The sequence below is a fragment of the Euleptes europaea genome, chromosome 11 (assembly GCF_029931775.1).
Source record: "Euleptes europaea isolate rEulEur1 chromosome 11, rEulEur1.hap1, whole genome shotgun sequence".
Classification (NCBI taxonomy): domain Eukaryota; kingdom Metazoa; phylum Chordata; class Lepidosauria; order Squamata; family Sphaerodactylidae; genus Euleptes; species Euleptes europaea.
In genome coordinates, this window is record NC_079322.1 from 42,170,920 (window position 1) to 42,315,098 (window position 144,179).

Genomic DNA, 144,179 nt, shown 5'->3' on the forward strand with positions numbered 1-144,179 from the left:
TCTGGAGAACTGGGTTTGATTCCCCGCTCCTCCACAGGAGCAGCGGTGGCTAATCTGGTGAACTGGATTTGTTTCCCCACTCCTACACACGAAGCCAGCTCTGTTAGAGCTCTCTCCGTCTCACTCACCTCACAGCGTGTCTGTTGTGGGGAGGGGAAGGGAAGGTGATTGTAAGCCGGTTTGAGTGGCCCTTAAGTGGTAGAGAAAGTCGGCATATAAAAACCAACTCTTCTTCTTCTTGTTCTTCTTCTTCTAATTTTAAAATTTGTATTTGAAACTGAGTATACATGGATTTGGGATTTTTTTCCAGAGAGACTGAAACCAATCTTAGTATCATCTACTTCTTTCTGTGATAATCTAGTTGTCTATCAAATACTGGTTACGCTCTCATTTTCGATCCCCCCCACCCCAAGTAGTTTATTGGCAGCTTTACATACTGACTCAACTGTTTCTAGATGGTCTCAGCTTATCTTAAATAGGATCAGATCACTCGGGATTGATCTTGATTCCTTGTCCAATTCCAGTGAATTATATATTTTTAGGACAATTCAAAAAAGGATATGGGACAGTGATTCCCAAATAATAAAAGCCGGTGCTGAAGGTATCTGCTCCCCTCGTTTTTAGGCCTTTCTTATCAAATAAACTCTATGGCCCAGTATTTTTCTAACTTAACTATACCCTCTCATCGTAGAGCATTTTTGTTGGCCAGATTTACTATATTTCCTTCAGCTGTTGTTAGTGGTAGATACAAGGGAATACCACGTGAAGCAAGATGTTGTAGATGTCAATGCAAAGAACCTGACACAATACAACATATTCTCTTGTACTGTCCACTTTTCACACAGCTTCGATGCAGCTTAATTAGTTCTCTTCCTCAATTTACTACTGCAATGACTACTGGAAACATAGGCCATTTATTGGATGACAAAAGCTTCGAAGTTACCACTCAAGTAGCCGAGTTCCTGGCCAAGCTCCTAAAGGAGGGAGAAAGAAGGAGGGGAACCCTCATTTAATTGTTTATTATAAAATTTACGGATGAACTGAGTATTCATTCTTTTTTTAGATCCATAACTAGCTGCTTTACCTGTTTGTTTTGTTATTGTAAATGCCAATAAAGGTTCTGTATTCTCTGAATCTAGTTGTGTGTGAGATAGCAAAATATCGAGTAATTGTCTTCTTGGAATAGGAAGGGGGAGTGTCACAAATTAATGAGAAAAAACATTTGGGCTGATAGTGAGCATGAGCAATTTCCTCTGAACAAGGAACCCCTTCCATATAACTTGTTCGATTGTCCAGCCTGATGGTGTGCAACTCTGGAAGCAAAATTTTAGGATCCTGTGTATGTAGGAAGGTGAATGTTCTTTCTGACTCTGAGTGAGTCAGGTGCTGAAAAATGTGGCAGGCCTTGTACGCGTGGATCTTTGAGCAGAGGGCAGAGTGACAGTGTACTCCTAAAAACACTTTCCTGAGAGTAAGCCCCCTTGAATAACAAAGATAGTCTCACTTTGGATAGCTAAGGATCAGCTCGGGATGCAAGGTGGGACCTGGAGATCCCCTGGAGTTCCAGCTCACCTCCAGACTACAGTGATCAGTTCCCCTAGAGAAAACAGATGTTTTGGAGGGTGGAGGACTCTATGGCACTGTACCCCACTGAGGTCCCTGGGGAGGAATATTACAAGTAAAACACACCCCAGTCATGCTCTCTGGGTTCCTTTGTTGATCTCAAGGAACTATCTATCTCAAGGAACTATCAAGGAACTATCTGCGGGTCTAGCTTATTGTTAGTAGTATTTGGCATCACATATTCATTGATCCTAGGAGCCACATAGGAGCCCTGTGGCGCATGGTGGTAAACTGCAGTACTGCAGTCAAATCTCTGCTCACGACCCAAATTCAATCCTGATAGAAGTCAGTTTCAGGCAGCCAGCTCAAGGTTGACTCAGCCTTCCATCCTTCCGAGGTCAGTAAAATGATTACCCAGCTTGCTTGGAGGTAAAGTGTAGACGACTGGGGAAGGCACTGGCAAACCACCCCAATAAACATAGTCTGCCTAGTAAATGTTGTGATATGACGTCATCCCATGGGTCAGTTATGACCTGGTGCTTGCACAGGAGACTACCTTTACCTTAGGAGCCGCATGCAAGAGACATGCAAACAAGCCAAAAATCTGGGCAGATTCCTCCCATGCTAATCGTGTGAGATCAGCTTGTGTCTCACTGTTCTGATCAAATTCTTCAGAATAGTTATTAACTCAGTGAATGCCACTAAAGCTTTCTGATAGTTCTGCCTTATTAAAGTCCTGCCAACACAAAGAATGGCTATTAATAGATGATGTCGGTTTAGCTTTGTTTCATCCCATAGCTCAAGGTCCAGTTGCTACAGTGAAATTCCAGCTCTTTGCCCTTGAGTAAGGCTATAAAAAGGCTTTATGCAAATGCCTTGAAATTAGCAGTAATTAAACCAGCCCACTTTAATGCCTGTGCACTGCTGTTCTTAGTCAGCCAGCCCACTCATCACCAGGACTTGGGAGTGAAGGCCATTCGAAGGCTCTGCATGAGCAATCAGTTTTCTCTCTATATTTTGCCTCCCTGGCATTCCATATACCATTGGAAGGCTAATTTTGTATTCAGCCTGAAGTCTGTGAATGACAACCAAATCCTAACCAGGTTACATAAAAATAGGTCCCACTGAAATGAAGAAAAATATTTCCACAAAATGGCTGGAATCCAAATTCTAGATCCCTGTGTGTGAATGGGCTTAGAAGGAAAAGATTTTGTTTATTATAAGGGCTTTCCCCACATTCCTATAACCAACAACTGTCTCTAACAGATAATAATAAAACTGTTTTATATGAATGCATGAAACTGCCTTAAACTGAGTCCGGCTATTAGTCTGTCTATCCCATATATCTGTTTTGACCGCCAGTGGCTCTCCAGTGTCTTGGACATAGATTTTTCCTAACTGTGCTGCTGAGTCACAGTCTCTTCCCTGTAGGGTTGCCAGGTCCCCCCTGGTCACCACCGGGGGATGGGGGGTAGGGTTGCCAAATCCAAGTTTGGAAAATCCAGGAAATTTGGGGATGGAGCCTGGGGAGGACAGAGACCTCAGTGGGGTACAATGCCACAGAGTCTACCCTCCAAAGCATCCATTTTCTCCAGAGGAACTGATCTCTGTAGTTTGGAGATGAGCTATAATTCCGGGGGATCCCCAGGTCCCATCTAGAGGCTGGCATTCTTCCTTCCCTGAGAGTTAGGCTGCAGTCTTTTCAGTCTTCCTTAATTGTAAGTATTATGAGTTACAATTATTTCTCAGATAAAACTCCAGAACAAAGGCCATTCTGGGGCCAGACTTCATATTCCTATATTCCTGTAGCAAGATGCTTTCATTCTGAGATGATTCTCCTCCTCCTTCTGCAATATCTAATGCAGCTTACCTAGGGTTGCCAACCTCCAGTTACTCCAGATCTCCTGCAATTACAACTCTATCTCCAGCCGAAAGAGATCAGTTCACTTGGAGAAAATGGCTGCTTTGGCAATTGGACTCTATAGCATTGAAGTCCCTCCCCTCCCCAAACCCCTCCCCCTCAGGCTCTGCCCCCAAAACCTCCCACCGGTGATGAAGAGGGACCTGGCAACACTAAGCTTGCCACATGGACCGTGTTAGATTTTTTTGATCTGGAAGCAATGCCTCCAGTGCTATGGCAGATCAGAGCTAGCCAACTGCTATTGGGTACCAGAGGCAGAAAATCCCAGTGCTCGTCTTCTTTCTGCAAATCAATGGAGGGCGCACTCCATTAGAAATTCTTCTCTGCAAATATCATTGACATAAATAGGACCTGTGCTTATGCAGCTTCCACTTACATGAATGGATTTTAAACAGTAGAATATTCTAATAGATGGTGCTGCATGAATCAAAGCAGAGGCACCCAAAATTTGTCTTGTGCAATGGATGCATCATCTTTCCCCATGGTAAAGCCACTTCTGTTGCGGAAATCCTCCATGTTATTGGGAGAATCTACTTTACAAGTTAGGCATGGCAGGGCCACACTGATAAGACAACCCACACCTGTACCATCACCCTTATCTGTGATGTCATTCATAGTGAACACAAAGGAAGTGCTTTAAACTAAGGCAGTTCCAATACTCATCCAAACTGCATTAGTTCTTTTTCAAATTCTGGTTTTTAGCATCCTGGTCCTACAGAAATGCTGTCCAGTACACCATGTGGCTTATACCCACAGACCAACGAAAGCAATCTGCATGAGGCAACTTTAAGGCTGCATAGGCCCAAACCAGCACTTTAGAATAGCATGGCAGCTATATTTAGGGTTGCCGGCTCCAAGTTGGGAAATACCTGGAGATTATGGGGGCGGAGCCTGAAGAGGGCAGGGTTTAGAGAGGGGAGGGAACTCTATGCTATAGTCCAGTTGCCAAAGCGGCCATTTTCTCCAGGTGAACTGATCTCTATCGGCTGGAGATCAGTTGTAACAGATCGTGAGGACTTGAGTGCCATGACAAATCCTGGCCTCAGATAATTTGAAGAAACATTACATTAACCTTCCCAAAACTGAGAAATTAGAGTGCAATATTAAGAATGCTTTCCTGGGAGTAAGGCTGAGCAGAGTTCTGAGTAGATTTACTTAGATTTGCTCTGTCAGTCTAATAGGAAATTTTGAAGCCAATCAGAAATCTGTTCTAGACTAGATGGTGATTTAAAAGCAACCTACCCTGAGTCAAAGGTTTACTTCAGCATATCATTTCATTTAGAATTACAGTACATCAAAGAGGAATTAACTAATATTGCATATATGGAACAGAGCTTCTTTCTGTAATAGCTCTAGGTGGGTTATAGTACTGCTAGAGTGCATCAATTAGAATTAACAAAATGAAGATTAAACATGCAAAGCAGTAAAAGTTATCTACTGCTTTCCTTACCAGTGGGTTTCTGGGACTAAATTGATCTTCCAAGCAAAACATGTCCCTATTTCTGATTAGGTACCCTACCACCTTAAACATTCTGTTATATTATCATATACATTTTCTCTGACTACTGTAAACATGACGTTACATTTCGGTACACATTTTCACTATTTGGCCACCATTTGTTTTTCTTGTGCCAATGATTGTTTATTTCATGGTGAGTGTTTTTCATGGTACGGTATATTATGTTTTTGTGCTATTTCTCAATTTTGCAACAAAAAATCCTTAAAATCCTTTATTCCGTCTACAATTCTCTTTCAAGGAATCCTTCCCATACACACAGACTCTCCAATTAACTCAATATTTAACTGCAGCTGGGGCTGCTGCTTCTGCTTTCATCAGAGCACGCAGTAGCTATTTTTCTTTCAGGCAGGCATTCCACACAAAGTGCTTTCTTCATCAACCAAGCATACATGGCTTATGACTCAGCTTACTTCAAAGCATTTTAAAATGGGAACTCTGAAACCTCAAAAATGTATTTATGCACAACAGATCTTCACAAACCAGTTATAGTTACAGGAAGACCCTTGGAATATCTGAGTTTTTGACAGACTGTAACCAGAATGTAACCCCAAAACAAGATAAAGTTAAGGTATGTTTTGACTTTGTGATCCATAGGATTAGATATCTAATAGGCAATGTACTAGCACTAGCTTTTGTATTTCACAGTATCTGAGTTACGTATATGTAGGGTTGCCAGGTCCCCCCTCGCCAGAAGCGGGAGCTTCCTGGATGTGGAGCTTGGGTGGCAATCCGCGCGCACGGCACACATGTGGCATGATTACGTCACTTTTGGGTTTACCCAGGAAGTGCTGGTATTATGCAGGAAGCTCTAGCACTGTCCCCCCAAAACTCTATGAAAACCAGAGTTTTTTGGGCGAAGAATGCTAGTGTGTCCCTGGAGGTGATGCCATTGCGCTCCATGTCCTCTGGTGGTCTGCTTCTGCCCATCGACCAGCTGAGGGGCGCCAGGCAGCCCAGTTAATTGGCAGGTAATTGCTTGCAATAACTGGGCAAACAAAGTCTGTGTATATGTAACATTCAAAGATTTGCATGTGTGGGAATCTACAATGCTCATGGTTCCTATGCATGCAACTATATGAATATGTATATATACTAACATCTTGCCAATGTGGTTCAGTGACTGCATAGAATAGACTGCTTTTTGTATTTGACAGGATGAATTGTTACAAATCTGCAATAAATCACAGAAATGCCCACAAACCCATTTGTGAACAAAGCGGCTTAAATTTTTCTCCCCTCCTCCATTTTATCTTCAATACAACCCTGTGAGGTTAGTTACGCTAAGAATATGGTGACCTTGGGCCAGTTACGCTCTCTCAGCCTAACCTACCTCACAGGGCTGTTGTGAGGATAAAATGGAGGAGAGAGACTTATGTCAGTCACTTTGGGTCCCCATTGGGGAGAAAGGTAGGGGACAAATGAATTAATTAAATAAGTAAATATGGTAGTTAAACTAATAACTGGATAATCTTGTCAATTTTTTTAAAAAGCACATATTTTAAAATCTCCTTGTTTATAACACGTCTCCTGTAAGTATACTATACAACTCTGATAAGTATATTATTAGCAATGAGTTCCAAAGTTTATTTTCTGTGGTGCCTGAAGCAGAATAAACCTAAACCACAGAAACCACCTTCATAACTAATTGGGGAGGGGTGGGGGGAAGACATGACTTAACAGCAGGTTTGAAAACGTTAAGTAGGTCTGTAGTTTTATGCTGAACTCGCATGTTCTTTGCCTGTACCCACAAGCCGGTATTTTTAGAATATCCATGAAAGCTTCCAAAGCATTCATTTAGATATTGACTTCAATGCTTGCACTAGTAAAAAATATCTCCCCTACTGCTTTGGTTCCCTCGCCCCCCCCCCCTCAAAAAAGCAACAACCTTCGGGCTAATTTTAACGCTGTAATTGGTTCCAGTTTTGCGGGGGTTCTGGTGAACTATTTTCATCCGAGCCAATGGAATTTCCTCGCCCGGGGAGCAGAGGGATCCGGGAGCCAATCAACTCCCAGATGGGCACGGCGGCGGGGAGCGCGCGTGGAAGAAGACCGGTCCTCCGCCCGTCAGCCGAAGTCGTGAATGGGGCCGAGACGTGGATGCGATGACTCGATGGGTTCCTCGGGAAACCCCGCCCTCTCGAGAGCAGCCAGTCAGCGTCCGCGGCCTCGGCAGGGGCGGGGCTCGCCGCCTCTCGCCTTTTGCTACTGCATCGAGAGCCGCCCCAGAAATGGGAAGGTGACAACTCAGAGGTGAGGGTCCAGCAATTTGAAACATGCCCGGAGCTGCCTGACTATGTCTGGGGACCCTTCCTGCCGCCCGAGAACCATCAAGGTAGCGCGCTTTTCTTTCGTTTCTCCTCCTCCTCCTCGGTGCTTCTCTCGCTCAGACGCTGGGAAGATAACTGCAGGCTCTTTGGGTTCATGAACTCTACGGTTAGTTTTCGGAGCGGAGAGTTCTTTAGATCCAGGCGCCGCTGCAAGGGCTTTCGCTTGGCTATGAGAAGGAAGTTAGAGGCGTGCAACTTTCTGTTAGTTTTCTTCCCCCCCCCCCCCGCTGAGTTGAGCTATTTGGGAGGTCTGAAGTTTTATTTATTCATTGAGCGAGCTTGCTTTTTCACCGAAGCGCTTCTCCGTTCCTTGAATCCTGCTCCTGGCCACCACCTTCTTTTTTTTAAAAAAAAATATTTTTTATTTTTCTTCATTTAATATATCTATAAAAACAATATAATAATAATAAAGAAAAAGACAAATAGGACTTCTAATTTAACAATCAATTGACTTCCCCCTCCCCCTCTTCCGTCTAAAATTAAATTGTATACTCTTTTGCTAACGGAACTAATCCCTATATTATTTTAAAATTAAATTGTATACTCTTTTGCTAACGGACCTAATCCCTATATTATTTTAATTAATCTGTTCTTGTCATATCCAACATTATAAAATCAATACCTAATATAAAAATTAATACAAAGTGTGAATAAGGGATTAGATCAATGAGTATCCTTTAAATGGTCCCGTTAAAAAATAATTTTCACAGTGCATTCTCCAAGCCTCCCATTCCCCCCAAAATTGTTCATTATCATTCTGATTTATCAAAGCTGTAAGCTTCGCCATCTCGGTCAATTCCAGCATCTTTTTTTATCCAGTCTTTTTTGTCTGGTATCTCAACTGTCTTCCATTTAGCTGCATGTATCAATCGAGCAGCCGTGGTAGCATAAATCAAAAAAGTTCTGAGTGAAAAAGGTATTTGCCACCTTCGAGGGCGTTTAAACGGTGCTGGTTGTTCCTCATTTGTCAAAGAAGCACTTTGGGGGAGTTTAGGATGAAAGACGCCGTAGATCCACGAGTTAGTGTGGTATCTTTTTTCTTTTCTTTTTAAAGCAAACCTCTGACCGATTTTTATAGGTTGGATAATGGGAAACCTGCATGCACGCGGTTGCGATGCAAATCCGGAGTAATTATGGAAACTGTAAATCGTTAAGCTCAGGAAGAGGTGCAGTAAAGCCGGTTTGGGATTAGTTGGTTGCATCGAAATCCTGACTGTCTGCAGAGCGCCCGCCGTCCTCCTCCTGAGACTGAACGGTCTCGCTCTGTCACGGGAACTTGAAACTCCTCTCGTTGCACGAAGCCCCTTTCTGTCCTTATCGTCCGTTCGGGTGAAAGTCAAAAAAGGCTTGCCTGGGGGGTGTTGGGTCCCTTGACGTGCTTGCGTGAGAGCCCGCCCTCCCGCGCCGCATCACCTCGCTCTACCTGTCCGAGAAGCGCCGCTCGCTTACATCATGGAAACACCCGTCCGCCTGGCGAGGAGTGAGCGAACGCCCCCGCCTTCCCGCTCTGTTTTCTCGGCGGGTTCCCCTTGGTGCAGCGTGCTGTCAGTCAACGGCGACGATTGTTCGCGCTCGCTTTGGAACGGGGCTTCGACGTCCCGCCCCCTTCGTGCCGGCGAAGGGAGCATCGAGCTCGTAGGTAGAGCCGCTTCAAAGAGCTCGGCTCTGTGTTTGTCGCTCCCGCCCGCGTGGGTATCGCAGGTGTCCTCCTGTGAGTGACGGCTTTGGCTTTAGGGGCGGGTGGCTCAGAGGTGATGATGGGCGGCTTGGGCTTCCCCTTGTGCCTGCTCTGCTTGCAAAAGGGGGGCAGCGGGGAAGGTAACTCTCAGGTGGGCAGAGGGCTCAGCCTCAAGAGGGGCTTGTTGCTTTGGATTTTTGAAGCAGGGAACTTTTCGATTCCAAGTGGAGGTTTGAAGCAAACAACTCTCTGTTTTCCCCCTTTCTGTCACACCCACCCCCCCTTAAAGCATTCAGCACTGTTAAGTTTTATTTTATTTGTATGAGTGATTGCTTGTAATGTATAAACCCCGTAATGGGTCATGTTACCCATTAAGGAATCATTGCGAAGGGGAGAATCTCCATGATCAGCGGCAGTGTACCTCTGCTTGTTGGACATGGGGGTGGGGAATGAAAGGTACACTTGCAGTTGTGAGACCTTCCTGTGACATCTGTTTGCCTATTGGTGGGGACAGAATTCCAGGTTAAGTGGACTCTTGATCTGATCCAGCAAGGCTGTTTTTTGCCTTCGTAAATTTCTCTCCTCCTAGTGAAGTTGAATTACAAGCCGCAGCCGATTTAGGGCGATCCCTTATAGGGTTTTCAAGATAAGAAATTAACCAAGGTGTTTTGCCATTTGCTTTCCTCTGCATAGCAACCCTGGTATTCCTTGGTGGTCTCCAATCCAAGTACTAGCCAGGGCTGACCCTACCTAGGTCCAAGATCTGTGAGATCGGGCTGTACCATGCTGCCTTCTCTCCTAGAAGGCAGATAGGAGAACTTTTACAAACACGACTATCCAATTCGTATGTATTTAAGGTATGTGCTCTGGTTAAAAGGTATGGTCTGAATGATCCATTTTCTGACTCAGCTATGAGAGCCTCAAGTAGTTTGTTCTCAGCTATATTGTACATTGCTCGGGTCTGCAAAATGAAGTTAGGTCAACTGAGAACTGTCTCTTTTTTGCTACCAAGAGTTACTTGGATTGTTCGAGTTTTCCTGCTGCTTTATTTTATTTGTTTGCTTCATTTATCAGTAGGTCCATCAAAGGGATTATCTTGGGGTTTTTTCCCCAAGTGTGGCTGTTGTAGTCTGTATAGAAAATTATATTTTTAAAATCTAGCTGTAGACATAGGTGGTGGCTTTTTCCAGTATAAGTAGGAATTTATTTTTCCATGGCTGCTTAGGAGGGAAAGTATGGTCAGGAAGTATTGGATCCACATAAATAGAAAGTACAGGCATGGGAAAAAAATAATCGTGACACCAACCAAAATTATATTTTTAAAATCAAGTTGTACCTCTAAAGACTAATTTTTAATTTACTTTCAATTGATATTACCTGCTGTATCAAATGCTAGTGGAACTGCTGGCTGCATGTAAGGGAGAGCATATAGGGGAGTGTTTTACTCAAGAACTCTTAAAGGAAGGTTCACTAATAAAGGTTATACATTTGTTAGAGTGTGTGAAACTGTAACCCCCGTATGGGCTTTATTAGAACTCTATCAAGTAAATTCTTGTTCTGCTAACTCACAATCTGTGTATCCATCTGAATATGGCTTTTTGATTACTTCTGAGATCTCATGAAATGACCAAATATCTTAAAACACATTTTAACACAGTCACATTTTCAAGCTTTTTGCAAATTATATTCTTTTTGTCTGTTTATGGATTAAGCATTTCTCGTTTGCTAGATAGAGAGGTCTTGGTCCTAGAATGGCAAGCAGCCTACCTCAAGACCAAATCTCTTAACACCAGAATGAGAAAAAAAAAGAAACTTTTCTTTCATGCAGGGCTTTGGGAAAGGGCTTCTGTTGGAGCATTCTGGAATCTGGGCTGATTTCAGAAGGACATGAGTTCAGGTTTCCATTTTCCTGTGAATCTGGCTGAAGGGTGATCTGGAGAAGGGTGCTTCGATGCAGAGTATTTTAAGGAATCAGGCTGTTTGTTCAGGGTTCAAGGAACACTGTTTGTTCAAGGCACATAAAACCTACAGCTAGACTGCCCCCACCCCCATCCCTGGCTGCTCCCTGCTAGCCCAAATGGTAGAGCTAGCCGAATTAGTGCTGGTGGCACGGCTCAAGTCCGGGTCTGTAATGTGAAATACATAGCTGGTATTATTCCTGAGGTGTAAGCCATGTCCGGCTGTGTTTCAGATTGCCATTTGGATGCAACCTAAGCATCATTTATCAGTGCTTGCAACCCTGGGCAGCAAACAAAGATGTAGCATCTTTTCTCTACATCCATTTGTGTGTGCGTGTGTGTAAAATGTTAGCTGTACAGCTGTGTGGCTCCCCTAGTGTACTTAGACTGCTAGCTGTTAACTTGAGACAAAACTCATTAGCCTGAATAGGCATGAGCAGATGCTCTAGTTTGCTTGTGTGCCCGCAAAAGGTGGAGATTCTGAACATGGGTCTAGTCCTCTCTTATAAAACACAATGTGATCCTCACTGGAGAATTATTTGTTGGTGCTGTATCTCGTTTACTCCCATCGCAAATGTGTCTTCAGCAACTTGCAACATATCGCATTTGAGGATTTTATGGCTTGTCTTTTAAAAGATCGTGGGGGTTGTGCTGTGAAATATACCTAATTCTAGATTAATTGAGGCATTAAGCATTTGTTTCCAAACAATAATCCTGTATCGCTTACTAAACCTGGGACTTGAGCATAGCATTTCCTGGTAGGCATTCACCAGGGAGCGACTGCAGAGCCTCTTGCCGTGTGGCTTGGAAATGACAATTGGCAGCCAGCTAACCACTGAATGTAACTTCAGAGACCCTGAGAATATCTGCACATCTTCTGCTTGCAGAAATAGGTGGTGGCTTTTTTTCAATAAATAGGAAATTATTCTCTTTCCCTGGATGCTTAGGAGGAATATCTTATGGTCAGGAAAGTATTGGGTCCACATAAATAGAAAGTACAGGCATAATCGTGACACCAACCACACTGGTATCCCAAAAAGCTGTGCACTACAATATTACAGTGATAACCAGGGTACTTCTATGCACCGTTTGCAGTAGTCATTTCCCTGCACCCAAGAGAAAGGTGCTGGAGTTCCTGCTCAGTGTGGTACGATTGCAAACTACAAGTTATGAAGGGCACAGATATCCATCCTGTGGCCACTGATGCCATTTAAAAGCATTTGTAGTTCATTAAAAATTGTCTGTTTCAGGTAGCCAGCTCAAGGTTTATTCAGCCTTCCATCATTCCGAGGTCGGTAAAATGCGTACCCAGCTTGCTGGGGGTAACGTGTGGACGACTTGGGAAGGCTATGGCAAACCACCCTGTAAACATAGTCTGCCTAGTAAACTTCATGACATGATGTCACCCCATGGGTCAGTAATGACCTGGTGTTTGCACAGGGGACTACCTTTACCTTTTTCAAAATTGCTATATGGCCCCGATCCAAACTGGGTGCATGGTGTGGTGGCTCCAGGAGTTCTTGTCCTGCCTTTTCAGGTGCAGAAACATCCCCCAAGAGCCCCTGGGGCCACTGCACAGCATGCCCCATCTGGATCAGGGCCTTGTAGCAATTTATAAAGAACTGCAAATGCTTTTAAAATGGTGTTAGAGGCAATGGGATGGATCTGTGCCCTCCATCACTTGTCGTATGGCCCCCTAACACTTCACTAGGAGTGACCTAAGACTGTTCCTGGGAGTGGTTAGCCCACACCTATTGTAAGTTGCGAACAATTCTGTGGTACAGTGGAAGACTAGCACTCTGTACCTAGCAGCTCCAGATGGGGCCAGGGAAAGCAGAAACATAAAGTCGTAAATGCAGAGAATAGGCAACTGCTTTCAGTAGCCACACATCCTTCAGGGACCAAGGGCATCATGGTACTGAGTATGGATACACAACCAAAATAAAGTCCCTGTGGTATCTCTGGATCAAGCATCTGAAGTCTAGGGTTGCCAATTCCGGGTTGGTAAATTCCTGGGTATTTTGGAGGTGGAGCCTGGGGAGGGTGGGGCTTGGGGAGGGTCCTCTGTGGGGTATAATGCCCCTAGAGTCCACCCTGCAAAGTTTCAGGCTAACTGATCTTTGTAGTGTGGAGATCAGTAGTAATTCCAGGATATCTTATGTCCCACCTGCAGGCTGGCAACCTGACTGAAGTCTGAGCTATTAAGGCCCCTTTTTCAGTTTTCCTTGTTACCAACTCAGATGTGCATTTTAGGTCATTTCTGTCTCTGACAACACTTTTTTTTATGGTGGTGTGGTACTATGAACACGCAAGGCCCTGTGCGATGATACCATGTCCCAGTGTAATGCATCTAAGCCTTGTTTACTGATGTGATGTTTTTAGCCAGATTGGATGGTTCCTTTTCAGGGTAGAACTGGTAAGCAGTTTTTAATGGACAAGCTATATTTCTTAGTTGCTTTTGCTCACAGTACCTCTATGTACTACAAAACCATGTCGTACAAATTACTAGATTTGGTCATGTTTAATTTTTTAAATCCAATTTCGTGTGTGTTAAATCTCTTATGAAGCAGCCTCAAACAGAATGGTTATCAAAGCCCCTTACTGATTACTGTAAGAATGGTGCTCATTCTTGGCCTTCTTGAACAGATGGGGAATAAGAAGGAATTTTTCGATGGCCATGGGTTTCCAGAATGAAGATTCGGACTACACTCCATTTGAATAAAGCTTATGAGGCCCTACATTTAATGCATCAGCAATGATTGCCTTTGGCAATCTGGAGTCTGTAGTAGTACTTGAAACTCCCTAATGTTGAGATGAGACACAGTAACACCCCAATTATAGTTATCGCTTTGTTATCGGGTTTTAATCTTTGTCTCCATGTAGCTCAGTGGCACACTGTACTTGGACAAGGAACCTTTACTTGTTTTGGTTTATGAAATAAGCCTGTCCATGTATCTACCTCGGGATATGGAAGCGTTCAGTGCACCCAGTTCACATAGCCAGGATCTCTGTCATCAGTAAATTGAATGCTTTTGAAAAAGCTTGTGGGTGGTGGGCAGTTTCCTTCAACATGCCCTTCCAACCTGGATTCCTTATCTACCTTTCTTTCCTACCATGAATCCCTCTAGCATTCCATTTGTATGGAATGTCCAAGTGAAATGAAGTGTATTGCTTTTGTCGTACGCAGGGAAGTGGAAAGCATCTTATTAGCGGTAGAACCAATTTTAGGTTGTGCTTGTTCTACTTTGGGTATCTGCCTAAGATGTTTTTTTTTTCCTGTATGTTTCCTTCTTTGGATACCAGATCTCATAGTGTTAGCTTTTATTCATAGAGTTATTTGTTTAATATCTGTAGAAATGGAGAACTTGCCTAATGGAAAAAAAAACTTTCAGTATGAATTAGTTTGAGGAAGAGCAGCTGGGGCTCTGCAGCTGTGGTAAACCTGAGAGTTTGTAGATTACTCCCAGAACACAGGAAATACAGATATTTCAGATAAAGTTGATGTCTTAAAATATGTAAGATGTAACACCGTATTGAGTCCTTGCCAATCAGAGTACTACATGTAAATTATTTAGTTTGTTTTATAAAGTTTTTTCCCCCATTAGTGATATATAAAAAAACATTTAAATTGCAGGCACTGAACCATGATTGGGTAGAAGTTGTTTAGAGGTCAGGTGGAAATATGGCATGATTCTATCAGGTGTCACCTGTAAAGAAAGCAGAGCATCCCTAATGGTCTAAACAAGCCATATTCATACATTAATCATCTTTGGTTGAACCATTAATTAGCTTTTAAGTTGGAACCTTTCCAACATTTTTAACATCAGGTTTCAGTCGGATAGAAGGGGGTGTTTTTTGGGTCAATGAACTAGCAGAAAGAGGAGCCTACAACCTGACAACATTTATAGTCGGTTCAGTCTACAGCCACGCTTTGATCCTAGGAGGAGGATGTGGGCTTTGTGGCAGGCTATTAGCTGAATGTTCCTCAAAGGAGATGGAGGCATAAAATGACTATGCCATTTTACCCTTGCGGTAGACCTTTGAGATAAGTTAGGCGTTTAATAACTTTACCTTGTAAACCAAATGACTGAACAGGAGGCTGAACTCAAGTTTCCACAATCTCAGTCTAATACCTAATACCTAAAGGTATCTAATACCTTTCACTAATTCTGTCATGTTGGGTTAATGGTATCTGGAATATTTGGTTGTTGGTTGAGGGACTTTGGCTAGAACTAGTTGAACTTCCTGGTCTCTCTTAATGTTTCAGGGACTTTGGCTAGTTGAACTTCCTGGTCTCTCTTAGTTTAATGATTCCAATATTTAATATGATTTGCTGAGGAATACAGTGTCTTCGGTGCCCTTCAAATGCAGAACTTTTGCAAGGGAGCTCTTTTGTCACACACTTGCTAAACTGCTGTGAAACTCTTAATTTGTGGCATTCTGGCTCAGTTCATGAGTATGGCTCAGAAACAACTAAAACCAGTTGCTTAATGACAATTTGATTGGAGTACAGACTCACTGTGCCACAAACTTATTTTCAAAAACCCAAGTCTAAGGCAACAATCTGTAACCCCTTATTGTGGTACAACCCTGTAACTTTAACTGGATTGCTGTGGGGCAAAGTAAATTGTGGATTACGGCCGGGTAGTTTCATTTTATGGGGCCATTTCAGCTGTGGTGGCACAAAGATATTTCTTACCACAGGTATGTCAGGACCCTGTGCTGCTAGGTGAATCAACTAGAGCCATGGATCTCTGGCTCATTCGACTCTGAAAACCCACAAAACAAGACCTCTTGAGCTGTTTAAATGCCTGTAACAGAGAGTCTACCAGAGCAGCAGCTCAGACAGGAGGGAACCAGATTTGCAACTCCGGGTCGTTGGACTGAGGGGAAAGAACCCAATACACACCGTCAGTAGTGTGCGAAGTAAAACAATTTGTTACGGTAATGCCCAAAGCATCACTAGAATATTGACCCTTTAGAACCTCAATCTTTATCTGAGACGCAATCCCTTCCCACCGCTGCCCTTAATAGCAAACCCCTTGCAAACCAACTGTCAGCCAACATGGTGGTGGTAGAAAGTGCCATCAAGTTGCTGCCAACTTATGCCCCCACCATAGGGTTTTCAAGGCAAGAGATATTCAAAGATGGTTTGCCATTGCCTGCCTCCACATAGTGATCCTGGACAGACTTCCTTGATGGTCTCCCATCTAAGTACTAACCCTAGTTGACCCTTCCTAGCTTCCAAGATATGATGAGATCAGGCTAGCCAGGGCCATCCAGGTCAGGGCAGTCCATATATCACATATATCAGCCAACATATGCCTAAATTAATCTCTAGCCGTAGCCTGGTGTCGTGACTTTACCTTGCAGTTCTCGAGCAAAAGAGCAAAATTTTGCCAATTGCATATGCACATATGAAATGAGCCCCTTGTGGAATGCAAATTTGTTGTTTTGCTACAAGGAAGCCTTTGCAATGTGGCAGAGAAGGTTCCTCGCTTGTTTCATAAAGAGTTATGCTAACAAGCCACACAGGTAAAGTGCATAGGCTGGTCATTATTACCTCGTAAAATTTTAGGATTGGAGCTGTGCATTGAACTAGTATAAATACTAGAAGAGAATCCTTTCTGGGCCATTACAGCAAAAATAAGAGTCCTTTAGTACCGTAAAGGCTAACGTTTATCAGGGTACAAGGCCTCATTGTGTATATGAAGAAAAATTGAGAAAGATGTTTACTGGAAGAGAAGCAATGCTATTTGTTGTAATCCCCAAGCAGGTTGGTCAATAATGTTTTCCAGTAGATGGTATAATAAATTTAGGAGCTGACACACAACTTGATTGCCAAGCAGCTGAAAGGAGGAAATCTTCTAACCAGCTAACCAAGTGAAGTTTTAGTACCACTCGAGGGGCAGGCATTGTGTCCAGTGGCATAGATTTATTCCCGAATCTCAAACTAGTGTTGTTAAAAAGCCTGGACATTTTCATTCTGCTTCTGAGTTTAGAAAAAAAGACAACCGAGGGAGGGTAGGCTAGAGGATTATAAGGTTATGCATGAGGTGGAGAAAGAGAACTTTCTCCCTGCCCCGTACTTGGGAGCACTCAATAAAGTTGATGGGCAATAGATTTCAGGACAGCCAAAAGGAAATACTTCACTCAATGAGTGTTTCAATTGTGGAATTCACTTCCAGTGCCAGTGGATGTAGTGATGGCTACAAGCATGGATGGCTTTAAAAGAAGTTTAAGCAGAGTCATGGATGACAGGTCTATCACTGGCTACTAACCATACTGGCTGCTGAAGAAGGTTGGTTTTTATATGCTGACTTTCTCTACCACTTAAGGGAGACTCAAACCGGCTTGCATTCACCTTCCCTTCCTCTTCCCACAACAGTCACCCTGTGAGGTAGGTGGGGCTGAGAGAGCTCTAACAGAGCTGTAACTTGCCCAAGGTCACCCAGCTGGCTTCGTGTGTAGGAGTTGGGAATCAAACCCGGTTCTCCAAGGAACCTCCATATTCAGAGGCAGCAACCTACTAAATACCCGTGCTGGGAGACAAAATCAGGGCAAATGCCTTGGCCTGTTTGCCTTGTTTGTTTGGTCCTCCAGGGCAACTGGTTGGCCACTGTGTGAGACAGGGTACTGATGGACCACTGGTCCGATCCATCCGGGCTCTTCTTGTACACTTGGATCAAAGAGTGTGTTTTTTTAACAATGGCAGCACTATTGTGTTCAAGCAGGAAAGGGTTTGTGCTTTAAGTGATCTCTGACAACTGGCCTTTTTTTCTGGCAAAGGGTGTACTTTGGTAAAATGCATAAGTGACTTTATTTTAAAAAAAATGCTGTGCCATCATCCTGGCCTAAGCAGTGTGAAGTCAGCTGCTTGTACAAACCATGCACGGCTGCGTATGGAAAAACAGCTTACTCGCACCAAGCCCTTTTGTTTCTGAAATATCATGTTTAGGTTTTGTATGTTCTGAAAACTGTTTTGTGCCAGAAATGTTTGTGTGTGTCTGAAAAAGACATCAGTCAATGGGAGACGCTTATAAATAAACAGAAATGGGAATCATGGAGAAGTCACAGCATTTTTTTCTTCTGGAGAGAGTTAGGTTGCAGTGAAACAGGGTTCTTTTTCCTACCGAGTTTCTTGCAACATGTATTGGCTTGCCTTGGCCAATTATTTTGTTCTACACGTCTTCCTCGTGCTTGCATAAATGTTGAGCAAAGAAGCTGTAGTTCTGAGCCAGTGACCATCTTAGAACTAGCTAGCTGTAACAAGTATTGTTGTTGCCACTTACGGGAAAAGAAAAAATTGTGTTCTCTAAAACTACTGCGGCTGTCTTTTTTCCATTTCTTTGTATAGCTTACAGTAAACTTTTTTCTAAAATCAAGTATGCAGCCCACTCCCATTCATGTTGACTTGTACTTAAGCCCATAAAGTTTCATGGTGCGTCTAAGTAAATGTGTATAGAATTTCAGCCCTTGTTCCTTATCAGACACATTCCAGGCGGCAAGATCTGACACCCTCTCTCCATTTGCCCCTTCACTTTAGGAGGAAAAGGAGTCTCTGGGCAGTTCTGGTAGAGGGCAGAATCCCACACCCAATTCTCCCCTGCAGCACTGTGGGGAGGAGGGCAGGCAAAGGCTATAGGTGCTGGGTGGGCTGTCAGCGGGAGGCAACTGGCTACCCTCCCTGCCTCGCAAGTTGAGGGTGCTGCTGCAGGAGTTCATCAGGCCTGGCTGGGAATGGGGCCCTGAGCCTGGCATATGGAGCACCCTGCCCTGCTGATGCCCTGGCCAGGACTGTCTGGCTGAGCCTCTGAGCAAACAACAACAAAAAAGGGGGGGAACCAAATTAAACTCAACCAAAATGCTGAATCCAAACCAAAGAGGTTGAGCTAGAAAGTGCTAAAATTACAAATATATTAATTTTAATAAGGTGCACAGTAAGGTCCACATAAGGCCCATAACATAGGCAAATCTTTCACAGTCAATAAATACATGCAAACTCATACACTTTTGATGTAAAACCTTACAATGACCAAAGTAGGACCCAATAAGGACCAAACATGTTTCGGCTTTAAAAAGGCCTTCCTCAGTGGTCAGACATAGAATTGTAATCTAGTACACATCCTAATAATATAATAGTGTCATAATGCACAGTAGAAAAATACATAAAAGCCCTTCTAGTATAATAAGCTTCCTGTAAAGTTGTTTATTCCTTATACACTAGAACATGTTTCCCATGTCTCATCTTCTGTTACATGCCTGGCTTCTAAGGATGTATATACATCAAACCTTGTATCTGGGCATCCACAGCAGGTGAGAAACCCCCCCCACACACACACACACATATGCACCCCATGATGCTCCAGCCATATGTTCCTATTAGCCCCCTCCCAATTAGGGGATGCTGGCCCCTGGGAAACGAGTAGCACCTCTGTGGCTGAAGAAGCAGTCTGGCAGAGGGGCAACAAGGAGGGTGGGTAGGGGAGGGATGGGAGCTGCCATGCCGTGCACCCTTTGGCACACATATTCCTTCTGCACAGGCAAGTGAGCCCCTGTGGAGCCCAAGTACAAGTAACTTAATGTAAAAACTACATTTTACACTGATTTTAAAATGCTGCGAGGCCCCAATCTGGCACGGCCCCATGGTGCAGAGCTCTTTCTCCCACTCTGCACCTGTTTTGGCACTTGAAAAGGTGTGGGGTGTGAGCTAAAGAGCTCCATGCTGCAGGCCCGTGCTGGAGTGGGGCCTCGCAGCATTTTAAAATGGCTGTAAAATTTAGATTGTCCACAGAAAGACAAACCAGAAGTCCTCCTGCTTGCAGCTTTGAAGCCTCAACCAATGGGTGGGGGGGGGGATGGAGGAGGTGGTCTACTATACATGTGTACCTGCCCAGTTCGTGTTCTTCTGTGTTTGGGATTTGTAAACCCCCTCTCCTTTTTAAAAACTTTTCAGGTTTTTCTGCAAACCTGGGAGCCAAGTCTCCTCTCTGCAGATTTAGGTACCTGCAGATCGAGCTACACTTGACTATTAGAATATGAGATGAGCAAGTCAAATATGTGTACATCTCAGACTGAATTAATTTAAGATGCATGAATGCATTTAATCTTCGCTTATTTGTGTATTATCTGGGGTTTTTAGTTTGGCTGAACATGACTGCTGACTTTGCTAAATATTGTGACAACCTGGCTAAGCACCATTTTTAAACACTTCGTTTAGACCATGTTTAAAAACAAACAAATCTGCCTGGAGACCTCTTCAGTCGCAGCATGGAATATGTTAGCAGTAGGAATAGAGATGGTATTTTAAGAATGTAGAAATGATTAGTGCCCTGATATTTGCATTCTCTAATGTGCTTAACGCTTGGAGTTGTGACTGCTTGCATGCAGGGGTGAGAATGTTCATTGGAAAGATCAGATTTCAGCGACTGGCTGGTTATTTAGCCTGGATTTTGCACGACCAGAAATTGCCAGGATTTCAATAAGCAGCTTTTCTGTTGATTACTCTTGATAAGCTTTTGTAGGAAAGAACTGAAACCCAGGTCAGTTTTGAACACCACTATCTCTATTTTCTCTCTCCCATGCAAGTGCATGCACACATGTGTGCATGGACGTACAACTGCCTCAACAAAATGATTGTACCTGTTGGTCGTGTAGAGATATTCACATCTAACCTGGTTTTGGCTTTTAAACTGTTGAAAACGTTACCATTCTTGCTGGAAAACAGAAACCAGTCTGCTCCTAGCCATTCGGGGTGGGGAGGAGGATCCGTTGTGTCTGAAATTTCAGTTGCTGCAGCATTCTACCATTCCACTTGCAGCTTGGGTTGTTTTACCTATCGATAACTATCATTTTATGTTGCGTTACCAAACAGCGGCGGTTGCATGAGATGGCCTTATTTACTTGAACACAATGAGGTCAGTAAAGTTTGGAAAGACAGTTGCGTACTGTTGGATCAGTGAAACTGAGCTTAATCTTGGGAGGCTCATCCTTGTTTAATTTTCTTAGGGAAGGTTCTGGGTGGGACCTCAGTCTGTTTGACTATTACAATGGGTGTAGCAATGATTTGGGATAGCCATCTTTTCTCCCTTTGACCTAGTGAAATGGATGGATTTGCATCTGCACTCCTTTTGTTCAGCCTCAGGCTTCTGGTTGCCACACCGTGTGGTGAGCGGCACATCATATTCCAGCAGGGAACATGGAACCTAGGTGGACTTGCTTAACTTTGGGCAAATTTGTACAGTAGGAATGGATTTGTAGTCCTCTGCTATTTAGAAGCAAAGTTCTCACCCTCCACAATAAACAACTTGTTTGACTTTGCCGTTATTTCTTCCTGTTCTTGGTTGTTGTTTTTTAATGCTTTTATGTTACCGAGGCAGCATACACATACCATTGGACACTGCTGTGGTTATGTGATAGCAGTGATTCACGGCTGGGTTTTGAGTGGTTCACGGCTGGTTCTGACATAGGTTATTTTTGCAGTTGCGTGCATTCTACAGTTCTTGATAACCCAACAATCATGACTAGAAGAGGAATGCTTAGGTATTAATGGCTAGAAATCAGTATGGTCTTAAGTGAATAGATAGAAATGATTAGTATTATTGGTATAGTTTAAGGTTAAGCAGTGTATCGAAAGACAGCTGAATAGCCCTTTGCTTTTCTATTTTTCTTTCTTTCTTGTAAGCTTGAACTGATAAATTAAAAATGAAGCCCCTGGAAGTTGGATTATATTGTATGAATGGGAATGATTGAGTTTATTATGTGTGTTTTTGTTTGAAATTTGAATAAAAAATATTTTTAAAAATTCAGTATGGTCTTTTCCACATTTTTTCTCCCTAATCGTATTGAACCTACCTCTAGACCATCTTTTCTGGTTCACTGTTGACCTCTCAGTGACATGTTTGTTCTTGCTATCAGTTTCTCCCCTTTCTGCAGGACAATCTTAACAGATTCCTAGCAAAGATAAATGGTATAGTTGTAGAGTGCATGATGCAGGGACTTTCCTGAAGCTAAGCAGGTCAGGGTCTAACCAGTGCCTTGAAAAGAGACCTCCTGGGAATCTTACATAAGGCATAGTGGAAGAAAGGCAGGATATAAATATAATAAAACTTCCAAGATCACTTGCCAAGACTAGCTTAAAATGTCTTGAGAATATGACAAGTGCAGACTCTCCAGGGTTAGAATGTATCTCCTCCTGAATTGGCAAAAACATCCTGAAGAGCTGGGAACATAGTTCTTTGTACCCAAAGTCCCAGGGATGGTTTGCTCATCCCTTCAACATTATAGGGCCAGGCTGTTGATGAGATCCTCACCCTTTCTTGGCTCCTGTCAGCCTGGGCCTTTAGCCATTAATACCTAAGCATTCCTCTTCTAGTCATGATTGTTGGGTTGCCAGCTGAGCTGCCATTTTCCTTAAATACACAAAGATCCTCCCCTTGGCTCTACACTTCTCCACATTCTTGGATAGAAAGTGTGTGTTCTAATCTGAAAAGTATCTTCCATTAAGATAAAGAAGACTAACAGGCCAGTGGAATTTTGTTGTTGTTGCATGGTTTTGGTTGCAAGCTTTAGAACAGGCTTACTGCGGCTCCCCACAGTCTGTCTCCCTCAAACTTGTTACACATTAATTGCAGTTTCTTTGCTACCTTCTAGGAATACACTAAATACCAGTGCTTTCTTACTGGGCTGGAAATGTTTCTGTTTTTTGCAGACTGCCTGCATTCAGAGAACAAAATTATACAAAGTTGATACATGTTCATTGAACTCAACCTGCCTTGAGGTTCTGAGAGGGGTATGTGCGAGTGTAGAAATTGTTTATAATTTATTTGCGCATGTATAGCGATGATGTTGTGTTTTGAACCTTCTGTGGTCACTGTGACAACAGTAGACCAGTATTTCATGTTTTAATGTTGACTGGTGGTGTTGCCCTTGTGGATGACTCTGCACCTGAACTATGCCCAGTCTCTCATACTTAACCACCTTGTCCCAACCTTGGGAGGTAAGCTAGCCTAAGATACACTCACTTTGCCAGTGCTACCCAGTCCATGTGAGTTTCATGACACAGTGGCAGTTTGAAACTGGACCTTCCAAGGCCAAACCACATACGCTCAGTGTATAGTTTCTGTGAAACTTGTACTGAAGAACTTGCTGGACAACTTCGTGGGAGTGTAGGCGAAGGGGATTAACCTCGTTGCTTCTCTTACTAAGGCGGAGACGAGTTTTTGTCCTCCCTGTTTCTGGATAATTTAACATGAATGTTTGTAAAAACTTGGCTGAGACTACATGAATGTTTGGTGGAATATAATATGATTTATTACTTAAAATTAATCCACTTGAATCAATAAATATATGAGACAGGATCTTCTGGGACATTAGAGCAGGAATGTAGATGTGAAGGAGTGTTTATTTATGTTTGCTGAAATGGTAGTGTTCCAGTAATAGGCTTTATAGGATTTATTAGGCCCGAATTGTACCAAGATCTATGCCAGCAAAATCTGCTGTATTTATTGTTAAATAAAACCAATTGTATGCACCTATCCCTTATGACAATCCATAGACTCCTAAAATTAACTGGTTTACAAGGATGCCTGTGAACATAGTTGCATATATAGAGGCAGAATAATGGACTTTTAAAATAACTTATTGGGCATTCCTCTTCAATAGAGTTTACTTCATCACTTGTGATTTTTCTTTCCCCAGTATGATTTATTTTTCTGCATTGATGAATCAACAATGGCCTTTTATGCACGGGTTGTTTCTGTTGGATATGCTGCTCTCTCGATGCACAGTATTTGCAGTTGAATTCTTAAATCACTCTGCACAAGGGTCTGAAACTGACCAACACTCACTGTGAAACTGTCCAAATAAGCAGCTGCATAGCTGATTTGTCCTTATTTCGATGTTCTCACTAGTTGAAAACAAAACAAAAAAACCCTGTTCATCTGGCCAAGGTCTGAAACTGACCAAACTCACTGAAACTGACCAAATAAGCAGCCTCATAGTATTCCAGCTTCCAGGAAGAGGGATTGGATGAGGGAGAAGACAAGTGGGAGGGAGAAGCGAGAATGGGCATGGGGAGAAAAATCTGAATTGACAAGTATGCACAGGAACAGCTTTCAATTTTGGATCGAGGCAGACTTTAAACTCAAGCTAAAACAGCATCCAGAAAAAGCAGGGAAAGCGCGAGGCGACTTTTAGAGGTTGGAGAAAACGTGCATAATGAAAACAAAGCTCAAAAGTAGGTGGGGAGTGACCACAACAAAAACAGCCCATGCATGAGAGGCCAATATTGGCCAAGATGATTTAGATGGACGTTCTGACATCCCTTTTTAAAATCCCCAATTGTATTTTTAGGGTGTATGGTTTTAGTTTTCTGTTTAGTTGAACTACTCTGTCAACAAATCATTTGGGATTTGGTATAGCAGTTGCCCTGACCTGGATGGCCCAGGCTAGCCTGATCTTGTCAGATCTCAGAAGCTAAGCAGGGTCAGCCCTGGTTAGTATTTGGATGGGAGACCACCAAGGAATACCAGGGTTGCTGTCCGGAGGAAGGCACTGGCAAACCACCTCCGTTAGTCTCTTGCCATGAAAACCCCAAAAGGGGTCGCCATAAGTCGGCTGCAACTTGACGGCACTTCACACACACACACATAGCAGTTGAGGCACTTGTGAAAGCATAAATGACAGTTAGAAAAGTATTTAATTTTAAAAATATGCATAAAGTTAGTAGGAAATAACCCATTTGGAATGGTAGCCATGCTTACTTCTGTTTGAGAGACTTATTTGTTTCATACTTAAGAGCTGGTTAAGGGTGAGAGGGCGAGGAGGTATTAAATCCTTCTCATCTTGGGTTTCTCTCACGGTGGTTACCAATTATGTCTGGAGTTTAGGAAATTAAAATATGGGAATGATTTTATGCTGGGGCCCATCTGTAATCTTAGGTAAGCATGTGTGATGCTAGCGGGAAGTGCGGGATTTGGCAGAGTTGTCTTTAACATTCTGTCCTGCGTAGCTTAGAAGTAGAAATGTGATGGGGGGAAACAGCATTTCCCATGCTGTGCCTCGGCATGCCAGTGTTATGGCAATATTGATAGAAATTCCTTTTCATTTAGGAATGTATTGCCTGCAGTACTTGGTTCTTTATTGTTCCCAGAAATTGGAATAAAAGACTAAGAAAAACTATTCAAACTTGCTTTTTTTGGTACACATGTCAAGTAGTTTTCTGTTACTTATTAAGTCCTTAGTCTCCCCTTTCCCCTTCTATGGTCTTTTAATTCTCCCGTAACTTATTCCTTTTGCTCAAAGAAAATCCTTTACTTTTTCGTGTAATGTTGATCCTCAGCAACCTTGCTGATTCTTTCCAGTGCCTAATGCATAGTTTTTCTCAGCATTTTCCCCTGGTGCCATACCAAGTTGTGTATGTGGGGAGGGGGGGTTGGGGGCTGCCAACAGAAGGGGGTAGGGGAGAAAAGTGCTTCCCAACAGCATTAGAGGCAAATAACCTAGGTGAAAAGGACCTTAGTCTTGACTGGAGCCTGTGCTGAGTTCACATTGGGATTCTTGGGGTCCCTAGTAACTTAATGTACTTGACAGCAAAAGCATATCTTATGCATAGTTCTTATAGTTCTATCTGCCTTCGCCCTGCTCACCTGCCAGTACTTGATCCCTTCCCAGTCATGGTACTTAAAAGAATAACAACATCCATGCCCTTGTGGACTGTCTGCCACTTTTCCTTGGGACAGCTCTTCAACCTAAGGTACTGCTGTTCTAATTTTACAGAGACCCGAAAGTGAGTGATGACTTTCTCAGAGCTATGCAAGAGTAAGCTGGACTTTGAATCCAGACAAATCTAGCTTTTAGACCTTTGATGCATTGCTGCTTCCATGTTCAGTTTATTACTTAGGGAAGCTGTGGATTTATGACCCTCTCTTCCCCTCTCATCTGTGTAGCTGTCGCTTGCTTAGGCTTCATGCAAAGTCATGAAACTGTCAGCTTTCTGAAGTACATAAAAATGGCTTTTGTCTTTAAAAAAAAAAAACTTCTCAAAACTCCTTTTGGCTTACAAAGAGTTCAAAATCAGAACCAGTACCTCACATTCCGGCGTGAAGAATTGTGCAACTGCTCCACACCTGGAATTATTTTATATAAACCACAGTGGCAGAGACTACAACCCGTTTCCTGAATACAGATTCTTTCTATTGGTATAACCCCCCCCCCCCCGTTTTGTTGAATTCACTTTCAGTAAAAACAGGAAATGACATTTTGCTTACAGCTTCATAGCTCTGAAAAGTTAGCTATTGGGTTGCATTGCAAGGTGTAAAAGTGAATTGCAAAGCCTAAACTCTGCACGGCAGCTTTAATGTGTAGATTTTTATATAAACAAATCTCCGTCCTCCCCTCCTTCAAAGTGAAAAGTGGGAGTAGTAGAATCCAACATCCTTGCACTTTTCAATGATATCTTCCTGTCTATTGTGGTGCGAAGAAAATGATATGAGTGTTGTAAGCAGTAAAACTATCATTGGAAAAGAATACAAACCTCATAGCTATAATTACAGTGAATACAGGTTTCAGGGGAGGAGTTCTAAATCGCATTAATATTTTCTCGTGCGTCCCACGATTCTTGCTTCATCGCTCAGCCCTGCCTGTTGTACAAGGTTACATCTGAATTCCATGCGTTCTTCTCCCCATCTGCCAACTCTGAAGGTAGGATTGAAGTCCAAGGACGGTTGTTTATTCACTTACAAAGGCTAGTGACAGTGCTGTGAAAACTGGCACTTCAAGCCTGCAGGGGTGAAATGGCAAAGAAGCTCACTAAGCAGAGCCCTTCAGGTAAAGGTCCCCTGTGCAAGCACTGGGTCATTCCTGACCCATGGGGTGATGTCACATCCTGACGTTTCCAAGGCAGACTTTGTTTGCGGGGTGGCTTGCCAGTGCCTTCCCCAGTCATCTTCCCTTTACCCCCAGCCAGCTGGGTACTCATTTCACCGACCTCAGAAGGATGGAAGGCTGAGTCAACCTTGAGCCGGCTACCTGAAACCGACTTCCGTCGGGATCGAACTCAGGTCGTGAGCAGAGCTTTTGACTGCGGTACTGCAGCTTAACACTCTGCGCCATGGGGCTCCTAGAGCCCTTCAAGCCACTGTGAATTTCCCAATTATTCCAGAAGGTAACAGTAATGTTAACAACAATGAGCGTCTTTAAAAGTGTAAAAGGGCTTGTTCATCCTTTGCTTCCTTCTCTCTGCAAAGTTGAGAGTAGCGGAAGAGCAAAGTGATCTTTATATTGTTGAAACCAGGAAATAGTTTTAGACGGTTCCCCAAGAAGTAAAAAAAAAAAAGCCAAATTGGGTGGTATTACATAGTGGATGTTAAAGAGCCAGCGTGGTGTAGTGGTTAAGAGTGGTGGACTCCAATCTGGAGAACTGGATTTGATTCCACACTCTTCCATATGAAGCCAGCTGGGTGACCTTGGGCCAGTCACCCTTCACTCAGAACTCTCTCAGCCCACGCAGAGGCAGGCAATGGCCAACCACGTCCAAGCGTCTCTTGCCTTGAAAACCCTACTGAGTCGCCGTAAGTCAGCTGTGACTTAGTCCAGTCTCTCTGGTACATTTGGAGATTAATTGGCAGTGAGTTTCATGGAACCCAATAAAATCCCACTGAAATCAATAGGCTGTTGATGTGCGCCCAACAGCAGCCAAAGTCTTACTTAACCAGATTACGAGGACTTTCCATTTGTACTAATCAAGGCTAAATAACACAACTGGGGTGGGTGGGTGGATGGGGTGTGGTTGAGCGTATGTGTAGGCGAGGGTTTAAACTTTCAGGGGTTCAAGACTTGGAAGGAAAAACAAATAACAGCCTTCTACATGTGGACATGTACATGGGGACGAGGAGCCTGCATGGTGTAGTGGTTAGCAGTGGTTTGGAGTGGTGGACTCTAATCTGGAGAACCCGGTTTTATTCCCCACCCCTCCATATGAGCAGTGGACTGTAATCTGGAGAACTGGGTTTGATTCCCCACTCCTAAACATGAGCGGCGGACACTAATCTGGTGAACCGGGTTGGTTTCCCCACTCCTACACATGAAGCCAGCTGGGTGACCTTGGGCTGGTCACAGCTCCTATAGAGCTCTCTCAGCCCCACCTACCTCACAGGGTGTCTGTTGTGGGGAGAGAAAGGGAAGGTGAATGTAAGCTGGTTTGATTCTTCTTTAAATGGTAGAGAAAGTCAGCATATAAAAACCAACTCTTCTTCTTCTACTTGACCAACTATAGATCCATGTATTGGTGGAGCAACAAATGCAGAGACTGTAGAGCACAGAACTTTGTGCCATCTTTCTCTCTCTCAAAGAAGCTTTGGTCATGCCAGGGTTTGCTCTTGCTGGCTGAGACAACAGCAAAGGCTCAGGTAAAGATATGTTTTCTAGGATTGTTCCCCAACTTTGATCAGTAATTACCAGGAACAGGTGCAAAGCAACTGGTAGCTAACATAATAACTAATGTGCCTGATTTGCATATTGTGCAAATTAGCCTGCTCATATTAGCAAAACAGTAAAGCACTCTGCTTAGAAATGCAGTAAGAAATAACTGCAAGATCTGCAAACAATAGGACAACTTGTGAGGCTTGGGAAGACAACTTTCCCTCTCTTGAAAACTGAGGAAAGAAGGGGGTAATTGACCTTGTTCTTTTGTTCAAGTGTGCATCTTGGTATGCCAGCTGTGTGTTATTATATTGTACCAATGTTGAGTTGGAGTTCTAAACAGGGGTGGGGTGGAGAAGCTACTTCAGTTCAGAAGCTTTCTTGTAGATAGCCATCCCTGAAACAAATTTACTGGATGAAAATGTCCATTGCAGTTGCCAACCTTGTTTAAGCCTGCTTGATGTATCACAGAAGTGTTGTTTTTAAACCACTGGAGGAAAAGTGTCTGGGCTCCTAAAGAACATGAAATGATGGTTGATCTGTTTGCAAGGAAATGTAGGTGCTTGACCTTTTTCATAGCCTCAATATGTCATCTTTAGGATTGATGTCTTAGTGGCTGCAAGAGCGGTCGATCTGGTTCTGTCTCTCGTTCAAATTGCCGGGGCAATGTTATAGTCTTCTAGAGTGGATGAATTAAAACAGAAAATTGGGATTCTATTTTGCACGTATTTTTATTGCTGTTTTGTTTTTCCTGTTGAGATGCTGCTCTTTGACCTGATGGTCAGAAATCCTGTGTGTTGCTGTATCCGTAACGTGCTACTGTTTAATTGCTGTAAAACCCTGGTGGACTGGCAGGCTTGCGGATCAGCTTCACACTGCATAGGCATAGCCATTCTTCATAATAACTCAGAAGCAGGAGGAGAAATGTGTAAGGCTGTTACAAAGCGTTTCTGGGTCCAGAGCTTCCCACTCATAAAAACATAAGAAAAGCCATGCTGGATCAGACCAAGTCCCATCAAGTCCAGCAGTCTGTTCACACAGTGGCCTCAGATGCCTCTAGGAAGCCCCCAAACCAAGTGCAGCAGCACCATTCTGCCTGTGTTTCACAGCACCTAAGATAATAGGCATGCTCCTCTGATCCTGGAGAGAATAGGTATGCATCATGACTTGTATCCATTTTAACTAGTAGCCATGAATACCCCTCCTCCATGAACATGTCCACTCCCCTCTTAAAGCCTTCCAAGTTGGTAGCCATCACCACATCCTGGGGCAGGGAGTTCCACAATTTAACTATGTGTTGTGTGAAGAAATACTTCCTTTTATCAGTTTTGAATCTCTCACCTTCCAGCTTCAGCAGATGACCCCACGTTCTAGTATTATGGGAGAGGGAGAAAAGCTTCTCCCTGTCCACTCTCTCCACACCATGGAAAGTTTTATAGACCTCTATCATGTCTCCCCTTAGCCGCCTTCTTTTCGAGCTAAACAGCCCTAAGCGTTTTAAACGCTGTTTTGATAACAGTTTTTTAAAAAGTGCTCCCTTACAGAATCTTGTGCTATTCGGATAGGAACTGGAAGATGAACCCTTGCTAGGAACTGAAAGCTTAACTGTAGTGGTGTCAACACCTATGGTCTTAACTCCCCCCCCCAGTCATGTGTTTGTATCTAATAATTATGACAGGAGATTTGTGGGGAAGGGGAGAGAGGTTAGGAAGACAGGGTTTGGCAAGGCAAGTTCAGCAGGTTGTGGCATGCTGCCTCTTTTTCTGTATCCTTCTTCCCTACAGGGGAGGCAGGAAGCCACCATCTATAGAACAAATCTGGCTGAAAGGCCAGCAACCTCCAGCCTAGAATTAGGGTTGCCAACCTCCAGGTACTAGCTGGAGATCTCCTGCTATTACAACTGCTGTCCAGCTATTACAACTGCTCTCTGCCCCAAAAACCTCCCACCGGTGGCGAAGACGGCCCTGGCAACCCTAGTAACCCACAGCAATATGAATAGATGAAGTTGCCTTATACAGAGTCAGACCACTAGTATCTAGTTCAGTCTGCTCTGACTGGCATCAGCTTTCCAGGATTTTAGGCAGAAAAGGGTCTTCCCTACACCTGCTACTATCCAAGACAAGAGAACCCAGAGATCCTACTAGGAGCTGCTCCATGTAATGCCCTTTGCTTTGCCACGAAGCCACAGGCCTCCAAACACACATTTCCTTAGTACCTCTTTAGGCCCACTACTCACAATGAGAACGCCATGCTGATCCACAAATTAGGGTTCGTTGAATCTTGGAAATGTCATGGTTATCTGGGTATAAATGTGACGCCCATATTGCTTACAACATGTAATGGGTTATATTACCTGCTTATCAGATTGTACAATGTTACATAATATACGTGTGAAAGGCTAATCCAATTACCTGAAAGCACTTCCATGTAGTTGTGCAAGTTGACTTGCGCAAGCAGCCCCGTGCATTGCAGGTACTGTGATCAGCGTCTAATGTGCACTCTCCATGCAAAACATAGATCAATCGCTTGATAAACAAAAAAGATTATTCATCTGCATGCCCTAAATAATACAAGCAGCAAAAAGCCTTTAACCTTCCATGTTTCTAATCTAATGAAGCACAGAGTCCATGGTGTTGCATTGCAGATATTAAAATTGATAAATTCCCTGAAGAGAGAAAACAATTATCTATGGAGATCCCCATACCCGGTGCCATGTGCTCAATACTTGCTATTTGCCAGGGAAAGCAGCTTTCCTATTGTATTTGTTTATAGAGTTTATGCATTGTTCTTTCACAGGCCAACTTGCTTCCTCAAAAAAAAAAAACCTCTCTGTCTAGTCTTTAAAAGCTTCACTCCTGAACACAGTAACTGACTCTCTCTTTTATTGTGTGCCTGCTAGTCCCTTTTCTGGAGCTGTTGAATATTTCATAGCTTGCTGTCCACCCTTGTTAGTCTAAAAAGCATAAAAGCTTCAGTACCATCACTTCTCAAGACTAATTGGATTCTGGAATCCAGACACAGAAAATGTGGTAGATGGATTTCCAAATCAATTTTGCTTCCGGTTACTAAGGGTAGCTACATGTTACAATCAAGCTTGCATAAGGAAATGCCAGTGGCAAACAATAAAAATTTTCAGAGGATTGCTTTCAAGTAGCAATGCTGTGAATTTCACGTCAAATATGCTCAGTTGAACTTACCATGTTCAAATGAGACAATCAGATGTGAGTCGATCACCCAGTCCGATTGGAGTGGGAGAACAACTCAAATGCCTGCCCAACAGCTTCGCAATGGTTCCCCCCCCCCCAAAAAAGTGCAAAGCACCGATGATCCAAGCACACTGGCAACCATTACAGAAGGACAACTTACTTAGAGAAACACCAAAAGTTAGGTTTAAAAAACACAGAATTTGTTTATGACTGATTTGAACTTAGGTAAATCAATCATAAACATCTATGGCTGCATCCACATAGCAAGCTACTGTTTTCCCTGCATTTTTTGTCTGCCATGCTATCAGAAAGCTTTGAGGATTTAAAAAAATAGGAAAATTGCTGTTGCGATTTAACATTCTAACAATGTATTGCCAGAATTGCAGACTTTCCAGCTTTCATTTTTTAGAAGTCTCTAGCTCCTTCCATTCCAGAGTTAAAAGGGGAAAGGTGCAGGCAGCACATTACTCCTTACAACTCCATAATACAAAGGGCTAGAGACTTAAAGAAAGAAAGCCAAGATGTCTGTAAGCATGGCAATACATCATTAGAACGTTAGATTGCAATAGCAAAGTGGCAATTAAACAAAAAATCCAAGAGCCTTCTGGTGATGTGGCAGGAAAATAGAGCCCATGGCTGCAAGAAAAATGAGTAGCGCTGAACTGTGCCGTTAGGAAGGAACACAGGAAGCCCAAACAGCAGCACAAACAACACATGATGCTGGGGGTCTGTGGGTGGGATTCCAGACGAGCGATTTAGCCCTGAAAGAATTCATGTCTGTGGAAGATCTGGATTAGAGTCATAATGCTTGGGGGAGGGGATTTAAAAGCTCTTCTTCCCATGTTCTGGGACTGATGATACCCCCTTCCCAAGAAAGGCAGGCAATTTGCAACATTGTTCTTCCTTCCTTCATTTTATCCTTCCTTCATTTTATCCTCACAACAGCCATGTGAGGTATCTTAGGCTGAGAGAGAATGACAGGCCCAAGGTTCAGAAAAGAGGGAGAGGTGGAGAGAGACTGACTACCAGGAGGTTTTTGGGGTGCAGCCTGAGGAGGGCGGGGTTTGGGGAGGGGAGGGACTTCAATGCCATAGAATCCAATTGCCAAAGCAGCCATTTTCTCCAGGTGAACTGATCTCTATCGGCTGGAGATCAGTTGTAATAGTGGGAAATCTCCAGCTACTACCTGGAGGATTGGAGCAACCCAAAACAGCACTATGACAATTTCTTATGCAAAGAATAAGTGAATTTTATAATGGTGAAAAAGTGAAAAAATATATACAAAATGGAGGTACAACAAGATACAAAATTTACAATATGCAATCCAGTAAATATGACCATTAAAAGGATATCACAGATCCTAATTCAACAGGTAAGTCAAAGTGTACGACCCATTAAGGTATCTTTTGAAGGACATTCATTCTGTCTTTTTGAGACCTACATACAAACTATTTGCAGTCCTCATGAGACGTCACCTACTAGGGTATTTACACATTCATTATTGATACAGGTAGCTGATGAAGCCATAAGCGAAACGTGGTCCCGATCTAGACAACATGTCCTGACATCTTTCTTTCGTGGCTTTGCTCCAGTTGTGTTGTATTCAGTTGGTTGGAACCTAAAAACAAATTTTGGAATTACCAAAGACTTTATATCAAAAGATACCTTAATGGGTCGTACACTTTGACTTACCTGTTGAATTAGGATCTGTGATATCCTTTTAATGGTCATATTTACTGGATTGCATATTGTAAATTTTGTATCTTGTTGTACCTCCATTTTGTATATATTTGTATATATATTTTCACTTTTTCACCATTATAAAATTCACTTATTCTTTGCATAAGAAATTGTCATAGTGCTGTTTCAGGTTGCTCCAATTATCCGTACAGCACTGAGCCTTAATTTTGTGGACTACCTGGAGGATGGCAACCCTATGGGTTACAGTGAATGTTTTTATACTGTGGGTTTGACCTAAAGCAACATGCCTGGTCGGAGTGAGGGCCTGTGGCAAAAATGGTTACTTCGTGGGCACTAATTGTTAAGAAATGGCTTTGATCATGTGTCCGTCAGAGTTTAGGGAAGGTAACCCCATGCTAGAAATGAGGGATCAGGCCCGTTCATTAAGGAAGAGCAATTTGAGAAAAAATATCTGACAATAGGGATCTCCCTAAAACGTTGATTTATGAGAAACTGTATAGGCCCATTGTTATGTATTATTTTAATGTGTTGCAGATATTATGAGTTATATGTATTTTATTGATCTGGTTGTTGCTGATTGTGGTCTTGTCATGTTATACTGGTTTGTCTGTTTTGATCAGTTGCAATGTATTGGTTTTATGCTTAAGACCTTTGGTCGTACAAGCTTAATAATAAAAGGAATGGAAAAAAGCAGGGAACAGTGAGTTGGCTGAAGCACCTGTGAGGTATGTGTGTTTAGGATCTTTCCATGTGGTGTGGACTATTGTTCTTGTCTTTCTTCCCCACTTGTTTTTTTTTTATCATAATTTTATTGGTTTTTATAATACAAATTTTCCATGATAGTAAACAACAATAAAAGCAATATGAAATTCAAATTTCTAACTCTATGTTGTTAAAGTTTCTTGAATTCATAACAAAAAAAAACAAATTAGAGGAAAATTTATGACTTCCCCATCTCCTCTCTCCGCCTCTTAATAAAGTATTCATCCCATCGTAATTAGTCTGATCTTAACTATCATAAATTCATTTAACTTTCATAAAGCATCTTCTATTAATATAAATGATTATAACTCTTAATATTAATTGTGTCCTTTAGATCAGATTAATAAGTATTCCTCCATTTTCCCCAGTTTTAATTCATATTCACAATATTTCATCCAATCCTCCCATTCCCCTAAAAATCGAACATTGTCTTTTTCATTTAAAATGGCTGTAAGTTTTGCCATTTCCACCAATTCAAACATTTTCCCAATCCAGTCTTTTTTCTCGGGAATTTCTGCCCCTTTCCATTTTGCTGCATAAAGCAGTCTCGCAGCTGTTGTAGCATAGATCAAAAAAGTTCTTTGTATTAGCAAGTCGTCAGGTATCATACTTAATAGCATCATTTCTGGTGTTTTGGGTGTCTTTCTTCCCCACTTGTATCCCACCCTTCCTTCGGGGTGGCATAGATGGATCATCTCCCCACTATTTTATCCTCTCAGTAACCCTGTGTGGTAAGTTAGGCTAAGAGAGCATCTGGGCCAGGGTCCACCTAGTGAGCTTCATGGCAGAATGGGGATTTAAACTCACTGCATTACTTCACTGTCATGTAGGGGTGCCTCATTCCCTCCGCTAATGTTCTGCTTATTTGTAAATAAAGTAAATATTACCAAAAGCGGCATACATCTTCCTTGTGTTCTTTTCTAAAGGGAACCAACCCAGGAAACGCTTCCCCTGGAAGTGGTCTCTGCATGGGAAAGTGGAGAGTGCATATGTTCTTAACACTAGGCTTACTTTTGAGAAAACAGGCATTGGGAGAATCTGGGCTTCCCGGCACCAGACTCAGGGACCCAGCAGAACCTGGGTTCCTGAGAGTGCCTAACCCTGCTTGTCTTGTCTGGTACTGTCTTATACTGAATCAGACCGTTGGTCCATGAAGGTCAGTATTGTCTACTCAGACTGGCAGTGGCTCTCCAGGGTCTCAGGCTGAGGTCTGTCAGATCACCTTCTAGCTGATCCTTTTAATTGGAGATTTAATTGGGGATTGAACCTGGGACCTTCTGCATGCCAAGCAGATGCACTACCAGTGAGTCAAAGCTGTCAATCTGGGTAGAGAAGAAAATGAGCTTTACAGTGAGACGAGCAGCTGCCTGTGTATGCAGAGCCCTGCTGCATTTCCCTACTGGGGAGGGAGGAGATATCTTGAAATTATGGAGATGTAGTTGTGGAAGGACATTTCTATAAATGTACAGACTGTTGCCTTTTTAAGATGTTCCTCATCCACTTGCCTACTATCTCTGTAGATATCACATCTTTTCATCTACACAGAAACTTTAATTTTGTTACTATGATTTGTGGTTTTCTTATAATGTCAAACACTTCAGGTACTACAAAACTTGAACAGCCTAAAACTGTCGATCTAAAATGTGTGGTGGAAGGTCTCTGGGATGTTCTTCAGTACTTTAAACATATGTCTGTCTTTCTTTTACCCTTCAGCTAGTGTTTAAGCAAAAAGAACAAATGTCAAAACAATGTTATTGATTGAATGTCTGGTTTCCTTAGGTTCTTTATGAAGCTGAGCCATTCAAGTTCAGCAGAATGATTTCTGACTAGTTGGGCTAAACAACTGTTGAGGGTGCTACTCAGCTTCCTTAAATTAGGTTCTTAATGCTATTTGTCAATCTCCTGAGGCTCAAGGGGCTGCATTATTGATATCTGTTCTTGGCCTCACCAGGCATACTCCAGTTAAAATATTGATTTAGCACAGCCCCTTCTCTCACATTTTGTTTGGGTACCTTGCCTCTTACATCTTCTGATGTGTAGTGGGGATGGGCATTCCCTACAGGCGAGCTTTCTGTTCTGGTGTAGATTGATCCCTCGGGTAAACTGAAGCCTCCTACTGCTGTTGCTGTGAGTTTGCTGGCTGACTTGACTGAGAGTGGGGTCAATCACTAGAGTAGCTCTGGATGGGACTTAGAGGATTTGAGACAACAGGGACCTTAAAGCTCTGTCATGGCTGTGAGTGTTTCCCAGAATGGGCAGTGACTGCCCGACAGATGAGTGTGTGGACAAAACCCCCCAGCAGTTAACAGTTCTGAATTTGCAGATGGAGAGCTGCGAGATGCTGAAGGTGGAGAAGGTTGGTGCCCAGTGTTAAGTCTCTGTGGGCTCTGATGTTAAGTGACAGATCAGCTGGCTTGAAGGAGTGCCTGTTTATGTGAACTCTGCTAGTAATATAAACCCTCTACTAGTGCCACTCCTCGAGACTCATAACAGTATTTTTCAGCTCTCCGGTGTGGCTCTGTTGGTAGGATCTTATTGAGATGAAGGTTCTGTTTAGCTGGGTGCTCTTTTTTTTTAATGCAGATTAAGTCAGTCCCCTCTTATGGTAAATCTGTTCATTTGGGGAAAGGTCTGTTGTACTTTGGAATGTGCATTCATCATTGTGGTTTGTTTTTAATCACACACTTTCTCAGCCTCCAGCAAGCAGTCTTTTCAGATGGGAAACAGAGACATCAATGAATTAGCCACTGCAGAAGAACGCAAATGCCCATTTTGTCCATATCAAGTAGCCTCCCTAGCCCACATTGTTTTAGCATGTTCACAACATAATATTGCACAAAATAAATATATCACTTCCTGGATAAAACCGCTAATGACACTTTTTGAGAAGCAGATACTGCGTTATCTGCTGTCAAGTAGATCAGTGAATTGCGTAAGAGATGTGGCAGCTTTTCTCTTTATAGTGTCAAGAAAAAAATAATAATCTTCATCTCCCCCTTTTTAAAAGTGTGAAATGGCACACGAATAGCTGATGGCTGTTAAATCTAGGGAAAGGAAAATTAGCCATCCCACTCAGTTTTGATGTTTGCTGTGTTGCTTTGTCTGCTATGTGTTTTCAGCAAAATAACAGTTTAGCACTTGAAGGTGTTCATTGCACCTCACATAATTATCTCATTGAAAGGCACACTGGTCAATCTAATTCAGTCTCAGTAAGAAAGGCAGACAATTAAGGAAGTCAAATAGGCAAGCAATTTCAGAAAGGTAAAGTCTTTCCTAATATTCTCCAAAGCCAGGAATGCCACCGTGTGACATTCCCATCTTCCCCTTTCTATTCTGTTATGGTGTCATTTCTTGGCAAGGTAAGGAAGGAAAGCTGCTTGTTTCCTAGTCCTACAGTGGTCAAAGAGAAGCCTAGAAGTATAGAAAGTTTCTTCTATTGGTCTCCTATTATAACTGCAGGCATTTCCATTTAGGAACCTGAGCAGTCATTGGTGGCCAAAGTCCCTGCTTTGGACCTTTGCTTGATGTACAAACCATAGAGTATCTCCTCTTCCACGTGTATCTGGCTTGTCCTGTAAAGCCCCTGAGAGGTTGGACTTGTGCTAAGTAGGCAGCAGCAGGCTGGTCTTCTAGCTCAACTTCCCTTTACAGTTTGATAACAATTTCTCTGTTTAAATTTTATAATTATAGGCTGCCTCTGTTCTTCCAAGGTAAAATCCCAACCAAAACGACTGTCCTGTGAACCATTCACATTTGGTAGAAATCTTACCTAACATAGTTCAAAGCTGTCGTTCATTAAAACATTTTTTTTAAAAAGGAGTTTGTTGTTCTGACTCTGAGGGAAGGGGTGTCCTGACTGATGGGTGACTCTTCCTCCCAGATCTAGGGGCAAGACCTTGCTCCTCTGGTTGGAAGGAATGCCCACCCAAGCCAGTTTGCATTCTGGCATTGGCAAGAGGATGGCTGTTGACAAGCTCTGATAGTAGTAAAGATCAGGTTAGAGAAGGTAGAAGTCTTGTGTGGCACCATATTGGCTTGGGAGCCCTTGGTTCCACAGGACACATCAGCTTTGCTTAACTTAAGAAGAGTTTTATTTAAGTTCTTTGGGCTGTCTCACTTTCTACTCGGCCTTCTCTCAGTCGGCCTCTCCATTAGCTGCCTCCGCCATCCTCTAACTACAGCCGAAACTAAAAAACATGCAAATCAGAACTCACCCCCATAGAGGTTTCTTGTATACATTACAACAGTTCTTGTTGATGGCTTTCTTGCAAACAGGCATGGTTCAGGATTTTCATCTCAATAAGTGGTTCCCAACCTTTTTTTGAGCAGGGACCACTAGGACTTTTTTGTTCGGTGCAGGGACCCCAAGGTTCAAATTAAAAATTCCGAGAATTTGAAAATAAACTTTAATCATAACTGTTAGTTAAACATTAAACTTAGAATAATATTTGAATATATATTTTTATAATAGAGAACTTTTAATTGAAAATATTAATTTATTGTGGGTTTATAACTTTGTTTTGCGGACCTTAATTTAGTTCTCGCGGACCCCTGGGGGTCCATGGACCCCCGGTTGGGAACCATGATAGGAGACCACTTCTGTGACCATTCTTCCAGCCACTTCAGACACCCCCAAATAAAATGTTTTCTCAGGAATACTTCCTTTTTGCTCTTCCAACTGTCCACAAGTTTCCAGTAGCTCCATCTAGTTTTACAGGCTTCTCTACCTTTTTAACCTACCAGAGAGGTCTTGTTAAAGTTCTTAGTCACCTCTGCTCCGCATGTGTCCAAGTTGGGAACATTCTGCATTCATCCAGGTCTTTATGAAAAATACAAACCTAAGAGCTGTGCTCATTCAACATATCCAGGGTAAAAGCAGTGCATATAGAGAAGGAGTAGAAATGAATGTGCTGACCCCTTCCTGGCTATGCACAGCCACTATAACATGAGCACAGTGTCTATGCCTGTACCTCCATTCCAATTATCAGGATTATTCCTGGTCATGGGGACAGAGTCTGTGCATGTATATATGATGGCATGTAAGTGGGAAATGGGGCCAGCATGCTCATTCCCGCTCCCTCTGTGTACAATTATTTTCACCCTAGATGTGTTGAGTAAAAAGCGCTGAAGTGCTCTTACCCTGTCTTGCCTTCCTAAAATGATTTTCGCTTTCTGTTGTGCCCAAGAACTCTGTTGTGTTCCTTCTGCCCCAAACTAAAATTTCTAAGGGGGGGGGGGGAAACTGGCACACTTTGTATGTTTTAAGAGCATTGCAAACTTATATCAGGAACACCTCCTCTGTTTGGAAAATCTTCTGGCTTCTTCCAAGATAGATACCTCCAGCTTTGGAAATCTTAAACTGATGTAAGTGGAGTTCTCTTGCATCATAGGAGGCAGCAAGTTGGATTTAAGCCCTGCCTTGGAATGCCTTCTCTATTTCCAAATAGTACAAACACTCCTAGAAAGTCCTATATTCCATTTTCACAACAACAGTTAAATCTTTTGTTTTTGTAGTTAACATAAGTACTTATCCTTTTGATCATAGGATCTTTGTTGTTGCAGTGATGCTTTAAAATACATGAGGGGTCTTTTTCTTGTTAGTTGCGCTGTTGTTTTTTAACTGTCAGGTGCCCAGCCCTAGTTTCCACTAGCCTCACCTTCTCTTTCCATGCTGGATCAGTTTTTAAACCTGTAGATCCTTGCAGTTGGGAATTTGCGTCAGATTTCTGTGATGCTTTTGGATTTAGGTACCAAGAGGGAAGTTAAAAACACCCCTTGGAAATACATATATGTGTGGCAGAAGAACTGTTCCTCTTTGCATCTATTTTTTCTCACCCAGGTTTCTGGTGGATCATGTATTATTTCTCATAGAACCAATATTAGCATAGTTATACATCTTTCGTACTTTGAAATTTGTGTGAAACTTTGCTCTGTATGTCAAAATCTGCACACAGAAGACTATATCTGGAATTTTTTAAAATGGGAGTGTACATTGAACCATCAGGATTCCCTTGTTAGTCTAATAACCTTACCCTAAACTGGCGTACCTAGAAGTAAGTACCGCTGAAACCAGTGTGACTTCCTTTTAAATGTACTTGTAAGTTTGGGTGCAGCAAAAGCAGTCTTCCTATTATTTTTGAGAAGCCTTCATATTGCACATGTGAGAAGAGACTTCTGGTACCTGTGAAGTCTCTTCACTAGGACTGTTTGATATCTCATGTCGTTGGCAGTGGTTGTTACTTTTGTTTGCCTGAGATTGACACATGCATTTGTGTGTGTCTTTTGTGCAGAGAAAGCACATGATGTTGTTTTCATTGTCATGTTGGGTATAAAATCAGTAAAGGTTGAGTATCCCTTTTCCGAAAATCCAAAATGATCCGAAATCTTAAACTTTTTGAATGTTGACATGATGCCACCTGACCTCATGTGATGGGTTGCAGTCAAAACGCAGGCACACAACAGACAGTTTATTCAGCGTCCCCAAGGGAAAATTGCTTATTGGTAGCATATAAATTCAGAGTCGGGAAAGATGGTCATGCCAAACAACCACAGATTGTCCACATGGGTGGCTGAGATAGTGACACCTTTGCTTTCTGATGGTTCAGTGTACACAAACTTTGTTTCATGCACAAAATTATTAAAGATTGTATAAAATTATGTGTATAAGGTGTATATAAAATGTAAATGAATTTCGTGTTTAGACTTGGGTCTCATCCCAAGATGTCTCATTATGTATATGCAAATATTCCAAAATCTGAGAAAAATCCGAAACACTTCTGGTCCCAGGCATTCTGGATAAGGGATACTCAACCCATATCCAGTAGAAATGGCCCATAAATATGGCAGTATCCTTGACAAAAATCTTTTAGATCAATCTAGAAAAATGAACTGGTGATGTATTCTTCTTTTTCACCAGTTCTTCATTCAGAATATGGTCTTTAAAAAGTAATACTTAATGCTATTCATATTTCTACAGTATATAGCAATGACCATGCATTTGCCACTGAACATATACTCAATAGGAAGCCACAGCCTGCCCTTGTCAAAGTACTTAACCGTATCATATCTGTAGCTCAAGCCTCGCTGATTAGATGAGATATATAATATCTGTTTGCTGGAATGTGACTTCTTCTTGAATATCTGTTTGAAACCCAGGGTTCAAAGTGCACCTCAGGGAGGTCAACACACAAGCCAAGCCACGTTTGGATGGTATTCAGCTATGTGGGAGTCTTCCTTTATGTGTTTGAACCATTTTCAGTTGCAGTCATCTGTGCTGCATGGCCTAAGGATTCCCCCTTCTCACTTTCTTTTTAACATCTAGCCTAATGAAGAGTTCTGGAGACCTGGAATGCTTGCACAATGTATTGAGTTGTTTTGGTTGGTCTTCTAGGGATGTGAGAGTACACCCTTCATATCAGTCTATGTTTGTAGAATATGAATTTTTGGGAATGGAAGGGGGTAGTCTAGTCTTACCATTTGCCTGCTTAAGAAGAAGAGTTGGTTTTTATATGCCGATTTTCTCTACCTTTAAGGAGAATCAAACCGGCTTCCAATCTTCTTCCCTTCCTCTCCCCACAACAGACACCTTGTGAGGTAGGTGGGGCTGAGAGAGTTTGGAGAGAACTGCAACTAGCCCAAGGTCACCCAGCTGGCTTCATGTGTAGGAGTGGGGAAACCAACCCAGTTCACTAGATTAGAGTCCGCCACTTCTGTGTAGGAGTGGGAAATCAAACCCAGTTCTCCAGATCAGAGTCCACCACTCTTAACCACGCTGGCAATCCCCTTTCAGTTTGGACCTTCCACCCACCCATGTGTCAGTGCTGGCAAGAGACGCGGGGGGCGGATGGACGACAGAAATGACTTTGTGTGAAGCGTCAATGTCACTTCCAGGTGAAAATCCAGACATGATGTCAGTGTGTCAGGTAATGCTCTCAAATTCTCACCAGACTCAGACAATATCATTTCTGCCCCTTTCCCTGTCTCCAAAGCTCCAGCGGTGCCAGTGCGAAGAAGGGATGTTGTGTTACTTTTGCGGGTTCAAGGCTAGCATCCTTCTTTTACTGTTGGAACCCTTTGAAAAGTTCGTCAGTCTCCTGCATTTCCTTCACATTCATAACTTGTGCCTCTTGCTTAAAAAAAATTTTTTCCATTTTATTTTCTTTGTCCTTGTCAGAACTTGTCACCTTTTAAAAAAATGAATGACTCTATGGAATATGAAACAGTTTGTGATGGTTGTCCTTGAGGGGACTGTGATTCCAAACGTTAGGATGGCACTGCTGCCCCGTTGCCCAGGGTCTGACTTTGTCAGCCATTGTCTATAAGAGTATTTTAAATGCACATTTAAATGCACTCTATGGCATTTAGGGAAAACTGCATGAATGATAAAGTAGGTGGTATTTATAGTGACTGTTTTGTATATTCTAAAAATACAATGGATAATCACTGGGTGAGAGATGAGCAATAACTCCAAAAGAGTCACGGGAAATGCTAAGCAACCACAAAAACTTATAAATGCTCCATGGCAACTCCTCTGCCAGCTTTCTTCAAATTTTTCTTTCAGAGAGCCCGGAGGGTGGAGCAGGGAGTCATGCGTTGCTATGTGTAATTGTAGTACAACAGATTGTAGAAGTGAAGCAGTACTTACAGCCTAATGCCAAGGTGTTCTAAAAACCATTTAAACCTCTGGTTACTGCTGCTGGAAACATACAATGTATTTGGAATTTGGCACCAGTCTGATTGTGGTTTTTTTACTGCTCTTTTGGCTGCATGTTAATAGCATTTACTGACATAGTACTAGCCCTTCCACACAAAAGAGAGTCAATGAAATAAGTAACTAAGAGTCCTACTGAGAGCCAGCATGGTGTATGGGTTAAGAGCAGTGGTTTGGAGCGGTGGACTCTGATCTGGAGAACCAGGTTTGATTCCCCACTCCTCCACATGAGTGGCGGACGCTAATCTGGTGAACTGGATTTGTTTCCCCACTCCTACACCAAAGCCAGCTGGGTGACCTTGGGCAAGTCATGTTCTCTCAGCCTCACCTACTTCACAGGCTGTCTGTGGTGGAGGGGAAGGGAAAGGTGATTGTAAGCCGGTTTGATTCTGCCTTAAGTGGTAGAGAAAGTCGGCATATAAAAACCAACTCTTCTTCTTCTACTACTTCTTCACAACATGAGCCACTTTCGCAAAATGTGTTGTAGCCACATGGGGGAGAAAACTTAAAAGGGTTTACAGAGAGCCAAGTTTTGTGAATTGCCCGAAACTCCCAATCTAATCCTGTCACATACTGAATTGAGCCTGTAGCCTTACCCTTGCTTACTGTGCAGTCCTAAGCAGAGTTACACCCTTCTAAGCTTATTGTCTCCAATGAACTTAGAAGGGTGTAACTCTGCTTCACATTGCCCTGCCAGTTCTTTATGGAATAGTTGGCTGAGCTGTCTGAATCTGCTGTACAGGTAAATGCTTGCCTTCGGTATATAAGCTGTGGATGCTTATATTGCAAAGCCACGTATGGATGTGGGTTAGGGTTGCAATATCCCTGCCAGGAGTGGGGGCTCCTCCACTTCCGTGCTCATTGGAAGTGACATCATCACATCACTGAGGACACTCTGGTATTTGGACAAAAACTCGATAGTAAAAACGGCTTCTGCCACAGAGTTTTTGCCCAAATAACAGAGCGTCCTCATGTTGACGGTGATGTGATGATATCACTTCCAGTGAGTGCCAGAAGTGGCGTTGATGCATTGCCAGTGACATGGGGGCTAAGCCTCAGTTCGCCACAGGTAAGTTCCCCCCTCCCCTGCCTGTTGCCTGGGGGTACCTGGCAACTCTAATGTGGGTTCGTGTTTGAATCTTGTATGTGATGCATTTTACACCTGGAAGTGCCGCATCGCAACGGGGCTTTTACCACTCTAACTCCCAGTTTGAGTGGTAAAGGCCCCCTTGCGATGCAGCACTTCCGGGCATGCGCGACCCCCCCACCTCCCCTCCAAAAACCTCCCGCCAAAGGAGAAGGGGACCTGGTAAGCCTACTTCCTGTCCACCTCTCCGAGTCATTCATGGAGGTGGCCCAAGTGAAATGGTGCCTGAACAATCTAGTGTCTAGAATTCTGGTAGGATGAGCAGTTGTATCTCGCTTGCTGTCTAGTTCAAATTCTAGTAGCTTAAGATACTGGTGAATTTTGTTGACATGTGCCATATTCTGTTGTTGTGGAACATGAAAGTTAAATGTTACCCATCAGTTTGCCTTGACTGTCAAAATAAGGAGTTGGAGAGGAAACCGACATTGTTCTAAAAGAGGCCTTCGGAAGGGAAAGGAATCAGTACTTAAAAATGAAGCCTTTTAAGCATAATTGAAGAAATGGTAGAATAGTGTTGGTTAAGATTAAAATTTGCACCTGTCATTATGTCCCTCTCTGTAATTTTTTCCAGTAGAAACCGTTGGTAATGTGATGCACCTATGTACATAGAGAGGTTGTGAATATGCAGGTACCTGTTGCTAACTATGCAGAAAGCTTTGCCTATCCATTGATCAGTTCTGAACTGCAAATGTATAGTATGACGATGGCTCAGAGCTCTGCTGAGCCTTGTATTACATTTCAAGCTTGCTAGACAACTAACAGAGTTTTAAAATATTCAGTGGTGCTTTCAAGTCGCAAGGTAATAATAAGTGATGGCATTCATTGCCACCCAAATTATAGCACGCAGCCATCATCCACAAGTCAGTGAAGACTTTGGATCTTCTCCCTATCATATTGCATTTGTATCTTGACCTTCTCCTAAGGAGCTCAGGGCAGTGTACAAAGGGCGAAAATGCATGGTCGCTTTAGCCTCCTTTATTCCCTGTTTCAGCCAGGATTCAGCCAGGATCGAACGCACGTTTGGCGAAACGCATGCGTTCGATCCTGGCTGAATCCAGGCTGAAACAGGGAATAAAGGAGGCTAAAGCGACCGTGCATTTTCGCCCATAGTTCTCCCCGTCTCCACTTTGTCCTTACAATAACCCTGTGAGAAAGATAAGACTGAGGGTGAGTAACTAAGCTGCAGTGAGCTTCATGGCTGGGTAGGAATTTGAACTCAGGAGTCCCAGGTCCTAGTTTGGTTCTATAACTGCTATATCCCACTGTTTTTTAAAAAAATGTATATTGAGTTTACATACATGAATTAGTATGATACATAGTGTTACAATCTGAGGATGTCTTCTCAATAGATTACATCAAAGAGTTGCCAAATCTGGGTTCTGATTCACTGCAACAAACGTGTTGTCTGTTGTCACACAGATTGGTTGAATAATGCAATCCCAATAAGAGTTACACCCTTCTAAGCCCATTGACTTCAGTGAACTTCGAAGGGTATAACTCTTTTTGGGATTGCCCCATAAATATTGCAGCAGTTAATAACCACAGGTAGCCAGGCCAGTGGCTATAATATATTGTTCTTTGCTATAAATGGAAGGCAAGCATGTGTAAAATATGGCAATGTTGACTGGGGACAAGGAGTGTGGTATTATAATACACCCATGAGGCTTAAGGGCATTAAAAATGACTGTGGTATTTCTCTGAATCCATTATGGAAGCACAAAGAAAGCTTGCCCCAGATGGTGTTGTCCAAGCTTTTATAAAACAAATTTGGATCCCATAAAACAAACACCCATCTGTCGTCCTGAGATAATTAGATTATTTCACACCCTTAGAAGAGCTATTTCTAAAATATGCCTTTGTGAATCAATATCTGTTCATCTAGACTAGCTTTTTTTAGTCCTTTTCCCCAATCATCTTGTTACCATTCAGGATTTTGCTCAGTTGAACACTATACTTTATGTAATGAAATAGTAAAATAAGAACATCCCCCCCCTTTGCGTGTTACTCTTTAGTCTAGTTGATGCAAAGTCAGAAGAAGCTGTTACCATGGTAACTTGCTCACATTAAACATTGTCACTAGAGGGAGGGGGTCTGGCAAGGATTTTATTCAGGCTGCTACCCCTGCTGTTGTTAAGTTTTCTTTTACCAGGATCAATAACCTCAATAAAGCCAATGCTGCTGTGTTATGACCGTTAATTCTTTTGGTGTCATTTCCCTAATCCGAGTTGTCATTTTTCGTTCACATATTTCATTCTCCACCTGGGTCAGCTATCATTGTCTGCTATGTTCAGATGCCTATTTAAATGCAATCCCTTAAGACTAGGTTGAGTTAGTTTGGCCATTTAAGATGGCCAGAGCGTTAAATATTTCTGCAAGAATTTGGGGGAAGATACGCACTTTCTAACAAATGGAATCTATGGAAACCGAATTGGAAAGTAACCCCACAGGTCAGCCTAACACCTCTACTGCAAAATAGAGTATCCCATGCCTACACCACTGACAGCTGATCTGCAGTTGCTAACATTACAGTCCAAGCAGAGCTACATCCTTTGAAGTACATGGAAATCAATTGGCTTAGAAGGGTGTAATTCTGCTTAGGATGGCACTGGGCTTGAATTTTGAAGCAATTTCATTTTAAGTCTCTGCTGTTAACTCCATAAAAAGGTAAAGGTAGTCCCCTGTGCAAGCACTGGGGCCTTACTTGACCCATGGGGTGACGTCACATCTCGACATTTACTAGGCAGACTACATTTATGGAGTGGTTTGCCATTGCCTTCCCCAGTCATCTACACTTTACCCCCAGCAAGCTGGGTACTTATTTTACTGACCTCGGAAGGATAGAAGCCGAGTCAGCCTTGAGCCAACTACCTGAAACCAACTTATGTCGGAGTCGAACTCAGCTCGTGAGCAGAGCTTTGATTGCAGTACTGCAGCTTACCACTCTGCACCACGGGGCTCCTGTTAACTCCATAGGCAGCCTCATGCCTACATTATGGTTTTGTTATAGAGATTACAGAGAATAACTATGAAATGTCCTTAACAGTGCTACATAGATCTATTATTTCTAAATGGTTCCTATCCAGCTTCTTTTTGAAAGCCTCCAAGAAAGAGTTCCAAACATGTAGTATAATTCTGCTTTCCTAGTTTAAACCAATTTTGTCACTACTGTTCAAAATTTGACTGTTAACCTTTCACCATATTTACTAATTGTATAGCATTGTTGCCAGAAATGCAATCCTGAAAAAGTACAGAGTCTTGACTGGTGTTAAAGATTTAGTGTGGACTGCACCTGACATCATGTTGGATGTTTTTTTTACTCCTTTTAGGAATCTCCTTGGAGCATCAAGAATGCCATTGGATTGCATTTGGGGGAAGCGATGACTTTCGCCTTTCTCTCCTATGTCTTCCCACACTTCCAGTAGTTCAGTCGCTGAATTGATACAAAAGAAACTCTCTCCAAGATCATGACTGAAGAAAAGAGCCTTGGTGTGACTCAAAAAGTCTTGTCACCTTCACGCAGTACCAGCAGCTGCTCCTCTAAGCAAGGAAGTAGACAGGTAAATGCACATATTTTGTAAACCCCTGTTTGTTTAAAACCACATCATGGTTATGAAATATACAAACCAGAAAATAAATTGTATATGTTTTAAGTTCCTAGTGGTGGTTTGCTGTTTTTCAATTTGTCTGGCTCACTCTCATGAGTAAATTGGTATGAAATGTGAGGTAGATCCAGGATAGATTTGTTATATGTGAGTTGGTTCTATGATGGCTTGAGTCTGTCTGTCTTCCAGCCTGGCTTTCTCCAAGTTGTCATCATCAACTTTCTCCTTTGAATGAAGGACCTGGTAGTAAGTGTATCGTGTAGTTCTTTAATTTGGCTCCTGCTAGAAAGGATGGGAGCTAGAAAGCATGCATTACTACATTTACTGGAAAAATGTCCATGTTATCAACATTCTGGCGAAACTCCTACTACCCACTCTGGCTTGCTTGGCATGATTTCTGCAGGGCCAAAATGTTATCAACCAAGACTTGTTGTGGTTGCATGGACAAACCTGGATAACCTTCAGTTTGTGTATCCTAAGGGTACTGAAAAGTTGCTTGGAGAAAATGTGGCCTGCTTGAACCTATCCATTTTGTCCATAGTCTGGTGGTGCTCTTGGACCCAGGCCTACTGCTGCATATGTAGACCAAAGAGAACGTATCTTGCCAATGATGATTCAAAGTACTGGTTAAAAAACTAAGAAAAGACATGCTGGAATAGACCAAGGCCCATCAGCTCCAGCAGTCTGTTAACACAGTGGCCAACCAGGTGTCTCTAGGATGCCCACAAATAAGACAGCTGCAGCAGCATTATCCTGCCTGTTTTCCATAGCACCTAATATAATAGGTATGATCCTGTGATATTGGAGAGAGAATAGGTATGCATCATGACTACTATTCATTTTGACTAGCAGCCATGGATAGCCCTAGCCTCCATGAACATGTCCCCTCTTAAAGCCTTCCAAGTTGGCAGCCATCCTGGGGCAGGGAGTTCCACAGTTTAACTATGTGTTTTGTGAAAAATGCATAATTAATGCATGGTCCTTGCCATTAATGCCTTACATGGTCTGTAACTTGGGTATGTAAAGGCTCACCAGCTCCAGTATGAACCTGCCCAACAACTGTGATCCAGAGGCCCTGTTCTGTGTGACCACTCCTTTCTGAAATAAGGGGGGGTGAATATCAGAGATAGTTTTTCAGTTTGGTTGCCTTGTCTTTAGAGCTCCCTTCTTATGGCAGTCTGTTCCTCATCAAGCTTGTTGATTTTAGGTGACAGTTTTTATTTTCCCAAGCACTGTTAATTGATTGGTCTGTTATCGTTTTGGCTTTTTAAAAAAAACACTACTGCTGCTTTTATTTGTTCTTCCACTGCTGCGGTGTTTGATTTCTTTCTCAGTTCTTTTATTAGTGTTATTGCTTCAACTTGATAAAATAATTATGGGTTTTATGATGTGGCTTTTTATTGACTTGTGTTGATGATTTTAGATTGCTAGCTTTCTGTCGTCTGAATTGTTGTAAGCCACCTACTGATCTTGTTAGTTAAGACATTCTTATTCCGCATTCTCAACTATCTTCTTAAACTAAGACTGTCACAAGAAAATGTTTTTTTTTGGGGGGAAATACTAATAGAGTACAAAAGTTGTACTTGTAAACAATGTTCTCTAAGAAAGAGTGGTGCATTACATTACTGCTTGTAAAAGGATGTACAATGGCATGCCCCGTCATTTTTAAACATTTCTGAATGTGTGAAATGACCCTTACAAGATCATTAGAAAGATTTTTCTAGGCTAAGCACTTGGGAATGTAAATTATATATCTTACTACTGGGTATTTTCATTATTGGTATCCATGTCTTTCTCAATCCATCTCTTTGGCAAAAGTACCAGTTCTACAGACTTGATACATTGCAAGCCCTAGTGAGTTCGATCCCGACGGAAGTTGGTTTCAGGTGGCCGGCTCAAGGTTGACTCAGCCTTCCATCCTTCCGAGGTTGGCAAAATGAGTACCCAGCTTGCTGGGGGTAAAGGGAAGATGACTGTGGAAGGCACTGGCAAACCACCCCGTAAACAAAGTCTGCCTAGAAAACGTTGGGATGTAACGTCACCCCATGGGTCAGGAATGACCCGGTGCTTGCACAGGGGACCTTTACCTTTACTAGGAGGTTAAGAGTTCTTTGCTCTAAGTACTCATCTCATGTCAAAATTCAGTTTCTTCGATTAGTCTCTGGCATGTAAAATGGTGTCAGAATTCATGTGAACACGGCCAGTTGGGTAGATACCTGTATTGCTTCCTTGCTTTGCTACAGTCCTTAAAATGCATACCGAATCAAAACTGTTTCTAGATATGTCCTCATTGTTGAGTTTCATAGCGATCAATCTAGTTGCATAAGTAAATGTTTTCATGGTGTGGCTGTGATGTCCATGTCTTCACAACTCTTTAAATTTAATGGTATCAACACTAGTAATTAAATAAAGCAATGTAAGATTCCAACGCCCTGACCTGGATAGCCCAGGCGAGCATGATCTTGTCAGATCTCAGAAGCTAAGCCAGGTCAATCCTGGCTAGTACTTGGATGGGAGACCACCGAGGAATACCAGAGTCGCTTTGCAGAGGAAGGCAATGGCAAACCACCTTTGTTAGTCTCTTGCCTTGAAAACCCTGCTGGGTCACTACAAGGCAGCTATGACTTGACAGCACTTTACACACACACGCACACAATTTGAAAATCCTTGGGACGTCTATAGTGCTGGTAAGCACATGTGCATTAACACCCACATGCATATGAAAATTTGGAACTTTGGAGCACAGCTATGTCAAACATTTTCATTTTGTTGTGTTTTTAAAAAGAACTTGAAAGATGAAGGCAAATAAACTAGAGATGCAGTGTTCTGTTTTCCTACCAGATGTTTCTAGGAAGCAGGACAAGAGCCCTCTATAGTTTGACCTCAGCATCAGGTATTCAGTGAGGTCCTGTACTTGAACATTAAAATTCCGTAGGAAAGCTTGAGATGCCCTCAGATACCTAATTCTAAATTACAAACTTTTTAAAAAAAGTTAAATATTGAAATGTTATGATTTGGGAATCAAATCAATATAAGAATACCTCCAAATAAACTCATTAGCTCATTGAAGGAGCCAAGTAACAATAAATGCTTTCCTCTTCTACTTCACTGAGATGGTGATTTCTTTCCAGTGTTGATCCTAGCCAGATTCTCTGGTTTCTTATTATTTGCAGAGTTCACTAAGGATATTTTCGCATTGTTCACACAGTCTGTGCTGCTGATGAGATTTAAGTAAATCTGATTATGTTGAAAGAACACTGTTTAAACAGCTGCCGGGGACACCATGAATGAAATAGACAACTTGTGTATGCTCTGAAGCATCAGCTTTACATCACATGGGTTTGCATGTCCCTTTCCTCCCCCCCCCACCACACACATACCAAGAGTTCTGGGAATATGGGCTATGTCACCCAGTAGAGTCAAGAACTTCTGTGACTAGCTTACTTCAATCTGAGTTCCTGTGGTCTGTGCACAAGAGAACTATGAAGTGTTGCCAAAGAGAAGATATTTGTGGTGCATCAAAGCGATGGCTGAACTTGAGAGAACTCTGTCAAATGTGGGATTTTGTGTTGATTTTAGTTTTCGGGAAACCTGCTGTTATTGGATAGCTGCAGTGCTTTAGCAAAATTAACCACTACTCACTGTAAAATATATAAAAATCCAACCTTAAAAAAATTAAACGCAGGCATTTTTAGCACATACAAGCATGTGTACAATTAGAGATACTGACCATAACTAAGACCATGACTAAGAATCTAAGGCCATTGACTTCAATGAATTTAGTAAGGTGTAACTAGGATTGCACTGTGAGTTGTAAAAAGAAGACTAATTTAACAATTCATACTTTTTATTAAAGAACTGTAATGAAGTACTAGCAAACCAAACTTGTGCTCTTGTGCGGAGGGGCTGTGGCTCAGTGTTAGAGCTTCTGCTTTACATGCAGAAGGTCTCAGTTTCAGTCCCCGCCATCTCCAGTTAAAAGGACCAGGGAGGAGGTGATGTGAAAGACCTCTGCCTGAGAACCTGGAGACCTGCTGCTAGTCTGAATTGACAGTACTGATCTTGATGAACTAATGGTCCGATTCAGTTTAAGGCAGATTCATGTTGAGTTTGTTAAAACTCAAATTCGTAGTGTAGTAGCATCATTTATGCCCAAGTAAAGAACCACAGGTAATACTGAAGATTACTTTAAAACTCTTAGAATATTCTTTCTGTTGCTGTTCACATCCTTAAAAAGGAAAGCTATTGTTCCAAGGTTGAATGAATGCACTGTTCTCATACTTGGACATAAATGACTTAAAAATATGTCACAGTTCAATTAGATTTTTCTACTGGGGCACATTTATGGAGCACTCCTATGCAGAGTTACTCCAGTCTAAACCCACTGCTTTCAAAAGGCTTAGACCGAAGTAACTCTGCATAGGTTTCCAGTGTAATTCTCCTATGCTGGCTGTGTGCAAACGGATCCTGGCTTTTGCCTGGCTGACTGCACTTGTAGAATATTACCAAGAGTCTGATAATTAATTTGAGTTCTACCCTCTAGTTTTTTTCCTGGGTTGTTACGATGACCCAAGTCATGTTATTAATGCAAGGCGGCATTTACAGTTGATACAGTGTTTTGCACTTAAGGATCAGAGATTTTCTTGGCAAGCCAGCACTAGACCTGTAGTTCAGGAAAGTCTGACCCCTAAGTTCAAAAGACTGTATCACTAGCGAATGGCGCCTTGATGACAACAGAGGACTGTGCTGAGGGTTGTTAAAAACAACCCTGGTACCAAGAGAGACGTGGTGCCAGTAATAACTCTTTATGATGAGTATAAGAAAAGTGGAAATGTAAAATCATTTTTAATGCCAATTTTAGGAACCATCACAAATGCCTTAGTTGCTAGTGATGCAACACTGTATCCTCCTTGAAGCAGCTTTCTATTTTCAGCACTTGCAAATGTTCACTACAACTGACTGCGTTTCCTTCTTGATGAAAGTCTGGCGCTGTAGTCTGCTGTGTTCAAGCAGCTGTCAGGCCAAGAGCTATTCTAGCTTACTGCTTCATTTTTCTTTTGATCTAAAATAAAATGTGGCCTTTGGGAGTTCCTTGCACACTGTGAGGTAGGAAATTAGTGGCTTCTAGTTTATTATATTAAATATCGATTTGAGAACCCTGGAGATCCAAGATCATTTGAAAAAAGACTTGCTGGACGGGTTCAGAAGTTCATGTAGTCCAGCATGTGTCTCAAACAGTGGTCAGCTACCCAGCAGCGTGTGCTGGAGAAAGCTGTTTCCGGAGTTTGTTTCCAACATTTGCTATTGGAGAAGGAAGGTTCCTTTTTAAATATAATGGCTGATAAGCACCGACAGGCCTGTTCTCCATTATTTTGTCGATCCTTTTTTTTTAAAGCCACCTAAACCTTTGGGCATCTTGTAGCAATTGGTTATTCCAGAACTCCATGTGTTTTTAGCATCTTGCTCATGCTGAATTGTGGACTAAATTGTGTGTTGCTATCATAGTTCTGCATACGATATGTTTTGCCTCTTGCAACATGTTCATACATTCCTCATTCATGGTTAGGAGGGAAATCTTGGGAGAGTTCTTGCGTAGTGCTTAAGAGTGTGGTGCAGTGGTTAAGAGCAGTGGTTTGGAGTGGTGGACTTGAATCTGGAGAACCGGGTTTGATTCCTCACTCCTCCACATGAGCGGCGGAGGCTAATCTGGTGAACTGGGCTGGTTTCCCCACTCCTACACATGAAGCCAGCTGGGTGACCTTGGGCTAGTCACGGCTCTTAGAGCTCACTTAGCCCCACCTACCTCACAGGGTATCTGTTGTGGGGAGGAGAAAGGAAGGTGATTGTAAGCCGGTTTGATTCTCCCTTAAGTGGTAGAGAAAGTCGGCATATAGAAATCAGTTCTTCTTCTTGTGTTTCTTGGGCTTCTGCCTACTGTTTCCTAGAACTTTGTAATGCTTGACTGTTTTTTAAATACAGCAATGTGTCCTTTGTACTCTACTTTATATTTTCCAGTGTCTTTGGTAGCTGGCAATTCAGTAATTGCTCCAAGTTACAGTTGGCATACTTTTACAACACACACTTCAGTGCTTCCTGAATTCTGCAGGAAGAAACGTAACAGCATGAGTTTGAGTTTCATGGGCACTGACGATCACAATCACTCAAGCCCAGGATGTTGGTCTTGTTGATCCACCTTGCCATTGTTGATGTTGATCCACCTTGCCATTGTTGCCCTGGATTTGCATATTTTGGGTTTCACGAAAATGAAATTTGTTTTAGTGGCAGTGGCTTGAGTTCTAGCTGTTTCGGCTAGCAAAATGGAAGTGTGTGTGTGTGTGTGGAGGGTGATTCTCCTCTTCCACTGCAGACCCCCACTTAATACCTGTACTATTTCCAGAGATCCAGTAACCCAATGAGACAGGATTTTGGGGGGGGGGGGGCACAACAAGCTGCAGTGGTGGGTTGGAGGATGAAAAGCGTGCTTCTGTGAGTGCTGATCCAAGCCAATGTTTTATCATTATGACCACTTTGATTGGGGTATATTTCTTGTAAATCTCAGTGACATCATTCTCATTCTCACCCTGTATCCTCCTTGAGTATTCGGTATTGCTACTAATTTTGGAAGGAAGACTAGTTGCTTAAGGGAGCATGCCATTAACATTCTCTACAGCCTGCATCACTGGTGAAATCTCCAGGGTTGGACTGAGCCACTGCTCTGGAGTGTAACTGGCTGCCAGTAACAAGCAGAGCCAAGCCACAGCAGTTCCACCAGCACTGCAGGAATCACTTGGCTCAGATCCTTCAGTAGCAGCCGTGATCAGAGCCAGTGTGGTGTAGTGGTTAAGAGCAGAGGTTTGGAGTGGTGGGCTCTAATCTGGAGAACTGGGTTTGATTCCCCACTCCTTCTTCATCATCAGTGTTACCAAACCCATAGGTGATGAGTGTGTTGAGGTCAGCACTGCTGACTGGGTCTGAGCAGAATGGCCCCTGGAGTGCTGGGCTTGTTCCTGGGCTATTTAAGCTTTCCAAATCCATCAGTGAAATTTCCTCTCTTCTTGTTTGCTTCCTCTTTGCTGCTCGTGACTAATCTGAACAGACGGAAGAGAAAGCAATCTGATTCCATTTGTGTGTATGGTAACACTATGCAAGTCCTTTCCGGTTGAATAAATAAGTAGTGAATTATCTTATGTTTTTCATGCCCTTCTCTAAAACCACGTTCTGGATGCTGTGTACAACTCATTTATGATTACCTCCTGTAGAGCTTATAAATGTAGGAAAGGGTCTAATAGTCCAGAGAACTACAGAACAATTCCTGAAGTAATATTATATTTTTTCATACACAACTGTTACTGTATGTAATAGATTAAACTGGGTCCCATAATACTAGAACACGGGGTCATCTGCTAAAGCTGGAGGGTGAAAGATTCAAAACAGATTAAAGGAAGTATTTTTTCTCACAACACATAGTTAAATTGTGGAACTCCCTGCCCCAGAATGTGGTGATGGCTCAGCTTGGAGGGCTTTAAGAGGGGAGTGGACATGTTCATGGAGGAAAGGGGTATTCATGGCTATTAGTTGGAATAGATGCTGGTCATGCTGCATACCTGTTCTCTCTAGTATCAGAGGAGCATGCCTATTATTTTGGGTGCGGTGGAACACGGGCAGGATGGTGCTGCTGCAGTCGTCTTGTTTGTGGCTTCCTAGAGGCACCTGGTTGGCCTCTGTGTGAGCAGACTGCTGGACTTCATGGGCCTTGGTCTGATCCAGCAGGGCCTTTCTTATGTTCTTATGGGTTGGATTCAGCCAGCTTTTTCACTCAGTCTCTCACAATTCCGTTCCATACTTTAGGTCTTTTTCCATATGGCTTTTGAACATGCAGGTGTCCTGCTGACCAGGTTGGAGGGAAGTCCCAGACCACAACAAGTCCATCAGCAAAAGTTCTAGGGTTCCAGTTCAAAGCAAAGTCCAGGGTTCAGTGGCACAGTCCAAAAGTAGTCCAAGGTCACATAGGAAAGTTCCAAGATCTTAAACACTAGGCAACTAGTAGGGTCATCAGCAGGGTTGCAGACAAGTTGATCCCACACTGGCTGCAGCCTTACATAGGGAGTTTCCCTACAGGTGTTGCTGAGTCCCACATTAGGCTTCTCCTCAAGCTCAGTCAGCTTCCCTACTCATGAGGATTACTGGGGCCCAGATCCTGTGGTGACTTATCTGTTTCTCCTAGCATTTCTTTAGCAGAAGGGGTGCTTTGGGAGACTGTGGTGGGTCTGGTCGTAGGCAGGTCTATGATGGGATCTCCAGGCCTGAGGGCTCTGCTGGCTCAGGGGGCAGTGCCAGTGCTGGATCAGGGTCCCTTTGGGGAGGCACTGGAAAGTCCGTCTTACTGGGAGGGTCTGCCAAGGTGGAGCTTGGGGGCAGGTTGTCCTCCTCCTTCGAGAACATCTCTTCCCGTGCTAATGCAGGGTGGTTCGTGACACCAGGTCCCATAATTCTCAGCATTGGATTTTTGGTGGCCAACAAGGACCTCTTCTTTTTCACCTGGAGAAAAGCTGGGTGGATCCAACTCATTCTACATAGTAGTTGTATAATATTTATATAACAGTTGGGTAAAAGAACAAAGAAGGTGCTGGGGATATTACGGCTGCTTTCCTTGAATTGACAACTCACTTTGTATTTATGGAGAGATAAAGACAAGCCTTTCAGGGTTCTGTATTTTTTTCCCCAGTGAGGTGGCAGTATTCTACCCAATAGTTCACAAAGATGTAACCCACCCTCCCACCCTCCAGTATTCTGGCCAATAAGTGCAAAGGCCCTGGGACAACTAATATGCTCTAGACTGTTATTTGTACACTTCATAATATTGCCTTGATACAGAATACAATTAAACAACTTGGAAAAGAGGGGGCTATCTGTATTTATATTCGGGCTGCTCTGTAGTGATTTCCTGCACTCTTAGGCCCCCACGCCACATCATTTTGTCCTGCATGCTTGGCTAGTCCATTTAGGGTTTGGGAATTTCATGGGTCGCTTAGGTAGTATAGGTCGAGCATCCCTAATCCAAAAATCTGAAAGGCTCCAAAATCCAAAACTTTTTGAGCACCAGCATGATGCTACAAGTGGAAAATTCCACTCCTGACCACATGTGACAGGTCACAATCAAAATGCAGGCACACAGCAGATCCTCCCAGACCCCTTCAGCTGCAATATATCTTTTCCTTGCATGCCTACATTCCCACATGCAGGCACGCAAGCAAGCAAAAATCAGAAACACTTCTGGTCCCAAACATTTTGGATAATGAGTACACAACCTGTAATTAACTTAAAAAACCTAAAAGAGTACTTTGTAGTGAAAAAATCCTTCTCGAAAGAACTACTTTTGTCCCAGCAATGAACAATTTAGTTCAGTTCTGCTGTTTTTTAATATATTCAACAATTACTAAGATAATCAGAGGTTTCATACACTAGTCAGTGCTTAACAGTCTGGATGTTTTAGTTATTGTAGAAATGCAACACAGTTCTTTCATCTCTCCCTCCACTGCATAATGCTATTGCCTTTGTACAGGCTGATGAGCTTTCTTCCAGTTACTCATCAAAATAATGACTGTGCACCAGATAAGAATGTTGCATAAAGAGAAGCTGCAGCATGACATATTCTTGGTGGGGAGGAAAGACTTGCTTTTAATAGTTTTGAAATGTGATTTTATCATGTATGTTTTAAATTGTTAGCTTCCTTCATGGTCCTTGTAAGGGTGGAAAGGCAGGACACAAATTTTGAAAATAAATAAAATAAATATTTGCATGACTTACCTCCAAGGTGGAAATTTAAACCAAAAGTAATCGGCTGCTGAAGAACTGATTTGTCATCTTACCCTTCTGTCAGTGAAACATCATCTTACCCTTCTGAAGAGGTCCTCAAGTCACATCGCTAAGCCTCCTTGGTGCTTGAACAAAAGTTTTTGAGTATTTTGAATCTTGGGAATAACTTGATTCTCGGACTGTAATGTAGTCCATAGTATGGCTGGCATCAGGGGTCAGCATAGTGAGGAACTGGCCAAGGCTCGTGGCCTGGTACAGGGCCCTCTGCAGACCAGAAATGCTTGACCACCCGTTTCCACCAAGAAATTGGAGATCGCTCCAGATATCACTGATGCCACAGGGGTCTTGGAGGCAGTTTGCGCTTTCCTAATGGGTAGGGTGCCTGGAGGAGGAGGAAGAGCATCATTGTTTCATTTTCCACTATACCTGGTGCTGGCAGGGCAAGAAGGGAGAGCAAAAGGTTTGAGCTCTGCCTCCGGCCTTACTTCTAGCTGGAAATGGGAGATCACCCAGAGGCCCTTGCAAAAGGGCATCCTCTGATTTCTTGAGAGAGTCACTGGGCAGGAGACTGAGCAGTGGTTCTACTTTCTTGGGTTCCTTTAGTCATGCCAATACCAACCGAGACATAAAGGTAGGTCAGACTTTTATGAGAGGGGCAGATGGAGTGGAGGTAGAAAAGGCAATGGTGGAATTCGCACTGGGAAGAGTAACTGGAGGGCATCTTGACCCAGGCCTTCCCCAAACCTGGAGCCAGCTCTATTTTGTATCAGTTTGGACTTTCTTCAGACTTTCAGCACTAATCATTGGAATACAGAGAGTCCATTCAACTACTAGACAGTATTTTTGGGTCTCTCTTAAACTGTGAATTTTTGTAGCTGATGTAGTACATTGTGAATACAGTTGTGGGATGTTTGGCCATTCCCACTGATTTCTAAGCACAAACTTCCAGCTGAGCACCCAACTATTTAAATTTGGAGGGAGGGAATCCTAGATAATAAAACCTTGATGTTTGGGGTAGCACTGCATTGAGAATAAAGGACAGATTCACCTTTGTAATGTCCCACCTGCACTATATACTGATATTTTTAGACGTCTGTCCATTTTGTCTCTGATGACTGATAATGCTCCATGTGATAGGCTTGATGTCTGCCTCTGCAAAGAGTTGCTGATGGGCCACTTCAATCTCATTTTAATTAGATATTATTAGTTTAATTAAATGTCAAAGTTTGATGATATATTAACTTTTAGAATCCACAAAGACTCATAAATCACAGTCTGTTTGTTCTCTTCTCCCACAGCAAATATCCAAAAAGGAAAACCAGAATGTTCCTCTCAACAGCAGTAACTAATTTCTCAGAGCTTTATCTCACTTCTCATTTTGTACTCAGGTACAGATTCCTGATACTTACACCATCACGTTAGTGGAGAATGGTGCATATGCATTTATATTGCCATTTTTATGGGCACCCCCCTCCCCATTTCTGCTGTTTTCACTCTGGAAAGCAGTGATTTATTCTCAGTGGATGTTTGGTATCTATGGGCTTTGTAGTGGGGTTATCTGTACCAGAGGAGCCCCGTGGCGCAGAGTGTTAAGCTGCAGTACTGCAGTCAAAAGGTTTGCTCACGACCTGAGTTCGATCCCGACAGACGTCGGTTTCAGGTAGCCGGCTCAAGGTTGACTCAGCCTTCCATCCTTCCGAGGTCGGTAAAATGAGTACCCAGCTTGCTGGGGGTAAAGGGGAGATGACTGGGGAAGGCACTGGCAAACCACCCCGTAAACAAAGTCTGCCTAGGAAACGTCGGGATGTGACGTCACCCCATGGGTCAGGAATGACCCGGTGCTTGCACAGGGACCTTTACCTTTATCTTACCAGAATATACAGTGCAAAATGGGAAGGTGCCCTCAAAGAAAGAATGATTACAAATAATTCCAGCTGGGAAAATTAAAATGTGCAAAAGAAAAGAGAATAGTAACTTGCTTGGTTTATTTCCTTCCTAAATTGTGGGGAATTCGCTGCAACCTTTGTGGCATTTATATCCTTCAAAGGGGAGACTGCTGGAGACTCATTGCCTATATTTCTAGCCTGGGAAACAGCCAGTAAAAACCTACACATCTTCCTCCCTCACAACCCCAGACAGAAGCTCATCAGTTGCCTTTACCTGGTCTTTCCATAAATCCAGTTTGGTTTCTTGTACATCCTTTAAATTGTACATGGCTGTTCAGATAAAACAGGTTGTGGGTGCTTCAGTGAAATGAGCACTTAAGTAATATGAATTTGTTTCCACTGAGCAGTAATTCTTCTTATCTGAAACAAACTACGGTAAGGGTTCTAGTGACACAGTAATACCTCCTTGGTATTTATGTAAAGGCTGTCCTAACCTTAGCTGTTGTTTGTGTGGGTCTGTTTAAACTTACCATTTGGAGCCTTGTCTCAACTTCCCAAGGGCACAGTTTGAAGATCATGTGTATCGGCCACATTTGAAAAGATTAGATTTTGGTGTGCAACACTTTCGACTTGAGTGTTAATGGAAATGTTTTCCTGTTGTGCAATGTCAAAAGTATCAAAGTGGTGGTGTGAGAGGATGGTTTCCTACTCCCTTTTGCTTTTTTTTCAAACGTTAATTTTAGGATAGGTGGCACAGAGTGGTCAGCTGCAGTATTGCAGTCCAAAGCTTTGCTCACAACCTGAGTTTGATCACAACGGAAGTTGGTTTCAGGTAGCCGGCTCAAGGTTGACTCAGCCTTCCATCCTTCCGAACCACCCCGTAAACAAAGTCTGCCTAGAAAATGTCTGGATGTGACATCACCCCATGGGTCAAGAATGACCTGGTGCTTGCACAGGGGACCTTAACCTTTACCTTTTTAAATTTAAGCATTAACTATAACTATGTTCTACCTTTGCAAAGTCTGAGAAAGTGTGAATGGGATGCAATAATCCAATTTTATTGTTTGAATTACACTGACTTTTTAAAAAGAATAAGCAACAAATATAGCGCAAGTGAAAATACAAAAACATACTACTTCAAAGCTGTTAAAATATATATCTGCTTTAACTTACAAGTGTGTAACAACAAATAAATAATGCTTGTCATTGGCGTACCCCTTCAAAAACCTGTGATAAATTTATGACCTCTGTATAGTAATGTATTTGATATAACTGCTGATAAGGGGTGGGTCTTGGATTTAAACTTTCTATTATGTTTAAATTTTTCTTATGTAAATTACTGTAAAATTTCTAATGTGGAAACCTAACTCTGAGCTTGGAGTTTGTTTATTGCTTTTGTTATACAAAACTTAATATGGGTTCAGCAGAACATGGGTATGGGAACAGATTTATTCCAAGTTCAAGGTGACAGACATCTCAAAGATGGTTCTTGAACATCTCCCTGGCAAATGTCAAATATATTGTTTGTCTGCACTGAAACTTAATTTTTAAAAAATGAGGTTCTGTGATCAGATAGTTTGATTCAAAATGTCCCATGTGTAAATTTACCAATTTTGTTACTGCTGTAGACCCTCTGGCCATTCCTAGTATTTGCCACAAATGTTGCTTAATGAATTATTATTTTTTAAAAAGTACTATTTCTTTAAGAGGCCAACTAAAGTGAGTAGATTGTTTTGAATCTTGTACTTCTAGAAGATTGTCTGTGGCATTAAGTGCTGCATCAGATCTACCAAGCCACCAAAATGTTTTTGATATTGCCTGTTCCTTATTTGGGCATAAAATCCATAATGTATTTACTGTAAGACCTAAAACTGGTAATACAGGGAGCCAAACAAATGTTAACATATCTTCAAAAAGATTCTAAAATGGGATTATTATTTAGGGTTGCCAGGTGCCCGGTGGTGGCAAGCAAACCCCTGGCCATTTACCCCTTTGCCTGTCGACCAGCTGAGGGTCGGCGGGCAAACGTGCATGCTGCAGCACAGAACTTGGGCGGGGCCAAGGAAGTGCAGGAGGATGGCGCAGGTGCGGCAGAGCCCTGCCCCAGCCCCTGCAAGTGTTGGGCGCCATTACTTGGTGCTGTGGGGAAGGACAGTTCCTCAGTGGTTTCCGCCACCCGCCGGCCCCAGGATGCTCCCGCCACCGCGCCCAGCACCGCTCCCCACCCGGGCCACCAAATCAGCTCCCCAGATGAGTGAAGGGCCACGCTTCCGGTTGTAAACCAGAAGTGGCGCACGCGATCCCCAAGCTCTGCCCCCAAAGCCTCCTGCTGGAGGAGAGGGGGGGACCTGGCAACCCTATTATTATTGGATACTCTGGGCCTTCCCTGGAGCAGAGAGAGGCTGTAATCTTAAATATATTTTCCTGGGAGTAAGTTCCATTGAATAATATGGGATTTTCTTTGTTATAAACCCGTTGGGCTTGCTCACAAAACAAATTTGAATTTTAAGCAACATTTAAAATACCTGGGTGTGAGGTTCCAGATTTTTTTTAAAAAAAACATCCAAACCAAAATATAACTTTTCTTCTAAATGATATGGCTAAAATGATAGGGCCCTTCTCTGACAATAATTCTAAGTGTATTGAATAATATAGGGTTTACTTTGTTATAAACCTGTTGGGCTTGCTCACAAAACAAATTTGAATTTTAAGCAACATTTAAAATACCTGGGTGTGAGGTTCCAGATTTTTTTTAAAAAAAAACACACACATCCAAACCAAAATATAACTTTCCTTCTAAATGATATGGCTAAAATGATAGGGCCCTTCTCTGACAATAATTCTAAGTGTATCACAACAAACAGAACACAGGTGTTCAGCCTCATGCATCCCTTCACCGTCAAACAGATACACCTTTTCTTGTGCTCACCTGCCCACAGCTGCTCCTGGGCTGGAAATGTTTGTTGTGCTGTCTTAACTTGTCACAGAAAACCCCCTTCAGGGAGGCCATCTGTCTCTCACAGAATCCTCATACAGGGCTGATAAGACACCCAGAAACCAAGAGGGCTTGATCTGGCCTACAGGCTAGAAATTCTCTGGCCCCAGGTACTCTAAAAGAAAACATTCATGTGATTTCATTTTGTAAAACCCTTTCCAACATTAAATTACTACTTTATAAAGGAGGAGACAGGTGGCTGAGGGGATTTATCTTTAGCCTTGCAGTTTCAGAATCAATCTCTGTGACTTGCCAAAGCTGGTATCCCTGTTTCTGTGGAAACACTACTGTATTTACGGTCTCATGAAATGTGTGTTGCCTGCTTTCAAAATTGATTGCTTTCAAATATGCCCTGGCATCTGGACTTGACGGAACTTGACTTCGGCTATTGACAACATTTTTGCAAACAAATTTCTTACTATGAAGAAACAACTTAAAATGCTGTGTAAAGTTCACCAGCTACATACAGCATGTGTAAACTGCAGTTCCATAAAGGACAAGCAATGTTTGGAGGCAAAACTGTAATGGCTTCAGAAGTGTTTTTCAAAACTACACAGCATATAGGCCTTTGGACACCTGCCCACCAGCAGAGCTACTTCTCATGTCTGTGGAATTTATAGTAATCAAACTCAGGTTTATATGGGACAGGAATACAAATTAGTCATAAATGATTCATCAGTTAATGGACAGTCTATCCACTCTGATTCATCAGGAATTAAGAACTAATGAGTTGGTGGCTTGAGACATAGCAAACCTGGAGAAATCCTACTGGAAAAAACAGAGGGCGGAAATAGGCTGAACGAACACTTGTCAAGGATGCTTTGGGATGATTCTGCACTAAGCAGGGGGTGGGACTAGATGGCTTGTATGGCCCCTTCCTATTCTATGATTCTTGCTATTACTGTAATAGAGGCATTGCATCAAATTGTGCCTGAGAACATGTGTTCAATATTTGGTATTCTGTTGATCTGACAGTGAACCATATTTCTGCAGTTCTTATTGCTGTGAACACACTCTTTAAACATTACAGTGAATGGGTTTGAATGTTCTTCCTTGATTAAAGGGTGACTTGCTGCTGCTCTTTTAGACCAAGACAGGTCAAGCCAGGAGATCGGTGGGGCTGCCATCTTAAAGCCAACTTACTTGGGTTGGGGATTGGGGCTGTGAACATGTCCTTTTTAAAATGTTATTTTTGAGAAAAGGGAAGAAAAGCACTAACCACATATTTGGACCTTGTTTCTGAACAGGACAGCTGGGAGATTGTAGAAGGACTACGGGGAGCTGTGAATTACACCCAGGAACCGCAGAAACAGGAAGGCTACCTGCTGAAAAAAAGGAAATGGCCTCTGAAAGGCTGGCACAAGGTCAGAAGCAAGCATGAATCCGCGAGTGTTTATTGCCCTTTAAAACTGAGCCACTTGGTCTGGTGTCCTTGCATAAAAGACTGTGTGAGAGAGTGTCGTAGCTCTCATTTTAAATAGGTTATAACATTTTAAGCTTCCTGGCTAAAAGAGTTGTCTGTATATTACAGAGATGCTTCTTTCTGGACAAGGGAATTTTGAAATATGCAAAGAGTCCAGCTGACGTAAGTACCTTGAAGGCATGCTGCCCCAATGTTCTCATGTGACTTATGTGATTACTTCAAAAGACAAAAAGAGGTAATCCTAAAAACTGAAATCTTCTTTGGTCCTCTCTTTCCCTTAATTGGAAATAACTGGTTTTAAATGTTTCTTGGCAGATAGAGAGAGGGAAGCTGCATGGATGTATAGATGTTGGGCTTTCGGTGATGTCTGTGAAGAAATCAACGAAATGTATAGATTTGGATACAGAAGAACATATTTATCATTTAAAGGTGATAATATTCAAGTAACAATGTATACCCATCAGCTGTAAAATATAGCATGCATTCTAGATACTTATATATTAAAAATCTTGCAGAATCCATTGTGTTTGCCTAGAATGCAGTTCTGTCCACTACTGGCGGTTTCTGTTTTGCATTATGTTAACAGGAAAACACAGCTGCATTTCTTTGGATTCTATGTTTGGAATTTATATTGTGTGGCAAATTCAGATCATTGAGTTCACTGGCATGAGGAGAAAGTTGTAGGAAAACAGGTTAACCGAGTTTTGATGCTACCACATAATAAGCTTTTAATGTTTGTTCCTGATCATTTAATGTATAGGATATTAACCGTCTACCCCTTGACGCAGTAGATACTAATGTGTATAGTGTACCAAAAGACTGAAGATACAGAAGACCTGCTTCTAATTTTCAAAGGAATTAGTATACACAGTGACAAAATGAAAAAGAAACGTTTTGCCCCTCAGCCTTGCAGGTCTAAGTAAGACAAATATAACTTCATTACTGATGCTCCATTTCTCCTATAGTCTTAAAAATTGTCTTTCTTTGTATTCAGATGTCATAAGCTGCAGCTAAATTCCAGTTTTGTATGAACACCGCTTGTTTCACTGCTGATTTGTGCCCCTTGTTCCTGTGGCTATATGCCATAGGATGCTGCTGAGATCCAAGATTGTGCCTGAAAGTGTCAGAATATGCATTGATCAGGCTTCTGTTTTTATAATACAACTTGTTAAGATGTGCAAATGCAGCCACTGAATATTGCAATGTTGTATTGGTCATTACTTTATCTTTCATTTGCTGTCCCTGAGCACAGTCTGATTGGCTGTGTGGAACATCTTAGGAAGCAGGCTGTGGTCTCTCTGTCATCCCTTCTTCTCCATGACATATATACCATCCCCCTTATCTGCCTCTTCATTCTGCAGATGGTCCCTTGCCTGTGCCAAGCCTTTGCCTACCCCCACACGGCATTGTACACCATTGTTCTGCCTTCATCTATCACTCACACACCCTCAGTCACTTGTCCTGAGAAGCAGCAGCAGGCTACCACAGCATCACTGGGAAAAGCAAATCCCTTCCGTCCGCTTCAGAAAAATGATACCTTCCTGGGGGCTGTATAGGCTCACAAAGTGGCATTGCAGATCCAAACTATACAACATCACTTGAGGCAGAATTGCTACTATTCCCCAAGCTCTAACGGAGTATAAGTAACGATGGGTAGCTGTGTTAGTCTCTGTAGCAGTAGAAAAGAGCAAGAGTCTAGTAGCACCTTAAAGACTAACAAAATTTCTGGCAGGGTAGGAGCTTTCGTGAGTTACAGCTCACTTCTTCAGATGTGTAAGGTATACAGACCTATTATCCTTAATGTTTGTAACCTATAGAATATATTCTTTGTTTGTATAACCTATACTTCCCCCTCCTAGGCAAAATCTCAGGAAGTCTTTGATGAGTGGGTAGCAAAGTTGCGCCATCACCGAATGTATCGTCAAAATGAAATTTCCATGTTTCCACATGACATCAACAATCATTTCTTCCCAGCATCCTCAGTTATGGAGTCTGTATCTGGCCTTTTGGAGTATACATCAAGCAGAAAGGTATGAGGTATAGATAATGTGCTTCTTCTGGGATTGATTATAGTGAAGACTACAACAAATAATGTAATAGATGACTGGAGGTTGACGATTAGATGAATTGTGCTTAAACCATTATCAAAAATGTTGTGGGTTTTTTATGTACAAGCAAATGTAAAGAATATCAACATTCCTAGTTAGCACTGTAGAAACTGGATTGTGTTCTGTTGGCTCCCATATAGAATTTAAAATGTCATGACATTTTTCAGTCATAACCACGTTCGGTTATATGAATCGAGTCTAGGGATGTGGTGTTCTGCCTGCCCCACCCTGGGACCCTGATCCTCAGCCATGACATCTTTGAGAGCCCCCAAGTCCTCAGAATGAAGACTGGAAGGGGTGTCCCACCTTGTTCCTCCACTATCTCCCATGACTGCCACCTCAGTGCTGGCTGGTAGGGTCACTGTCCTCCTCAGCTCGTCTCTGGTCCCTGTTTAAGGGAGGCCCTGGCCCACTACTGACCCAGGAAGCTCTGTGGGGGAGCAGGAGCAACTACACCTGGATCATGCGATTCTTCCCTGTACCCACTGCATCCCGTCGAAACCAGCAACTTGTTTTAAATTGGCCTTATAGGTAAGGCTTAACCATTGATAATTGCAGTGGGAAATCAGTAGCTTCCTTTTGTGGTAAAAGACAGGTGGGTTGGGTGTTCAGACAATCGTCAGATCAACACAGGTACAGATACAGCTTTTTATTGCATGCAGTTTTTATAAATTTGGGGAATTACTTTAGCAATTCTCCTGGATCTGTACTTAAGCCTCTGTACTTGGCTTTGAAATATACATTCGTCATAACAAAGCCATGCTGAGTATTTGTTTTTTCCATTGGAATTCTTCTTTTGATAAAAGAAATCTTGTTTCCATGGTACAGAGAGGCAGCTTGACGCAACAGAATTCAATGCAGACCGGAAGTAGTTTATCATTCTCCTGTTCAAACAATGAGTCAAGGATTCCACCTTGGCTTCAGTCTTCTGAAGATATGGAACGATGCTCAAAAGGTAACTTAGGTAGAACGATTACAGACCTCAGATTGTTGTACTTTTAGACAGTTTCTTGCACAATTCTCCAGAGTTAGTTGTCTTTATACAGTGCCTTTCTCATAAATTAACCTTGAAAACAAATATTTTTATAGCATGATCTAGCTTTGCGGCTGGGTACCAGTTCTCCATCCCCCAAGAACCTATCAATTGCTTCACTTTTAAAGGAATACATGCTTAATATGGATAAGTGAAGTCCCATTACTTTAAGCAGGATGTTGGCAAATAAAATAACGATACTAAAAGCCAGTGTTGCCCTCTTTTAAAAAAAAAAAATTGCTCTTGGACAAATGCTTATTGGGGATGCTTTTCTTCCTTTGCAGCCACTTAATATTTCGTGTCCTTCAGCTAAACTGAGTTGCCAAGGTACAATGCAGGGGTATAAATCAGTGTCATGGTAGCTGTGGGGCCCTTCTTTCCTCAGCTGTTGAAGTTTCTTGTTGTAGGGTTACCGTATATACTCGTGTATAAGCCGAGTTTTTCAGCCCAAAAAAAGGGCTGAAAAAGCCGAACTCGGCTTATACACGGGTCAATACGGTAGGAGAGGGGAGGAGGGAGGGAGGAACTTACCGCTCGCAGCCTCGCCCGGGAGCCTTTCTCCTGCCGGCAGGGGCCTGGAGGGGCCGGCAGGAGGTTCCTGCCGGCTGCTCCGCCACCACCCGGGAGCCTTTCTTCTGCCGGCAGGGACCTTTCTGGGCCGGCAGGAGGCGCCTGCCGGCCGCTCTGCCGCTGCCCAGGCGGTAGGGAGCCTTTCTCCTGCTGGCAGGGTCCTGGAGGAGCCGGCAGGAGGTCTCTGCTGGCTGCTCCACTGCCGCCCAGGCGCCTGGGCGCCTTTCTTCTGCCGGCAGGGACCTTCCTGGGCCGGCAGGAGGCCCCTGCCGGCTGCGCCGCCGCCACCCACGCGCCCAAGCGCCTTCCTCCGGCCAGCAGGAGCCTGGAAAGGCCTCCTGCCGGCCCAGGAAGGCCACGCCGCCGATTCGCCGCGTCTCCCGGTAAGTAGGGGGTTCAGGGGCTCTTCCCCCTCCCCCCCTTGGATGGCACTGGGGGTGGGGTGGGGTGGGGCAGGAGGGCCTGGGAGGCCGGCGGGAGGGCGACCTGGGGCAGGGGCCCTGCGCTTTAAAATGGCGGCCGCCATTTTAGAGCGCAGCATTGCCGGTAAAGGGAATTTCTATTGACCCTCGGCTTATACGCGGGTCAATAAGAAATTCCCTTTTCTGGCCTCAAATTTGGGGGGTCGGCTTATACGCGGGTCGGCTTATACCCGAGTATATACGGTAAATACTCCGTTTCTCCAGGATGACTGCTGCTACTTTCCTTAAGCCAAGGAGCAGGGGATTGAGTACTCTCAACCTCTTGCCATCCCTTGTGTTGGTCAACCTGCACCATCCTTCCTCCCCCTAAGGTTTCAGAAACGTATTCTGAGCAAGCTGGAAGAATGAGTAGGCCACATGTGTGGACAACCTTTTAAACACTTCTCCCACACTCCCTGCATAGGAGCTTCCCCCGCATTTGCAGGGAGAAAGAACTTAGTCATGGGAGAAATGTTGAGTAAAGGACTCTCCACAGCCCAAGAACTTTCTTCCCCAGACTTGTTTACTGTTAGCTCAGTTTTATTCAATGCATTGTTAATTTTTTTCAGTTGTGTTTTTCTAACTGGGCAATACTTTTTCGGCAATCTTATCAAAGCCCTTTTGTTCAAAAAAACTAATAATTACAGCGGGAGCAACATTACTGGTTGACCTCATTATGCTAAAGCGAACAGATTATGCATCTATATACAGTGTAAAATTATTAGTGCAGCAACAAATAAAAGTCAATTGTTTTCAAAGGTGTCATTAACCTCAGTGTTTCCTCCCTACATGAGATAAGTTAATGGAACCGTTTTTCTGAGCTTTCACAAGTGATGCCTTTTAGCTCTGCTGTTTTGAGTCCGCTAAAATCCTAACACATACTAACAATGCTAGAACATGATGGATAGACATTACTTTTAATAATTATTTTTAAAATCTCCTCTTGTAAGGATAAGTACAGTCATGTAACAGAAAGACATACCCTTTGCACCCTGTATCTCAGTTACCCAGAAATCAGTTATAGGATAAAGTCGTGTTGAAGATTTTAGCTGTGTCGGTTTCTTCTATTTTTTAGGTGCTAGGCAAAAAAAAAATTTCCCCCCTTTATTCCAAACAGACCTTTCCCACTGTCATAACTATCTCTTGGAGATGAGCCAGCTTTTACAGAGTATGGAAGTTCTTCATAGGACGTATTCAGCACCAGCCATAAATGCCATGCAGGTGAGTTGTGAAAATAGCTACTTCTGCGGAACATGCTGCTGGCTGATGTTAGCATTTTTTTCCTAGATTTGTGACAAATGGACCTCTGCTCTTTCCCTTGTGCTTTTCTAAAGGGCATCCCTTTTGAAAGTCCTAAAAAAGAAAAAAGGACACACAGAAGGTGGCGTTCCAGAGCTATTAGTAAAGATGCTAAAGGAATGTTACAGGTAACTGGCATCTTCTCTTCTTCCCTCCCTTAGCCTGACATACAATATGGATACACTAGTGAAAGCTTATTTTCTCCAGTATAAGGGAGGTATAATTGATGGCCTCAGTAATTGCTGTCTATTGACAAATGGTTATTTTATTCCGCTGGTATTAAGCAGCATGTAGGATGAGCAGAGAGTATTATATCGACTAAGTCAATGAGCCTCTCATCCTTTGAAATTTTAACAGCATAATAAATAAGATTTATCTATCTCTGAGTGGGTTCCGTCCATTTGGAGAGCACACATTTGTCTTCTTTGCTGGGTTTATACGGCTTGCCTCTGTGTGCAAAGATGGGAGATAGCCGTGTGGGAGAGTACATAATGTCTCGCTCCTAAGCATCTCCATTTAAAAGAACCTTGGATAGGAAGGTAGGGAAAAGTCTTCTTTCTGAAGCCATAGATAGCTGCTTCTAGAGAGTATTGGATTAGATGGACAGTGTTCTGTTTTAAGGCAAAATATCATATGTTGTGTAGGGTGGACGCTAGTCAATTGACTGGTGAGATGTTATGGATAAACAGCCTATCGTTGTTTTATGGTCAAATGTTCTGTATTGTCAAGAATCTTTTCATATCTGTGCAATATATCCACCATCTGATAGCAAAAGGAGGAGTCATGGTGTCTTGCTCCCTATTCCTGAAGGAGTCAGGACTGTGCCTGTTTGTGTATGTATCCCTCCTTTTAGGAGCAAGCACACTCTGCCCTACACCTTGCTCTAAAGAGCTGCTATTCTTGCCTTCAACTGAGCTGCATGGCCCGGATTTTCTTACTGGTTATGTGCTGTATCTGTAATTCCTGCTGAACAAACATACCTAGGGCTCATGAAGGAAGCATAAAGCAAGCTCATACAAGTAGCTATCAGACGGTCCCTGGTGCTAGGGTTTTTTTGAGCATCTAGGCTGCTTGAGACCCCCAGACCCAACCTGTGAACTCCATAATGAGTGAACTGGTCATGGCAACTAGATGAGGACAAACAAACCAGCAAACCAGAACAGAGCTCAGACCTCTTTCCTTCAGTCATCTGATGGCCTGGATTAAGATGGATGGCAGGTGACTTCTTGGGCTGTGCAGCATTTGTGAGGTGATTCTCACTATAGACTGAAAGGGAAAACACCAGGTTTCAGTTGCCAGACAAGGTAGTCTACGCATACTCAGGAGCGTTTTGCATTTAGGGGGGAAATGGCATAGATCACAAGTACCTAACAGTTGGGACTACCACTGCATCAGTTGAATTATCTAGAGGGAGGAGGCGGGCCTCCAAGTGCTCTGGCATGGTGTTCCGTAAAGTTTCTGAAATGAACTGTATTCTAGTAATTTCTGCAGTTAGCGTAATTATTTCCATTGTTCTTTATCATCATAAATGTTTTAAGTGTTTGATAGCATTTGACTGGTCAGCTGACCTAGTTGTTTTGGGTGTGTTGGGCGACTGGTCAAATGCTGGTCCTAATATACTGTCCACTGTGCTTTTGCCATGGCTGTGCTCCAGCCTAGCCATACCATCCCTTGCCTTTTGTTTTCCCACACTTCCAATCCCTTGGATCCAGCAAAACGTTTGGTGAGGAGCTGGAGCACAACTTTGCAGGTGAGTGACTGATAACCTCCTCCCGCACATTCAAAAAGGAATTTCCAAGGCAAGGCAGGAGTAAGTAATTGCAGTAGGAAAAAGGTACAGCACGTTTGAGCAAGAGAAGAATAGCAGAGATCAAGGAGAAAAGGGTGACACAGAAATTTCACCTGGAAGAGAATTTAGTCATGCCTTGATCTTTAAGATGCACTGTTGCAAAATGATCTCATGATCTCAAACCATCCTGCATTTTTGCACAAACAGTTCCAATGTACATCCAGCAGCTCTGCTTGTTAATGTTGATTTTGATGCCAGTATTTAGTATAAGACACCACAGTGATGTGGATCCTACCGGAAGACCCATGTCAAGAATTATCAAGTGAGGACTGGTAAGGGCAGAGTTAAGTGGCCATGCAGCTGTGTGTGCAGTCAAGATGGGATAGCTGCAAAGAAGCTTTTCATGAAAATGGGTCTTGAGGCAGCATTTGGAGAAGGAAGTGGCTTGATTAATAGGAGGAAGTTTTAGTCACAAGGAAGAGTAGGGAAAGAGGTTCAGACAAGTGAATGGGGTGAAGGAAGCAAAAGTGGATCATTGGCAGTGATCCAAAACCTTGTTGAGCCTAAGGGCACTTTTAGAATTTTGGGAAAGGGTAATATGCATCATCAAGAAATGGCTGCTATGGGAGCAAAGCTGGCCACAAAATGGTTGCTATGTGGGATTTGTGTCTATGACCAAGTCAAGGGGGCACAGCTATAATGCACCTGCCAGGCATCAGCTCAGAGCTCGGCTAGTCAGTCAGCTGATAGGAAGTGATCCAAAGCTCCCTGTTTTTTTCCTGTTCCATTCAAGAACCTTTGGATTTTATCTCTAAGAGTCAAGTAAGTGAGCACTGGGAAACACATCAGTGGACGTAGTACAGGTTGAGTATCCCTTATCCATAATGCTTGGGACCAGAAATGTTCCGTATTTTGGATCTTTCCGTATTTTGGAATATTTGCATATACACAATGAGATATCTTGTGGATGGAACCCAATTCTATTTATGTTTTATACACACCTTATACACATAGCCTGAAAGTAATTTTATTCAATATTTTAAATAATTGTGCACGTGGGGCATTGTGGGAAACCTGCCATTGGCATGACCGTCCTCCACACGTGCCATTTTATTCCCTTTGTGGGTGCTCAATAAGTTTTGGATTTTGGAGTATTTTGGATATCGGATTTCTGGATAAGGGATACTCCTCTGTCGTGCCATTGGGTGCTATGTTAGAGACAGCTGGTATATAGAGAGTGAATGAAGGCAATAGATCTGAGTACTGAGAAAGCTGGAGTATTTTCAATGTAGAGGCAAAATGTTTCAAACTGATCCAGAGAAGAGTATTGGCACAGAGACTTAAGGAGAGAGGAGGTGATTCCAGAGCAGTAGCTCGGCATGGGCATACCAAATAACCTGGTGGGGAGAAAAAAATCCAAGCTGGGAAGCCAGCAAAAAGGTTGCAGTCATTTAAATGGGAGATGAGCAGCACCATTTCAGAACTCTTATGCATTTGAACTGTAAAATAGCAATCTACAGCAAGGCTTCTAAAACCATAACTAATCTTTCAGGTATTATTCAACAAATACCAAATGTATGAATCTTATCATTTGATCTGCAAGGGTAACAGTCCACTTCAGATCAATGGCTAATACAATTTGCTGGCACTCTGAAACCTTTTGCACTAATATTGGAAGCCGATGTATATTCCTTGTAGGTACCAGCTGTTCTTTCTGCTCCAGTGAGGCTGCATGCTTCCAATCCTAATTTATCTACAATAGATTTTGTGGAAGAGAAAGGTTACTCTAATGGTTCTGAAACATCATCAGAATTTTCTAAAATGCAAGAGGAGCTATGTCACATAGCACATAAAGGTAAATGGGGTTTTGTTCATTGTGATACAAGTAAAGACCATGACAGTTAATTGCGGGGTTTTGTGTGTGGGGGGGGGATTAATCCCTCTGTCTCTCCTGCTGTCCCCCAAGATGTAAAGATACTCAAAGAACACAACTGACTTGAGCGCGGACATCTTTAAAAAGCTTTAACTAGACTCTAAATAACCCTTGCTTACTTTTGTGGCCTTATCAGAATGTTGGCAGTCATGTTAAACTAGTCATCTAGAAAAGAACAATACAGTGAATTATAAATCACATTCATTATATATCCTGGTCGCTCTTTGAATTTTATTATTCATGCATATTTATTTTTGTGACAAACCAATCCAGTCTGCATGGTTAACATTCTGAATGGACCAAAATCTTTGGGATCTGCTAACCTGGAAAATGTTTGTTAAAATCGGTATCTAAAATGCAGCTGTACATTGCATCTGGCTTATGCATACACATGTTCCAAGTAGCTTGCTGGATTTCAAAGTTGGCATTTGTGATGTAAGGGGGTTGCTATGGCAGTAACCTATTTTTAGGGAATGCAGAAGAGAAAATTCATTTTACGGAGTTAGCAGGGCAGGACAAGCTGGCACTTGCCAGCCTTTGGAAAAACTAAATAAAAACCAGTAGTTAAACTTTGCTGCTGTGAATAATAAACATTTTACATGCATATATTCATTTTTAGTGGGGTTCTAGTTGCAGTGGAAAGGAAACACCGATGCTTCTTCAGGTCGTCTATAGACAGGAAATATTTCTGACACATTCCACTAAACACAGGAAATATTCAGTGATTTCATTTTCAGCTCAAATAAAAGAAAATTCCTTTGAATCAGCACATTGCTCTGTATGATTAACCTTGCTTGCTGATTTCTTAGGCTTAATTCATGTAACAGTTCAAGGTAGTGACGAGTATTGGTTCAAACTGAATCTCACAAACACAATGACCATTTCATTTTATATACGGAGGTGAAAGTGTTTGTTCAACCCAAGTCTTCTGTTCAGAGTTGGTTACGTAAATCATGCCATAGAGATTCTGGGTGTTTATAGTCCATCTTAAAAGGGACTGAGATGATCATATGCACATGGTGATTGCAGCTGGCAGTTTGAAGCTTTCATTCTATGGTGACTCAAAGTAGCAGCCCTCTGTAGAAGGAAGTACCATATGATGAGATTTCATTAAGTGTAGGGGTACTTAAGTCATTCAAATCCACCATTAGCTGCAGTTGCTTTATTACCTGATGTTCCATAGTGGATAACATATCTGGTTATTTTTCTTCAAGGCTCTGTGAAATGAATATTAATTAGCTTAATGGTCAACTTTGCTGTCATTACTTGCTATTTAATTGTACTTAGTTGTTGAGGGAAGTAATGCATTGAAAGTTCTTCAGTGCACTGAAATGATTTCAAAACTCATCTCAAATTGGATGGTCACTGTTGCAAGTCATTGAGTGCCCTTGTGGCGTTGGGCTGGGAAGATCCTCAGTTTGCTGCGGTTCTCAGTGTGTGACATTGAGCAACTCAGTAGCACTGTCTATCTCACCCCACAAAGGATAAAATTGGATAACTTCTTGAACACCATTCTGAATCCAAGGCACAAATGTAGTTAAATAAACACTGTTTCACCTACCTGTTTGGGATCTTCCCTGTCTACAGTGACATTGCATGCTTTAGGGAACAGTTAGTATATGCTGCTTGTTGGCGCTATAGTGAGTTTCACAGGCTGACTGAATTTAGGACTATATCTATTTGGGAGAGATTAATAGTTCAATTACGTACATTGTTTACCCATTTAATTAAAACTCTCAGCTATGTGAGATGCAGAGGGTTCTGTGAGAGTGCACTGTACTGCTATACCTTGGTCTGTAGATGGTGGCCTTTTTGTAACCTAGACCACTTTTGCTATGTTTTTATAGTGTACTTTACCTTAAAGTCGGCTTTTAGTACGATATCAACGGAGAGAGAGAAACTGAAGCAGCTGTTTGAACATGATTCAGCTCCGTCGCCATCTGCTCAGATAGTTGGACTGAAGAATGCTTTATCATCTGTAAGTTACCCATCTTGATAGTCCTATAAGTTGCTCATTAACTTTAATTTTGGTTTAAAGCCCATGAAAGTGAGAGCTTAAGAATGTTAGCACAGGTGTAATATCGGGGCTGTTATGCTCTCAAGTCTTGCCATGTGCATTTGTTTCAATAGCCAAAGGCCAATCATTATAATGGACAACTGTGAGAGGGTGCAGTATGCTACGTGCTTGTCTAAGACATATATTGTACCTCTAGCTAGTCATCCCCGTTCAAATACTCCCTTAAGGTGAGTCCCTTTACTTGTTCCCATATAACTGAAGGGCCACCATTCAAGCCTTTGAAAGGAGGATCTACCCATGCCTGGGGCCAGCTCTGTGATTCCCCGCCCCCAGTCTTCACATCATCCCGGATTGGATCCCATTTATTTTGTCCTGTGAAACTTAATGGGAGGCATTGAGAAATACCTCAGCGCTCCTATCTGTAGCCCCCTGTGTATGTTGAAGAACAGACTGAAATGGCTGTATTAGTAATGAATATTTCAGTCATGAACATAATGTTGTTGCCTAACAGACTCTAACAAAACTTTTTGTTGGTCACCTGCTTAAAGTTGGTTGTTGCTGTTGTTTAGGAAAGTTCCTTATTTGTTAAATCTGTTTCTCTCCTCAATGCACATATAGCCCACAAAGCTGCTTTCAAACATAAATCAATAACAATACGAATAGACTAAAACAATAGACAATTAAAATAGCTTCACAGCTGAAAATCAATAGCACCAGCCTTTCGGCTTCACAGCCGAAAATCAATAGCACCAGCCTTTTAGCAACACAGCAAATTGAGGCATGAAAGATTAGTCAGCAATTAGTAAATATCAAGCAAATAACTGAATCTTGAGTGAGATGCTGAAATTTCAGAGCCTGCTTTTCAAACGGCAGCTTCAGATTTTCATTTATCATGAAAACTTTTCTTAAATAACAGCAATTGGGCAATCTACCACATACCTTAACCACAAAGCTGTGTGTTTGAGGGCCGAAGGAGTTTCATTTTAACTTTCCTGTTGTGATATTAAAAACACCTAAAGCTGTGATCATTAATGATGCTTGTTAAACAAGCTGGAATTTAACCAGATTGTTGAACTTTGCTTTCTTAGATACATGGTGACTAGGGTTGCCAGCCTCCAGGTGGTAGCTGGAGATCTCCTTCTATTACAACTGATCTCCAGGTGTCAGAGATCAGTTCCCCTGGAGAAAATGGCCGCTTTGGCAATTGGACTCAATGGCATTGAAGTCCCTCCCCTCTCCAAATCCCACCCTCCTCAGTCTCCACCCCCAAAATCTCCAGGTATTTCCCCACCTCGAGCTGGCAACCCTACTGGTGATGCTTTAGTATTAACCTACACTGTGTTTTCTGATATACTGACAATGACCCTAAAATGTCTGTATAAAATGCAGCTCGTGTACTGGGGAAAGGACAAGGCAATATGAATGAAACTGATGCTGAAATACCTCCTACTAGGGCTGTCAGTTATCATAGTCCTGGGGCTGCTTGGCAAGGAGAAGGTTCTGCTGCTCTCGTAGTTAGGATATGCAGTGTACGCTTTTGATTGGAAACAGAAGTAAATCAGGGGTTTATTTACTTGACAGACCAGTATACACAGTATGTACTCCATTGCAGAACACCTTGCAAGCATTTCATTCTGACTCTGCCCCTCCCCCATTCCCAGTACTAGTTAAGTTTATTGAGACCACTGCTTTTTGCAGATGTGAGTAAGAAATAACACTGTGCCATGTTAAAATTGATATGGCAGTAACAATGGCTAAAAAATTTCCTTTTGAGGATAGTCATGGTGGTCTACAGTAGAACTTCTAGATTTCAATCCACTACCGTCTTAGAGACCAACAAGATTTTTGTGGTATAAGCTTTCAAGAATCCATTCTCTCTTTGTCAGATGACAGAGAGCATTAACTCTCGAAAGTTCATACCGTGAAAACCGTGTTGGTCTTTAAGGTGTTACTGGGCTCGAATCTAGCTGTAAAATTCTTATGTATGATGTGATTGATATACTTGATATACTCAACATAAATTCTACAAACTATAAAATAGTTTTAAAGGGTAGTACACTATTGCACAGCAGGTCTGTTGCTGGATCCTATCCTTTTGACATCAGTTCTGCTCCTTCAGCTCTAGATCACTGTACTTTTTCTTCCTCAAAAACGCTGCTATGATTGCTTTTAGCAGCTTTAAAATATTGTGTTGTATGGACTTAGATGGAAGGCTGAGCTATTTTGGCATATCTTATGAAACCTTTGGAAATACTTCCTTTTCTCCTTTCAGTTCTGCTGTGTCTCAGCAGACTAGTAGCATTTGCTCTTCAACTGGTGGTGGAAAGTGCCGTCAAATCACAGCCAACTTATGGTGACCCCATAGGGTTTTCAAGGCAAGAGACGATCGGAGGTGGTTTGCCATTGCCTGCCTCCGCATGGCCAGAGAGAGTTCTGAGAGAACTGTGACTGGCCCAAAGTTACCCAGCAGGCTTCATGTGGAGGAGTGGGGAATCAAACCCAGTTCTCCAGATTAGAATCTGCCACTCTTAACCTCTACACCACACTGGCTCTTCAATTAGCTTGATGCAAAGAGGGCTGACTTTTGAAAAGCCAGGGTGGTGGAAGCCCCTGCCAAGCCCACCACATTTGTATCCCAGCTGTTCTTATGGAAAGCAACCCAATTACCTGGAGAGCCAAACTGAATTTCCATGTTTAGACGCCGTATACATCTGGGAGCAAACAACAGTGCTGGGTGCTCTCCTTCCTGTCTTGCTCGTAAGCTTCTTAGAGGCATCTACCTGACCACAGTGGATACAGAATGCTGGACTGGATGGAAGTATGATTTAGCCAAGAGGGGGAGGTGGGATCTTATCCCCAACATTGACTGTAAAACTATGTTATTTTCCTCTTTCTCCCCTCCCCACACCCAATCCCTCTGAGTTCAGAAGAAAAAATTAATTTTATTACAATCCCAGATCAGCCAGCAATAACATAGTCAACCACACAAGAAAAACAAATTCTGGCAGCCATGCAAAGCAATATTCCCAGCATAATTTACCCCCAAGTGTGCATGCGCGCGCACACACACACACACACACACACACACATATATATTGTGCCATCAAGTCACATCTGACTTACAGTGACCACTGTAAGACAAGACATTCAGAAGTGGTTTTCTATTGCCTGTCTCCACATCACAACCCTGGTATTCCTTAGAGGTTGCCCATCCAAATAACCAGGGCCAACCCTCCTTAGCTTCTGAGATCTGACGAGATCCCTCTTCTTCTCCCAACTTGATTGATCTCAAACACCCTTCATGGAAGCAAATTCTGTCAGCACCTTTTGCACTCCTATGGAGCATTTTAACTTGAAGACTCATAATACCACATGCTTATGGATTTGTTGCACATGCCTAACAAAGAGTGTGGTTTAATTATTTCTGTATGCATTGTGCACATGTGCAGTCTTTACTAACATTCTACCTGTTCAGCTGGTTTTGTGCCCTATATAAGAAGCCACAAGTGGGAGTGATCAAGCAAATTTTATTAGCGTTCTTTTCTCCTTTATCTTAATATATTGGAGGAGAAGGTGAGCTTTCATTTTTCTTTCCCATTCTTTTTTTTTTAGCTGCACAAAGTTCTTTCCTTTGAAAATAAGAACATAGACAAACAGATTAGGGTTGCAGTCCTGGGTACACTTGTTTCCAAGTGAATCCTATTTAGGAGTTTATTTTCCTTTTGTTTACTACTTTCAAAAAAATTATTATTAAGATGTCTTTCCAAATGACAGGGTGCCTGATGAGAAGGCCCCAGTGTTTTTGTTCATATGATCAAAAGAAATGAGTTCCATCTGGTGGCTCTCAGAAAAGGCAATCCCAGTCCAAACACAGAGCAACTTCCTGCTTCCCTGCTTTATACAGCAGACTCAATTGCTGCGCATACACTGGTGTTTCCTGCAGTAATCATGTAAAGCATGGGTGACCTATATGTATCTGCATCAACTGTATGGGAACCCTGATTGGCATGGAGTTTTTTGCTGTGTGTAAGTCAATGCTTAAAAATGCATGTAATGATCCTGTGAACAGTGGTGCACATACAGAAATTGGGTTTGCTGCATAAAATACAGTCACCTATTGAGAATTCATGGCCATTCACATAGAGACCAGGAAAAATAGAATGATCTCTTTAGGATGTTCCATTCATCAGGACCTAGAATGCAATACTTAAGCCACTGTCTGCTCTCCCTCATTTATTTACCTGACAATCTGTGTAAGAAAATTGAGATCTGATGGGAGGAAAGTAAAACGCTTTGTAAGAGTCCATGCCCTCCTCTGCAGTTCATGCAGACAGTCATACAACAGTAACGTGCATAGCTACAGCGAAGTGGGGGACATCTATATATTTAATGTTGAATACTGCTCTTGCATTTTTTTTTGACCAGTTTATAGTAAGATTTGCTTGTAGTAACCTCTTTTTAATGAAAAATTTTATGGGTTCTTTCACTAGCAAAATGAAACTAGAGAGGACCTTATGATAAAAGCTGTTGGGGGTTCTTTCTCAAACAAATACCAAGATTCTTCAACCAGAGAATCCAAATTCTGCATCACAGTAAATAATTAAATCTGTATCAAGGTGCTGAGTTTTGGATAAGGCAGTTTGTTCCTATTGAATGCTGAGGATCTTGGATGACGGCTTCATGTTGGACAGCTGGTTCTATGTGGCAGTCCTGCATATATTTCAAATTCCTACAGCTTTGCTTAGGATCACTGAGAATCTGTTGAGGCAAAATATTCCACATCGCTTGTTCCCTCAAATAAATACCATATCTGATGTCCACTGCCTAGAATGAGGCTGATATCTAGGCTAATATCTTCTGGGAAGAAAAATTGTTCGTAGCCAAGCATCTCCAGGAAATGAGGAAGTGTTGGCAAAGAAATTATTGTAAGCAAATGGCCCTGCCAAATTCTGCTAGGATTGGAAGGATATTCTGAAAGTGGACGTCTGGCTGTATTCCAGCAGATTTTCTCTCCTCTGTGTGTTCATCAGATCTTTTCTAATAAAATATATTAGATTTATTCAGTTCTTTCTCCCGAAGGATCCATTTTAGTCAGGGAATCAGACTGACACCAGACTTGTGGTTGAAGAACCTGGTTCTAAGCCATCAATATAGATTTTTTAAAAATGTGTTTTGAGGTATTGATTTAAGAATGTAGTGCCATAGGCACAGACTTTGAGAGAAAGCTTGGGCTGCTGCCTCTGCTTTCATCATGACCTGGTTTGATTTAATGCTTGTACCTTCTTTGGGTTATTACAAACCTAAGCATAGAAACATCATTTTTGTTGTGCTTCTCCTTAATCGTTATTGATTGGGTGAAATTGTATTTTATTAATTTAAAAATGACAAAAGATGGAGTCTGTTGTTCCGTGTTATAACGAAAAGAAGCTGGGCCATCAGCAAAGAGGTTCTGCTGGTGCAATCTTAAGAGCAGAGAACATCCAAGAGGCCGAAACAGACACAAGAAATCAAGACATTGGAGTGGAAGGGATCTCACAGCTGCAGTATTCTGTGGTTTATTAGAACTCGTGGCTACATGTACAAATCAGACCCTGGTATTGCCAACTAACCTGCTAGCCTGGGAGCTTGTGAACTTACCACTTACAACTAACAGCCTCTTGTAGAGCTGAACCTGTCAAGTTTTCTTCCTAATGATTTGCTGGATTGGTGAAATATCTTCAGAAAATCAAGAAATAGCAAAAAGAATGCTGAGTGCCAGAGGTAAATTGGGGGGGGGGGATAACTAATCACAGGAAGAAAATAGGAAGTGGGATGCTGCAACTAGGCTAGCATTACATCTTGGAAGAGAACCTTTATCTGTTCCCTTCTTCTCAGGGACTGGGCAAGTGGCTAGCCGTGTGGTGGCAAAAAAGATGACTCTTCTCATGAGCCTTCTGTCACTCTATTTCCCAGCTTTTCATCGTTGAGGGATGAGGACGATTCTATGCTAATTTTATTCTGCAGCCAGACAGAGATCAATCCAAATAAGGTGCCATGTAGGGCAGCCAGCTGTAGACCCCAGTGGATTTTAAAGGTCCAGCTAAATCCCAAAAGTTCTTTGTACCCTGTCATTTAGTTCCCTGTCAGTGTGCGGGGTTGCAAGGAGTTACATCAGAAATTACTCCAAAGATCTGGGCACGCTGGTTTCTGCCACATCTAATTTTGGCAAGAAGGCATTGGCAGATGTATTTAGCTGCTGGGAATATAGAGTTACCAGCCGTAAAATATTTTTAAATTGCCTGTGATTTCAAACGGAGATATTTTCATCCTAGTTCTGAAGACCTGTAAAATGTTTACAGAAATTATTCTGTGAATCTGTAAAGCTATGGTGTTATAACTCATGGAATGGTGAATGCACTTCCAAACGTTTCACATCTGAGTCCCCTGTTGAGAAAGCCTGCTTCTGCTTTTGTTTCTGTACATAACCACATTGTGGCATGTTTAAATACAAATACAGAAACCTCTTCTTACAACTTTCTATTGCTGTAAGATATGCAAACCTAGCTATTCCGATGGCCATGAACAAAAAGCTGTCTCAAAGCAGTGACCCTCAGTAGAGATCATGTTATTAGTTGTTTTAGCTGCTGAGAAAGTAATTAGCAAATTTAAATTCCCAAGCATTAGTCATACTTGCACTAAAAATGATATTCCATTTGAGAAAACCAAGCTCTACTTCAATGTGCTGAAGAGGCTTGTTTGATCTTGCCCTGATTATTCATATGGTCTAATGTCAGTTTCTTTACTGAATCAGATGTGCCTTTCCTACTGTTATAATGGATGGGCTCTGCGTCATTTCCTTGTTAGATCTCTCTTACAGAAGATGGGCTAGTTTATGTGAGATACCAGTTAGCTTTCCAATCTCTCTTGGCTGACCTAACTTGAAAGTGAGGGGAGTAAGGTCATGGTGACATTCCTACTCAGAAAATTGTCACCGGGATCCTCCGTACCACAGTGCCAGAGGAGCATTTAGCTGTATTGGCTGAAAAGAGACCCATTCGCACCTATTTGTTGTCAATTCCTAACGAAGCACTTTCTAGAATATTAAGAAATGTAGATTTCAAAAATGATTAGTCATACTAGCACTAAAAAGAAAGGTCCTTCTGCCTGATGTAGCCAAAGATCTGTATGAAGTATCAGGAAGTGGATGTAGCAATGGCTGATTTGATATTATCAGTTGCAGAAAAGTACAGAAAATGCTACAACCCATGTAATCATATCAGTGTACTACTGAGAAGGCCTTATCTGAACTCAATTACTACATCTAGGTTTTTGCATCCCAAGCACTTCTTAAGTGGGTTGAGAGTGTTAGTGGAGCCCATAACCAAATGGGAAGGGAATCGCCTATAGCCTCTTAAGTGGTGAAGCCCAATGTTAACTGGCCTTCTGCTAATAGAAGTGCTCTCTACCAGCTGCTGCACAGTAAACTTTTAAGCTGATCCTCGTCATCTAAATCCACCCCTTACTTGAATCCAAAAAGAAAGTGCAGTTATAAATTATTTAACAAGCAGGAAGACCAATAAAAGCACAAGTGTCAAGTTGTTTTTGACAGAGCTCTGCTCCTCATTTTTGCGGCAACCATAAGGGATTAGCTAAGGCACTGTATAGCCCAAATGTACTTTCTTTTGTCTTAAATATTCCAGGCCATAGCACAAAACACAGATCTTAAAGACCGGTTACGCAGAATACATGCCGAATCTATGCTTCTTGATTCAGCAGCTAATGCAAAATCCAACCCAGATTTGGCAAAGGTGGGTATAGATTTCCTGTCTTTCTGCAAAGCTGCATGTTGCATCTCCTCCCTCCCCCCCCCCCCCCGGCTGTGCTTCTATACCTGCTTAGTTGCATCTTGTCCTGTTTCAGTTCTCCTTTCAGGGGCACCTTCCCTCTTGCTATTGACTCTTCTGATATTGTACTGTGGCTTGAACTGAGAACACTTCCCATGGAAAGAGTGATATTGTCAAGTATGTTTTCCTTGGATTGTCCCAGCAGGTGACTTCCTGCCTTTCTCTTTTCCTGTAGTTTGTATGGCTAGCAAAACCACCCTGTCAATCGAGTTTGGCCTTACCGATCTCCCTGTACGCTCAGTTTTACTAGGTCACTAATTAATTCCCTGTTACAGCTTTTGCAGAAAAACACAAATGTAATGAGACACAAACTCTTTGTAAACAGTGGATTGGATTCACTGGCATGTATCTTCTCTTTAGGCTGGAGGAAATTCCTCCCACTTGAGGAGACTTCCTTCAACTTAAGTGGGTTTTTGTTGGAGGAAGAGCTACTTAAGTTTGAGAAAGTCTTCTGAAGCCAAAGGAAGGCTTCCGGCTTTGCTCAGTGGACCGACAGAGTACATGTGAATAACTCCCACTAAGTGAAGAGTCTTGTACAGGTGGCAGTCTTGCTGTGTTCCATTGAAGGAAGACCTCTCGCTTAGCAAAAGGGAGTCACTGGATCTAACCCATTGATTCCAAAGCAAAGTCACTGCCAATGCAGCCTGTCAGCTTGAAAAAGGTATTTCACAAAAGTGTTTAACAAAGAGCACTCACTAGTGTGAAATAATTTTTTTAAAAACGACGTGAAAGCCAAAATGTTGCTTGAACTACTGCAGTTTCCCTGTTAGTTACTAGGTTTTGGCCTTCTATAACAGAATTTCCGGAATGTGTTTCTATGGCTAGCAACTGAGACAGCTCTGCTGAAGTAATATGAATGGAGATATATTTATAGCTATACTGTGGATTTTTTAAAATGAAGAAAGCAGGTGCTATATTACTCTCTAAATGGTGCAAGAATTCCTTCTGGGTACGGAGGCTGATTGATTGAGAAGTCAAATAGTTATCATCAGGCTGATTTTAATCCCCTGATTAACATTTTGTGTAAACATTCGGTTCCACAAACTCTGAAGGCAGGAGAGTTCCAAAGTTAGTCTAATCTAAGGAATGTTCCTACTGCAACCCAGGCCCCCACCCTTCCTGTTGCAATGTGACTTCTGGGGCCTGCTACTCTATTGAAGGGAGAGAGCTAACTAACATGGGAGGTGTGAACTTACCTGGGTCTGAAAGGTGAGGCTTTGGGGTGATAGTGGAAATTTTTATCTTGGCAGTTCAGAAAGAAAAAGCTTCTTAAAGTAGGGATTGTTTTGCATGGTTTCTCATAAGGTGCAGATTAAAAAAGCGTTGAAAAAGCAGTGCTCAATTACATTCAGAGAATCTGAGAAATCTTTGCCCGGTCTTTCTCGGGATGTATTTCAGTCTCCCCCTGAATAATCCTGACACTATATATTAGAATCTGTTTGTCCCTTTCATATCCCATGCTTTCCAGAGTGATTTTGTAGGAAATATTGATTTTACTGCTTGGAGAGTTATAATTACTCTGTGTTGAAAATTATTAGTGAATTATCCTTGAATGTCATAAATTTCAGAATGTAGTCTTTCTTATTTGGCCTTGAGTACTTACAACCTGTTCTTGAACAAAGTTTTTCCACCGGAATGAATCCTATTGCTGCTTTTGTCCTTACTGTGTACTGTTGTGAGCATCTGTCTCTGAGCCACACAGCATATTATTTTCTTTCATACAGATTACAGGAAAACTATCAGAGGAAGTTGTAGTTTCCCTATAAATTTGTTAATAGCAGCACAGAATCAATCCCGTCATTTACTCTAATAACATTTTCAGTTGAAAATTTAAATCCAGTCAAAATGAATTGTTGCCAGGGTTTTATCTAACGATGTCATTGGTGCTATTTACACAGCCCAAATAATGCACTTTCAATCCACTTTCACTGCACCTTAACAATTGTTTGCAAGTGGATTTTGCCAGTTCACACAGAAAAATCAATCTTCAAAGTGCATTGAAAGTGGATTGAAAGTGCATTATTTGGGCTGTGTAAATAGCACCATTGTGTCTCACTCATTGGCTTCCAAGCACAATGGGAAAAATAGTTGTTGCATCGCATTCAGATCTTTTCATCTAATGTAACACTTGTAGCAAAGTTGAATTTTCCTAGCACAGAAATCACCATACTTTTGGCTAGTAAAATTATGTCTGGAAAGAGTACTTGCTATAAGTGATGATTATTGCAAATGTTAATCTGCACTGCATGGTGTAAAGAATTTTTTAAAAAAACTTTCCTCACTGCTCCATAAGTTCCATAAATTACTGCAAATTCCCTAAAGGAAGCTATAGAATCCAGTAGTTTGAAAGGAGAACCATAGACCAGATGGCTAAATAGTTCCTATTTGGAATCAGTGCTATGGCCAGCCAATATTTAATACTTCCTTTCCTGAGAGTATAATGCTAACTTTAGAATACTTCTGGCCAAAATTCACAGGAAACCATCACAGAATTCTTGAGATGGATTCCTGAGGTGGCAAGCTACCACCAAATCAGCATGCAAAATGCATGTTTAAGTCTTACAAATGAATAAATATTCTTGAGAAAACAGAAATATCCCCATGATGCCTATATTGTCTAGAGAAGACCTCAATAACAGGGATTATAAATCATAGTTTAATTCTGGTGTAGAAATCTCTTTTTAGTGGAAAAGAAACAAACTCCAGTTGTAAAAGCATCTGCATTCAGGTTTCACAACCAACTGAAGTTCAAAGAAAGGAGGACGTCTTCAGACGTGCTCTGTGTGCATGCTTTTGTTGGTTTCCTTTTGGTGATAGTCGAATAGAGCCATTGATGTGCCCCCTTGGCATGCCTGTGCCATTTACGAAGGTGAGCTTCTCTTCTGTCAAAGCAATGTGACACCGTTCTGTGATCCTCTCATCCAATTTGCAGTTTATTTTGATTTTTGTAAGGCTCTAAATTCCAATTATCTAGCACTGGAATTCAACATCTTTTATATATCCTCTTGTAGCCAGACCCCCTCCCCCCACAATTCCTATTGTATTATACGAAGACGTCATTATTTTGCTGCTGGTATTGCTTCAGAGCCAGTGCAAAATCTAATAATCCTAGTATTATTCAAAGATTAAGGAAAATATCAGTTTAGCAGTCAAACTGACAGAGCCAAGCTGCACAGGAATGAATGTTCTGAGTGCCGTTCATTTAATTAATTTCTAAGTAATATGTTTACTGCAACGCTCTGACACACTGAATGGCTCTTGATGGTTAAGTGACCAAATTTACAGATAAAACAGCAAAGCTGTCAAGAGGAAAATATGCTCCTAAGTGCTGTAATGGGAAAACCATTACAGAAAAGCTTGCAGATAACCTGGGGGTTGTCAATTTAAATTAGCCACTTGTGATCTTACCGGAGTTAGTGAAAAACACTGCATTTGCCCTCTGATGCGGTTAAGAACCTTTAATCAAGAATACATTAACAGGATTTTCCAGATTTTTTGTCCCTCACAAATCTGTGCAAAACGAGGCTGCATCAAGTACTTGACAAGGGGAGCCTTCTTACATTATTCCTTACAGGCACAATTTGAAGGGCTGCTTCTTACCTTTCAAGGCCCTAAACAGCTTGTGGCCAGTGTACCTGAAGGACCACCTCCTCCTATACTATCCAGCCCACCAGTTAAGATCTACCTCTCAAGTCCAGCTCTTTGTGCCCCCCTTCAGAGGTGAGGCATATGGCAACCAGAGACAGAAGAAGAGGCAGTTTTTATGTGCCGACTTTCTCTACCACTTAAGGGAGACTCAAATCGGCTTACAATCACCTTCCCTCCCCACACCAGACACCCTGTGAGGTTGGCGGGGCTGAGAGAGCTCTAACTGATGCCCTCTATCCACTCTTAATCACTATACCACACTGATACTTTTCCGTGGTAGCACCTCACCTTTGGAACAACCCTCTCTTTGAGGCACTAGACCAAAACTCATCTTTTTCCTTTTTAACCTAGGCTCTTAATTAGCAGTTTTATTTTACTAGCTTTTAAAAATGGCCTGCTTCTGGCCTTAAGTCTGCTTTATGAGGGTTTTTTTTTTTTTTTGCTGTTTATGGTAAATGGCTTACTGTTTCATATTGTTATACTATTTTAATTGTAAGCCACCTCACTCTAAAGAGTCCACATAGAAATATTCTAAATGATAAACTTCTCATTTTTCCCCTAGATGTTCAGTAGCAATCGAACCCCTTGCCTTACCCATGTATTTGTGTGACTATGTGTTAGGTTTACCATTTGCCTGTCTGGGGCAAATTCCCACCTTCAACCACCTGTACTTGATTGGTTGAGCAGCAGGAAGGGGTGTCACAGCATCCACAACACACCAGGACTATCTGCTAATCTAGGGATCCCCAACATGATGTCCATGGGTGCCATAGGGCTCGCTAACACCTTTTCTGGAGCCTGCCAAGTGTTTTTAGAAAGCGGGGGGGGGGGGCGTTTGCCCAGCAAGGCTTCTGATTGGCTACTGGAGATATCATTGGCTATGGATATTTTTTTAAAATGTTGTTTGGCAAAAGCTGCAACCACAGCACAACGATCTTCACTGTGTGACTGAAGTTACGGGGTGGCGATCATTTTGTAGCTGGCTATGCCTCCTGCGGCAGCCGTTTTGTGGCTGCGCCCACCATGCTGTGTCAGAATTCCAAAGGAGCCCGCAGCGCAGGCTCAAATAGTTTGGGGAACCCTGCAGTAATTAATCTCTGTGGTCCTTCTTCTGGATGATCACCTGAAAGTGATGTTATAGCGGCCCTGATGCTCCCCTAGGGTTGCCAACCTCCAGGTAGTAGCTGGAGATCTCCCGCTATTACAACTGATCTCCAGCTGATCAGTTCACCTGGAGAAAATGGCTGCTTTGGCAATTGGACTCTATGACATTGATGTCCCTCCCTAAACCCCACCCTCCTCAGGCTCCTCCCCCAAAATCTCCCAGCCATGATGAAGAGGGACCTGGCAACCCTATGCTCCTCCCCCCAGACTTTGCCCTCCAAAAGCTTCCAGGATTTACACATACAGGGCTAGCCGCCCTCTATGTGTGGGATGTGGTCTTCTACCATATAGTTGGAACATAAGAAAAGCTCTGCTGGGTCAGACCATGGTCCATCAAGTCCAGCAGTCTGTTTACGCAGTGGCCAACCAGGTGCCTCTAGGAAGCCCACAAACAAGACGACTGCAGCAGCATTATCCTGCCTTTCATTGGCACCATCCAAGGAAGCATTTCCTGGAAAATGCACTGAAGAAAAAGGAAGAGTTGGCAAAGCTGCCCAAAGGGATATTTGTGTGACTGTTTTTGTTTTCTTGTGTAAACCCAATTTAGTTCACAATTAGATGTACTTAAGTTCCTTGTTTCTCTAAGAAGTTGGTAAGGAGTCCCATAATTTAGCAGATTTCTCTTAGGTTGTGCATGTGCAGTAGAACGAGCTGATAGAATCACAAACTGGAGGCATGGACTGGACCATTTCAGACTGCAGGTGGGAAGGATTTTGGGTTTTTTTAATCTCCACATGTGAAAAAACTCCCTGCAAATAAAAGGTAGCACATTAGTGAAAGAGCTATGTTTGCTGTGTTACATTTCACCTTGCAGAGATTTTTTAACACAAGGAAGAGTTGAGGAATGTGGTCTCTTAAAAACTCCCTGGCAGTTGAAGTGGCACTGTCTATTCTGCTACCTCAAAATGCTACCTCTCGCTCTGCTGTATGTGAAGAGCAGGCCTGAGGTTGAGGTAGTAGAATAGTCTGCACTATTTCAGAGTGCAATTGGAAGGTAGGGATGCAGCCTTCAGGTGGGACCTGGGGATCCCCTGGAATTGCAACTCATCTCCAGACTACTGAGATCAGTTTCCTTGGAGAAAATGCATGGTCTTGGAGAATGGGCTCTATGGCATGTACCCCACTGAGGTCCTGGTCCTTCCCAGGCTCCATCCCCAAACCTCCAGGAGTTTCCCAACATGGATCTGGCAACCGTAGCCCCCTTCACCACTGGTGGACAGAGGGGATCTGGCAACAGTAGTGGAGGGTCACAATTTAGGATGTTTAAGTTAAAAACTCCCTGGTAATAGAAAACCTGCACAGCAACCCAAGACAGAAGGATTCTGATTGCTGTACTAATTTTCTAGTTGTGTGTAGTTTTTTTATGCGAAGAACTGTCCAAACTGGAAATCCATCCTCTGCAGAGTAGTGATCCGTTCTTAACTACCTTGATATTCTACCACTTCTCTTGCATGTGTAACCCAGGCCATTAGTGAGGCAGTTACCAACCTCAAGATGGAGCCTGGAGTTCTTCTAGAACTACTACAGGACCACAGAGATCAGTTCCCCTGGAGGAAAGACAGCTTTTTTTGTGGGGGGGGGGGGAGGCAGACTCCATGGCATACCATACAGCTTAGGAGAAACAGAAGTCCTAGAATGACACCACATCCTTGCTGACCTCATTCCCCTCCCGAAACTGCCCTCTGTAGACACCCTTCTCAAATCTCCAGGAGTTTCCCAAGCAGAAGTTGGCAACCCTGGATGAGAGAAAGAGGTTGTACAATACACCCAATGTTTGCCTTGACCTGTTGAGTAATTCTTTTGTGTTCTGCTGCTTATGGCCTTCTAAAATGCATGCCACCAGCTATGCACTTGTATTATTGGTGTTTATCAGTAGTTTATCTGGCCTTTGAAATCTCTACTCATTGTGACACTGCCCTATCTTTTCTCTTTGGAGTCCCCATGCCAGAGGCGCTGCCTCTTCCCCTCCCAGTGATCCCATGTTTTTCACTGTGGCTCATTATAACAGCAGATATTCCATTCCCTGCCTTTGTACTTCTGGATTCATGCGCGTAGAAGAAATGTGGCAGCCAGTACTAAAACTCTGGCAGACAATGCAAGTAGCAGGTGCATTAATTTAACCAAGGAGATGAAATCCTTTGTAATAAATTAACTGGAGCAGCCCCTCAGGGGTTGGCTGGCCTCTTCCTGATTATTTAAACAACGTTCCTTAAAAGCTGCTATTTTTGTGTCCTCCGGGTCTGCTTTGTGCTTTTCCCTCAAAGCCTTTCTCCACCCCTTTTTTTTACAGGAAGATTCAGAGGAAGAAAACAGGGGTCTGGTTCATCAGCTCTCCAACGAAAGCAGGCTGTCTATAACGGATTCTCTCACCGAGTTCTTTGATGCACAGGAAGTCCTGCTGTCTGCCAGCTCTTCAGAAAACGAGGTCTGGGGTGCTCATATCGGAACATCAGGCTCATGTTGCTCGTTTCAAAGTGTCTTGACCTTTTCCTGCCGTTGCACACTAATTGCCGTCTCAGTGCCACAAGCCGCATGTTATTCTCTGTTTCAAAGCACAGGCTTGTGGCTGCTTGTTTAAAGAGATTTTGAGAAGCAACAGGCCGGGAGAAAGGAACAGAAATTGCTGCTTGAATGTAGAGGTTACCACATTTTTTAAAATAAACAAAAATAAAACTAAAATATTGGTCAAAAATGTTACACTCTTGCAGCAGCAGGAATTAGCGAGAGTAACAGGTTTTGGTATAGAACATAAAGTAAAATATCTGGGAATATGGTTAACTTCTAATAATTTTAACCTATTTAAAAATAATTATGAAAAAACATGGCAACAAATAAATACCGATCTGACAAATTGGGAAAAAATACCCTTATCGATGTGGGGTAGAGTATCGGTAATTAAAATGATGGTATTACCCAGGATGCTTTTTTATTTCAAAATTTACCGATTATTAAGGGGTTCAAAGTTTTTAAAATTTGGAAGAAGGATATTCAAAAAATTTTGTGGGGAAAAGGAAAACATAGAATAGCGTATAAAAATCTGATTCAATTAAGAGAAACAGGAGGATTAGGTTTACCTGATTTGCAACAATATTATGAGGCTTCCTGTTTTCTCTGGTTAAAAACCTGGATTAAATTAGAAAATTATCGATTATTAGAGTTAGAAGGGTACAATCTTCGATATGGCTGGCATGCATATTTGTGGTATGAAAAGGAAAAGGTAAATAGGGATTTTAAAATTCATATTATTAGAGCTGGGTTATTTCAAATTTGGACAAAATATAAGAAGATTTTAGAAAATACGACCCCGGAGTGGATTAACCCAATAGAAGCTTATATGAAGAGGGGAAAACAGTTAAATTTAGATATAGAGATGTATAGGGGTATTATTGAATGGAAGGAGAGTAAATGGGTTTTAAAAAGCAGGGAAGAACTAAATATAAAAGACTGGTTTTTATATTATAAACTACAAGATATTTTTAATAAAGATAGTCAACTTGGATTCAGTAAAAATAAATCCGAGTTAGAAAAGATATTAGATAAAGGAAATAAAGGATTGATTGGTAGGATGTATAAATTATTGATGACTATTAATTTAGAACAAGAAAGAATTAAACCAGTCATGATCAAATGGATGCAGGATTTAGGATTCAATATAGACCTGGATAAATGGGAAAATTTATGGAAGAGGGAGTTTAAATTTACAATAACTAATGAAATTAGAGAAAATCTCTATAAAATGTTTTATAGATGGCATATAACGCCAATTATGATATCTAAAATGAACAGTCAAGATAAAGGAATCTGTTGGAAATGTGGAAAAGAAAGAGGAACTTATATGCATGTCTGGTGGACTTGTAAAAAAATTAAAAAAAATGGAAAAAAATAGTAAAAGAAACAAATAATTTGATTAATAGTAAAGTGAAAAGAAAACCATTATTTTGTTTACTGGGAATACCCACAAACGATATTCATGATCGGGATAGGATTATCTGCCAATATAATTTTGCTGCTGCAAGGATTGTGATAGCTAGAGTATGGAAACAAACAAGTAAACCCTCAATTATAGAATGGAGAGAGAAAGTGTGGTTATATATGAGGATGGCCAGATTAACGGAAATTCTGCATGGAAATGATTTGGAAGAATTTAAGTTAACATGGTTTAAGGCCACCTCATATTGGGATAAGTTGGCAAAAATGGATTTTACTTTGTTATTTAGTGAGCTATAGAAAATTATTTTTTAAGCAATATTAGAATTTAGGTAATTAATAAATAAAGCTACCGGACACTTCTATGGAAGTCATGGTGATGGGTCACTTTTGGTGGGTGGGGGGGAAAGGGTATTTTCTTTTGATGAATGTATTAAAAAATGAAATGTATTCAATATGTTATGTGAATACCCTTTATATCTATATATATTTTTTTCTCTTTTTTTCTTTTTTCTTTTTTTCTTTTCTTTTTTGTATTGTAAAATTCAATAAAAAATTATTTTAAAAAAATCAAATAAAACCCTTAACTCCCAATGTATGTTCTAAAATAAAAAATTGCCCTGTATTAGGCAAAGAGATGTTGCAAGATTTGTTTTTTAATGCAGTATTGTTTATTTGAAGAGCCCCGCGGCGCAGAGTGGTAAGCTGCAGTACTGCAGTCCAAGCTCTGCTCACAGCCTGAGTTCGATCCCAGCGGAAGTTGGTTTCAGGTATCCGGCTTAAGGTTGACTCAGCCTTCCATCCTTCCAAGGTCGGAAAAATGAGTACCCAGCTTGCTGAGGGTTAAGGGAAGATGACTGGGGAAGGCACTGGCAAACCACCCCGTAAAACAAAAGTCTGCCTAGTAAACGTCGGGATGTGACGTCATCCCATGGGTCAGGAATGACTCGGTGCTTGCACAGGGGACCTTTACCTTTTTTATTGTTTATTTGGAACTCTTTTGCTCTCAGTTCATCTGGAGACCATGCTAGACACTACAACAGTGTTCTCTTGTTGCAAGATCCATTCCAACTGTTGTGACCTATTTTTGTCTGCTTTTTTGAGTTTCCTCAACCACTGCTGTATATTATTCATGTGAATTGTTTCCCTCCCACTTGCTCCTGCCACTTTAATCAGAATGAAAGTGTATTTCCTTCTTCCTCAGGTAACTGATGATGATTCATATGCCAGTGATGTCAGCGATAACATCTCCGAAGACAACCTAAGTAATGACATAGAGAATGAAAGGCAGACTCTTGGTAGGAGCCTTTTTTTTCATTCTGGTCTGAGATTTTTTTTTTTTTTTGCTTTGCCAGAAATTGGTAATGAAGAATAGAGTGAGATGGAGGGGTCCATTTCCTTTTTAAACTTACGTTGTATGTAAAGTCCATCCATTCCTCTTCTGCAGTGTTCTCTTCCTGTGTAGGCAAAACCACCTGTGTGTGGAGGAAATAGCCTAGGACTGGACAGAATCATCTCTCTTCTCTTCCCCCTTCCAGAATTGAATATCATCCAACAGGAAGGAAAGAAGATTGAACTTTGTTGAACACTGTGCTGTCCCCCGCCCCCAACATGCGCACATGGGTCACTGCACCCATGTGTAGGTGGATTGTCCTTTAAGAAGAGTTGGTTTTTATATGCCGACTTTCTCTGCCACTTAAGGCAGAATCAAATCGGCTTACAATCACCTTCCCTTCCCCTCCCCACAACAGACACCCTGTGAGGTGGGTGAGGCTGAGAGAGCATGACTTGCCCAAGGTCACCCAGCTGGCTTCATGTGTAGGAGTGGGGAAACAAATCCAGTTCACCAGATTAGCCTCTGCCACTCATGTAGAGGAGTGGGGAATCAAACCCGGTTCTCCAGATCAGACTCCACCACTTCAAACCACTGCTCTTAACCACTACACCACACTGGCTGTCACATTTAAGTTCTTAGTACAATAACATGCATCAGTCACCCATTTTATTACAGTCCGGATGTCTTCTCTTCAGGTTGTACTTCTGTTGAAGAGACCCTTCCTCTTGCTTCCAGTGGATGTGCCGTCTTTTATGCTTGAAAGCGGCAAAACCAAGAGGGAACGGTCCAAACCAAATAGCTCTCTGGAAGACAAGCACTGCAAGAAAAACACGGCTGCTTTTTCTTTATTCTCTATAAACGTTCTATCCATGGCACCTCTGGGACTCCTCTCCATTGTGATCAGTGCTACATTCTTGATTGTTTGTGATCCCACACTGAGCATTCCAGGGCTGGAATGTGAAACCTGATTTCAAATTTAATATAGAGATGATCCACACCCCCCCCCCACCTTCAACTGCAGGAAAATTAAATACGTATCAAATGGGGAATGATTCATTCTTGGCTCAGGGAGTGATTAATTCTTGGCCAACATGGTGCAGAGACTAAAAGGTTGGGCTTGAAAGCAGGAAGCCCCGGGTTCAGATTTTTGCATGTTGGTGAAAATGATTAATGACTCACTCTATTCATTTATTTCCTGTGTTGCTTCCTCTTTACCAAAAGTGTATAACAGATAAAACAGTATAAAATCCAGTGGGTTTTTTTGTTGTATTATTTGTAGTGCATGTTACATGGTTTTTATTGCATTGGTTGAATGTATTATACTGTTTATATTGTATTCTGTAAGAGTTACTTACTTTCTGGTGGGGGGGAGGATTGCCCTGTCCCTTTCATAGAGGCTTAATGGGGGTATTATTTACCTCCATGCCATGAAAAGCTTCAACTGCCCATTTCCACACATTAAGCCTCTATTAAAGGGACAGGACATTTTTCTCCAGGCCTGTTGACAACCCTCTTCTGCAATCTGCCATGAGTCTCAATGAGAAGGGTGGGCTATAAGTAAAGGAAATAAATAAATATCAAACTCCCACATAACAAACCAGCAATTCTGAAACATGACCCTAAACTGCTGCTAAAGTCAAACGAAGACCACTCACAGTAGGAATTTAAAAATACAAAACCATGTGTGGTGATACCCAACTAGGAACAAACACCACCCAGTTAACTAAAATGATGATCAAATAGCCCAGTATTGAAGGATATCCAACAAAGGTTGCAGTGGTGTGGAAGGAGGGCATTCCAGAGCCATGGCCAATGAGAAGGCCTTAGCCTCTATGACCAGCTAGGGGGTGGGGCGTGAAGGAAGGTCTGAAATTGAGATGAATGCAGAATGGTATGGGAGCAGGAGGTCCTCCTCAGTCTAACCTGCCTCATAGGGCTGTTGTAAGAATAAAAACTTAGCCCTTTGGAGGAAATGTTGATGCAAAGCAACAAATAATATTTAAAATATAATGTTTGTAGCTAACTAAAGAGTTAGGCAGTAGGGATTCCAGCCTCCAGGTGGATCCCCCTGTGGATCCCCCAGAATATAGCTCGTCTCCAAACTACAGAGATCAGTTCCCTTGGAGAAAGCGGATGCTTTGGAGGGTGGGCTCTACGGCATTGTACCCCTCTGAGGTCCGTGTCCTCCCCAGGCTCCATCCCTAAATCTCCAGGAGTTTCCCAACCTGGATCTGGCAACCCTACCCCCAATCCTCCATCGGTGGCCAGGGGGGACCTGGCAACCCTAGTAGGCAACTGTAAAAGTTGACAAACTGACTCCCACCATCTATCTTCCAGACTGTGTTCCTGATGGTAGAATGGAATGCCTTTCCCAGCGGAGGACATGTCTGCCAGCTCCATGCCCCAATACAAGCAATATCAGCCTTTGGAACATTCTGCGGAATAACATCGGAAAAGACCTCTCCAAAGTGGCAATGCCTGTTGAGTTGAATGAGCCGCTGAATACTCTGCAGCGACTCTGCGAAGAACTTGAATACAGTGAACTGTTGGATAAGGCAGCACAGACGCATAACCTGTTTGAAAGGATGGTAAGAAGAAATACCTTCCCCCTTTCCAGTCAGACAGTGATTTTTTTTCCTCTTTCACGCATGCCATAAAGTTGTGAGGGATGGTGCGTCAACACAATGTAGTTTACAGAGGGGGGGGGAATCTGAATAGGGTGATCCCCCCTACACTGTATTCAGAAGATCAGCTGAGTGGCAGAAAGGGAAGGAGTGGGTGGGTGTCCCTCTCCATAGTTGCACAGCTCATGCACAGTTCATGCGCAGCCCAGGCCACAGCTCCCCCAGCTGTGTAAAAGGGCAGCATTGCAGCACTACTATATGCAGCCAAGAGAAATCTGTCATCGGCTTTGAATACATTATATTGAGAAACAAACGTGCTTTTTTTTTAATGAACAGAATGTGCAAAGGAACACATCTGACCCCGGCCTGTCCAAAGCATAGCTAGCTTCTACTACCATTATGGTCAGGGTCACAAAATCATTTTTATGCTTTAGTTTTTTGAGGATGTATCCTTTGTAAGGTATGAAGGGTGGTTTGAGTGTCCATTACTCCACAGACAACCAGTATACACAGCAGTCTGAAAAGACGCCTTCTCATTTTCTGATGAGATTAGAATGATGAGATTAATTTGCATGTTGAGATTAATTTGCATGTTAATTTTGCATGTTGCATTAAAGTGACACATAAAATGGTCCTGATTCTCTTGCAGTCTTGGAGAAAAGCAAAGGCTTTGTTCTGCTCCTTCCCATGGATGGGGGATACTTGATAGTAATATATTTGATCCCTGTAAACAGCACAATGAACTTTTGAGGCACTCCTTTTTTTTTTTGTATGAGGAGGAGGAGGTTTTTATACCCTGCTTTTTCTCTACTGTAAGGAGTCTCAAAGTGGCTTACAGTCACCTTCCATTTCCCTCTCCACAACAGACACCTTGGGAGGTAGGTGGGGCTGAGAGAGTTCTGAGAGAACTGTGACTGGCCCAAGCTCACCCAGCAGGCTTCATGTGAAGGAGTGGAGAATCAAACCCAGTTCTCCAGATTAGAGTCTGCCGCTCTTAACCACTACACTACGCTGGCTCTGACACAGATGTCTTCTGCTAGAGATCCAGAGGCTTGCATTCTGGCAGCTTCCTCTGCTCCTTGATAGAACTGTAGCCCTGCTTGTGAATGGAACCTGGCTGTTCAGTGTCCTTTGCCATTTCTGTCAATTGTACAGTGAAATGTATGTGTGCCGTTTGTTTTATAAAAGGGTTTCTTCCAACAGTTTTTACTCTTTGCAGTGCAATTCTGTTCGAAACAACCTATGATTCGGCAAGGCCCATTTGGATTTCAGATATCCAATTATTTCTAATAATTTTTGGACCAGTACTTGAAACAAGCCAGTGTTGCATCCAGTGTTGCTACCCCCAATCCAAAGCAGTGTGGATGGAGTAGCTGGGGCTGCACCTGCTGAACCTTCTCAGAGCTCTTGCTGTCCTGCTGATCAGTTGCCTGGCAGGGAAAGAGGAGTGAGAACAGTTAAATGCTCACATTGTCACACAAACGCATTCCCAATGGACGGGGGGCAGTAAGTGGATCTGCATGCACAGCACCTACTTGCACACAGGTCTTTTTACTGTGGGGTGAACATGAGCCTAGTGGGTACAGCGCCCTGAAATTGGAGCAAAGTCTCTTACCCCAGGAGTTCCTGTTACCAGTTTTCATAAATTGAACTGCACAAGTAATAAATAGGTGATATGTTCTGCACCCTTTACTGGCAATGGAAGAGGCTGTCTTAGGAGTTCAGATCTGCATGCTGGATCGGGGCTCACAAAACATTATTCTGCATATTCCCTTCTGTCTTTCCTTTAAAATGAATGTGAGCCTTTATTTTCTTTTTTGGTTTCTTTTAAAAAGTTCACCTTGCTGCTTTTTAGGATTGTGAACCTCTCTGTGTTTTAATAAAGTAACTGTAAACAATGAGTCATGTTCCAGTGCTCAAGAGTATAATATGCCAGCTTGCGGGAGGCACAGATACAATTAGATTTAAATTAGATTTTTATTTTTTAGGTAGAGTGAAATGTGTCTTACAAATGCAGCAAGGACGTATACACTTGCCCCTTTAATAATGGTCAGTATTCTGTGCATTCTGCTTTTAGGTATACGTGGCTGCTTTTGCCATCTCTGCCTACGCATCCAGTTACTATAGAGCTGGAAGTAAGCCGTTTAATCCTGTGCTTGGAGAAACCTATGAATGTATCCGTGAAGATAAGGGTTTCCAGTTTTTTTCTGAACAGGTACTGAAATGTTGCTGTAGTTCTGTTTTGGTAAACATACTAATTCTGATAGCTTATGGAGAGTCTGTAAGGAGGTCTCTGAATCTGAGTTGTGAGCATGCAATGCCTATGAAATTGCAAGCAGCAGCACCGACGGAAGCATTTCAAACTCATGAAGATCGGAATACAGGATGGTTACAGGATATTTTCTAGCAGGTGTGGGCAGTGTGTTGGCAACTGGGGGTCTTGCCAGTAGCATCACTTCTGTTGGAGGACCACAGTGATTTGCATAATGTTCTTGTGTGTGATCAAAACTGTCTGCTTATAATTGCCAACAATGCTGATGCCAAGCTGCAGCTGGGATTCATATTACAATTTTACTTTCTTTAGAAGGGTCAATGGAAAAGGCCAATGGCCGCCATTTTTAAAAATTGCTACTGTGCTAATGATAATCCTTGTAATTGCTCCATCTTTTTTGTGTTCTTTAGCTTTATTTGTTTGTCATATGGTTGGAGCTTGAGTCTGAATTCGTAAAATTTGGGATTTTCTAAAATGGAAATGGAAATTCTCAAGACTCTACAGGATGCCCTGAGTAATACAGAACAATTTGGATGAATAAATGTTGCTTTGATACCATCAGCTGCCCGCATAAATTTGGAAACCAAGATGGTCAAACTTTTAAATCACAGTTCTTGTGATTCTACTTTAAGTTGAGGGGGAAAACAAAAAATAGCATGTTGTTTCAGCCTAAGAAGATCTGGAGGAAGCATTCTGGCCAAGATGTGTGGAGTCCTTATCTTTTATTTCCTCACCACTCTAAATTCAGGGTTTTTTTCATGGTGATGGGCTTTACAGGCATTCATTCTTTTTGAAAATGTCAGGAGTACGCTGTTGTACAAATTTTTCTGTCTGTTATCTTTTGTTTTCAAAAGCAACTTTTTCCTCAATTTACAGGATCGTTAGTTTGCTTTTAAACGTCTACATTCAGAACAGCATTGTTGATACCGACAAGCAGCCTTACTTTATTTTATAACTCAACTTCATTTTCTTGAGACACTGTCTTGATGCATCGTTGATTTTTATTTTACCAGCTCCCTCTTGTGGTCAGCAGTATATTTAAAGCATGAAATCATTCCACAGTTCCTGAGAGAGAGAAACAACTAATTGAAAATAAACTTGTTAATGTAACAAATCTTTTCCTTTCTCTTTTTAGGTCAGTCATCATCCTCCTATCTCTGCCTGTCATGCTGAATCTGATAATTTTGTGTTTTGGCAAGGTGACTCTTTAATTTAACATTTACAACTATAGCTTTCAGAATATGGGAAAAAATCTAGTAGAAGTTCAAAGCTAAGGTCGACTTCAGACACATATGCACGAAGCCGAGGCCTGCATATTTTAAAGCAATGTGAGAACCAGACATTGACATGTTCCACAGACACAAAACATACCCAATCAAATTTTAGAATTTAGTCTCTTTGAAATGTAGAAACATGATGTATCAACCAATTATTGTTAGAAATTAATTGTTACTGCCTCACTACAATGCATTAGAGACAGGCCAGAAGTGGGAGGTGATATGCATATAATATTCAGCAAAATAGCATTTAAGTTTGTTTTTATTTGTACCCTGCCTTCCCCCTCAGTGGGGACTCAAAGTGGCTTAAATACTGTTCTCCCTCTTTCCATTTTCTTAGAACAACCACCCTGTGAGGTAGTAGTATAAAAGAGCAAGAGTCCAGTAGCACCTTAAAGACTAACAAAAATATTTTCTTGCAGGGTATGAGCTTTCGTGAGCCTGCCAGAAAATATTTTTGTTAGTCTTTAAGGTGCTACTGGACTCTTGCTCTTTTCTACTACTGCAGACAGACTAACACGGCTACCCACTGTGAATTACCTGTGAGGTAGGTTAGGCTGAGAGGGTATGACTTGCCCAAGATCACCCACTGAAGTTCCATGGGAGACCAGAGAATCTGAACTTGGGTTCCCCAGGATCCTAGTCCAACACACAGTCTCATTTTTAAAGGAATGCAGTGGACAATCATAATCCAAGTAAATATGTCTGCAGACTTTAGTTTTTTATCAAGGTATTTGAAAAGCAGTGGAGGAAAAACCTTGTTTTGTTTCTCTCAACATTTGAATGCAAAAGAGGGACTCAGTTGTTCAATAGTCCTGTAGGCTGGTGTGGTGTTCTGTTTAGTGTGTCCGGTTAGGATTTGCTCTCTCGGCCTAATCTACATCAAAGGGTTGTTGTGATGATTAAATGGAAGAAGGGGGAAAGGCTGTATGTCCTCCTTGGAGGAAGGTTAGGATAAAAATATAGGATAAATATAAATTCTGTCGAATGGAGACAGCCGTAGGGTGGTCAACTCTGGGTTGGGAAACGCCTGGAGATTTGGGGATGGACCCTGGGGAGGGTGGGGTTTGGGGATGGGAGGCATCTCAGTGGGGTATAATGCTGTAGGGTCCATCCTGCAAAGCAGCCATTTTCTCCAGGGGAACTGATGCCTGTAGTCTGGAGATCAGTTATAATTCTGGGAGATCTTCAGGACTCAGCTGGTGATGGGCAACCCTAGTTGTAATTCTGGGAGATCTTCAGGACCCAACTGGTGATGGGCAACCCTAGTTGGCCTTGCACCCACAGGTGGGTTGTTAACGACAGCCGATGTTTCCGACAGTGAAGGCCAATCCCAATGATCTCTGTGCATGGTTAGCTCACTGTTTGGTACTAAGCTGTCATCAGTTCGGTGCAAACTGGTTATTCGTCGTGAAAGGAGTTTGCAATAGTACATGCCACTTCTCAAACCTACTAAAGAAAATAGTTGCAGTGTTGTGTCTTTGCTGTGGATGAACGTATTTGTTGGGGATGAACGTCCTATCAAATTCTAAGTTTGTGCAAAGCAGAGTCCTATCTCAAAAGAAAAACGTTAAGCATCTGGCCATGGGCTTGTACTGGTCATTGCTCCACTCAGTTGATTTCTTTTGGAAGCATGATGCTCTTTGTAGGCAGCATAGCAGGAGCTAAGTCACCAGCCATAGCAAAGTGCCCATGTTTGCTGCTGAGAGCATACTTAGGTTTTGCTTGTTTGTTTTTTAATTTCAGATATTAGATGGAAGAACAAATTTTGGGGGAAATCCATGGAAATTGTGCCGGTTGGTACAACACATGTAATTTTGCCAGCGTAAGTTCTATAATAGTTTGTTGATGAATCTAGACCAGGTTTGCCAGATAGAATTTTGCTCTCTAACTCAGAAGTTCTCAAAAGATGCATACTTGTAAACTGATATTCTCCTATCGGGTGCCGTGTGTAGAGTTATGCACATAACAATTGTACAAAGGGATCAGAGACCATTCTGGCGGTAGAAAACCTGACCAGTAGCTCCAATGCCTTCTCAGATTGACCTGCTGTCAATTTCCCATTGAACTTAACCCCCTTCAAAGCCCATCTTGCGCCACTGCACAGACACACCCCTTACTGTATGTTTCTCGACTCTTGTGCTTCTAGGATGGCCTGGGAGGACAGGAGCTACCAATGTAGCTTGTTACTTTGTGGATTAAGAATGCTCCCATAGATCGCCTGTTGAGTGGAGTAAGGAGCGGTAACAGTAATGGGGCTGGCTTTTATAATGCGTAGGCAATGTTGTTTTTGATCAGAAGTCTTTATGTTCTCGCTCTGGGAGAGGAGGCCATCTTAGAGTGGGTGTTTCCTCTTCCTCTTGTTCCGGGAGGCAGGACCTAAAACTTTAACTGCCTATCCCTGGAGGGAACGCCCCCGCCCTTTCCAGTCTTGTTCCTGCCTCGCTCCGGGAGAGCAGTGTAATCACAGCTCTCTTCTTAGAGATATACAAGAGCTTAAATTTCCTTATTCTATTCCTTTCTGTTTTCTACTCTATCCAAAAAAAAAAAATTAAAAAAAAAATATCTTTTTACTCTATTCTTACTCTGTCTCTAATCTATCTTCTGAGGCAGGGCAGGGTAAAGTTTTTTCTCCTTCCCGCCAAAACAAAATGGCGACCGATCGCCCCGATACCTATGTTTCTGAGGGGGATTTGGACCCGGGCCTACTCCAGGCTATGCCAGACGCTCGGGATCCGCCTGCAAACGATCACTCCGGTGATCAAAAAGGCAAATCAAAGAAAACCACCGGCAAGCGCAAGAAAGGCTCTTCTCGCCAGGGAAGCGCTAAACGCCTTCTGTCTGCTGCTCGCGCCTGCTTATCTACGGCGGATAAGTCCGCTAAAAGCAAGCCCTCAACCTCCGGAACCGGGAACGGCCGGGGAAATACAGCGACTTTGGCCGCTATCCCCTCTACCAGCGCGCAATCCATTGATCAGGCCGTAGGCGTCTCGCCTCCACTTATACCCGGTCGGAGCACATCGGACGCTGGTAATGTACTCCCCCCCTCCCTTCCCTCCCAGTCGGCCGTGAGCGAAATTGCTCTCCTGAGAGCGGAGCTCGCCTCATTAATCAAGGACGCTTTCACAGAGGGTTTAAGAGCCGCACAGCTCCCCTCCCCTCCCCCTTCTATTGCCGGAGTGCAAGCGCCCGGTCGAGACCTCCATGGTCCCCAGGAAATTAATCAAGCGGGCGGCGGGCAGCGAAGTGGCCCTCATCGTTCTCAGGGGGGAGGCGGTTGGCCCACTAAAGCAGCCTTGAAGGCTACCTCTTCTTCCCAGCCTCGGGTATCAGAACAGGAGCCATCACCTCTATCTTCTGATAATGAAGTTTCAGATAGAGAGGAAGGCGAATTCTCCTCAGAAGGAGAAGACTCTTTGCCAAAACCAACTAAGCAAACTAGGATTTTTGAGGCTGATGACCTCCAGCCATTTTTAATAAAGGTGTTGGCTGCATTAGATCTCTCTGATGATTCTACCACATCTCAGGAGAAAAAGAAAGGCGCTAAGGAATTCTTTCATTCCTATACTACCTCTGATACTGTGGTACCTGTACCTGACTATTTTTTATCTCTACTAAAAGGGGAATGGGACAAGCCCATGGGGGGGAAACAGTTCCCTCAGACTACCAGAAAGCTTTATAACATAGCCAGTAATACTGCTGATCTGTTAAAAGTCCCTCTAGTGGAAAACCCCATTACTGCACTACATACCTCTGACACTGTCACTGAGGAAGGTTTAGTGTCTATTAAGGACCCTGCAGACAGAAAGACGGAGCTGGCCTGTAAAAAAGCCCACGAAGCCTCAGCATTAGCCATTAGCTCCTCTATTACATCCGCCCTAGTGTCCAGAGCAGCTATTGTCTGGACTAGGAAGTTAGCTAAACTGATCCCAGAGGAGGATAGAAGTGCTATGGAGGGAGTATCTAGAATCCTTAAGGCAGTCTCCTTCCTGGCTGATTCTACCCTAGATACCATGTGCTTCTCGGCTAGGGCTTTAGCCACTGCAACAGCTGCCAGACGGGCCCTTTGGCTGCGCCCATGGCAAACTGAACATAGATCAAAAGCAGTGTTAATGGGTTACCCATATGTAGGAAAGAAATTATTTGGGGACAAGTTGGAAGAAATATTAGTAGAATCAAAGGATAAAAAGAAATACTTGCCCAGAAGCCTTCGCAAGGAATCCAAAGGGTTCTCTAGCCCTACTTCCTTTCGTCCCTACCACCCATACTCACGTTACAGACCTGAGCAGAAGAGAGGTCAATGGAATTACGGAAGGGGATCCTTTCGTAGAGGAGGGCGCTTCCCTAAAAATTCCTCAAGACCCCAGAATTTCCAAAATGACAGAGGTGACAAGTCCTTTCGTCAACCAAGACAGTGACGCCAGACAACAACCAGTAGGAGGCAGACTCAGCCTCTTTCACCACCAATGGTCTCCTGCCCACACAGACCATTGGGTCTTACAGACTGTCACCCACGGCTACCAAATTCAATTCTGCAAAAGACCACGAGATCGTCTAGTAGTGTCTCCTGTGTCTCGACAACCAGACAAGAAACTCAGAACCTTAACGGCTATCCAACATCTGTTGGAAATCAAGGCCATAGAATATGTAGTCCCCTCGGAGCAATCGTTGGGCATATATTCCGTGTTCTTTACTGTGCCGAAAAGAGACGGAGGATGGCGGGCCATCCTCGATCTGAAATACCTGAACAAGCATGTCACATACAGACGCTTCAGGATGGAGACTCTACATTCAATAGCAGAGGCTTTAAGACCAGGAGACTTCTTAACCTCCGTGGACTTGACCGAGGCCTACCTTCACGTATCTATTCACCCAGATCACCGGCGATACCTCAGGTTCCTATACAATGGTCATCATTTTCAATTCAGGGCACTCCCCTTCGGTCTCGGTTCAGCCCCACGAGTCTTCACCAAGGTCCTGGTGACCTTGGTAGCCCTAGCACGTCAGGAGGGCGTACGGCTCCACCCATATCTCGACGACATTCTAATTTGCTCATCGTCAAGAGAGCAAAGTATCCAACACACAAACATCGTGCTCCAGCTATTAGACAGCCACGGCTTTCTAGTCAACCACAAGAAAAGCCATCTCACTCCGACCCAACATCTTCGCCATCTAGGAGTGTACATAGACACCGTCGCCAACTCCCTGGTTCTCCCATCCGACAAGATTCGCAAGATTTGTTCTCTAGCAAGAACAATCATGAAATCAACCTCGGTCCGCCTCATGACCCTGGCGAAGCTGCAGGGGCTAATGATTTCATGCATTCCAGCGGTACAGTGGGCGCGACTACACTCAAGACCCCTTCAGTGGTTCCTCAAGCCTTTTCAAAAGGATATCCTGATAAAGAAAAACAAGTGTCTCCTTCTCTCTGCCACGGCAAAACGCAGCCTCAAGTGGTGGACCATACCAACAAATCTACAAAAAGGGGTTCTCTACATTCGGCAAACTCCTCTACAGTTGTTCACGGATGCCTCTCTGACGGGTTGGGGTGCCACTCTCCAGGGTCAGCCAGCACAGGGTTCGTGGTCACTTCCAGAAAGGCGACTGAACATCAACGCCTTAGAGATCCGTGCAATTTATTATGCCCTCCTGCACTTCCAACGTCAACTGACCGGATCAGATCTTCTGGTGAGGACGGACAATGTCTCAGCCAAAGCTCACCTGAACAAACAGGGAGGATCCCGGTCCTCGACTCTGCACAAGGAGTCTTTAAGAATCCTGTCCTGGGCGGAGTCCAACCTCTACTCCATCACAGCAGAGCACATCCAGGGAGCCCTCAACGTCGACGCAGATTGGCTCAGCAGACAAGATCTCAGCGAGGCCGAGTGGACCTTGAACCGGGACGTGTTTCATCTCCTGACAACTCACTGCGGCACGCCCTTGGTGGATCTCTTCGCGTCCAGCAAGAATCACCAGCTACCAAGGTATTATACAAGATACATCCAAGCGGGAGCAGAGCAGACGGACGCTCTCACGGCACCCTGGCCTTCGGGGCTTCTATATGCCTTTCCTCCCTTCCCACTCCTTCCCAGAGTCCTCAGACGAATCAATCTCCTTCAAGCCACAGTCATCTTGATAGCTCCTTACTGGCCGCGGCGCCCTTGGTTTCCCACTCTGATAGAGATGTCCATAGCAAAACCGTGGACGCTTCCACCTCGACCAGATCTTCTCCACCAGGGTCCGATTTTTCACCCAGACCCAGGCTGGTACAGACTGACCGCCTGGGTATTGAGAGGGGTCGCCTCCTGAAGTTGGGTTATGACCCAGAGATAGCAGACACTATTCTTGCTGCCCGAAGACCTTCTACACAGCGGATATATAACTCCACGTGGAAAGCCTTTGTAAGGTGGTGCCAAAGAAAACAGCTTAATCCAATCAAGCCCACCATCTCCAACATCCTAGCCTTCTTACAGGATGGACGGCGGCAGAGTTTATCTCCAGCAACCCTACGTCGTCAGCTGTCGGCAATTGCTACCATTGTCCCAAGGTTATCAGGTTTCCCACTAACTCAACATCCACATATTAAGGCCTTCCTAAGGGGATTTACTTTAATCTCACCTCCAGTCAAACACAGATACCCTACCTGGAGTTTGCATACAGTTCTGACAGCCCTTACTCAACATCCGTTTGAGCCCTTAAGGAACACTTCATTGAATCTTTTGAGAATGAAGACTTTATTTTTAACAGCTATAACTTCAGCTAGGAGAGTTTCAGAGCTAGGAGCTCTATCGGTTAGGCCAGGTCTTTGTACCTTTCACAAGGACAAGGTAGTCCTTGTTCCCGACCCTTCCTTTATCCCGAAGGTCAACTCCCGTTTTCATAGAGATCAGGATATCGTACTTCCCTCATTCTGTCCAAACCCTAAAACCCCGAAAGAAAAAACCTGGCACACCTTAGATCTTAGAAGGGCCCTTCACACCTACATTGACCGTACAAAACATTTGAGAGTGTCAGACACTCTCTTTATCAATCTGACAGCCCCAAACAAGGGCAAGTCAATGTCCCGTGCATCCATCAGTCGCACAATTACTAACTGCATCACTCAGGCTTACAAAACAGCAAAAATTACTGTTCCCTCAGGTTTGACAGCCCACTCTGTTAGGAGTGCGGCCACATCAGCGGCTTTTAATCGCAGAGTGCCTATTGAGGAGATCTGCAAAGCCGCAACGTGGTCTTCAGTTTCCACCTTCGTGAGGCATTATAAACTTAATCTCTATGCCTCGGCTGACGCCTCCTTTGGAAGGTGTGTTCTTCAGAGCATCCTCCATGACGTCTGATCCCACCCGGGCAGGGACAGCTCTTTTAAGTCCCACTCTAAGATGGCCTCCTCTCCCAGAGCGAGAAAGAGCCTTGGATACTCACCGTGAAGGCTTCTTCTGCTCTGGGATACGGAGGCCATCTTGCCCTCCCAGACGTCTACGTAAATCAGGAGGACGCTACTAAAATTGACTAAAATAAAAATCGGTTAGCTCAATTTGAATTGATTTAGCTCAGTTCTCAGGTTAGGTTTACATACAGTTTTTATTAGCATGTTTATAGTTACAGTCACAAATAAGCATTACTTCCATATCTGTCTACTGTTCTTTACTTACTGTTTCTATGTTTAACGGTTAAGCTCCTTGCTCGGAAAGTTTTTAGACTGGAAAGGGCGGGGGCGTTCCCTCCAGGGATAGGCAGTTAAAGTTTTAGGTCCTGCCTCCCGGAACAAGAGGAAGAGGAAACACCCACTCTAAGATGGCCTCCGTATCCCAGAGCAGAAGAAGCCTTCACGGTGAGTATCCAAGGCTCTGTTTAGTAGCCAGTGTCCGGGACAAGGATGTAGGAAATCAAAATTCAAATCCCTCTCTGCTATAAAGTTCACTGTGGGCAACTCACTACTTTGGATCGGCTTTTAATGAACACATAGTCAAGCGGCCATAAAATCGCCATGTACTATCCTTTGCCATTGCTCAAAACAAAATACCTATAGTTGCCCTTATAGTTCTAGAGGGACTGACTAAGGCTAATCAAATCACCCTGTGAAGGGCAGACTGGCCTTTGGGCTGGAAGAGGGGCAGAGGGTTTGACTGGGGAAGCCCAGTAGGGGTTAAACTCGTAGGCCAGGTCTGGTCTGAAGGACACAAAATGGGCCACAGCTGAATGCTGAGCTCAGCTGCAGCCTTGACTGGGGAAGGTGTATCCCTAGGTTGGAGAGGACAGAGCTGGAGGCGGAGTGAGGGACCCCTCCCTTGGTTCCTGAGACAGTGATCCCTGCTGGGTACAGACTTAAAGGTAGTTGTAAAGGGGAGCTGGGGGCAGCACTGGCGAGTGGTCAGTAAAATTTCTATTAAAATGTCCAGTTAAATGTATAAAGTGAAGCTTTATTATTGTCCCTTTTGTCCACTAGTATCTACCCTAATGGGCAATGCCCCTCAGGGGTCTTGAGCAGTGGTCCCACTATCTGAGATCCTTTTAACTGGAAAGGTCAAGGACTGTAACTTGGGCCTTCTTATGCAAAGCATGTGTTTTGCCACTGATCTGTGACTCATACACATTCTTCCTTTGTGAAATCCTGGCATTTCTGAAAAATCTTAATTTAGATCTTAATTTATTATCTAAAAGTGCTGTGCTGGGTTTTTTTCCTGAATGAGGCATTTCCTCACTGTTATAAAAACAAGCAAAATGGGATATTCAACATGTTTCAGACAATTATTCTAACTAAATCATCACTAGCTGTTTCTTATTAGCTGTTTCATATCTCACGAGCTGGGTGTTTTCTCTTTCCAGTTTTAGGGACCATTACGAGTGGAATAAGGTCACATCGTGCATTCATAACATTTTAAGCGGCCAGCGGTGGATAGAACACTATGGAGAGATCATAGTAAAGAACCTGAATGATCACACCTGTCACTGCAAACTTACTTTCATAAAGGTGCGATTCTTAGTAACATCAAAATTGTTTTGTATATGGTAGGGTGTTTTTGAAACAGTCAGCTGGGTGACTAATAGTACAATCCTAAGCAGAATTAAACTCTTTAGAAGGGTGTTTAGAATAGCATTTTCCTGTGCTTAAGACTGCACTTTCCTGAGCAACTAGGTTGCTGAATGGAATGGTGAGGTTGACCTAATTTTTTAATTAAAATGTTCCATGAGATGATTTTTCCGTTTTTCTTCCAGGGTTGAATTTTCTTGTGTTGTAGTATCACACGGCCAGATGTAGTCTAAGTAAATTATATTTATAAAGCTAAAAGTATTGTGAAATCAAGCCAGTGTACTATAGTGACTAGAGTATCTTAACTAGAACTGGGGAACCCACTCCAACAAGTAGCAGAGTGGGTGACTGTTTGGACCAGTCATTTGCTCTCAAGGCTGCAACGCTTTACAAAGTCCTTGTGTTCCAACAGTTTATTTACAAAATGTATACAATGCCTTTCTGCCTTCATCAGGGCCACCAAGGCCGCTAATTGATTAAAAATGTGCATAATTAAAACAGGTCTTAACCATTAAAACCGAACAAAAAGACATCATTCAAACAATTAAAACCAAGTTGAAGTTATACAATAAAATACATGTACATGAAAACAACAATTAAAAACAGCAGGAAGGAGGATCACTGAGGGAAACAAAAACGTCTTCATGTACTGGTGAAACATGGCAAAAGAAGAGGACAGGCGAGTCTCTCTGAGGAGACAGTTCCAGTGTTTTAGTGCCATGACTGAGAAGGCCTTCTCCTGGGTTGCTTATCTCAGAAGGTGTCGGCACCCAAAGTTAGGTCTTGGCAGATGAACGCAGCAGTCATGTAGGTGTGTGAGGGAATAAATGGTCCTTTAGGTTTATTGGTCCCAAGCCACGTGTGCCTTTAAAGGTCAAACCAGCACCTTGAATTGTGCCTGAAAACAGATTGGGATGCAGTGTAGATGGGCCAAGACTGGAGTGGTATGGTCCCTACAATCTATTCCAGTCAACACTCTAGCAGCAGCATTCTGTACCAATTGAAATTTCCAAGTACAATTCAAGGACAGCCCCATGTTGAGCACATTGCAGTAATCTAATCTACCTGCAACCAGGGCATGCACCACAGTGACCAGATCTTGTCTGCCCAGGATAGGCAGCAGCTGGCTAACTAGTCCCAGCTGGTAAAAGGCACTCCTAGTAGCAGCTGCCACGTTCTTATGTAGTAGTAGGCCATATGTCCACTTTTTGATCAGTCATGCATTGGGCTCTCCATAATTCCCAGATGTTCTGAGGCCTGCTTCAGTCAGAGATGATGACTTTCAGGGAGAAGGAGCTAAAGCCTTCTGTACCCTCTATTTTCCTCACCTGAATGGCTCCGAGGAGCCTCTATTTGCCCCTTTGGGAACCTCACATGTTCTGATGGGCTACATGCAATTTTATGCAATAGGGAAAGTAGGATTCCTCACCCTCAATCAGAATTTGTTGTTTTTATGCCACCTTTCCACAAAGAAGATGGTCAGGGTAGTTTACAAAGCATAAAATAAACCAATACAATGCAAGGACAAATGAGCTATAAAATAGTCTCTTTGGCCACCTCACCTTAGCCGTTTCACCTACATGTATCAGCCCAAGTTATTCCTATTTATTACAATATCTAAAATAGCAAGTTAATAGACTTTTTTTTCTAACCTTTTGAAAGTAATGTTGGTTTCACTGACTTTATAGGCAAAATACTGGAATCACAATGTTCACGAGATTGAAGGCAGTGTTTTGGACAAAAATGGAAAAATAGTACATCGGCTTTTTGGAAAATGGCATGAAAGTATATATTGTGGGACACCGTCTTCACCAACCTGTATCTGGAGAGCAAGTTAGTGACTGGAATTTTATTTCTATGCATTTGTGAACCTCTTGTATTCCCAAGGAATATACTTCTGATTCTTTCCCCCCTAGTTTAGGCATTTGTTATTTTAACACATTCCTAAACAGTATTCTAAGGATGTGATCTCCTGCTAGATAAAACCAAATAATGATTTCTCATAAATGACTGTCTAAGACTGACTTCTTTCTTTCTTTTTTTAAAAAGGTTTTCTTATGTGGCAGGAATAATGGTATTGGATTATGAAGATAAAATGCTTAACTATGGTTTGTTTCCCTTTAACCCCGGTGGTTAATGAATCTGAATAACTGAGCCATGGTTAAGAATTATATGCAGGATAGAATATAAAGCCCATGGGCTTAAATAGGGTTGTAAATATATGTGTGTATATATATATTCAAACCAAGGATTCTTAAAAGGTAAGACAAAAGCTGGAAGGAGAGTGTTACTAGGGGGAAATAATTACAATTTAAACACATCCACATACACAAATAGGCTAAGATCAAGTGAGCATTACGTTAAACACTAACTATAGCTCAGCATTATACTTGCGCTGATGCAATGAAAATTGGGGTGGCTGTGGGAAAGCTGTGTATGCTAACAGATAAACATATTTAATTACGTCTCTTTTGCTAGGCACTAGGTTCTGAAAATAAGCAAAGGTGTTGGATTTGGTCTGGGGGGGGGAAACTGAAGTCATTTTTTTTAATTTACAGATCCAATGCCTAAAGATTACGAGAAGTGGTATGGTTTCACACAGTTTGCATTAGAATTAAATGAACTGGACCCAGTCACGAGACCGATGCTACCGCCTACCGACACCAGATTTAGACCTGACCAAAGGTAGTGTGTTCTTTCTTCTTATGTAGCGAATTCATACAGTGACACAGTTTTTGTTATCTTTGACTATTCAAAACAACCCAGTCTGTGGTATGTCCACCATCGGGGGTGTGGGTGAGTAAGAATCAGTTAAATCTATCATTTGTATTGGCATGAGGGAGATGAAGCAGGAAAAAAAATGGAGTTCCCAAGACCACTCATCTCTGAATGCCTCTAGAAATGCTGGCAGCTAATTTCCGCCACCTTTTCTGTCTGTATCTGGATCATTCCATCAGCTTGCTGTCTCAGTGTTGGGGTTAAGGCCAAATCCGGCTACTGTTGCTAATTCATGTCCTATCCTTTCTTCAAGGAGTGGGCTATATCGTTCGCTCCTCCTCCACTGTATCCTCATAATAATCTTCTGAGTTGCTAGCCCAAGGTCACGCAGTGAGTTTCATGGTCAGTGAGTATTTGAATCTGGTTGTAGTTCAGCACTCTTAACCATTACAGTAAAGGGGGTCTCATAAAAGCTCCAGATTCTGCAGTAAGGCTTGACCATCCTGCCCTGAGATGGTCATAAAATTCTGTGCTGTGCTTTCCTTGTCTGTCCTATGTACTGCAGGCTTCTAGAAGAAGGGGATATCGAAGGAGCAGAAGAGCAGAAGCAGAGGGTTGAGCAGCTACAGAGAGACAGGAGGAAAGTTCTAGAAGAAAACAATATAGAGCATCAAGCTAGATTTTTCAGGTATTTTTCTAACAGAATTGTGCTTCGGTGGTCACTGAAATGTTTTTGATCTGTTAACACCCTGTATATTTCACATACACACAACTTCCAGATTTGTTCACTTCTTTAAAACTAGCCTGTTTGCTTTATATATATATGTATAGATACAAATACACCTATTTGTACCATATTTAAAAGAGTGAGGTGGGGAAAGGACTACAGGTTCTTTTACTTTTGAGTGCCTGAAAGCCCTACGCATGTTAAGAGAATTCAAGGAATACATGAACAGCTTGATGTTTTTTGCAGGGAACTTCTGTGAGTAAAATATTGGAGGCCAGCTATTGCTCACTGTTCTTTCCTGGCAAATCCACATGCACATTTCATTTTGATTTAACTTTTTTCCCCCAAAAAATGTCAAAGTGACTCTATAGATTTTTAAAAATCCTTTCTCAGACTTGCAGTCCCAGCCACTTTGGATACAAGTTATTCCCTTCTGGTGATGTGGGTAGTTGGGAAGATGAGGCTGCCTCATCTCAGTGGTTCCACTTGCCCTACCCGGTACCTGTCAGCCCTTGGCCCACAGAACCAGAAATCACCACAAAGTCGTATAGAGTCCAAACAGGTGGATTTTACTGATCAAATAGGCATACAGTGCAAACGAATAAAATGACAGCTATGAAAGGCTCACTAGCTGGGAGATATTATAAGGCAGGAAAGGCGGGAGATTACACGCAGGAATACAGTTTCCCAGGAGCTGAGTTCCCAGGCTTAGGCTTAGGCATGCGACCTTGGGGGGCAGACAATACAGCACAGAGACAGAGGCAATAACGAAACCGAGATAGCAGCCTGACATTCTGCTCCCCTTAAGGCCCCCTCCCAGTTCGCAAGGGGGCTGGCCTGTTCGGGTAAGCAATGTGAAAGGCGTCAATGAGGTCGGGGGCGGAGACATCCCGTGCGCGCACCCATTCGTCATAGGCAGGGGGGAAATGTTTCCAACGAACTAGATACTGGAGAGTACCATGGTGAATACGGGAGTCAAGGATCTTGGAGACTTCGAAGTGTTCTTCCCCCCCCACCATGATGGGTTGCGCAGGCGGTGGGTCCGGATGCCACCGTGGAGAAGCAACATGGGGTTTGAGGAGGCTTATGTGGAAAACAGGATGCACACGCCTCAAAGATTTGGGGAGAGCCAGTTCCACTGTGACAGGGTTTATGACCCGAGTAATGGGGAAAGGGCCAATGAATTTGGCGCTGAGTTTATGGCACGGTTGGGTGGACCGGAGGTTTTTGGTGGAAAGGTAAACCAAAGCACCCACTTGCAGATCACCCCCGGGGGAGCGATGTTTGTCAGCTTGCGCTTTGTATTTACGTTTGGCCCGGTCGAGGTTGCTAACGAGCCAGGGCCAAGTGGTACGGAGGGCGTGTGCCCAGGAGGCAATGTCGGGGTTCCCCTCCCCCTCTACATCATCTGTAGGAACGATGGGACTGAAATCTTGTCCATACACAGCAAAAAACGGGCTAAAACCTGTGGATTGATGCATGGCATTATTGTAGGCATATTCTGCTAAAGGTAGCAGTTCCACCCAATTATCCTGGTGGTAGTTAACATAACAACGCAAATAACATTCGAGTACAGCATTGACACGTTCAGTTTGACCATCAGTTTGAGGATGGTATGCACTAGACAATCCCTGTTCCACCCCCACCAACTTGAGGAAAGCTTTCCAAAACTTAGAAACGAAACCACTTCCGCGGTCACAAATTATTTTACGCGGAAACGAATGTAAACGAAATATATGCGTCACGAAGAGGCGGGCTAGTTTCTGAGCAGAGGGGATCCCTGCACATGGAATCAAATGTATTTGCTTAGAAAACAAATCAGTAACAACCCACAACACAGTTTTACCCCCACTGAGAGGGAGATCAGTCATGAAGTCCATAGCGATCACTTCCCAAGGTTTGCTGGGCGTTTCAAGAGGTTGTAGCAGTCCCGGGGGTTTGCCCTGCGATCGTTTCGCAGCGGCACAAACGGGACAGCTGCGGATGAAGGAGTCAATGTCGGAACGCATTCCCCCCCACCAGAACTGTCTGCGCAATAAGTGAAGGGTCTTCAGAAACCCAAAGTGCCCAGCTGTTTTGGCTCCATGAGCTAAATGTAAAACGTCCTTCCGGAGAGCTTTGGGTACATACAATTTTGAGTCTTTGTACCAGGACCCCCCTTGTTCCAAAACACCAGGAGGTAGGGTATGAGCGGAACGTTCTAAAAGGCACTGGTCCCGAAGGACAGTTAAAAAGGATTCGGAGAGGGGGAGTTTGGAGGGAGCCCCCCCGTCGGTTCTGGAGATCTGAGAAATAGTTATAGGGCTAGTGCTTACGTGTGGCGGCGCGCAGACTGCAGGCGGCTGAGCGGTCGGAGGGGTAGGAGGGGCGGGAACTCCGGTCTGTTGCGGTGGCGGCTGGGCAGCCGGTTGGGCTGGCGGAGCTTGCGAGGTGTGTTGATGCTGGGATCGGGTTTGCACAGCCAGCATAGGTAGGGCCCCACGTTGCATAGGGGTAAACAGAGAGTTGGTGGGTCTTTCGAGTTTTACCGGATATTGTGGTAAACGGGAGAGGGCATCCGCGAGAACGTTCTGCTTCCCAGGGACGTGCTTCAGGGTGAAACGGAACTGAGCAAAGAACTCCGCCCACCGTTGTTGTTTCGCCGATAGCTTATGGGACCCCGTGAGGGCAGCTAGATTTTTGTGATCGGTCCAAACTTCAAAGGGTATTTTAGACCCTTCCAAGAATTGCCGCCATAAAGTCAGTGCATGATGAACTGCAGAGGCCTCTTTCTCCCAGATGGGCCAGTTTAATTGAGCGTGCGCAAATTTTTTTGAAAAGTAAGCGCAAGGGTGAAGAAGACCGTCCGGTCCTTGCTGGAGGAGAGCCCCTCCCATGGCTACATCGGAAGCATCGACTTGCACAATGAACATCTGATTTGGATCTGGGTGCCGTAGCACCGGCTCCGAAGTGAAGAGGCGTTTGAGGGCCAGAAAGGCGGCTTGGCATTGCTCAGTCCATAGGATCTTTGCGGAGGGTAAGGCAGCCGAGCTTACTTTTCCTTTAGTTTTCAGCAGGTCCGTAATGGGTAGAGCCACTTGGGCGAAGTTAGGGATGAATCCCCGATAGAAGTTTGCAAATCCCAGAAATTGCTGTACTTGCTTACGGTTGGTGGGGGGAGTCCAATCGAGGACGGCTTGGACTTTGGCGGGGTCCATGCGAAGACCTTGGTGGGAGATGATGTATCCCAAAAACGTGAGTTTGCTTTGGTGAAATTCACACTTAGCTAGTTTAGCGAACAGTTGATGGTTACGCAGGCGTTGTAGAACTTCTCTGACCAGAGTCACATGCTCGTCCATAGTTTTCGAATAAATGAGAATGTCATCTAAGTAGACCACCACCCCACGATATAGAAGGTCATGTAGGATTTCATTGATGAGTTGCATGAAGACCCCCGGGGCCCCTTTTAATCCGAACGGCATTACAAGGAATTCATACATTCCGAAACAGCTAGAGAAGGCAGTGAGGTGTTCATCTCCTTCGCGGATACGGACTCGGTAGTAGGCTTCCACCAAGTCTAATTTAGAGAACACACGGCCTTCCTGTAATTGTCCCAAAATATCCGATATTAATGGGATAGGATAGGCGTTGGTCTGGGTAACCGCATTGAGCTTTCTGAAGTCAATGCACAGGCGAAGGTCGCCCTCTTTTTTCCGGACGAAAAACGCGGGGGCCGAGTTTGGGGCATTCGAAGGGCGAATGAACCCTCTGGCGAGGTTTTTGTCCAAAAAGTCCCGGAGGACAGTGCGCTCGGAAGCGCTCATAGGGTAAATCTTACTTTTGGTTAATGTGCAGTCCTTTACTACTTCAATCGCACAGTCTGAGGCCCGGTGGGGGGGTAAGGCATCACATTCCTTAAGGTCGAAGACATCTTCAAAGTCCCGGTATACAGCGGGTAGAGCCGGTGGTACTGGGGCAGTAGAGGTTAACGCTGGAACGGGCGGAAATGGCAGAGCAAAGTTTTGCCGATGCTGGTCGCAGGTGGGACTAGCGAAAGAAATAGTGTCTGTTTCCCAATCAATACTGGGACTATGTCCTTTAATCCAGTTAATTCCCAAGACCACTTCAAATCGGATAGGGGCTATAGTGAAGTCTATTTGTTCCCAGTGGGAACCAATTCCCATTGCCACCCCTATGGTGCGATGATCCACTGGGCCCCCCTGGAATTGGCTCCCGTCCATTTGAGCAAATTGGACAGGGGCGGGTAAAGCCTCTGAGTCGGCTCTGAGGGCAGCAAACGTGGCTTCGCTTATGAGAGTGCGACAGCAACCGGAGTCAATTAGTGCTTTGACGGGGATTTGTGGACCTCCGTTAAGTTGTTGTAAAACTGCATCTACGTAGACGGTGGAGTCCACTTCTTTGATTTTGGTAGGAGCATTCGGTTTGATAGGAAGATCCTGAGAGGTCTGTGGAGATGCTCCATTCACCACAGACCGGAGCCGTTTTTTGACAAGTCGAGGGGAGATTCCAGGTTTAAGGCTGGAGAAATCCAAGGGTTTTCCTCATCCGAAGAGGGAAAGCTGTCCCCCAATGGGGCACTTGTAATCCGAGACCCGGCGGGGTCGTTGGAAGCAGGCAGGGAGGCTGGGTCCCCGGCATGGAGTGCAGAGGGTGTGGGCCTTCCCGGAGCTGCGCTGCGGGTGGCCGCGGTGCCTCTGCGTGGTGGACGACCTCGGGCGCGGGTTGTCGTGCTGGGACGAAATAATTCCTGGCGGCGTGGGCACACGGCTGCAAAGTGGCCCATTTCTCCGCATGTAAGACAGGCACCCCTCTGAAATCGGACTTCACGTTCCTGGAGCGGACGTGGGGGATTTCGTGGGACGAGCAGTGGTGCCTTGGGTTGAGGCTTTTGGGTGCCCTTCTCCTTGTGCTTTTGACGGACGAGAGAAATAAAGCGGCGGCGGCTTTCCACTTCCTCGGCTAATAGGATCCAGCCTTCGAGGGTATCGGGATCGCCCCGCATGTAAGACCAGTTCAGAATGTCAGGATGCAAGGCTTCCCTGAAATGATGGATTAGGGTGGTCTCGGGCCAACCTACAATTTTACTTGCCAGTCGCTGAAATTCATCGGCAAATTCCCGAACTGTAGCAGAGCCTTGTTTTAATTGTAACAGTTCCGTTTTGGCTCTTTCTCCCAGGAAGGGGTCCTCAAACCTCCTTCTCAGGGCAGTCATGAAGTTGTTGAGGGAACGAATCGCACGAGAGCGGGTGTCAAACTGGAGGACCATCCAGTCAGCCGCTTTGCCTGTCAGGAGGGAAGCTACGTACCGCACCCGGCTATCTTCCGTGGGGAAAAGTTGACCTTGTTCTCGCATATAACTGTCCACTTGATGCAAGAAACAAGGCAAAGTCTCAAGAGATCCGTCATACGTAGTCCTCAATTTGAGTTGCTTCCAAGGGCCGGGCGCGGGCTGACCCGGTTGCACGGGTGGTCCGGGCGGAGGAGCAACAGGAGCTCCAGGAGGCAAGGGTGGAGCAGGCACATTAGCAGGTGGTTGCACGGGTGGTCGGAGCGGAGGAGCAACAGGAGCTCCAGGAGGTAAGGGTGGAGCAGGCACATTAGCGGGTGGTTGTACGGGTACCGCCTGACCCGGTATCGGAACGGGCTGTCTCTGAGCTATCAGGGTTTGTTGTAATTGCCTGTTCTCGTGAAGCATAAGTTCCATTACTTCTTGGAGTTGATCCACACGGTCGGAGAGCTCCCGATTCTGGGCTCGTAAAAGATGAACCTCCTCACTTGGGCCCCCAGTAAGATGAGGCTTACTGGTTCGGAAGCTCGTGGCCCATTGAGAGCTATCCCCATATAAATCCTCGTCTTCAGACTCATCTGAGTCTCGACGTCGGTCAGCCAAACGGCGTGCGCGTTGGGTCGTACGCGACGGGACAAACGCCGGGGAAAAGGTGAGACCTGATAGTCCCAGTACATAGTCCTTGGGGCGCGTGTCCACGTTCGCCTGATTCCTTGCTGCAGCCGCTCTGGCTGCTTCCGCCGCCTCTCTCTCTCTTGCGACCCTAGCCGCTTCGGCGGCTTGCTGATCAGCAAGAACTTTGGCGTTCTCAAGTCTTAGGGCAGCCTCTGCCGTAATGCGCGGCAAAAGTTCTGTCTCGAGGAGCAAGAGTATGGGGTCAGGTTCCCCGCCCAGCAGAGGTTGTACTCGAACCGCCAGTGCGGATGCCTCGGCTCCAAACGTCGGGGTCAAAACTTGAGCCAAGGTGGCTACCGGGGTGTCCTTTGTACATTCCACAAGGAGAAGAGCGGTGCTAATAGCGACTCGCTTGGCCTCAGCCTGGCAGCTGGCCGCATCCGGGATCAGGGAAAAACCCTCCGGTGGGGCTCCCGCCATGGTAGAAAGAGTTTGTCGAGAAATAAGATTATCCAGAAGTCCAGTTAATATTTGTAAATCCTCAGTCGCCAATCGGGCATCGTCCAGTAATTGATCCAAGTCCTGAAGATCTAAACGAGCATCAGTATCCTCCGATGTTAACATCCAGAGACGTCCTGTAAGAGATTGCCACTGCGCGTGTACCAGTCCCCTCAAGCGGCAAACCTCTCGGTTCGTCCGGAAAAGTTCAGCAATTAAGTCCTGTAACAGAGTGGGGTCCTCTGAGAAGGGCTCCAGGGTAGTAGATCACCTGGAGAGCTGCACAGCTCCCATCCAAGTGGCAGGCGAACCCCCCTGGGCTCCAGCCTGGCTAGGAGAACGGTGAAGATGTGTGATAGCTGTCATAATGTCAGCCCTTGGCCCACAGAACCAGAAATCACCACAAAGTCGTATAGAGTCCAAACAGGTGGATTTTACTGATCAAATAGGCATACAGTGCAAACGAATAAAATGACAGCTATGAAAGGCTCACTAGCTGGGAGATATTATAAGGCAGGAAAGGCGGGAGATTACACGCAGGAATACAGTTTCCCAGGAGCTGAGTTCCCAGGCTTAGGCTTAGGCATGCGACCTTGGGGGGCAGACAATACAGCACAGAGACAGAGGCAATAACGAAACCGAGATAGCAGCCTGACAGTACCACAATGTGCATTAACACCTACTGTATATACTCGGGTATAAGCCGACCAGAGTATAAGCTGAGGTGCCTAATTTCACCCCAAAAATGGGGGGAAATTAGGCACCGACGTATAAGCTGAGGGGGAAATGCACCCCCTCCCCCCCCCCCCGCAGGCTTACCTGACCGGGCTCCAGGCGCGCAGGCAGGCGGTGGCGGCGGCCCCCTCCCTGCGCGCAGGAGGCCCCGCAGGGTCAGCCAGCCCTGGGGAGGTGGGGGGGAAGAAACCGCCGCCGCCCAGCAGAAGGCGCAATCGCGCAAAAGGCACAATCACGATCGCTCAAAAGGCGCAATCGGGTATGGTGGGGTGGGGGGAAGAAACCACCGCCGCCGCACAGAAGGCGCGATCGGGTGGGGTGGGGGGAAAAGGCGGGACAGCCCGCCCATCAGCTGGCCGGCGGGAGCACGCTGGGAGAGGGCCCGGCAGGCGAATTACCGTATTGACCCGAGTATAAGCCGAGGTGAGTTTTTTAAGCCAAAAATCATGGCTAAAAAACTCGGCTTATATTCGAGTATATACGGTATATGAAACTAGAAGTAGATGAGGTCCCCCATCCCCAATCTGAGCTCTTTCCTGATCAATTGTAAACAAATTGTACTCATAATGAGTGCTTGGAACATTTTCTCCACTCCCTCTCATCCTGATCCATCCGTATTGACTGGGAAGTGTCCCGTTGTGTTCAGTGGGCGCACTCCTAAATAACTCCAGTGAATTGCAGTTTTTCTCTCATGTACCTCAGAGAGTCCCTTTGGTTAGGCAGGGCAATTAAAAGGGAGACAGGGTCCCTGCTCGAAAGACAAGCCTCCATTCCCATTGTATTCTACGCAGACACACACACACCTTAAAATTGTCGGGTATTGTTTTTAATCAATAAAAATTTGATATGATAGATTTATTATTATTTTATAACTTTTGCCACAATGAGGATTCTGTGGAAACATGCAGTAGGGTAAACATTTGAAAAAGAAACGATAAACGCAGTTAAGTGGCAAGCCTCTAAGCACTTGCTTTGGGAGAAATCCGATAAGTGTTAATGGGATTACTCCAGAGTACGCAGGTTGGAAATAGCAGATCGGATCCTGAGAATTGCCTCTCACAGTACTTTACATTCTCCATAACACAGATGTCTCCACCTAGGAAGATGTGTGTACTTATCATACAAAAGGTGATATGAACACAAATTGAGATATTCACAGTTGCAGAAGTTTATTAATCGATGGATACATGGCTGAAAAACCATGTACACTGCCATTAGAACTTTGTTACACTCACCTTATGTTATATCCAGTGTGGTATAGTGGAAAGGAGTGGTGGACTCTAATCTGGAGAACCAGGTTTGATTCTCCACTCCTCCACATGAGCAGCGGATTCTAATATGGTGAACCGGGTTGGCTTCCCCACTCCTACACATGAAGTGTGCTGGGTGACCTTGGGCTAGTCACAGTTCTCTCAGAACTCTCTCAGCCCCACCTACCTCACAAGGTGTCTGTTGTGGGGAGGGGAAGGAAAGGTGATTGTAAGCCTTAAAGGTAGAGAAAAGGTTAAGACTCCTTAAAAGCAGAGAAAATTGGGGTATAAAAACCAACTCTTCTTCTATATAAGCAGAACCCAAAGCAGCTTATTGCATCATTGTCCCCTCCTCCACCCTAGCCTTGCAACAACAAAGTTGTGAGGTAGGTTCGGCTGTGAGATAGTGGTGAGCTTAAGGTCACCCGGGAAGCTTCCACGGCTGAGCAGGGATTTGAATCTGGTTGTCCCAGGTCCCAGTCTGACACACTAACTACTATGCCATATTCTGAGACTGTATAGTTTAAAGGCACAGGATGCAATACCCTTGCTGGTGCTAAGCAAGTTTGACTTTGGCCAGGGCTGGTTCACCACCCTCATGGGCACTTTGGGTGCCAAATGGGCATTAGACAGCAAAGTGGGAGGAGGCAATGGGTGTGGCTTGCATCTGTTGTCACCTCCTGCATCTGTGCCGCTGCTGCCCTTGTCTGAGGTGAGCTGCAGAGGCATTGAGAATGGAGCCTGCTTTGAACTCAGTGGGGATGGGCAAGGGAAGAGACCACTGAGGGTGGCAAAATTCTTTGAGCCCGCCCTGGATCTGGTACGTGCATGAATGGGAAATTACCTGGGAGACACTACATATGCTACGATGAGCTCCCTGAAGGAGAAAGCAATGTGATGTGGTCTTTAGAAATTTTAGAATCAGCCAAGGGTACATCTATGGGTTGTGTATTCGTACAGCCTAATGACCTAAGTTCAGATTGCTTGGAGGCTGTTTTGCTGGCTTCTGCTCTGAGGTAACTTTTACAAAGTATGGGCATGCTTAAAGCATGTTTAAAATGAATTCTCGCCATTGTAGTCCCTTATCCTTCTCCACAAAATTAAAGATCTGTAAAATAATATACATAGCAGAACGAAGGCACCCGTGTTAGCAGGAGGATAAAAGACCCTTTGTTCGCTGATTGACAGGAAATCTACAGACGACTCCTGGGTGAGCAATGGCACCTACCTGGAACTGAGGAAAAATCCTGGCTTTTCTAAGATGGATCATTCTGTTCTCTGGTGAGAAAGGACAAGAGAAAGAGGACATTTTCCTGTTGATCCCCTGATCATCATTTAATAAGAGAAGAAATGCTGCAATATCACTTCGATCTTCTAGTATTTTGCTTGATTTTAGGTGCACATTTTCTTTGTTCCGCTTCTCTCTTGCTATTTGAATATTAACCATGTTTATTTTGAATGTACAAAACCCCTCTAGTTTTCTTTATAATATTTAATAAACGTATTGAATGTTATCTTTTGAGAATGGGGTGGGGTGGGGAGAGAAGCTTTAACACTATTTTTCCAAAGGATAATGCAAAGTTCAGAATTAATACATGCCTTATTGAATTGTGTGATAGACAATACCAACCAGCAGTTGTCAGCTATGCTTCAAAAGCAGAAAGGACCCCCCCTCCCCAATATGTCTGTAAAACTACCAAAGCTAGAGTCAAGTATATTCAGATGTCTCTTGCCATCCCAGTTGCGAATGGTGCTGGAGTCTGACTTTAAAAAAATATTAAATTCCTATTTTTACTCCATTAGATAGCGCATTCTAAGAAACAGTATGGAGTGGTAAATAGAATTAATGGTTCCTACTGCCTTACATGTGACAGGCATAGTCATTTGGTAGCTTCTTACGCCTTGTTGAAATTAATGGAATTTTGGCCATTGCAGAGTTCATGTCATCAAAGCTTGCGCAGGAAACGTCCCAAAGAGTTTGTGTCCCAAATCTATACCTTACAATGGGCCATGCTATGAATTAAACGTTTAGGGCACAATCCAAGAAAGGTTAATCCAAGAAAAATATTCTGTTAACTATTTTAAATGTTCTTATGTTCTTAAATGGGATTTTAAAATCTCAGCTCCCTTTGCCTGGACTGTACATTTTCAAAATTAACCTAACAGAATGGTATCTCTTGACCTAGAGCCTAGAAAAAGCGGCCTAATGAAAAGGATAACCTTTCTGCTTTTATCTTAAGCAAACTCTTTAAAGAGCATGAATTCTTTGTTTCACTGGTACAAGATCCTGCCAGAGAAAGAAATCCTTCTTCTTAAACATTTGCAAAGTAGCTAGTTGTTTTAAGGGACAACATTGTTTTCTGAAAATAAGATTTTGGTATTTTCTACCTCTTCTGAGCAGCATATTTAATATCTAGTATTTTTTTAAAAAGCTGACCATCTGCCTTATAGATAAATGTATGGAATATATGATCTTCCTTTTAAATGTTTTGTGTTTAGTTAAATATTTGTCTTGCACTAAAAAGATTGTATGTCCTTCCTGTACCCTTTGTATGTATAGTATCATGAGCATGTTAGAAGAGGAAATGGAAGTAGATGAAATAGCACTTTTGAATGGCGGTGGAAATCTTGAGTTTATTTTTCTTTTTTTAAATCCCAGTTTAATACAACATTGCACAATATAGAAGCATGTACTAGAAATAATTCCAATCTGGAACACACATTTGTTCTGTCAGGTTTTGGATCTATTGCATCCAAACTGAGAGGAAAGTATTGCTGGTTTACAAAACCAACAATTGTTACTCTTAAGCACTCTTTCCGTTCCTGTTTTTCTTATTGTATAATGCATAACTGTGCATCTCAATTCTATAAATGCTATTTGGAAGTAAGACCTATTGATTTCAGTGTGCATAGGCAACATCCCTATCTGTGGAGTGAGCATGTCTTCCAGGTTTGGAACTTGATGTGGGTAGGGAATTTGCCATGGGGGGTACTGTAGCAGCAGGAACTGTCTAGATGACTAATGGGGTTAGAATCAAGCACTATGAGGAAAGGTTTTCATGTCATTAACAACACTCATGGGATGCAGCATCTTGCTAAATCAAAAGGTAAAAATTCTTTGATTGTAGATGCCTGTGTGGTTTTGAAGAAAATGAACATTCTGTGTAACATGTAGCAAGGATTCCAGTTCAAAGTTGTTCTGACATCAGTTAGGGGTTGTTAGCTTATTTTTACAAGATCCTACATAGCAAGTGCTTCTGATAATTATTTAATACAAAAGCTACATTAACCTTTCTGAGAAAACAAACTTGTCTCCTTATCACCATGTTCTCATTGTTAAGGAAACTGCCCCAGTTAGGTTAAAATGGTTCATTGTTTGTGTTTATTCCCCTTCCCAAGTTTTAGTCAGTTATGCTTTAATTAAATATTATCCAATTATTTACACAGTGGTGACTTTATTTTCTGTCATTTCTTTAGGGTTATTTCTTCTAAACAATTTAACATAAGTTTCTTTTTATATAATATATATTAATAAATGATTTTTCCCTTCCCAAATCAAATCCATGCCAAACCTTTCCAGGTTTTGGACAGGTCCATCACATATGTTTATAATTTGTGCTATATAGCCTCTCCCACATAAAATGTCTCCATGTTTACAGTTAGCTAAGAGTGATTATTTAATTTTGCCTTTAGAAACTTTACTGGTTTGGATGCGGGACTGTTGCTGTCCTTTTATTATCTGCTTTGTATAGTCCAAGTGCAGTTTTTAAATATTTAATGTAGCTATTAAAGAGAAGAGCGCAGTCATTGTTCATGAGCCCAGGAGCATACTCACAATGCATGCATTAATCAGTTGCGTGCTGAGATAGAAATCTAGTTGTCAGGCTCTGCCAGTGCAGGGACAGAGTCTGGGGCTGTAGCGCTCTCTCCAGTGAGGGGGAGAAGCTGCCTTTTTTCTCTCTCCCTCCCCCATCCCTACAGTTGCCTCTAGGGTTGCCAACTTCCAGGCAGTGGAAAAATCCTATGTAGGAAATTTACTTTCAGTACACAGCCACTAATAAAATTAATGACACTAAGGGTGTTATTGCAATATTCTATTATGCCCTCAACATTACAACGTAAAATGAACCATCACAGTGGATAGTAATACAGTTACTCAAATGCACAAACGGAACTAAACATTACATGAATAGTCCATGTATCTGAGTCCATATGGTAGACGTTTAGATGAAAAACAACATCCAATCACTTGTAAATACTGTGGTAACTTCTTAGAGCACCAGGGAAAATGATTATGACTTATCTGGCAGTATGAGCTCTTTGTGCCGAGATGCACTTAATCCCGTGCTATAATTGGGAATCCTGTTGCTGTGTGTAACTAACACAAACACGCTGCTGGAAAAAAGCTATGCGTTTATGCTGCTGGAAAAAGCTTGTGTTTCAAACACATAAAACACTGCTGGAAAAAGCTATGAGTTCTATGGACATAGAACGTGGTGACAAGACCCCGTTTTCATCTTGTTTCGCGTTGTAATTGCGTTGGCTTCTTCAGACTTCATATTCTAACATCCGACTGCAATTTTTGCAGTTCATGAGAATGACATCGTAGTCCCTTTGTTTATAAAGTCTGAAGAAGCCTCTGAAGTTTTAAGAGTCTGCTCTGCCTGCCTGCCCAGGCCCGAGGAGGCCCTACCTGTAAATGCTCTTCTCCTCTGGCCTGTTCTCAGATGCTGGCCGAGCCTGCCAGGCCCTGCTGCTGCTGGGGCCTTTACGATTGTCGCCTTGCCCTTGTTCCCTTCCTTACAGCATCTGCCTGGGCTGCATGCCTCAGCAGTGCCTGGGCAAGGCCCCCCACTGCCAGCATCCCTTCTGGAGCAGGTGAGTGCAGGGGTGGGGCCGCTGCTCACAGGCACTATTATCTATGATTCACAAAGGAACCTGGTCTATTAGTTGCTTCAGCTTTTGTTTGTGGAGATCTAGTCCCGTGCGTTCACGATTCCATGAGTATCCCTGTGTTAATTTGATTGTTTACTTGCCTTCTCATGCACAATACAGGGAGCCAATGCAGGATGAATTTATCAGGAAGCCAGTTCACCGTGCACACTGATTACATCATGCTCTGTACTCAGAACATAGGATCATGTGAACCGAAAGATAATACATTAGCACAAGTCTCTAACGCTATGCAAAATCATTGCTATTCTATTTTCCCAATGGAAGAGGAGGACTATATAATTAAGATCTTGTTTATGCATTTTCATAAGTTTTGTGGTTCTTCTGAATATTTCCAACTATTGGAGTAGTAGGTGGCAGCTCTCTATGTAACCTGTTGTAACTTTACACATGAGGCAGCCTTACTTTCCAGTAGGGGGATTTGCTCATGAAGAAGGGAGGGGGTTAGCGAAAATATTGTGGAGGCATTTGAAAGCAACCGCATATATACCTTAGCTTTTGAGATGCAGTTGATTGTATCATCATTCATTTATTATGATCAAAGTTCAGCCAACACTGACGGAAAAAGCGCAAGCTAACCACAGATAAAAACATGTAAAGACATAAAATTTTATAACATCATTAATCACTAATTTAACTAATACAAAGTGGTTAATAAACGGATTGAGACATCTGCCACTTTACTGCACAAAATTTGGCAACCTTAAGGGTAGTTTTCAATTAAAGGCCATCTGGGAGGAGAATAGATATATAAAATTTGTCAGATCTGCCTGGAAACTTGGATGAAATTGGAATGGTGTATGAAGAATGAGTATCCTTGCAAAATGGTGATGTTAATTGTACAAAACAATTGCCAAGCACATTCACACAGATAGACTGGCCTTGCTCTGATTATGTACTGAATGGTGACAGATTAGCAAGGTCACCCTGTAGGGTTTTTAAGACCAGAGGCATTCAGAGGTGGTTTGCCATTGCCTGCCCCTGTGTCGCAACCCGGGACTTCCTTGGTGGTCTCCCATCCAAATACTAACCAGGGCTGAGCCTACTTAGCTTCTGAGATCTGACGAGATCGAGCTAGCCTGGGCCATCCATGTCAGGGTGTGTTTACATTATGTGTTGACAACTGTAATTACAGCAGAATCTAAGTCCCCCAAAGGTAGAACAAGTATGAATTTGGATTGTTTGGCTGCCACAGAAAAGGAAAAGAAATGCTCTGGCGCGGAATGTTTTCTGAGAACTCCTATATACCTATGAGTAGAAAAGAGCAAGAGTCCAGTAGCACCTTAAAGACTAACAAAATATTTGGCAGGGTATGAGCTTTCAGGAGCCACAGTCTGGATGGGAGAGGGGTGTCTACTGATACCTTAAACCCACTGATACCTTAAACCCAGCCAACTCTGCTCTGCCTCTCCCTGCCCACTGGTTCCTGTCCTAGAGTTCTTCCTTGTTCACTGTTCACAATCATCATTCTGTCAGTTGCCCATGTATTAAAAAGCAGCAGTAAATTATGCAAATAAATTTAATTAATTCCAAGGTGCCTGCATCTTCTGGTGGGTTTCCTTGGTGTAGAATTTAAGTCCCCTTTTTACAAGGCTGGACTTGGGGGAAGGGCTTCTCTTTTTTCTAATATTGGCACACTGTGGGTGCATCTGTCCTGCCCTCTTTTCCAGTGAGTCATCTTTTTGCTAGTGAAATGATCTGAGCTCACAACCTTTGCTTGGAGATAAGTTGTCTTCTCGCCTATTTAAAAAGAAGCAGGCTGTTAGACCCACCTAATTTTTCTTCCCCATGTCCTGTCGTGCAGTAAATTTGGAATAACTGAAGTGTAGTTCTATAGTTAGTACAAGTCAGAGCGACAGAGAAGTAGCACTACTGCTTAAATGTTCTTGTGTTTCCTTTTATATAAGAAGTTGCTGGGACAGGAGGGAACTTCACAGGGCTGGAATGGCTGTCAGCCTCCTCCAATCCTTGGCTATTTTGTGTTGTATGTAGTCACAGACCATGCTGCAACCTGGTGATGCACAATCATGCAGTCAACTAACTCCACCTTTTTCTTCCACAAACCTCCACACCACCTTTGGTAGGTTATGTTTGTATCATTTAGAAATCTACACAGCTAATGGAGCTAATGAGAATATCATGTTAGAAGTTCCTCTGCTACTGTTTTGAGTTCATGGTTCACCTGCTCCTCCGATATACAGAATTCTGGATATTGTTGCACATTTGAGTGAGATTTTAATGTCTTTTAGTCTGCGAATGTTTTCAAAATATTCTGTATGTTTTTTTCTCCCTTTAATATCACCTTAGGGTGCTGCAAAGAATGTGGAATGGCAAGGATCCCTTCATATATAAGGACCTTTCAGATCCAAAAGATGAATTTTAATTATCTTTCTTTGACAAACTTAGTAAATAGATCACAATTTCTCTCTCCATAGTTGTCCTTGTTTAGAGGAATATTTTTATCTCCTAATTCTAAGAGCAATAAATTTATAAACATTCTGCTCTCTGTCTGCAAGTAGTTGGCACATTAAATTACCTTTTATAAATTTCTCCACCTTACTTTGAGAAATTTGATAGAGTAATTTTAAATAATAGCTACTGTGGGTGACTTGTGAGAATCCCATACTTCTCTTGGCTGCTACTGATTCATTAAGAATTGGGTGCAGTTGTTGGCCTTTCAGAATCGGGTGGGCCTACCTTCTCACATCAGGTTTCCAATTTATATTTCAGACCAAACTCTCTTACATATGCATGCTCCAAATGCTTAACTGTTCAAATGCAAAATCTCACAATGCATCGGTTTTGTTTGGGAAGGTACTGACTTGAGCCTGCTGACAGGACTGTACTATATTGTCAAGGGTATGACTGCTACATTATGAGACTCTTTTCTCTCCATAGCTGCAATATTCTCGTCTTCCATTTTTCTTTGTTTTCTTTTATATAATGTGCTGGCTGTAACAGTTCTGGCTCATCTTACTATGTAAAGTATGAGGCTTTTTATTCTTGTAATCACATTACTTAGACGTTAATAAATATTACATCTCAACATCATCCCGCATTCTGATTGTTGTTGTTGTTGTTAAATTCCACACTTGATGGTTCCTGTGAGTATTTCTTCCAAGTGAACAGGAGCATTGGAAGCCTGATACAGCGTCTTTCAGTCGCCTGAGAATATGATCACTTTGCATTTTGCCAATGGAAAACATTCAACTGTTTGCTGTAACATCTGCCCACTCGCCAGATTAATGAAGCAAATGAAAGAACATGCTGTAGAAATCCCATGGCACAACATGGATCGAAAAGCTGCAGACTTCACAGAGAATAAGATTTCACACAGCCGTGGAAGCCTGTAAATTGGCTTCATTAAATTGGAAAGTGGCCCCCATATGAACCAAAATAAAGCTGTCTTGGTCTACAGGCCCAGATAAGCAAGCCCTCGGAATGAGATACTCCTGTAGGTTTACTTACTATCTGGGTTTGAGACTACTAAGCATTGGAGTTCCCCAACTATTCAGGCAGCCCACATAGTGCAGAACTGTATTCATTAGAACTGTCAGATCAGCTCAAACCTACCAGTTGGCATGGCTGATGAAGACCAACCAAGGATTACCATAAACTACCGGTATACCTATAATCATGTGGCATCAGACCAGGTGCAAGGATATTCCTGTCGGTTTATGTGAAAATCTTCCTTAGTTGACATGTCCAGCACCATCTTAGTCTTTTTTTCTAATGATTTAAAGGTTGTTCACCTTTGTGCTAAGTAGAAAAGCAAGTTGCATCCACAAGGCTGGCTTAGACCAGTCCCTAAATACAATGTTGGGAGCTGGCAAGGGGGTGCTGGACATTGCAATCTCCTTATATGGAAGGCAAAGAAAATGATTAGGTTGCTTAGCTACTTTGCTTCACAGCTTGCGTTAGTGTACCATGAATAATGCTTATTGGTTAAATTGAACCTTCTCAGGTTGTGTAAGCTGTGATGTGTTTAGCAGTATAAAACTTTGTACCTATGCAGAAGAAAGTGGGAAGACGTCTCTCCATGCCTCTGTAGGTTGTCAGGGACCTTTTTTCTGGCTCGAGTCAAATAAAGGGAGCTTTGAGGTCTACCAAAATTGTTTTTCTTGAACCTCTCGTTCGGGACCCTACACATTCCCCGTCACAGTTCAGAGGATAATCTTTTTGTTCTCTGTTCTATGCTGTGGCTTACTTGGTTAAGAGTGTTGAGCCAAATCTTCCAAATCAGCAAAATTGGCATGGTTCAGCTTCTGTTGGACAAGCTCGTTGGTTAGGGTTACATCAACAAAACAAATATGTTTTAAGGATGTCACTTATCTCATCCTTAAAGATGTCCCCTCTTGCCAATTCTTTGCCAAGCAACAACTTTGCTATTCTGGCAACAGCCAGCCTCACCAGATTGGGGGAAAACTGTCAAACACATCATCCCATGTCCTTCCATTATAATGCCACAATATCACAAGTTGTAGAGGTTGTTGAATCTCACCTCTAATCCCAAAGACAGCTGAATCTCCAACACTTGGCCATCGCTTAATTTTCCTCATTTAATTTGAAACTGAATGGGCGAATTGCCCCTATTGAAAAATTACATTGTTGGAGATGATACAGAATACAGGATGTGTAATTTGCAAAGGTGCTCAGGGGGTGGCATGAGCTCCTGTTTCCTCTGTGCTGCAGGCCTGTTCAGGATTGAGCCATCGTGGCATTTTTAAATCGCTCATTTTAGGCTTCAAAATGGCAGACATGAGGACGCCATCACGTCTAGCTTGGCCCTGAGAGGTGCAGCCACTTGGGAGTTCTTCAGATATGGACCGTGTGGGAGACTTAACATCAACCCTAGTACTTTGAATCAAAAGGTTGCCTTCCCATCTAACAGTGAGTGCAGAGGCAGAGACCTCAACTGTCTTGTGCAATGGGGATTTTTAAAGATTTTGGATTAGGAATGGATAAAGGAATCTGAGCAGAAGTGCAGCAAACCTACACTGTAGGATACACAATAAAGGCTCAAGTTACCACAGCAAAGGCCTTTATTGTCTTCTTGAACCATCAAGCCATTGTTAAAGTGGCTACCTAATGCATTCACGGCAGAGGCCACATACAAATCAGAGATTTCCTGCTTCCTAACTCTGTTACTTAGGGCTAAACCAGATGTGATTATTTTAAACAAGTCACTTTCCCGGCAGCCTTTTGAGGAGAATCAATCTGGTTTACAATCCCCTTCCCCTCCTCTCCCCACAACAGACACCTTGTGAGGTAGGTGGGGCTGAGAGAGTTCAGAGAGAACTGTGACTAGCCCAAGGTCGCCCAGCTGGCTTCATGTGGAGGAGGGGGGGAAACAACCCAGTTCGCTAGATTAGAGTCCGCCGCTCATGTGGAAGAGTGGGGAATCAAACCCAGTTCACCAGATTAGAGTCTGCCGCTCATGTGGAGGAGTGGGGAATCAAACCCGGTTCTCCAGATTGGAGTCCACTGCTCTTAACCACTACACCATGCTAGCTCCAATTTATTCCAGGAAGCTGCTCTTAGAATTGCAGCCTGTGCTTGATTTGCATTAGGCGCTATGAAGTATCACTGTTTCATGTCTACATATAGCCACTAGATGTCACCACAACTGACATAAAGACTGGTTTTTGTAAAGAATTGGCAACCAGAAATCGTTTGATGTGATACAGTTTCCTCTACCTGAATCTACACAGTGGTGATGCTTACAACTGAGGCATAGCCTGCAATTATGGTTTGATCCAGAAGTGTTAATGGCATTTGAAACCCTTGAGGCCTTCACGTTTCTACATGAAATAGGAATTTCTACTGCAAGCCCTTAAATTGCTATATGCATTCATACATTCAGAGTTAAGACCTACACTTCTGAACATCTGTGAAGCTGGATGAAAGGATATAGATGTTGAATTTAACCTCTCACAGTGGAAAGAAATCCTGGATAATACTAAACAAACATCATTGGATGATACAATATACATTAGTCCTCCAAATATACTGGATCCCTGCAGTTTGGTGAGATCAGTCTTAATATTGCCAGCTTGCTGCTAGCGCTGCACAAAAGAAAGAGGGACCTTACTTGATATGATGTGGTCCTGCCCAATGATAGCCCCACTGCGGTATAAAGTGAAAAAGCAGATAAACTTGATACGTCTTTAAATCTGTCAGCAGTGCATTTATTGCTAGATCTCTTTTCAACTGGCGGGTCTCTTAGAACCAATTACAGATATTACGGCCGACAGCAGTAGCCAAAAGATTAGTCCTGCAGTGTTGGAAATCCAATTTCATGCCATATACAGAACTTTGGCAAGAAGGGATATTGGACTTAGCTATAAAAGAGCGTATAGTGTTTTCCAGAAGAGACACATGCAAGAAACATGAGGACAGTGAGTCAGACATTTCACAGCTATATAACTCAAGTTGGTTAGTGTCTTTTGTTTGTGGCATGAGGTATTTGTTATGTTTACTTCTAATAAATTCTCAAAAAGGAATGAAATCACATCACTAAACAGAAGCTAGCAAGGCAAGGAAGAAGGAATGTATATTATGCAGAGCCAAATCTTTGACACAGATATTGTGCTGAATCATTCCAAGTATTGCAGCAGCTATTCTGAAAACTTTCTTTCCCAACAGCTTCGATTGGGTAACTAAAAATAGCCTCTGTCTTAGAGGCGGTTTTTGTTTTTTGCTTCTGAGATCTAACTGAGGGCTACCATCTTCCACGTAAACAGTTAATTATCTCATCTTCACTATGGAACCATGGCAGTGGATCTGGCTCATGAAGGTCACCATGAAGGAGTAGTTAAAACCAAAGCTACTTTAAAGCAGGAAGTATGGTTTCCTGGGATTGATAACCTCACTGAACGAGTAAAATCTTGCACAGTGACAATGTCACCCGTTCTGATACTTCCATTGTACACAATCCAGAAGCACCATCAGCTCCAGAAACAGGAAACCAGCATTACCTATAAAGGATCAGTTGTCGTACTCCCGATGGAGGTCAGTTTCAGGTAGCCGGCTCAAGGTTGACTCAGCCTTCCATCCGTCCGTGGTCAGTAAAATGAGGACCCAGCTTATTTTGATACCTAGTGTTGAAACCACGCTGCCTCCTTATTTTGATACCTACCTATTTTGATACCTAGTGATACCACAGGTTTATTTGATGCTCAGTTGTCCAAAGCAAAGTATTTAAACTGAAAGTAAAGTGGCGCAATACAGCAACTGCCTTAAAGAATGTTTTCAGGCTTTATTGGATGTTTTTTTTTCAATCTTATTTATGAGGAAGCCCTAAGGGTTGAGGCTCTTGAACACCACAGAAGCCAGATGGTTTTAAATAAAACAAGAATGTGGCCAGATGGCCCTTCGCAAAGTGCTCCTGAGACAAATCTTTCAAGCTACACAAGGATATTATTCACATCTTTACCCTAAATTCACGTTTATTATTACAAGAGTATCTGCTTTAAATACACATAATTTGCATTGAGTAATCACTTAGATTAGCTGCTGCTTCTTTTTAACGATGTCCATACCCCACAATGAAAAAAGCCACAATGGGATGAATTAATGAATTATATAAAAATATGGATCTGCTTTGATGTGTTCTCATTCGTTTACATAAATCTTGTAAAAAACGAAATTTTCCTTCTTTCCAATCAGTGGAATTTCCCATGCATTTCCTTAAGACACCCTGTGTCAATCTAAATCTACATAACATAGTGCTCCTGAATATTCCAATTTATGTGTTTATGTTATTTAATGTTTCTCTTTTGCTTCTCCAAATGCAAGATTCCATTTGAAGTGGTTTGAAGAAGATTCTGGTAATATAACACATACTATAAATCTTGTTTTAATATCTGGGATTTTGGAGAAACCAGCATTCTGTATTTTTGATGTTTAGGAAAGATTGGGGAGGGGCTGGGTTGGGGACCCACTTCTAAATTTTGCATGTTCTTCGAGTCTGACACCTGGTGGTTGAAATTAGTATCTTAACTGATGCTGGGAGGTTTTTTAAGGTATGCTTCTGGATGTGTGTGTGTAAAGTGCCTTCAAGTCGCAGCCGACTTATGGCGACCCCTTTTGGGGTTTTCATGGCAAGAGACTAACAGAGGTGGTTTGCCAGTGCCTTCCTCTGCACAGCAACCCTGGTATTCCTTGGTGGTCTCCCATCCAAATACTAACCAGGACTGACCCTGCTTAGCTTCTGAGATCTGACGAGATCAGGCTAGCCTGGGCCATCCAGGTCAGGGCATGCTTCTGGATACATTTCTGCAAAAGATTTTGAGGAGCCACTTCTCTGCTAATTTTAATCTCAAATTATCATTGTAATGTATTCCACTGGCATGATTTTTCTATATACACCATCTTGTTGCCAGTCACATAATTTTGTTGCATGCTTCAAGAATGAAGTCAATTGAGTTGTGTATCTGAGAAGTTGTGCATATTTTATTTTAGTTGTGTATTTACTTCATTTATACCCCACCTTTCTCCCCGTTCTGCCATGGAAGCTCACTGGGTAGCCTTGGGCCAGTCACACCCGCTCAGCTTAACCTACAAGGTTGTTGTGAGGATAAAATGGAGGAGAGGAGAACGATGTAAGCTGCTTTGGGTCCCCATTGTGGGGAAAGGTGATATATAATGAAAGACAAATAATAATAAATAAAACACCTTATTTTAAAGTCAATGTGCTTATAACTACAGAAGACCCAGTGGGGGAGTGTGTATGTGATTTGTTCCCAGGATACACACAGATGATGAAATTGGAAAATATTAGGAGGCCGGGGTCTGTTGCCTCCATGTAGCAAAAAAAGAAGAAACCTGCAAAACTTCACCAGTTAATGACTGCTATGATGGGAATAAAAATGGGCTGGAGACTGTGTCATGTGATCAAATCACAGAGCACAAATAAGTAAAACCACGAGTTATAAATCAATGAATGGCGAAGATCTACTGTACTATATTGTCAGATTCTAGGACTCCGTTGCCTCTCAGGAATCATCAACTTCACTCCAGACGTTAGCAGAGAGTTAAAGTAGAATTTATTTGAAAGGAAGGGTACAGTAATCCATGAAACACAACGTTACAATGGCGCAAAATCATTTGGAGGGCATTCTTATAGAGTACACAAGCTAGAATGTTTACAAGTAAAAGCTTTGAAATGCAAAACATCAGAGGTTCCCCAACACCAAGAGAGAGAATTCACACCTTAAGATCAGAGCAGGATTACAATCAGGAAGTCACTTTGAAATGGAGATCTCTCGAGCTTTTGGCTGTTGCCTCTTCCTTCCTTTCTCTTTCCCACGGGAAGGAGAGGTGAAACAAAAGTCACCCCGCTATCCAGGGTCCGATTGCATGCCCTCACTGACATATATGCCCTTCATTTCCCTGCAAACTCATCTGAAGAAAGATACATGAAACGTTTTACCATGATTAAAGTCTTCAACACTTACATCACTTACAACAGAGCAAAAGAAGTTTTGGGCGTCTTTTTAAACTTTTGCTTTGAACAGGCAATGGGTTGGATCCTGCCAGCTTCTCCACTTATTCTCTCTGCTAGAGATTCTGTCCTACATAGCTTTTGCCAGGCAGGTCCCATAATCCACACCACAACCTCTTTGGTAGTTAAGGGGGACCCTTCCTTCCTCTTTCACCAGAACAAAACCTGATTGGACCCAACTCCATGCAAATGCGTACAGAACCATCTAACTCCAGATCCAGCATTCCAAACTTTAATGGGTCCAGAGATCACTTGCTCACTTTTAAAAACTAATTTATATTTGCCCCTGTACACCTTCCTTGTCTAGAGAGGTACTTAAGATATGAACTAGACTGGCAGTACTTTGGCTGAAAAAGGGGCATTGGTTATTTTTGAAATCTTTTGTTAGAAGGACAAAAGTAACATCTGGTCACAGAAGAAAATCCCCTGTTCCCCACCCTCAGATTATATATGACAAATAAGAGGAAAGATTGCATTATAATTTTTAATGCCTCCTTAGGAAGAGATGGAAAAGACCCCCTAATATCTTTTCTGCATATTGCCTGGAGGAAGAGCAGAGAGTGTTTCGCAAGAACCTTGTAATGTATTCCATTGTTGTTATCTGTAGTTGAGGGAGAATGCAAATCTGGAGTGGAGAAAGGTGAATCCCGTTATCAATCAAGGCCAGTGTTGTTATCTATTTACTTTATTTATAGCCCGTCTCTCGCTAAAACTCAAAAGTGGATTACAGGGAAAAAAATGCAATGCAATCGTCCAGCATAGAACATCCAATAAACAATGCAACTGGCCTGGGATTACAGAATTAGTAGACAATGCGAACCACAACTGCCTGGTATTTGTACATGGGGAATGAGTGTTACAACCCTCCGTGCATTGTGATCGCGACATTTCCAAGGGGGTGAGAGGCTGACAGATAACAAGAGAGAGTTAACCAGAGTTGCTGCACAGCTCTGTCATCTTAGCGCCAAAATGAAACATCCCAGATACTGGCCACCATCGCAAAACTGCACCAAATACACATTTTCAAGGGGTTGAGATGCAGACAAGCACATTGGAAATTTCTGGGGGACTCATTTTGCTAACAGCATCCGTTTATCTACCAGATAAATCCCAGGCATGTTTATGGAGAAGCAAGTTGCCACTGGGTTCCGCAGAGTTCCAAGAAAACTTCCCAAATAGGTAAAAGGTAAAGGTCCCCTGTACAAGCACCAGGTCATTCCTGACCCATGGGGTGATGTCACATCCCGACGTTTACTAGGCAGACTTTGTTTTATGGGGTGGTTTGCCAGTGCCTTCCCCAGTCATCTTCCCTTTACCCCCAGCAAGCTGGGTACTCATTTGACTGACCTCGGAAGGATGGAAGGCTGAGTCAACCTTGAGCCGGCTACCTGAAACCAACTTCCATCGGGATCTCAGATCATGAGCAGAGCATGGACTGCAGTACTGCAGCTTACCACCCTGCGCCACGGGGCTCATTTGCATTTCTTAAGAGCCCCTTTAAGGCGACCTTTTGTATTTGCTCCACCCCGCATTGAAGCATTTACTGAAGGAACCATGAAAAATCACAGCCGCGGCTTAGCTATGCAAACGACCATTGCTAACAGCTATGCAAACGGAGGAGCAGGAGAGGGGGGGTGGAATTTGTTTGACTTTCTCCTCTTGCATCAGGACCCTGAACAGCGAGTGTCAAAACCGACCCCGCATAAATGGCCCGTCCTGAGATCTGCCCCAGTCGGGCAAAAAACCCACCCATGTTGGAAATGTGGAAAGGAAAGAGGAACTTTTATGCACGCATGGTGGATATGTAAAAAAATTAAAAGCTTTTGGGAAAAAGTTATTAGAGAAACTAATAATTTGATTAATATGAGAGTAAAAAGAAAACCTGCATTTTGTTTATTGGGAATTCCACAAGAAAATATGGGCAGCAATGATAGGGTCATTTGTCAATATAGTTTTGCTGCTGCAAGAATTGTAATAGCTAAAGTTTGGAAGCAAGTGAATAAACCTTCAATTCGTGACTGGAGAGAGAAATTATGGATGTATATGAGGATGGCCAAAATAACAGAATTCCTACATGGAAAAGATATGGAAGAATTCAAAAAAATTTGGGCAAAGGCCGTCACATATTGGGATAAACTGGAAAAAGGGATTTTACTGTTTTAGTTAGTGAGTTACAGAAACAAGTTTTATTACTTTTTTATTATACCGTTAATGGAAATTTTTAAAACTGTTCAGACACTTCTTCGGAAGTCTGGTGATGGGTCACTTTTTAAGGTGGGTGGAGGGTCAAAAGGGTATTTTTTGTTTTCCGAACTGTACAATTTTGTAATTATGAATGTATTAATAAGAGCATATGATTGGTACTCTTTTGTATTTTCTTTTTATTTCTTATTTTATTATTATTATTATTGTGTTTGTTTGTACTTGTTTGTTTTGTTTAATGTTATAAAAATTAAATTTTTTAAAAAAAACCCGCCCATGTGTCAAAGTGCAGCAAAGGGACCCCTCATCCAAATGACTGTACAATTTTGTAATTATGAATGTCTTAATAAGAGCATATGATTGGTACTCTTTTGTATTTGTTTATATAAATATAAACCGCCCATGTGTCAAAGTGCAGCAAAGGGACCACTTGTTCAAATGACTGTACAATTTTGTAATTATGAATGTATTAATAAAAGCATATGATTGGTACTCTTTTGTATTTTCTTTTTATTTCTTATTTTATTATTATTATTATTATTGTGTTTGTTTGTACTTGTTTGTTTTGTTTAATGTTATAAAAATTAAATTTTTTAAAAAAAACCCGCCCATGTGTCAAAGTGCAGCAAAGGGACCCCTCATCCAAATGACTGTACAATTTTGTAATTATGAATGTCTTAATAAGAGCATATGATTGGTACTCTTTTGTATTTGTTTATATAAATATAAACCGCCCATGTGTCAAAGTGCAGCAAAGGGACCACTTGTTCAAATGACTGTACAATTTTGTAATTATGAATGTATTAATAAAAGCATATGATTGGTACTCTTTTGTATTTTTTTAATTATTATTATTATTGTATTTGTTTGTACTTGTTTTGTTTAATACACACACATAAATAAAAAAAATATAAACCGCCCATGTGTCAAAGTGCAGCCAAGGGACCACTCATTCAAATGACTGTACAATTTTGTAGGTACTCTTTTGTATTTTCTTTTTATTTCTTTTTATTATTATTGTTGTATTTGTTTGTACTTGTTTGTTTTGTTTAATGTTATAAAATTAGATAGATAGATAGATAGATAGATAGATAGATAGATAGATAGATAGATAGATAGATAGATAGATAGATAGATAGATAGAGCGAGCGCCGAAGCTTGGACCCTGCTCCCTTCCATGCGAAACGAGGGAGCGCGCCACGCCCCGCCCCGCGGTCCAGGGTTCCCTCCGCCTCCTGCTGGCGAGTCGGCGGGGCGGGGCGGGGCGGGGCGGGGCGCCGGCAGTGATGGACGGGGGCAAACAATGGGCGGCGGCGGGCCGGTGGCGCCGAAGCGCCTGTGAGCAGCCGGGGGCGGCGAGGGGAGGCCGGACGCTGGTCGCCGCGGCCCCGCGACGGTGAGTCAAGGGAGGCGCGCGCGGGGCTGCGGGCAGAGGCGTCCGACCCTCCTCCTCCTCCTCCTCCTCTTCCTCGCCTCGCTCCGGCTTGCTTCCCTGCGCGCTCCGGTGACGCCAGCCGGGGCTTTGGGCGCGCCCCAGCCCAGGGCAGCCGTCTGGGGAGCGTCCCTCGCGCGGCTTGAAGCCAAGGCCGGCTGCAGGGCTCGGCCCCCCTCGCCCGCTCGGTGATCTTAGGGGCGAAAACGCGCGGTCGCTTGAGCCTCCTTTCTTCCCTGTTCCAGCCAGGATCCAGCCAGGATCGAACGCACGGACGTGCGTTCGATCCTGGCTGGATCCTGGCTGGAACAGGGAAGAAAGGAGGCTCAAGCGACCGTGCGTTTGTTACCCAAAAAAGCCTCTCTCCACTTTGATCTTATTGTTGTGTGTGTGTGTGTGTGTGTGAAGTGCCGTCAAGCCGCTGTCCGTTTCATGGCGACCCTATGAATGAAAGTCCTCCCAGATGCCCCTCTCTTGGACAGCCTTGCTCAGGTCTTGCGAATTGAGGGCTGTGGCTTCCTTCATGGAGTCCACAGTGGGCAGCCGTGTTTGTCTGTCTGCAGTAGTAGAAAAGGGCAAGAGCCCAGGAGCACCTTAAAGACTCACAAACATATTTTCTGGCAGGGGATGAGCTTTCGTGAGCCACAGCTCGCTTCTTCAGATACAGCTAGAATGTGATACAGGTACAGCTAGATACAGCTATTCTAGCTGTATCTGAAGAAGTGAGCTGTGGCTCGTGAAAGCTCATACCCTGCCAGAAAATATTTTTGTTAGTCTTTAAGGTGCTACTGGACTCTTGCTCTTTATTGAGTCCGTCCATCTCTTGTTGGGTCTTCCTCTTTTCCCGCTGCTCTCAACTTTCCCTAGCATGATGGTCTTCTCCAGTGACTCTTGTCTTTTCATAATGTGTCATTTTAGCTTCTAGGGTCAGTTCAGGCTTGATTTGATCTTTAACCCATTGATTTGTTTTTTTGGCCGTCCACGGTATCCGTAACCCTCTCCTCCAACACCACGTTTCAAAGGAATCTACTTTCTTCCTATCAGTTTTCTTCATTGTCCCACTTTCACACCCTTACATAGTAATAGGGAATACGATGGCATGAATTAACCTGATCTTGGTGGCCAGTGACACATCCTTACACTTCAAAATCTTTTCTAGCTCCTTCATGGCTGCCCTTCTCAGTCTCAATCTCCTTCTGATTTCTTGGTTGCAGTCTCCCTTTTGGTTGATGATAGAGCCAAGGAATAGAAAGTCTTCAACAATTTCAATTTCCTCATTGTCAACCTTAAAGTTGTGTAAGTCTCCTGTAGTCATTACTTTTGTCTTCTTGATGATCTTATTGTTACTTCACCCCAAGGTTCCCAGGGCGGTGTCCTCTCGCCCATCCTCGCAGTAACTCTTTGAGGAAGGGTTAGGATCAGAGAGCGACTGGCCCAAAGGCGCCATGTGAATGTCAGGGAAGAGGACTAGAACCCGCTCTGCCTCGTCTTACAGTGCAGTCCTAAGGAGAGTTACTCCAGCCTAAGGCCATTCATTTCAATGGGCTTAGACTGGAGTAGCTCTCCTTAGGAATGCAGTGTTAGTCTCTGTTGGCTCTATTTCATTTGAGAATATAAAATCCACCTAGTCCAGCATCTTTTCCCCTGCAGTGGTCAGCCAGGGCAGTAACCCGGCCCTGTTGTTTGCTGCACTAACTGGTATTAAAGGTATGTTGCCTCTAGATATGGAGGTTCCATTCCGCTGTCCTGGTTAACAGCCATAGATCTGTCTTCCATGGATTCGTTTTTAAATGGCTTCTTTAAGGCTCTCTAAGCAATTGGCAATCACCACGTCTTGTAGGAGTGAATTCCATAAAACTGATTCCATGTTGTGTGGACTTTCTAAGCTATTGGCCATCCATTTTATTGGGTGACTGAAGAGTTCTAGCATTACCAGATGTGGAGAATAATTGCCAACTGTCCATTTATTCTGGTGTGTAATTTTATAAACCACTGGCCTGTTTCTTTGTCTCATTTGTAAAAACCCCAGTGCTTTACCCTGCTGTCCAATACAGTAATCTGTTAGTAGTTACTTGTGCTCATCCCATGGCTATATAAAATATAGCCCCATCTTAATTGCTTGCTCTCTTGTGCATAGGCACACATACATATGATGCTACACTTCACACTTGTTTTCTTCATTATCCAAACCACGTATTTGGGACTAAAAGTACATTTTGTATAGCTTTGAGAGAGTTAAGCTCCCTCCCACTATACTTCTGCTGTTTGTAACTTTGTGTGTGCGTGCATGTGTAAGCTATGTTAATATTTCATGCACCTTATGAAATGGGTTCTGGCTGTTTATACCACAGTTTATACCACAGCAAATTTGTTAGTTTTTGAGGTGGCACAAGGCTCTTGGGGGCAGCAGATTAACGTAGCTGTGGGATTGTCACACGTTATGTACACCACTGTGCATGCTTTCAAGGCATGGGTTGTGGGCACACCCTGCCCTCCACCTCTCTCCAGCACATGGCCACATAGACTGTATTCCCCACACACACTTGACTAGGCTTTATATTTGGACAGGCTTCAAATATTGATGATCCCATCATGATTATATGAAGCAATCAGCAGTTTTGTTAGTATTGCATTTATAGTTGCTGCTTATCCTCTCTTCTAGTCCTACTAGACCATGTCTCTTCTACACCTACGAGATCACATCTGATTCTTTTGATCTGTTGTACCCCTGCCTAGCTGTCCAAAGTTGTGACCCTGTTCGTCACCTTATTTTCACTCTAAACAGTAAGGAGATGTTTACATGAAACAGCCAGGGCCAGCTGTTCCACTAGGCATGCCTAGATGATCGATCACTCAGGGCACCGCCCTGAGCCCGGCTTTGCTGAGGAGGGCGGGCTATAAGCTTAATAAAATAAATGGAGGGGCAACACCCAGCCCTGCCAACCCTACTGCAGCATTGGGATATGCTGCAGCAAGCAGCCGCCCTGGGAGGTGTCCCAGACTCAGCGGCTGGGTAGCAGGAATCCTGCTTCTTCCAGTGTGGTGTAGTGGTTAAGAGCAGTGGTTTGAAGCGGTGGAGTCTGATCTGGAGTACCGGGTTTGATTCCCCACTCCTCCACATGAGGCGGGGGGAGGCTAATCTGGTGAATTGCATTTGTTTCCCCACTCCTCCACCTGAAGCCAGCTGGGTAAGCTTGGGCCAGTCACGTTCTCTCAGCCTCACCTACCTCACAGGGTGTCTGTTATGGGGAGGGGAAGGGAAGGGAAGGTGATTGTAAGCCGGTTTGATTTTTCTTTAAGTGGTAGAGAAAGTCGGCATATAAAAACCAACTCTTCTTGTTCTTCTTCTCCCTCTCTCCTTTCATCACAGAGGTGACAGTCCTCTTCTTCTGTCCAGTCCCAACCCTCTTCCTCTTTCCCTCGCCGCCTCACCATTCTGTGCCAGGAGGCAGCAAGGAGAACCTCACCTCATCACCTCCACACCTTGCCTCACTGCCACATGGGGGGAAGAGGTGGCACTACCTCACCTCCTCTGCATCTACTGCATGCAGGGCAAGGATGGTGGGCACCACCTTGCTGCCACATGGGGGAGGAAAGCAGGTGCCATCTTCCTTCCTCACCACAATTGGGCAGGGAGATAGGCACTCAAGCCTAGGGCCGGTCCAGTATGTAAAAGAGGGATGCTACAGTAGACATAAGTGGCCACATTGGACCACAGCAAAAAAAACCCAAAAAGGCAATCTAATAATTTTTATTAAGACCAGTCAAAATAACACAACAGTTCGTGAGTTCCTATGCAGATCTACCCCAATGATTTAGTGGGCTTAGAATGAAGTAACTCTGCATAGAATTACACTGATAGTGTGGAAACTTTTTCAGGTTATCTAGAACACTCAGGCAGGATGATTAAATACATTGGGGGAGATTTACAAGCCCTTGATCTTAAAGCCCCTTCGTCACCATTTCCATTAGAATGCTCAGCTGACTTGCAGGTTGCAGGGAGTGGCCAGTTTCAGGCTGCACCCATGGCATTCTGGGGAAAAGAAGCAAAAAAAAGAAGCATCCATAGAATGTATATACATAAGTGCTGTCGAGTTGCAACCAACTTAGGGTGACCACAGCAAGGAATTTTAAGTCAAGTGGGCAGTAGAGGTGGTTTGCCAGAGCTTTCCTTGATGGACTCATAAGAACATAAGAAAAGCCATGCTGGATCAGACCAAGGCCCATCAAGTCCAGCAGTCTGTTCAAACAGTGGCCAACCAGGTGCCTCTAGGAAGCCCACAAACAAGACAACTGCAGCGGCATTACCCTGCCTGTGTTCCGCAGCACCTAATATATTAGGCATGCTCCTCTGATCCTGGAGAGAATAGGTATGCATCATGACTCGTATCCATTTTTAGTGGTAGCCATGAATACCCCTCTCCTCCATAAACCTGTCCACTTCCCTCTTCAAGCCTTCCAAGTTGGCAACCATCACCACATCCTGGGGCAGGGAGTTCCACAATTTAACTCCCATCCAAGTATCAACCCAGCTTAGTTTCTGAGATCTAACAGATTGAGCTGCCTTACCTCCTGCACAGTCCTTAAAAACCAATAATTAATCAAACACCTGTGCCACCAGGGTCTCTTAAAAGGCTGTGAGCATCTTGGTTTAGAATGTTACAATGTCAATAAAAACAGGTTTGTCACAATAGCTGATATTTTTGATTTGTTGTCTCTCCCTTCATATTCTGTGGCTGTATCACACAATGCGCTCCTTGTGTGAAAACAAGGCGGCCGAGTTATTGCACAAAGATGTAGCAACTTCAAAAATAACACATCAGAACGGGTCCAGGGTAAAATTCATTCATGTTGTGAGTCCTTTTGGGATGGAGTCTAATTTTAAGGCCAAACGCCATGATTTGTGGGAGAGGTGCTGCTGGCTCTCCCAGTGTTTATTTTTTAACTTTAAAAACCACCACAGAGAAAGGAGATATCCGACTAGGGCCGTGGCACTTCCTGCCCTCCCTTTCCCTGATAGCTGCAGTAGGGCAGAGGCAAAAGGAAAGAAATTAAAGGCCTTCTCTGCAGTCCTGATAGAAATCGCCCACTATTCCACACCTTCTTTGGAATGGTAAAGAAAAACAGACATGCGTTGCTTGTGTAATTTGGAGTTCAGCCCTAATTTATTGGATGTGTAAACAGTTGGGGAGGGAAAAATAATATTGAACAGAAGCTAAGCTTCCAGTAGGGTTGCCAGCTCCGGGTTGGGAAATATCCGGAGATTTTTGGGGTGGAGCCTGAGGAGGGCAGGGTTTGGGAGGGGAGAGACCTCAGTGGGGTATAATGCCATAGAGTCCACCTTCCAAAGCAGCCGTTTTCTCCCGATAAACCGATCTCTGTTGCCTGGAGATCATATGTAATCCCAGATTTCCAGCTACCGCCTGGAGGTTGGCAAACCTAGCTTCCAGTCTTCTGCTGATTCTTTGTGTGTACATTGCAGAACGATGGACTATAAAGGAGCCAAAGTATCGTTGAGGATGAGGTAGTCTTTCACGATGTTCAATGGAATTTCATTTTGCCCAGTGTAATTCTGATCCAGAAACACTTTGGCAGCTTTCATTCATATTCCTGCATACAAGAATCACCCTGCCAAACAGACGCTTGCTTGGTGTTGTCAGTTTTGGCAGCGCTGTTTAGGCATTGGTTGGGAGTGTACTCTGAATCTGTCCCCCACCCAAGCCAGGTGACTGGCATGGACACTGCCAACCATCTTCTGGGCCTGCGTCTTCAATTCGGCGAGAGGTCCTATATACAGACAGAACGTGCTCCAAGAAGAAAATCCCTGTATTGAAACCCCTTTCTGAGCTTGGATAGGGGGGGAAATGATAGCTTGGGCTTTATTTGAATATAGCGTTTTTTTAAATTTAAATTAGCTTCAGATCCCTGACCTGCCAGTTTTCTGTGGGCAGGGATTTTCTGCATGTGTGTGAGAGAGCGCATGGGGGGAGAATTCGGCCTTGTGAGTTATGGCATGCAGACTGAAGTCCAGGCTTGGCACCTCAACCAGAGATAGGTTTGAGTCATTATCTTAATTTACTCTTGATTAGCCCCACAAGGGATACAAACTGAAGAGCTGTTTGCGAAATATAGCCGGAGGCTTCTGGCTGGCTTGAAAAGTGATGCATTCTGTCACTACCAAACTGTGACCAGTAGATTTATTTATTTTCAAAGGGCTGGGCAATCTGCTACTACATTAGGGGACTTTGAG

At 43.1% G+C, this 144,179-nt stretch overlaps 1 protein-coding gene across 5 annotated transcripts; it reads left to right on the forward strand.

The window, feature by feature from the left end:
• Positions 1-47,284: 47,284 nt before the first annotated feature.
• On the forward strand, positions 47,285-121,195 carry OSBPL3 (oxysterol binding protein like 3). Of its 5 annotated transcripts, XM_056857199.1 has the most exons (22): positions 47,285-47,470; positions 63,460-63,576; positions 63,744-63,797; positions 63,951-64,064; positions 65,495-65,665; positions 66,572-66,698; positions 68,925-69,028; positions 69,142-69,234; positions 72,594-72,750; positions 74,676-74,806; positions 82,525-82,632; positions 89,831-89,965; positions 92,672-92,765; positions 95,141-95,391; positions 97,505-97,642; positions 98,835-98,898; positions 100,723-100,801; positions 107,803-107,947; positions 109,696-109,840; positions 110,566-110,692; positions 111,291-111,413; positions 121,026-121,195. In XM_056857199.1, the coding sequence occupies exons 1-22, from the start codon at positions 47,378-47,380 to the stop codon at positions 121,120-121,122; spliced, it is 2,667 nt and encodes an 888-aa protein (XP_056713177.1). In that variant the 5' UTR covers positions 47,285-47,377; the 3' UTR covers positions 121,123-121,195. The 5 variants fall into 5 exon arrangements, with proteins under 5 accessions (XP_056713177.1, XP_056713179.1, XP_056713178.1 ...); XM_056857201.1 differs by lacking the exon at positions 82,525-82,632; XM_056857200.1 differs by lacking the exon at positions 69,142-69,234.
• Positions 121,196-144,179: the final 22,984 nt, after the last annotated feature.

Excerpts from the sequence above, each read along its gene's own strand:
- OSBPL3 (XM_056857199.1), top strand. The coding sequence starts at position 47,378 with ATGACTGAAGAAAAGAGCCTTGGTGTGACTCAAAAAGTCTTGTCACCT. Across the intron at positions 63,798-63,950 it reads ATGCAAAGAGTCCAGCTGAC|ATAGAGAGAGGGAAGCTGCA; the intron begins GTAAGTACCTTG and ends GTTTCTTGGCAG. Across the intron at positions 82,633-89,830 it reads CCAACCCAGATTTGGCAAAG|GAAGATTCAGAGGAAGAAAA; the intron begins GTGGGTATAGAT and ends TTTTTTTTACAG.